Source organism: Lepisosteus platostomus, chromosome 8 (assembly GCF_059453375.1).
Source record: "Lepisosteus platostomus isolate fLepPlt1 chromosome 8, fLepPlt1.hap1, whole genome shotgun sequence".
Taxonomy (NCBI): Eukaryota; Metazoa; Chordata; class Actinopteri; order Semionotiformes; family Lepisosteidae; genus Lepisosteus; species Lepisosteus platostomus.
The window spans coordinates 44990219-45113130 of NC_142618.1; the positions used below are offsets into that span (position 1 = coordinate 44990219).

At 39.2% G+C, this 122912-nt stretch overlaps 1 protein-coding gene and 2 long non-coding RNA genes across 7 annotated transcripts; 2 read left to right on the forward strand and 1 right to left on the reverse strand.

The window, feature by feature from the left end:
• Nucleotides 1–12150: 12150 nt before the first annotated feature.
• LOC148657405 (uncharacterized) lies at nt 12151–21065 on the forward strand. The gene is made up of 4 exons (XR_015941096.1): nt 12151–12306; nt 18311–18439; nt 19139–19191; nt 19641–21065. It is a non-coding gene; the product is annotated as an uncharacterized LOC148657405 (long non-coding RNA).
• A 26828-nt stretch (nt 21066–47893) lies between these two features.
• Nucleotides 47894–121657, forward strand: LOC148657406 (ras-responsive element-binding protein 1-like). 5 transcript variants are annotated; one of them, XM_088643647.1, is made up of 13 exons: nt 47894–48273; nt 73495–73577; nt 88876–89004; nt 89846–90045; nt 92985–93074; nt 94738–94901; nt 103383–103527; nt 104402–104541; nt 110268–110457; nt 111126–113739; nt 115641–115805; nt 117057–117794; nt 118703–121657. In XM_088643647.1, the coding sequence occupies exons 3-13, from the start codon at nt 88878–88880 to the stop codon at nt 119089–119091; spliced, it is 4962 nt and encodes a 1653-aa protein (XP_088499773.1). In that variant the 5' UTR covers nt 47894–48273; nt 73495–73577; nt 88876–88877; the 3' UTR covers nt 119092–121657. The 5 variants fall into 5 exon arrangements, with proteins under 5 accessions (XP_088499773.1, XP_088499774.1, XP_088499772.1 ...); XM_088643648.1 differs by having other exon boundaries at nt 73495–73566; XM_088643646.1 differs by lacking the exon at nt 73495–73577.
• On the reverse strand, nt 99648–103386 carry LOC148657407 (uncharacterized). The gene is made up of 3 exons (XR_015940961.1): nt 103226–103386; nt 100406–100486; nt 99648–100095 (listed from the first exon to the last, which is right to left on the reverse strand). It is a non-coding gene; the product is annotated as an uncharacterized LOC148657407 (long non-coding RNA).
• Nucleotides 121658–122912: the final 1255 nt, after the last annotated feature.

A 122912-nucleotide genomic window follows, 5' to 3' on the forward strand; every position in this document is an offset into this window, starting at 1 on the left:
GACTGGCCATTGCAAATAACCTGACCTGAAACGTTGTCTGACCTTAAACATTGTATAATTATGGTTGGGGATTCTTCGGAGATCTGAAAAGGCTCTTATTCAGAAAACAAGATGTGCAAAACCTGGCTATTCAATAAGCCTAAGATGACCAACTGCAATGGTTTAGTGGGTATAACCAGGGTTGTCTTGTCCTGTTTTTGGTCAGCAACAACACCTGGTATTGTGCGACATCTGCAAGCTTGCAGCATATTTAATACTTAATAGCTCTGACAGTTGTGTCTCAGCCTATCAGATGAGTGTGACTACTGGGCCTCATTGTAGGACAGGGTTGTGGCTGTGAAACTGGTGATTTTAAAATAAATCATACTTGGCAATTCCATTTTTTAAATGCCATGTGTTTGGGCCTATCAACTGTTCCTGCCTGTAAACCCACAGGTACAAATGTACCCAAAAGTGCATTAAATCATCCAGCAAGAATCTGCAGTAGAGATGCCAAAAGCTCATCTGTCCTGCAAAACCACATGTATTGCATGTAACAGTTGCATGATTCTAATATAAGCCCAGAGTGGACACATTCAGAGTTTCTTTTTTTCTATGAATGATGTCCATCTATCTCTTTTTCTAACCGCTTTTTGAAATGAAGGGTTGTGGGGGGGGGAGGCGGTCGATTCCTATCAAACTAACAACAAGCATAAGGCAAGACACACCCAGGAGGGGATGCCAGTCACAGACACAAACACACACTCACAAAGGGGCCAGTTGTCCCAGAAGTCAATTAACCTACCAGTATGTCTTTTGACTGAGGAAGGAGATGGGAGCACCCAGATCATACACATATGAACACAAGCAGAACCTACTTACTCCACCCAGACCTCTCTAGAATTGAACCCAAAACCCCAGCACTCACCACAGTGCCACCTTACAGTATGTATTAGGTCCTTTTTTCAAATATATGTTATGAAACATCTCACATATTGTCATGTTTTAGTCTTAAATTGCTACAGTTTCTTTGAATATAATCAATACATTTGATTTTGAAGTTTTTTATTGCAGTTTCATCTGTGTACTAACAGTAAATTAAGCTAAAGGTGACGGAGTGTTAAACAGCAACTGTTTTGCTGGAGGTTTCCAAGTAACCTTCTTAAAATAGTAAAACAAAAAAAAACATATTCCTACTTAGTCATGTGCGGTTCCTATACTATAAAAATAGCACATTGCTTCATTACACAATACCATTTGGTTAGGCTTCATGACAATGAGATAACAAGTGTCAAATAATACATAAACAAGTAATTTATAATTACAATAACACAAAAATTAGTTCTACCTGGCACTAAAATGTAAAAATTCTAGCGCTAGGAAAAATAAAATTATGTAAAGAACTGTCTTATTTGTATGATGCTCAGTATTACACCAAGTATATCCCAGTGTGTGTAATTAATAGGGAAACAGAACAGTCCAGGTGAGGCACAGTGCTATACAGCAGCATTGTTAACCTTGATGGCAAACTCATCATTCTGCCTTGCTTGATTAAATATTGTTCTTTGGACAGATAATGAGTTTTGTGGGTGGAATTATTCATCAGTAATTCTTGAGAAAACATGCACTAAATGCAGGTCTTACAAGAACTAAGCTCTTTATTCTTCTTTTGTGTGACTGCTTTTAATGTAACCTTACATTAGCATCCAGACCCAAAGGATCATCAAACTCTCATCTTTCTGTTTGATCCTTGGAACTAATGGCCATAGCCAGTTCTGAGCCATTGATGGCATGAGCCTTGATTGAAAAAATACTTGAAAAAAGTTACTTTGACCATCTTACAAGATAATAGAATAATGTACTAATGTATATCACTCATTGTTTTGTACATACACAGATTTCAATGACATCTACTATGACTCTGGGACTTTATTGCTGATTGCTGTCTTTTTGTCAGATCCTTCAGACCTGTGTTTGAGTTTAGACTGGGGTGCTTTGCTGTATGGTTTTAGATTGTAGAATTATTTGTATGTACCCTGCAATAGACTGCTGTCCTTTTCAGGTTTACATACAATACCTTATGTTTCCATAATAGGTTGCCACAATACATAGATGGAACAAGCAATTTTGAGGCAATGTTTCGATAAGCTCTTAAGAATGCTTTGTCAGCACTGCAAAGTACTGTACCATCATACATCTATACCAACACAACATCTAATGACAAAGTGATTGACATATACATATTAAAACCTTTGTTAAACTGTCAGTCTGAAGTCCCCATGTAATTTCAGTTTATGTTCCTCTGAAATGTTAGGTAACATTTATTTTCAGCAATTACAAGAACAAAAGTGGAGAAGAAGCTTAACTACTGAGGACAACACTGTGAAAAGGAGAAAAACGTTTAAAAAAATAGGAAAGACCAGTTTCTCTCCGTTTTTGGCTCTCTGGCGTAATGGATTCTTATTTTTTCCTCTTGCAAAAGGTAGCTGAGACATATCATAGTCAAATTGGTTACCTGTAAGAAAAAGAAAAGAAATGGGCTTATCTTTGGAGATTTTATCATTTGCCCTCTGGTGCTCCAGTGCAAGTCACAGGGAGTATCTGATATTCATTGCAATGGAGCTCTTAATTACAGTAGTTAAAATTACTTCACCCTTAATTTCTTTCCTTTAAGTAACCCTTTAAATAAAATCAGGAAATAAATGTAAAATATCAATAGGAATGCTTTATTATTGTGATATCAAGTTAACGGGCAGACTCACACCAGAACTTATACTTCACAGTTTCTGAAGCAAAAGGCACTGGAATAACATTTCATTGTCTGGGAGGTGACAGAACTACTCTACATGAAAGTCTGAAAAAGACATTTAAAAATGATTAAGAAATAGCAGTTCTCGCAAGTCATGAAGTATACACACTGCCATTAAATACTGGAGTACAGATAATTTAGTACATGAAATAAGCAAGATGGTCCTTTAAGAAGTTGATACTATATCCCAGCATGTCAAATGTATTATATGCAGCTAAAGTTTAAATATAGTGACTTGCATAGGAACTTGTAGCAGAAGAAAAATTGGTCCTGCAGTGCAGAAATGGAAAGGCAGATGAATTTCCACTGTTTAACACGGAGCTCAATGTAAAAAACGCCTTGCCCTTTCACCCCACCTCTTTTTCCAATTTGATTAGCTCCTTTTCTTTCAGACAAAACAAAAACTTTCAAAACTACAACGAGCGTCTACATTCTGGTGAGCATCATCATACCACTCAATCAAATGAATCGCCAGTCAAGATCTGTGCAGGAAATACTGCTCCGCTGTTGAGGCTGCAGAGTGAGATCAATCATTTATGGAAATTAGTACTTTATACGTCAAGTCTCTTTAGTGTATGAAATATAATTATTTTTAAATAATATGGGATGACTATTATTATTCCTATATATTATTCCTTCAAAAAAATGAAAGTTGAAGGGTTACAAAGCAAACAGTTTGAACATTTAAGGCTACTTTAAGAATCTGTCAATGTATGAAACAGGGGTATAAAAGTTTGTATAGTGTAATATACAGTATGGGATACTGTATATACTCCTGTCATATAGGTCAGAGTGATATATCTAAGTAAATACTTTTTCAGATTTTATTCTTCATTATTACTTTTATGCTGACATCGTATTATAATATTCTATTATTCTTTTCATATTGGAGAGAACCTTTTTACTTTTAAGAAAATCACTTCATAACATGGTAACATGGTAACAGAAAACTCTGCAAAACATATTCTATTTCTGCTTCTAAACTGAACCTTGAAATCTCCATCTAAAAAGAAATATTTAAATAATTACATTTTGGACATTATTAAATGCAGTTTCTCCATGTAAGGCATTTATTTACAAACTTCACTTCAACCACACAAGAACTGATCTTTAACCCTGTCTAAGGTGTTACGAAACAGACATATCCCTCAAACTTGTCTTGTTCCTAAAACTCCAGCTGTTGCAAAATATTCTAATATATTTTAAGCTCTTTGCAGAGCGTGAAAGTTTTGTTATGAAATTATCGTGATGGTTTTTTTCCTCGGGATACAAAAAAGAAATTAAGTGATAGTAACTTTTCCTTTTGAAATCTGTGCTCTGGCAGGTAAGTAATTTTCAAGATATTGCAACTGTCTGGTATTCTCCAGTAAAATCCTCTGTTCTTGTACTTTCACTACTCTTCACAGCAGAACCACATTGCTCAACTCTCCACTTTCACTTATGTACTGCTCCCAGGTCAGTTACAAAGAAAAAGATGCCCTATTAACTATACATGCATGATTCTATCCCATTTGCTAATTTCTTGGTGATTGACCAGGACAGGAATTTACTTTAAAGAAATACATGTTCTGAAGTCATACATTCATTATGGCTGTAATAGTAACAAATTATACCATGAAAGAACAAATCTATAACACATTTATAGCGATTTAATTTTCATTTATTTTCTGTAAGATAGGCATTCAATTTTCAGGACAAAGCAGATGTCAAAAAAACAAAATGGCATTTCACAGTAATGTAGGATTTTTAGCACATACTGTACAGTGCCACGCAAAAGGATTCAAAATCTTGCAGTTTATACATTTTGCTGCTTTAAAGCTAGCAGTCATCACACTTTGGACTACAAGTTTATGTTTGTTATATACAGAACCTACTCCACACATTTTAAACAAATATTTAAAATAAAGAAGTAAATAAATATTCGGTATGAAAGAAAAACAGAAAAGCTGTGATTTAAATTCAAATCCTTTGCTTTGGTAAACCTAGATTAATTTACAAAATTAACAGAATGAGCTACACAATTAGCTAAGTGGCCTCTGTGTGTAATCATAGTTGTCCTCATGTTTTCAGAATAAATCCTTCTGTCTGTGTGGAAGGTCCCTCAGTGTGGTAGTGAATTTCAAGCAAGGATTCAACCCTTAAGACCATTGATAAAGTTGTACAAAGGCACTTATCATATTTCCAAAAACTTTGATACCTTTGATACCTTTATGATCATGAAGAATTTGATCAGAAAGCAAGGCACACAGCTGACCCTTTGTGCTTTTTTTTAAACAAAATACTTCCTAAAGTGACTTGCAAAGGTAATTACAAATGGTGTAGTTTTGAAATTACAAAATGGTGCATACACATTTTTTAAAAACTTAATATTTTATTCAAAACCCGAATGCTGAAATTGAAGACTATGTAGGGAGAAGTTACAGTAAATGTCAGCAAAAACTAAGGAGAAAAACACAAAAATTGACTGGATAAGTGATCAGACCTGTTAGATCTATGTTTGTTGGAATCGCCTTTAAAAGCACTTACAGTTTCAAGTCTCTTTGGGAAGTTCTCTACTATCTTTGCACACAAGCTTGGTTCAATTTGTGCCCATTCTTCTTGGGAAATGTGCCCACTATCTCAGGTCGCTTAGAAATTGCTTATGGACAGCAGTTCCACAGATTCACAGGATGATTCAAGTCAGGACTTTGACTGGGCCACTTTAGAACAATCACTCTCTGTAATGCCACTGTATAACTTGCAGGGTTTTGTGCCTTGAGAGCTGAATCCCTGCATAGGGCTGAGTGACGAAAAGACAGGTGCTAATCATGCAGCAAACATGGTCCAGGCTTGGTAGGGAAGTTCCAGAATTCATGATCGAGCTAGCAAAGTTTAAAGCTGAGAAGACACAAGAAGACAAGCCAGGGGGAATCAGAAATCACAGTTGGTAAAAAAATGTAGCAGAGGTCGGTAGACAGCAAGCACAATAAAGAGCAAGCAAAGCAAGAAAAATCACTAGCAGAGCAAGCAGAGTATGGCTGTGACAGTGGACAACCCCAATGACAGAGCTCTGAGCAAGGCCACTGTCAGGATTTAAATACAGTAAGGGTTACCATGAGAATGCGTGGCAGGGGAGACTGAAAAATGCCCATATTGGATTCGTACTGCCTCAATGGATGAATCAGACAACACAGAGACATGGCAGGTTACCGTAGCGATATGGAGATTCAAGCTGCCATTTGCATCGGTATTACACTTTTTTTCTTATTCTTAAGCCAATCCAGTGTTCATTGTCCTGTTGAAAGGCTAATGTTGTCCCAGTTTTAGGTCTGTAGTACCTGTTCTTCTCAGATTTGCCAGTAAATTGGTCCACCTATTTTCCCATGATTCTCGACAGGCTTCCCAGTCCCTGCTGATGAGGAGTAGAACTATAACAATAACATAATGCCGCCACCTTCAAAAAGGCAATAAGGTGTAAGGCTGGGAATAAGGATGGGGTTGACTCACTGATGTTCTACGTTGTGTTCGTGTCAGATGTAACGATTTACAATTAGACCAAAACATTCTGAGTTTGTCAAGTCTTGCCACAAAAAAAAAATTTCCACATGTTTGCATTGTCACTTTATTTTGATGTATTTTTTCCAGTTTCATATAAACCTCCTTTGTGGTGTGACTGAGATATTGTTGACCTACGGATATTTTCTCCCATCTCAATCACTGAACTCTGGAACTCTTTCAAAGTTGGTGTTTGGCTTTACAGTGGCTTCCCTCACCTGTTTCCTCCTTACCCAACTGGATGGATATTCTTCTCTTGGCATCAACTTCACCATGTTCAAAGTGATACTGAGGGTCTTTGAAATATTTTATACCCTCCTTTCAGTCTGTGCCATTATACAACTTTATCTGTGTTGTTCTGATTTGTTGTAGTTTGATTTTTATATGGTTTTGACCAACTGCTGATAAGGTTAAATGTAAGAGACATTGATTTTGGCAGTACCTTTTTTCTAAAATGTACTTTCTGAACGAAAGTGCATCAAAGGCTTTATGCAACTGAAGCACATATACAGCCTTCATTTACTGCTAGAAAACACCATAAAAGCAATTTTCACTTCCCCTGGATTCCTGTTTTCTTATTTAATGTGACATCAGGCAAACATAATATTTTTAGGTGCACTAGGACACACAGTATTTGGTGTTTAAGGTTAGTGCTGCAAACTTCCTGACAATGCTACAGATCTTTTGAGTATACTTACTCACTAGATAGAACCCACAATAATGAGATTATTGTATTTTACAAATATCAGAAAGTTTTCTTTCCAAAGATGCCTTTTGAAAAAAGTAACAGGACACCATGAAATGCATGTCTTCCACACGATAAAGACACACATGTTTTGACATCTCATTGCAGCAAAATGCATACGGAAATGAGAGATGATCTTAATTACAGTAGCTAAAGCTGGTCCCAATGCATTAGGAACTCCTCAGCTAGCTCCTCTGGAAGCAGTCCAGAGAAGAGTAATGAGACAAACATCCAAAAAATATGGAACCAACCACTCAGGGGCTTGAAGGAATGTCCAACACTCACAGGCTGAAGGAACTAAGCTATTTCAGTCTTGAACAAAAGAGATCGAGGAAGAGGTTTTGAAAACCCCGAAAGGGATTGTTAAAGTCAACCTGTGAACCCCCTGGACTTCTTATAAAGTAAACAATAGGGAAACATGAACTAGAGGACAGAAGCGGACAGAAACTAGAGATAGAAACTACTTGGATGGGCATTTAAACCAAGAACAAGAGTCTCATTTTTACCCCAAGTGATGGTGGGAGTATGGAACAAGAACAAGCTATACAGGCATGCTGTTAAAGCCGATACCCTGACTGCTATCAAGACAATGGCTTGAAGAGATGCTTAGATCAATTATCTGCTTACTACCGAATGGTCTCCTCTTGTTTGTAACTGTTTTTAGGTTCCTCTTACAGCAGCTAAGTCTTAACTCATGAACACAATTTTGCCAAGCACTTGCTAATTTTAGACATTCTTGTAGATTGCCTATAGACAGCACCTTGACCAAGTTCAAATCCAGCAAAATACTGGGTAAATCTTGCTTACATGGGAAGCTTGAAACAAATGTAACCGACTGAGCTGTGTGAATTGTCAACAGAAATGTGATTCTGTATCAGTGATGTGAATCAAACAATGCTGCCTACATTAACAATCTTTCTCAACATGGAATTGTTTATTGCCCTGCAGAACTCAATTTAAGTATTCAAACTAATTTAAAGCTCATATGAGGCACAAACAATGCACACCTTTAAATAGTGAAGGAAAATATCAGTTTTTCTGATACTAATAGAACTAGGAAATTACAATGTTACAGTATTTTAGCACACCCAATACTCTGGCCATTCTGATACATATAAAATTACTTTTTTTTATTACACTTACAGTATATAGCACATTGGTAGTGGTGAAGGCGACTCCCCTCCACCACTACGTGTTGCCCCCACCTGGATGATGCAAGAGCAGCAAGAATGCACCAGCACACTCATTACACACCAGCTATCAGTGGAGAAGAGAACAGAGTGGTGATGCCAGTTCATAGATGGAGTTAGATAAGGAGGCCATGGTCAGTAAAGGCCAATGTGAAATTTGGCCAGAATGCCAGAGTAACACTCCTTCTCTTTTCAAGAAACACACTGGGATTTTTAATGAGCACAGAGGCTCAGGACCTAGGTTTTAACTCTCACCCGCAGGATGGTGCTTTTTTACAGTATAGTGTCCCCGTCATTATACTGGGGCATTAGGACCCACACAGACCACAGGGTGAGAACCCCCTGCTGCCAGCAACCTTAGTTTTTCCCAGGAGGTCTCCCATCCAGGTACTGGCCAGGCTCACACCTGCTTAACTTCAGTGGGTTGCCAGCTGTGAGTTGCAGGGTGATATAGCTGCTGATGTAACTCAAATTGTTGTTAAGAGAGGCACTTTGAAGATTTAAACAAAAATAATTACACAGATCTTAAATTACGCTGTGGTACACAATCTGCAAATATTCTAAAAACAAGTGTCTTTCAAAACATACTTCCTACATTTCTCTGGTACATTTTCTTAGAAAATCAGTAAGGGAAACGACAGATTGAGGTTGCAAAACTACTTCCGTGCATATTCTAAATATTATCAGAGCCTTTGCCTTTTGTTTGTTATTCCTCTCTCAATCACTTAATTGAGTTTCCGTGAAGCTGAATTTGGTGCATCAGCAGTTTTTAGCAGAAAAGAATTAAAAAGTCAGGATGAGAATATAATTAAGGTGCCAGTTAAGCATCACTCTCAACTGGAACTATAGGTATAATTCACATGAATTCTAAATGATCTAATGACTAAATGACTAAAGGAAAGCTCTGTAACCCTGATCCTGGAGGGTGAAAGTACAGTCAGGTTTATAGGCAGCCTTAAACAGTCAATACACAATGATATGTAGTTTGTTAGCTTCCTAATTAAACATCTGATTGATGTTTAATTATCTCAGTCAGAGGTTATTTGGATTGAAACCCAGAGGACAAAAGATAACCAGGCTGTTGTGAAGTTTTACTGGCTAATACCTCAAGCCCTCCAAAATAAGAGAGTGAGATATTGTGTTACATTACCCTGGGCTTTTTGGTTACAGAGCAGGCAATTTAGAAAAATGATCACAAAAATACATTACCCAAGGCTGTAATGTAGGTCAAATTCACATTGAAATGACAATATTTGAATAAACATACAAGAATAGGAGATGTCGTGATGTTCTAGGAGCAGAAGAACTGTCAGATTACTCAAGTAATCATTTTCAAAATGTCTTCCAGTTTCTGTTACAAGAGTCTCAATATGGGGACTCCAACTGTCCAACAGCTCCACCTAGTGGTAACATTTTAACAATTACTCATAGTTTCTGCTGTAATGAGCTCTGTTAAGAGTATGGGGCCACCACCATTTATTAGGTGTTTAATTACTTCAGGAGCTCCTTTAACTCTTATTTGTCATATCTGAGGGTAAACGCTAACAAGAAAAGGCCACAGTCATGTACCAGAACATATCAATAACCCATTATAAATCCAAGACTTACGGTACAGTAACTGCCTGCTGCACATCATAATCAATCACCAGTCATCTGCTGGACTGGTTTTGCATTGAATAGTTCGCACATCCTATTCATAATGATATAAATGCACAGATGTGTGGCATGGGACTGTCTGTTATCGTCCAAAGATGTTATCCATCTGTTATCGTCAAATGAAGCAAAGGAGCTATACAGGAGCAGCCTATATGCTGATTGCTGATAAAACATTTAAAAAAAAACTTGAACTGGATTAAGCATTCTTTATTGTAAATTGACGGCATTCAATGCTTCATGCTACAGTGCCATGTCAAATTAAATAAAGCTTAACTTTGATTGGCAAATTAAATTAACTAGAAGGTAGAATTCACAGAAAGCACTTTGGTTTTTCTGATAACTAAAACTAAATGTCTCGATTTTAACAATGTCTCAATATGATCATTAGGAACATAAGAAAGGTTGCAGTCATGAGTCATGCAGTACAGTACAGTACAAATGTACTGTAGTTGGAAGTTAAAATGTACAGCAGTAAGAAGCTAATTATCCAAATATCTCATCCAGACATTTTTTTTAAAAAGCCAGGGTGTCAGCTTCAACAACATGGCTCGGTAGCTTGTTTGATGCTTCCACAATCATTTGTATAAAGAAGCGCTTCCTGTTCTCAATTTTAAATGAAGAAGTCCGACGGGAAGACTTTGTCAAAAAATTGAGGATTGTGAATTCATGGATGACGTGCCCGCATTTCCTTCTGTGTTCAAGAGAGGAACGCTTTCAAAAGTTTTGGTTCCTACAGCCTATCAATGTTAGACATTCCTTTAAATCCTGGAATGTATCTGGTAGTTCCTCTTTGGACTGATTCCATTAGCATTTTGTAACATTAGTAACATTGTAACGTTATTAGTGCATTGTACAATATTAACATAATACTCCTTGATTTAAATTATATGCTTTAAACTCTATAGCTTTATATAAATGTTTTTTTCTTTTCTATTTATTCCACACATTATCTAGAATATGCAAATGAAACATTGACATAAACACCTAAATCTTTATTATAAGCAGCTTCTTCAAGTTTCTTCTTTCCCATGCTATATTTTTTGTTTCTGCATGTAACACTTTGCATTTGTCTATATTACATGTTTTTGCCACTTCCACACTGCTTTCTAATCTTCCTATTTTAATATATTCTGCAAACCTGAGAGGTTTCCTTACTATACCAGAATTTTGAACACATATTTAGATATAAAGTAGGAGGAGCTCTTGTCCTAATACAGCTACATCCCCGTGCAGCTCCACTAAATTCATTACACCTGATATGAACACTTCACTGCTTGGCTGTACTCTCTGTTTCCTATCCTACTTTATATACAGTATTCCTCCTTACGTATTCCTACTTAATTCAAAACATGAATTAACTTGAAAGCCAGTGACATGCAATTATTATAATTATTCTTTAATGAGAAAAATTATTAACATCTCTCTGAACATCTAGATATTTTGTACCATGGTTGCAGCTGGTGAATAAATTGGAGGCCCTCAGACCTGCTGGTCCTTGACCCAGCTTCAGTTACACAGGTGTATCCTTAATTGACTTAATAATAGGATTAAAGTAACCTGAATTTATCCATCCATCCATTTCCTTATAGTTTCATCCTATTCAAGGTCAAGGGAGGGGCAATGCCTATCCTGGCAAACAACACAAGGCACAAGGCAGGATACACCCTGGACAGGACACCAGTCCATCACAGGACACACACAGACACACACACTCAACCCAGGAACAATTTTCAATAAGCCAATTAACCTACCATTATGTTTTTGGACTTTAGGAGAAAACCGGAGCTCACAGAAAAAGCTCATGCAAACATGTTCAGATCATATGAACTCCACACAGAGAGAACCCCAAGTCTAGAATTGGACCGGCAGCAAAGCTAACTACTAGGCCACCACATGAAATCATTCCTGTAACAATACTGACATTTTTACATAAGCAGAAACACCCCTATACTTTCACAGTTTCAGGAAAATGGTCTTAAAACTCTGCACTGTAGTCTTTATTTCGAGATTTTCTTATTTCCATATTTTCAGATAGATTCCAGAGAAGACACTAGCTTTGGAAAACACACAAACTGACTTGCGTGCAGGTTTAAAAACTGTTTCGATGTGGCTTTGAGAACACAGGCTAAGAAATGGGAAGTGACAGATGCTCACAGTAGGAAGAGAACATGATTTCATATCATTCTGTAGCACTTTCCACCAAAGTGCATACTTTCCCCTCCCTGAATCAATTACAGAGTCTGTCATACAGTATGCCAGAGTCTGAACTATGAAGGCTTTTATCATATTGCTTTTCATTCTAGCCTCAGCACAAGAACACAGAGGAGAACCTATCTGGCCAACACACACACTGTGCAATAGAAGTGGTGTGCAGGTATATTACACAAGCTGTGGTGAGTTTACATATTTATCACTTTGAATTGATGTTCTCCTGATATTTGAATTTTAATTACCTAGTCTTAAAATCCTAAAAACCTAGTGTATACAAGACAGTAGATGCTCTTTCTATTGTTTCATTTCAATGTAATCTTGGAATATAGTTTAAAATCATGGTGTGGAACTAAAACTACAGTGATATGTATTGTGAATTTGCTTTTTAAAAGGTGTAAACAGCAGTTAGGGGTGTCAGTGCTGGGATGAAAACTAAATGGTAATGGCCACCTGGAAATTTCTAGAATCATCTCGCCACCGCTATGAGTACCATTTACAACTGGAAGGATATGTTGTGGAATAAAATTTACACCATTGAATAAAATGGGTTAAAGCATGGAAGTATTCCTTTTATCCATCTGTTCCACAACATTTATGCTAATATAAACATTTATATTGTTCCGTGTATAGGAAATGCAGCTTATCTATCTTAATGTCCTAACAGATCCCTTACAGGATGTCGGGTTTAGTTTTCATCCTTGCCCTCCTTCATTTTCACTCAAGATTGACATGAACATGAGAATCACCATTCTGCTAAGTAAGATCTTAATCACACAATGTTAATCTACAGGCACAGCCACAACAGTTATTTATTGTTCAATGCTAAATAAATAAAGGTTTTTAAATGTATGTTATATAAGGTACCTACTGTATATGTCATCTTTGCCACTCTCGGTCTGGCATGCACTCTGTAGCTTTGACAGAGTCAAATGGAAAATTAAGTGGTGGTTTCAAAGATGGAAAAATCTTATTTAAACTGCTCTGTAAACCTGTGCTGGTTTTTATACTATGTAAGTCAAACTCTGAAGACTGAAGGAGAAATTTTTAAAAATGCAGTACATATCTCAAATACGCGTAAACAGGAGCTGAGTTGTGGCTGTGAAAAATCAGTACTTCAGGATGCTAACAAAATTAAAACATTTCTAGTGGAAATAGAGAATGGCGAATTAGTGAAAACTAGTGAGGATATTATATGATTGTTATAATATTATGACAGTAAATGTTTTGCATAGCATGTAGCAAATGTTTCATACTATTATACAGTATGTTTCTCTCTAGACATTGTGTAAAAAAGCCAGAGTAATGAGTGATTAGAACATTTTCAACTCTCCTAACAGGCTCCAGTTATAAAGTTAATTGGTTTCAATCAATTTGGTTTGTAACAAATCTGTAACAAATATACGTGTATTTGAGAATTATTTTGTATATTTCAGCTATTTGAATTTTCTTTTTGTTCACTAAGTAAATGCCTTGCAGGAAGGTAAAGAAATTGACAGGGTAACTGGTCCTTAGTAAAGGGATTTCAAACCTCCAGAGTCCATTGTGCTCATTTCTTAAAAGAAGCCAGGGAATCACAGCTGGGTAACTTGTTACATGCAGTTTTCTAATCCTCCCAATCTGGTATCATCTGCAAACATGGTTAGTTTGCTAAGTATACCTGAATCTAGATCAGATCCTTGCAGTACACCACTAATTACATCATCACCCTAATCTATTTATCTGTTCTCACCTGCAATAGGAGAAGAGATTATATATACGTTTATGAAAACTCTTCTGAAAATTTAGTTACACCATATAATTTGCCCTATAGGTATCCAACGTGTTGGTCGCCTATAGCAACAGCAGAAGACGAGCCACTCGCAGCCCCAGGTCATGACAGATATATGGAATAGTCCTACACCTCCCCCTCAATTGTCTTTCTTGTCTCTCTGGAAGAGTTTGTATCCATTATTGTTGCATTCCTCTCCGTTATTTTCAGTTAGTCAGGTTTTTGTGATTCCAGTAACATCGTATTTGCCACTCTGATAATCCTAGCGCTTTGGTCTCAGCATTTAGTCTTCTGATCGTTTGATTTATTTTTCCCTTTGATCTTCCCTTGGTCTGTGCTCACCATCTAATTTATTTTTCTGTTTACTTGGGTTAGTTTCTCTCCCCCCATCCAGTCTAGTTTAAATGTTTCTGGGTTTCTTTGCAGACCCTTGTGCCAACATGACTGGTGCCCAACTCATTTAGATGTAATATGTCATCTCTCTACAGATGATCTTTGCCATGGAAAGGTTTTTTTTGCCAAGCAAGCTGAACCCTTCTTTTGCTCACCACGTCCTCATCCATGTGTTGTATTGAAGGATTAACATTTGTTGCTGTTCTCTTGGCGTTGGTAGACGTTCTGGGATTAATATGGATTTAGTTCTGTTCTTCAATTGGATATCTCATGGTCTGAATTTGTTCTGGATGGAAAGGATGCTGAGCCACTTGGTTGGTGGTTAGTATTGCTGCCTTGCACTGCTGGAGCTCTGGGTTCAGTCCAGGACTTGGGGTGCTGTCAGTGTAGGGTTTTTATATTCACCCCATGTTCACTGGGTGCTCTGGTGTCTTCCCACAGTCCAGAGACATACTGGTAAGGAAAACTGGACTTGGTGTGAAGGTCTGTGTATTCCTTGCGATGGACTGGCGTCCCCTCCAGGGTGTACCGTGCTTTGCCCATGTTGCTTGCTGAGATAGGCTCGAGCTCCCCCACAACAATCCTGAATGGACCTTGGATGAAGTGTTTAGAAAATGGATGGATGGAAAGTGTGCTGTTTATTTCAATGTCCACCTCGCATTCCAATACAGTTCCCAATTAGCCCATTTACCCCAGCCTATTTAATGCTGCTTCACACTCTCCCCTGACCTCAGTATTAGGATTTGTCCTGGCTAGAGTTACTTCCATTTTCGCTATAACTTCCTACTTGGTGTTTGGCTTCCTGACCCTGGTTTGTTCTCCGACTATGTCTCCTGGTTTTGGTTTTGGTACTTTGGTTCTCATTCTGGTTTCGACTCCCGGTTTACGGCTCCGCTTCTGGTCTTTGTACTTTTGCACCGGGTTGTCTACCTTCGACTTTTGGACCTCAGATTGTTATATCGGCTACGCCTCTGGAGATTGCCCTGGTTTTCTGCATAGGGTCCTCACTACTGTGTTCTAACAGTAATTTGTGTGCATATGAAAAACACCTACCGGCTTGTTGCCTGTCCTAGTCACAAGTCCATTGACCCTATTGAAGAATATGAGACACCTGAGCTCCAAAGAGACAGCATCACTTGTCTTTTTGGATGCTCAGTCAAGACCTGTGTTTGAGTTTTCTGGTAGGCAAAGGAAGTGTGCTGGCTTTCAGCTCCCTTGAAGATTCCTGGTCCTGAAGCTAGGCAAATGTGTTTGGCAACTTTTTTAACTATGTTTTGACTTATTAATGCAAACAGTTTGTTCCTAATTGAAAATTGCACAGTCAGATTGCATTTAATTGTTTTCTGTTTGTTTTTAAGCCTTAAGAAAATGCTAAAATGCAATTTGACTAAATCATCTGTTTGCTCAGCTCACACAATGTTGCTGATCTGAATTGAAAATGGATGAATTTATCTTCCTGGATATGAAGCAAGTGGTTCTTATTAGTCTTTCATCAATAACCAATTACACCTGAAGCCATTAACACAACAGTTTTCCAAAGAATTTAAGAAACATTGCAAAGAAAGGGCAATTTGACAAAACATTGTTAACATCCAATTGATTCAGGGATCTCGTTCAACTCTTTCTTATAGGAAGCCAAAGTTTCAGTTTCCACAGCATAGCTGAGGAACTTATTTCAAAACTACTTTGTGTAAAGAGATGCCTCCTGTACTCATTTGTAAATGCACTACCGCATCATATCTATTTGTATCTGGTAAACGTTTTACTGTGGTTTCTAAAGAAAGCCATTTTGCCAAGTTTGTCAATGATTTAAGAGTTTTTATTCCTTTAGTCAGGTATCCTCATAGTCTTCTTTGCTCAGGAAGTTTTGTGTTCCACAATAGTAGGTAAGATGTACAAACATTATTTTTTATTTTTTTTTAAATATACTACATATCACAAGCTGAATGTTGCATGTAACTCAGTGGATTTTCAGTTTACGTTCTAGAAATCTAAACAAATAAATACAGCATGCATGAATAATTTTTTACATCTGGAAAAAAACAAAGTATTGAATTAAATGTTGGCCCATTCTTGATTGTTTGATAGCTTTTCAAAAGGACAGTAAAATACAAATTCTGGAAAATGTTGGAAATGAATCATTCCTTTCCATATACAGTACATTACTTATAATAATCCTGCTGAGTAACGTGGCCAGTGGGCATTCATCAAACCAACCATCCAATCTGCCCATTCCCATGACAACATGATCATTGGAGATGTCTTTGCCACCGACTCTTAACACTTTCACCTATTATGATGTCCCCTCAAACATTTTGTAATAGCTCTAGAAGTTTATACAGTAGAAGCCTGGTTTATGGTTTAAATTAAATCTAATTAAACAGCACTCTCTTGGGGATATTTATTCCCTCTTCGCGAACTTTACACTGCTCGTTCTTAGTTTGCTCAACCTCACTTAGTCCTACAGCTGACCTGGCGCTTGCTTGTCTCTCTGGTATTTTCCCTAGCTTAGTCTCCAGTTTCTTCATCTCCTGTTTTTTTAATACTTCTCTGGCTTGACTCAATGCTTGTTTACTGTGACATTTATTCCTTGATTCCTCTTCGGCCTTGTTTCATCTCCCGTGCTTGACCCGCACCTCCTGACTGTGTTGACCCTGTCCAGCGCTTGGACCTCATGCCTGTGTTTGGATGTCCCACTTTGGATCTTGGCCCTAGCTCACTGGCTCTCCTCGCCTGCTCCACCTGCTTGCCTTGCCTGCCTGCTTGTGCCTGTGGCCTCACTTCTTATTCACTGAGCTCAACACTGTCATTTTCCCAAAATAAAGATCCTTTCCCCAACATAGACCACTGCCCCCTTCAGGTGCATTCAGCGGTCCATTACATTACTATGAAATATTTTATATGTACAGTAAGTAGGCCTGTGGGCCAAGAAAGACATGCATTTAAGATTGACATGTATTGTGTATTTGTGTAAGAATTAAGAGTAGATTTGAATGGTGTAGGGGTGCATCCTTCTTCTTTCAAAGCGTTCATTCTGTGCTCCACAATGCTGTTAGTCAAAAACATAAAAATCCGTAGAAGAGGACCCATTTGGCCTATTTATCCCATTTGGTTTTTTGTAACAAAGTGATCTCAGGATGTCATCCTGCTGTTTCTTGAAAGATGCCAGGGCATTGGTTTCAAGAACATGGCTGGGTATCTTGATCCTTTGTATAAAAACCTGACCCTAGTTTTGTTTTAAATGCATTTCAGCTTAGTTTCATCTTCTATTCCCTGTCTCATGTATACTGTTTTTCATCGTTAGCTTCTACAAGGTCAGTGTTTAAATAGAAGATCAAGAGTAGGTCAAACACTAATCTCTTCTGCTCTCCTTACCTCCTAAGCACCCTTTGCTCATCTTTCTTGCACTCTGCATTGGGTCTTGCCAGGCCATCAGTTCTCATTTCTTTGACTCTAATCCCAACCTATCATTTACTCGCACCTGTCTGATTTTTTCCATACAGCCTGACCTGGCGATCCAACCACCATTTGCCTCTCCCAAGCCTTCTCCACCGTCTCGCTCCACCCCAGATCAGCAGCACTTTGATCTCCATGCTCCAGGAAAACCATGCAGCTCCTTGTAGATGCCTTGATGTCCGCTCTTCTCTTCTAGCTCCTTCAGATGTCGCCACCCCTCCCCAGAATCCTGGCATGCCCACTTCCCCAGGGCTACTTCCTGTCTTCCCCTGCCTCTCTCCTCCTCTCTCTTTCTACTTCCACAATCACTGCTTTGTCCACTCTCTTCCACCTTCTGCTCCGTGCTCACACCCTCATCTGGGACAGATACTCAGCCTCATTTGGGACAGAAGCTACTTTCTTGTTCATAGCCTTTGTCGCCGCTGGTGGTATTTCCCATCCTCCATTCTAAATTAATTTCCTTTTCATTTCCACTTTAGGTCCCATGACCTTGTCTGTTTAGTCTTTCTTCCAGCAGATATTTATTTCTTCAAGTTCTTTATTATGATATTGTTTTGTGCCTTTCACAGGACAACCCATTGAAGATCTCTACATGTTTGTGTCATTTTATGTGAACGGGCAAACGTTCCTGGATTACCACTATAATGTTTGTGAGCCAGCCACTCAAAAATTTCTGTTCTGTGGGCGCAAACGAGCAGGTGACATAATTTCGTGCACTTTTAGTTGAGGTTACAAGCTGATCGTGGAACACAAAATGCCATGCAGCTACAAAACAAAGTTCTTTCATTCTATCTTGACAGCAAAAATGGGAGCTAAAACATACTCCAAATCCACAGTGATAACAAATGAGTATTTGCTGTTTCAGTCGCAGTGGAGTGGTATTTTGTTCAACTTTTTAATCCATATTGGAGTTTCATCAGTGGCTCAACTAAGCAAAGCATCTACTTGGAAAGCAGGATGTGTCTTGTCCTCCTGTAACCTCAAATCCAGGCTATTTTACTTGTCAGCTCTTGTAAGGAGCACTCAAGGACAAAACTGAATTAGCTGAGCAGTTCTGGGCCTTAATGTTAGGGAACTGGGTGTGTGGTTCAATTCTGTCATTTCAGTCCCAGATCAATGGATACTTTGCTCTTCAAATTGACAAGTTGATATACTTTACCTATGTAATTTTGACTGCTTTAGGAATCTGACAGACATGCAAGAGGGGAGAAACAGATTTGTTAGCAGCCAGCTTTGAAAATGGCTAGCCTTGGAAAAAAACAACAAGGAACTATATTTCTGTGGGGATGGGAGTAAAGCAGTTTCCTCTCTGGAGGTTTTTGAAGCGGTTGTGGGATTCTTGACAATTTCGTGTGTGCCTCTGCTGGTTTTCATGAGATGAAAACTTTCTGTTGCAGAGCTAATTTCTAACGATGGACCAGTTGAGATCCCACTGAAAGCAATCCCATCAGTAAGTGCTTATATCATACATTATTTCAGGCTGCTAGGATAAAATTATTTTCAAACTGGGAGTTTTACCATCTGTCTTCTTCAGGTTGGTTTAGATTAGAATTTCTTGGGGCCCAACTCACAACAATGTGGATTATTTTTGGTCCAAGTTTCAATCGAACCAGCACATATTTTATAATTGCACACCTTACATCCCCTAATAAAAAATTAAGATATTGTATTTAGTGTATTTAGTAATGTAAAGCAGAGGAGAAGATTTGAATATTCTTAAGGCTTTGGATCAAAAATCTTTACCAGTATGGGAGCAGAAAGTGTTTAAAAAATAAGAACGTTGAACCTACTACTGTTTCATTTCACTTCTTATTTCAAATATATCAGACTTCTATTAAATCAACATACGCTTCTTTTCTAAAACTAAACTGAAATAAAATTATTTATCTCTCTTTACAGATATCTCTTTTTGTTTAATGTGATTGGTGATGTTTGGCTATTGGTCCCCATGATTAATGCTCATGTACAATTCAAATGACACAAAACAAATGCAACACATGTGAGCCCACTGCTACCTCTGGTCGTCTTATCATCCCCAGGGTCACTTTGAAGTGAAAATTATGATATTGATCCAGAACCAATTTCTAATCTCACCATCAGCAAAATGTGACATACATGTGTATGAAATCTGTTTTATTTTGGTGCAGCTCAAAATATCAATGTGATTGTTTACTCTAAATATAAAAAATGCTCAGCATGGTAATGTGTATTTCATTGTGTATCTGTGCTCTGTTTGGTTCTCTTATAACATTTGCTGATTAATTCATCCCTCTGCGGTTTCACTATCTGATGCAATCTTGAGTCTGGAAAAATCAAAGCCTGACAAGAAGTGCCAATGGGCTTAATACAATCCGAGCTTGATTATTTGCAGCTCTCTGGAATGCTTCCACATCACTACAAAGGACTGATTAATTAATTATTCCTAAAAGGTTTTTTACTGACTGTATTCCACAGCTTTAAGAGTTTCCTGTTTGGATCTCACCTGACTTCTTTTTAGTACAAAATGTATCATTATTTCACTAGGAATAACAACACCCAAGAATAAAGTGCCCTGAAAAGGATTATGGAGTGTTTAGTGAAAATGTGGCTTAACCGGCTTGGCTGAGGGCCGATCTCCTGGCCAGAGGACGAGAAGGCCGGGACCTCCATGCAGAGTGAGGAGTGACCAAGGGGCAGCTGCAGAGGTGGAGATGGGGTGGAGGTGGGATGCAGAAGACATACGGGAGGGAGAGATGGGGATCACGTACGGTATCGATAGTGTTTTAGGAGAGGAAATGACGTCAGGAGTGACTGCTAATCACTGACCGCCCAGTCTGATTGAACTTGGCTGTTGTCATCCCTCCTTAACGTTCGTTACAAATTAATAATAAAATATTTCCCATAAATAAAATTGTGATTTCATAGTGATATTGCAAAAAAAGCCATAAGTTAAAATATAATATGTTCAACTCTCAGAGTTACCTGTTTAGGAAATGTGAAGGTATTATTAATTGAACTTGGCTTCCAAGGAGGTGCAGTATACACACTTTTAAAACTTCTTTCTCATTACTTGTCATCTGTTTCTTGTATATCTACATTAACTTGTTGTGGCCTTTTTATAAATTAGTAAATGTATAGTTTTTCACATTTATATTGTTATATTTGAAACACCCATTCATGTGTCTGGCACTACATCACTCTGAGGTCTGATTTACTGGCATTTTCCACACACACCTCAGCTTTTCAAATTTAATAAAGATATTGTTGATGTTAAAAAGAACAAGCAGTTTAATTCCTCTACAGTTCACACTGACATAGTTCTGTTATTGAGGCTTACAAACAAACTTTTTTCTAAGAAAGAAACACAAATAAACATGAAGAGCTATTTATGCTGACAAATAATCAACTTGTAACACAATGACGTATGAACTGCTTATGGTTTTCCATCTTTTATACATGCAAATCGGAATATTTTCATTCTTTTTAATTAAAGGCAAATAGTCATTATTTCAGGAAATAAATATTGTATTATTGTAAATTAATTAACTTTAATGTTCTGTATTTTTTAGTTCACAATATGTGAGGTTAATATTTTATATTTTTGCATTACATCGGCAAAATGCTAGTGGGATGAATCTTAGGAAGTGTATTCTGTTGGCATCTCAGGGAAGGTGGACTGCTTTATTTGTTTGATTTCCTTCCCATTTTTAATCTTTCCTCGGAGACCAGGCCTCAGGCCTGGAAAAAACAGACACAAAAATGTCTACACCAAAACAGAGACCACCTGCCAACAGCACCTTAGCAAACAATAACGTCTAATAAATGTGGTTTTCCTTTGTGGAGAAAAACTCACAGTTTCATTGTTTTGTAGAGATAAAATCAAGTTGTAATTTTCACCTCATCTTTCCAAGAGTCTTAAGATGTTGATGTGTGATGATTCAGAGGGAAACACTAACCGGTGTTTCTTTAGAACTGATGTACTCTTTGAATAGAACTTTTTATTGTTTTGTTTTGTTTTTTACAAAGTGATGTGGCTTAGTCTAATTTTTTGTGCTGACATTTTGTTCCTCAGCACACAAGTCTGTGGTTCGATTTCCAAATGAGATAAAGATGTTCAGAACGTAGAACTTATTACCCATATCTAATGTCCTATATCCTCATAATATAATAAAGAGCTCACACCTGAAGAAGGCTTCACAGCCGAAACGTTGTGTTTTCTCTTTTCAGCATGGAATAAACCTATTACTTGTTCCTTTGCAGACTACGCATGCTGACACAGCTACCCACCTGAACTACATATAATAAAGAGTACTTTGCAGATCCAACTATATTGAATTAGCAGTTTTTATATTCACAGTTTGCTAACAGTTTGCATTTTTAGCACTAAAGCATGGATGTCTCTACCCACAATGTCTTTTGTTTTAGAAGCAGGTGGTGTAGATGGATACACGTCATTCTGCCGATTGTAAAACAATGCTTTTCATCTTAACCTCCAGCATCTCTGATCAAATTACTCCACAGAAGCACCTGTACTCTATCAGGGCATTGAATTCCTCCTAGTGTTTTTCATTTTTACAAAGTAAACGTTCTTCACTTGTATGTACTAAGTTCAAATGTGCCAGGCAGTCCACTCTCTCCTGTTCTGATAATTTCATATGACATTGCTTTCTAGCATCATTGTTTTTTTATCTGATCTGTGTCCCTGCATATAAAATTAATATCTATAGCATCAAATCTAGAGCAGTTCTCTTTCATGGATATTCAGTGTTGTATTTATCTGACTGACAGATCTGTCACTTATAATATCCCTGCACTTACAAAAGTCATGTGTCTTACTGGATGGTTTTAAGGCAGAGCCATAAAGCCTTATGGTTTTTAACGATAAATGATGAATGAAAACATTTATCACCATAAAGATTAAGACAAATGTTTCCATGTTTGAGTATTATTGGTACATGAGTTAGGCTAAAGGTCACCAACCCTAATTCTGTACAGTTCCGATCCAGTTAGTCTTTTACTCACTGTTTATAAAGACCTACAAGACCTGTAACATGTAAATTAATCAAGCAAGTAATCAGTTGAATTAAGAGAACTCTGATCCTAAAAATCAGTAAATTACTTCCTTTAAAAAAACACTTGTTTAATTGTTCCATATCTATTTATTGTTCCATATATTTTTCAATCTATCTATTGAAATCTGTGATTTAATGATGACATGCAAAACCTGCTTAAAGAAATATTCATCATTAATATCACTAAATATCTAGCTGATTCATTACCAATATAATTAAATAATTTAAAACATTTATAAAATGATTTCACCATTGATAACATGGAAGATTTTTGTTTGAAGATACTGAAGATACTAAATGTGTTAATAAATGCTGGGATGCTGGTCGAAGGCATGTAAAACTTCTCTCCAGATTAACACAGGACCGACATTTCCAAAATGTCCTTTGAATTACCGAGAGACAGTTCATGAATGCAGCCTTTGTCTGTCAAAGAGGAGAGCTAATTGTCACAGAAATACTGAGTTCAGTGCACAATGATTTTGTACAATGAAGTACAGTATAATGAAAGGCATTTTGGAGCTTGAAACAGAATTCTGAAGCTCTTATAATACCATCCTACTAATAACTAGAATATCCTCATAGTCCTCTTCTGTTCTGCCATCTTGCTCATGTTACCATGGTTGCAATACAGCACAGTGGAACCTAAACTATTCCAGCAAAGACATAAAAAAGTAAGAGCAGAGCAATCTATCACATTCATAAGGTAGAGAAAGAATGAAGATTGAAGAGGATTTCGAGTAAAGGACTTGGATTTCACGATTTGGAATGTCATCCATGCAATGTCAACAGATGTCAATGTCAACTTAAATACAAATACTGTCTTAATTATACTACATCTGTTTGGTTAACCCCTTGATTGTTATATTGATCATTTTAATTATCAGTTACAAATTAAGGAACACAAATCTGTCATTGCCCTGTTTTGAATTTATACCCGAAAACTGTAAGAGTCAAGCTCTGTAAAAAAGTGTAGCAGGCCTCAGTGAACCACTTATCTCATTTTTGCCAGTTACACAGGTAGCATTAATTGCAGTACTGTAAGATGAGAGAAACTCGGACCTATGAAAGTCACAGAGAGTGTAGCAGTGGCTGCAGTAGATGAGGGCTGTAACTGCTTATTAATATTATGTATTTTGTTGTGAAGGAAAGAGTGTGATTCTATACACTTCAGAGGGAAATACTATCAGGCTCAAGGATTTTATTTACAATCAAGAAAGAGAATGCTGGACTACAGAGACTGCTCTCACTAAGACGGGATCAAAAGGGGTATCTCACTGCTTTAAGGGCATTTCTATAGGCCTGTTGATCTTGTTCATAAGCTTGTAGATGAGCAGTCAGCCCCTTCCACACCTACTCAAGATGTACTGTTTTTTTTCACAAATCACAACTCATTTGTGTTCCAAAAGAAAGAATGAGCTTTAACAATAAAGTATGTTATTGTAGGAGCTAGACTATTAATAAATTGTGTTCGGGTGTCATTGTAATGAGCAACAAAATCCTTAAGAAAACAGGCTGAGCTGCAGTAAGGAGACGTTTTATGATCTCTTCCATTAAACTAGTTGAATTGAAGCTACTGAAAGAGCTTGTACATTTGGTGTTACTGGGAGGTGAAGGAACTGGCAGGCAGCCTTGAGAAACACTAAGTTCATGTGACTGGAGGCTGGAAAAGTCCAAACACAAGAACACACTAAGTCAAATGCATGGCCTCACATACAGTACCTTTTGGGAAATTGACTTGCTGAGTAAAGTCCAAGCTAATGCTGATAAGAAACAATCCACTGCAATCTCCAAGAAGTAAAATATTTGCATAGTTTAGAATAACCAGTTAGTAGCTTTGAGAAATGTTATTAATCTGTCAGAAGGATGAAGTCAAAAAGAACTACCAACAGAGGCTGAGGTCTCATTGTGAGATCTTTTTCTGATGCACTACCAGTAGGTAATTTGGGGATTCTGCAGTTTCTTAAGAAAAAGTATGGTCCTTATTTCAGAGCTTACTCTACTTGGATGCTTACTATTACTATCTATCCATTTTCTAACAGCTTCATCCAATTCAGAATCACATAAATCCTTTCCCAGCAAGCAACAGGCACAAGGTAGGGAACACCCTGGACAGGGCACACAAACAATCAGACACTCACACCAGGGCGTATTTTCCCTGAATCCAATGAACCTACTAGTATGTCTTTGCACTGTGGAAGGAAATCCATGCAATCACAGGAAGAACATACAGACTCATTGCAGATAGGATGCCAGAAACTAAACTCAGGGCCTCAGTGCTATGAGGCAGCAATGCTAACAACCACGCCACCATGTTGTCCTAGCAGAAAATATATCCTGTAAAAGTGTGTTGTTGTTTTTACCTGAAGAAGATGCTTTCCTCCTGACTCATAACTCATACTGAAACAAAGAGAGGATTGAAAGCTAAATCAACAGTTTCTGCGTTGTTTTAGTTAGCTGTATAAATTTGTTTAGAGGACAGATTACCAGGGACATTTCTGCTGTTTACCCTCATGAAACACTACTCTATCAACATTTTATTACAACTCAGATCTATAAGCACAAAGGGAAAAATCAATAAAATGCAATACTATGAATAGACTAAGAGCAATTGAGTTCAATATTGTACTTCAGTTACAATAGCAAAGAAAAACTATACATTAGAAAAAGCACAATGGATAGACTGAAATTTATATCTGCTATCTAGTTTGTATTAATGATTTTCAGGCATTTATTCTAATCTGTAGATTCATCAGTACCAATTTTAGAACTATGGGTATCCCAGGATTGATACTCAGGTATATATAAACCATTCATGATGAGGTGTTTTAAAGTCGTTACTCAAGTCTTCAAACGTGAGACACAAAATCTGTTGAAATGTTGTGCTCTCACGTTTTTAATTAATAAAAACTCCACACTTTTCTCAGTCTCCCATTTTCTTAGACTTATATAGCTACTTATATAGATTTTTTTAAACTTACATAAACACTTCCAACAGCAACATTTACAGCTACAGTAGCAATCTACTTCCTGTCTTATGTTTTAAAGCAATGCTTCAGAGTAAATGTTGAAGTTAGTCTTCATGAACAGATTTATTTTAAAATGTATAATTGATCTGCATAAAACTGGAGTTTATTAAGGCAAGTTCTCATTATCAGCTGTATGTAAATAAGTAGAAAAGTTACTAAAAAAGAAAAATAAATGTTACACATAGAATTGTACAAATATCTACTAAAACAGTCTTAAATTGTCAATTATTTCCATTTTCTTTATGGCTTTCAAACAATACCAAATGTGTTTTGACCGTTTTGGAAAAATAATTTACAAACATTCATTTTCATGGTAGAACCTTCCTATATGCCAATGTATAACTGTTTATTATTTTTAGCTGTCCGTTTTTTACATTTAACTAACCAATTATTAACTAAGATTGCTTATAATTGTTGATTGTCTCGGTTTTTTTTTACTACCCAATTATCTTTTGAATATTTTCACAATAATGTACTTAAATTGTAATTAATTTTTTAGCAGAACAGCTGAGATATCTACACTCAGATCTAAGTTTTTGCTTGGGAAATATGAGGACAACCCATATATACCCTTGTATTTGCCACATTTTAATATTCTGCATAAGATGCAGTGCAGCAAGGTGGATCATTGGTTAGCACTGCTGTATTACAGCTCTAGGGTTCAGGCTTCAATTTCTGATTAGAAACTCCTTCTGTGTGGAGTTTGCATGTTCAAACTTGGTCTGTGTGGGATTTTGCCATATGCTCCAGTTTTCTCCCATATCCCCAAGACAAGCTAGCTAAGTTCATCGGTGTCTCTAAACTGTCCCTTTATGCTTGTGTGTATTTGTGCCCACCCAACAATGTACTGGGGACCTTGTCCACAGCACAGTCCCATTTTGCTCCCTGTGCTTCCAAGAATTCCTCACCAGGAATAAGCAACTTCCAGATTATAGAGTGAAGGATGATAATGTTATTTCTGAGGTTGTTAACAAGAAATAATATTGAATAATTAGCATGTTTATTTGTTCAGATACTCATCTAAAACCCCCCATTCAGCCACCACTTGAGAATTTCACGATTTAATCTATTTACCTGATTAAAAAAAAACAACAACATATTTTAGATCATGTCAAACTATGTCAAACTTACTGGGTCCGTTGAGTGCATTTGAGTATGTGAAAGAATGCCAAATGCTTTAATTACGGTGGGCTAATTTATTTTATTGCTAAATTCCCTTCTGCGTACCAAGCTCAAAGACACACATAGCAGGCTGCCTAACAGAGCTTGAAGCATCGTAGACACATCTGTTCGATCTAATCTATCCTTACAAGGGCCTGTATGGAGAAATTGAGGGATAAATTACTCATGTGAGATACAGCAACGTGGAGAGAAAAAAAAAGGCTTAATTCACACACTCTACGGTGGATCTCGTATTTTTTTTTTCAATCTAACATCTGCTAAACCTTTGCAAGTATTTTTTGTTCTGTCCTGACCGTTATCTTGTGGCTTTTATTGACACCAGAGGAAGTGATGGATTAGCATTTATAAAAACAGAAAAGGCCAGTAATCATCAGGCTGTAGAATTGTTTCTGTTCTTCGTGAGGTATTCTGATAGTTTAATGTATTTAGCATTATTTTATCAGTCATTAATAAAATCTGTTCCCTTGTTATATTAGTAGGGAAATGTTGATATATCATATGCACACATTTCTGGTTCATGAACTAGCCAGCAACACAAATTTGGTGATTATCTTCCTCTTATAGGCTTTTCAAAGACAAATAAGAGGTGCATTACCACTTCATTTTTTACAATGTGCTGGTGATTGTCCAAATACCTACGCAAACTATTTTTGAACACTACAGGCATTTCTGAAGAATTATTTTTTGCTCTTTTTTATTTTTGTGTGGGTATTTGCCTTAAACGGTAAAACCTCTAACATTTCAATAACAATTCTAAAAATTAGACCAGACACTTTCTGTATCTTTTGCTGTTTCTCAGAATGAAAGACATGGAATAGGTTAGAACATGGATGGATGGATAAATACTAATAAGAATGATTGGAATCTAATAATAATAATAATTGTATTCTACATATGTATATGTATACATCTGTGAACAGTATAGTGTGTTTACTGTGTGTGAGTGAGAAAGCAAATAAAAAATAAACTAGACAAAAAAGCGTGGATGAATCGTCGTTGTTTTGTAGTGGTAAATAATTCCATAATCAAATTAAATGGTATACTCAGATAAATCAACACTAATTATATTGTGTTTGTTAGCCAGATAAGACAGGTACAAATGAAGAAATTCAAAAAATGTCAACCAACATATCCTTTGATCAACATTATCTCTGCACCCAGTACACAGGGGCTTTTGGTGTGAACCTGATAACAATGATAGTACTGAAAGTGTTTCAGGAGTTTCAGTGGAACATACTGTACTGTACATGAAGCTCCAGCAGAGTAGGGGTGTGTTCTCAACCCAGAATTATATCATCCTTCATAACTGTTGTAACCTAATTACATGAGAAAGCAACTACCGACCATCACTGAACTCAGAGGACTGAGGGTTTCTTTAGGGTACTAAACAATGAGCCGAGGTTAACACCGAAGGAGAGAGCAGGCAACTTAACCAGAAGTATCTTTGTGAAATAGTTACAGATATTTAAGTATTGGTGAGTTCAAATGGAGATGGTAAACAGGAAAAAAGTGACTATTCCAAATTTAGATGGCATGAAATGCATACTACAGTACATGGCATGTTGTAAGCACCAACATTTTCTTTGAAGCGTGACCTCTTGGCTGAGATCTAACCCTCCTCTGGGTTTCATTACTCAGACCGTGTTCCTGTTTTCCAGAGCTGGCAGAACCGGTTGCTCAGGGTCCTGTTCTGTGTAATGCCATGTACATCGACCAGGGAAACACCTTTTCCTGTGTCCAGTCCCCTGCAGTGTGATGCATTCGCCTATGGCACGCGTTTGCCCAGAAAATCACTTTAAAATGGAAATTTGTCAAGAAAAATAGAAACCCAATTACCTGGCTAGCATCTTTGTTCAAATGCATACACATCATACTTTATGTCTCTAATCCACAACACACTGTTTTACTATATATTATAAACTAATGCTTTCACATCGTTATCAAAATAGATATCAAGGTTTTGTCCTGAATCTTAGGACAACAACAGGCCTCACAAAGTAAATGTTCTCTAGTAATCCACAAAAGCTTGGTGTTAAGTTATTCAGCATGTCTGAATACGTGGCAGAATTTCTGCATCTGTAGCCTATCTGGATCTGGATCTGGATTGTATCTGGATCTGCACTTTGTATTTTACAACGAAAAAAATCTGCATTTCTTTCCCAGCTATCACATTCTGGTACAACAGTAAGACAAGCTCTTTGTTTCTTAATTTAATGTTTTGAGGTCTAATTAATGTCTTAATTTTACACATTGTTCACAACATTTGCTGTCCAGAAATAACATAAACAAAAACAATAATATTTAAAAAACAGAAATTGTTAGCACTAACATTTTATTTGTGATTGTCTTAATACCTGGCAATCTTACAAAACGCTACTGGTATTTCCTGCATACAGATTTTAAATCCTTTAAGTACTGTACATACAGCACTTATGGTACATGGTAAATCACATTATTTTTGTTGTTGTAACTTACAGTTCTTCAGTAATACTCAGATTAAATACTCAGTTAATTTCCATTTCAAACAGATACGGTTTCTGAATCTGTAAATTATAATATTTTGATATAATCCAGAATATCTGAATCCACGTTGCCTGAATTGTTACTTAGCATTAGATAGATTATAGGGTGGTAATAATTCTGTATGAAGTAAATAACCTTAATTTCAGGGTATTATTATTATTATTATTATTAGTCGTAATAATAATAATAATGATGAATAATAATCACATCATCAGCAGAGCAGCAGTGAAGTGACACAATTGTTACCACCGCTGTCTCACTGCACTATGGCCCAGGGTTCTTGGAGTGCTCATTTCTGGGAAAACTGTCTGGCATCCTGTCCAGGGTGTATCCTTGTGACTGTTGCATGCTGGGATAGGCTTTGGCTTCCCCGTGACTGAATTGAATGAAGAGCTTAGAACATGGGTGGAATATTATTCTAGTCTTGCTTTTATTGAAAAGGCCCTACATCTCCACCTAGTGGGCATACCATATGTTTTAAGCTGAAGGCTGAAAAAACACCTGCAAATGAAATTAAAATTGATACATTTTAATCTTTTGTAGAGGATCTGTACCTAGGATTGATCAGCCATTTCCCACTTTATAGTGTATTTTATTGATAATTGACTAGAACTAGCATGATCAATGATGACTTTTTGAACAACTGAAATCACAGATTGTAATATGGGTAAAAGGTGAGATGGTAAGATTCACATCCCTCCCCCAGGGCTCTCAGACTCCAGGGCCGGGGACTGTCTTTAAACAGGTTTGGCAGGCTTCCTCATTGGCTGCTCGGAGGTGTGCCTGTAATAGCCTTTTTAATCCGGCGACCAACTGCCTTCCTTCCATCTTCATATATTGTATAGATCACCTAGTATCAGTTTCAGCAAGAGTTTCCTGTACCTGTTTATAGTAACAACACCATTCCAAGAGTGTGTTCCCTCTCTCATGTGAAACAGTTGTGTTGCCGCAGTGTGATTAGATTAAACTTGTTGACATAAATGCATACTATGCTGTATACATCACTTTTACATGCCCACTCATAAATACGCATCTCCTACCACACATGCACATTCCCTCTTTTTGTAGTCATAGCAGTGTTCACAAGCTGCAAACAAGGACTGCAAAAAGCCATGTCAATATTCCTAACACAGATATTGTATTGTGGAATGGTGGACTCTTTGAGTGTCTTGGACAGGAGCTGGGTCCTGGGGCAGGCTCTCCCTGGACCTTCCCCTGAAAGAGCCAGCAAAGGATTCACCAGCTGGGGCTGCTTCTATAAACAGAAGTGAGACATCACCCCTTTCCTCTCTCTCCCCGGCCTGCTCTAAGCGAGCCTTGTGAACCAGTCACCCTGCTGGGAGCTAGGCCCATTTTGGTCTGTGTGCTGTAAAAGATTAATACAAGTTCTGTTCTGCATTAAACCGGAGTGATCGTTAAACTCCAACTAGCTTTAACACTCAAACATCTCAGTCAAATGAATTACACAATAAACAAGAAGGGACCATAGTGCTTCTGTCTAAATTAATTTCAGAATATTCATCGTTTTTATTACTGTACTTATGTGGCATACATCCCTTGGACTGTATCTGTTTGTGTGGTTGTTGTTACAGCATCTTATGTAGCCATTGAGAATTCACAAATAATTCCCAGGAAACAGAGTATGTCAGCTTTATTGCAACAAAGGGAAAGGTTGATTTGTCTGATTGCAAAGGGAGTAAGGAACATGATTCTAGTTCAGCAATAATCTATATTTAAATAAACAAGATTGAAAATGCCAAATGGAAACCTAATTTTTATTCGTCCCTGTGCTTTTAGTTTTTTTTTTCCATTTTCTGTTCACACTCTGTGTAATTTACAACAAAGAAAGCCTGAGGTAGCTATGAATACATAATATCTCAAACAACCCCGCCACAGTCTGCAGGACATGCCAAAGACACTTATAAAAGCAAAAAAAAACCCAAACAAACAGAAACATCTAAATTCATTAAAGGCCAATAAGAGAGTAAACAAGCCCCTTCAATTCTTGGAGAATTCAACAACAGCAGCACTGCCCAGTGCCTTTTTTGGAACGAGCACCCTAAGGTGCTGTGCAAACACAAACGATCTTGGCTAAAACGGGTAAACAAGTGGGGATCGCTCCTCGTTAAAAGGGTAGCTGAAGATACGAGTCCCGAGGAAAAAAGAGACGCTCCGTCTAGTAAAAACCAGAAAATGCACACTCAAGGGATGCGGGCTAAGCTCTTCCACTCTTTTTTCTCAGGGCGGCGACCAGCTGTGGAGCCCTTCCAGGAGGCTGTTGCCAGGATGCAGCCGGGCTTCGGCGAGCATCCCAGTCATTTCAAAAAGGGGGTTGTATCCGCCGACCTCGCAGGCCTCCTTTGTCTCCGTGGAGGTGGCTGAGCGGCCTGCGGGCGAGTGCTGTTGTGCTTGAAAGCAGCACGTGAGCCGCTGGACCAGGCCGCCGGAGTGATGAGCAGCAGTCAGTCTGCCTCGCATATTGGAACAGGTTCTACGGCATCGACTGGAGACACAGGGGGGCCAGTGGCGCTCAGAAAGACGATGCCTCCCCACACCGGCACCACAAGCAGAGGTGTTTCTTTCGGGGAATGGGCTTGGAAAATTAGCACTCGTTAAGGGTGAAAGACAAGAAACCTCCACTGCCCCATTGTCCTAATTACTTGGGCAGCTCACCACTCTCAACATGTCCTTCAATGCTCCCACTGCAGAAAGACAAAATGGACTGTTCAAAGCAATTGCTCGCGAACATTCGTGAAGACAATTTGCTCGCAGCCTGCCTACAGAGAGGATAGCCACTATAACAGACAACCACTAGAGGCTCAGTGGGGTGTATGTCGATCACCTGTGTCTAAATAGTTTCACATGCTTGTAATTGGTCATTGGTAATTGATATGGTAATTGTGTTTGAATGCTCATGTGGACTTGTTGTTATAAAAAAAGTGAATCACAGGGAGGATCAAATATTGAAGAAGGGGACTAATAAAATGAGCTGTATTTCACCTATTAACTCTGAACAGCAATTAAATATGTGTATTTCACAAAAGCACTTTAAAAATAAAGTCTTTGGCTCATTGATACATTAGCCTCCAAAAAGTGAGCCTATTTTTTTGCATTGCTATCAAGCAGTTTGTATTTTTGACCAAAAGATTAACATGAATGATAAGTATGCATACATTTGATTATATTTCAACAAACCATACTTTGCGTTTAGCCCAGTGATTTCAAGCAATCATAAGTACTGGGACATATTTCTTTTAAGTAAATCTAATAGTTTAGCTTCAATACCCTTTGAATAGCTGAATGAAATCTTCAACCTGACTATACAGTCATTTGATTTGGTTTCCCATGCCTTTTCTGAAATTTAGTAGTGGAAATATAGATCTCTCTTGTGGTCTTTTTAAAACCTTGACTCAATTTAGAGTATATCTACTGACACATTACACTGATTTCATCACTGTAACTCTGAAGTCTGTTTGTGATGTCCATCCCTCCCTTTTCTAACCATTTTATCCAGTACAGGATCACAGGGGATCCCAGGAAACAACAAGAGCAAGATGGGATACAAACAGAGACACGAATGCAGACACCCACTATCATTAGGGCTCATTTTCCCCAGAGCTAATTAATTTATCAATATATCTTTGGACTGTAAGAGGAAACCAGAGCACCTGGAGAACATGCAAACTCAACAGAGAGCATGCTAAGAATTGAACCCAGGGCCCCAATGCTATGCGCCACTGTGCTGCCCCTGTTTGTGATGTCCTCTTTTAACACGTCTTTGAGCTGTGAATGTGCGGTTCACTTTGGAGCAGCGTTTCAAACCCTCAACAACGGAATTGATATGAATTTTTTTGCGTTTTGCCTCAGGATGCTAGTACTTGGTGGCAAAACAGACTGAAATGGATCCTCAGTGAAGTATCGAATTCTGTGGAAAGCAAGAGAAGTCTGGTTCCTTTGAACCCCTGTTCTGACCTACTCCATCAGTAGCTTAATAATAGACTGCAATAAAACCCTGAGTTCATATGGAGATTTTCATCCCTAAGGAACCCAAAGCATGTAAAGTTTAGAGAGTGTTCTTCATTCACCACTGCAGTGCAGTGCCCACTAGAGAGGCACACAAAACTTCTTGTGCCAGCAGCTCACTAGGCAGTAGACAAGGTAAAGAACGCAGTTTTGCCAGTTAAACATGAGGTGTTGTGGGATTAAGAAAGCTTGAAATTGAATTTTCCCAAGGCTCTGGTCTTAGTACCATGTGAAAAGATGGACCTGATAGGGCCAGGCAGGCACTTGGGGCTTATGTTGTCCAACCAAACATTCTGTATTTTCAATGAAAAATACAAAACAAACAGAAAGCCATATAAGGTGAAGGATAATCATAAAGAATAACTCAAAAGTCTCAAAATATACTATGACCAAAAGAAAAGTGTGAACAACAGACAGGTTGGATATTATTACTGTCAGCTCAGGAGCCCAGAGTAACCCTGAGCTGAGACAAGCTCCTCAGGCTCCTGTGGCTGAGGGCTGACGCTTTGCATTGTGAGCAAATGCCTGTGTCTGCATTCTCCTGGTAGTCAGGCAGCTCAAGTGAGCAGCATTCCAGTCATCCTAACTAATTACAGCAGAGCAGTAATCTACCCGGCCACATACCTCTACAGTTTAGGGGGGGGGGGAAGGATGAAAGCTTTTATAGAAGACATGTTCTCTTTTTGTTCAAAGGGGAAAGAGCACCACCTACTGTTCCAGCAATGCCACCACAAGTAGCAACCTGATTTCTTTAGTTCTTGAGTCTCCCTTCAGGTACAAATCAGGGGCAAGCTTTGCTTGCTTTCCAAATCAGACAAGAACAGAATTCATCATGGGATAGTGGCTGTCATAATTAAAAAAAAAAAAACAGAAAAAACAATATCCTCTTCTACACTAAAAGGGAAACCAGTGTATGTCAATATAGTGCTTGGATACTTGGTATGTTAAGGTGATGTCAAATGGTGAGGTCTAATTAAGATAGTGAACTGGATACTGTAGGGATATAACCAAATAGTGCATTTTTACCATTTGTATTAAAAAAGCCTCATGTGAGAGGAGCTCAGAACACTGCTACCGCAGCAATCCGTGATACAGCTGTAATAAACCACTGTCTTTAATCTGAAAGAGGAAACAGCTAATCAAAATCCAGAAATGAGTGTAAGAAGCCTACTGCAGCAGCAAGCTGAGGTTCAGCAATGAAATCAAGACCATAGCACACGTAAAGTGCATTTAAAAAATAGCATCTGTCAGACAAAGAAAAAACAAATGAAAATGTCTTGGAAAGTCACTTACATCGTATTAGAAGCAACCTGTTTGCATCTATGGAGGATCAAACAAGTGTGATGGACCAGTTGGCCTTGTCTTATTTTGTGACCTGTAAGATCTTTATTTAAACTGAGAACGCATCATTTCCTGCTGCTGTCTATATAACAATTCAAATAATCATCAAGAAGTGTGAATGGGGGAAAATAGAAATAAACATATACTACTTCACACAAACAGCAGCGTTACCACTTCCTAGCTCAATTTTGTCAGAATTAAATAGCTTAGCAAGACTGGGCCTGGCCAGTACTGCAGTGGGAACCATCTAAATCAGCAGTTCTTAACCTGTGAGGTAGGACTCAGCAGTACATCACGACCTACTTGTAGGTCACCATTGTTTGTATGTATTGAAGAACTGGAAATAGGAATTAATGCACTAATTGGAACAATCTGATTTGAAGTTGCAAGAGGAAGGAAACTTGAATATCTCTCTAATTTGACTGTATTTAGCACAGAAGATACTGCATATGTCTGTACTGCTTTCAACTACAATGTACTTGTGTGTAACAGGTTTTTTATCATTTTTTCCTCAGCTTTGCAGAGAGAAACAGCCACTATCCTACCATTAACAATTTCCTTGAGTAGTTTGTAGCTAGTTATTATGACATTATTAAGACAAAGTTAGTGCGGCAATTTTTTACCTACACTAGAAATTCATCAGGTTGAAAACCACTTGGCTACGGTGTTGATACACCAGTACGTAGCACTCTTCCCTGCAGACAAGAATTTCCAAGCCAACACTGTGATGTAGGAAGTGCTATCTTTTAGATGAGAGATTGAATGGAGGTCCAGATTACTTGGTCATTAAAGAACCCAGTGCACTTTTTTGTGTAAGATTGTGTAAGAACAGGCATGTTAACCCCAGTGTCCAACAATATGCTTCACTTTGACTTCAACCTAAAGTTGCTCCATAAAGTTGTTATTCAGTTGGTGGGGCAATATCTCTCTTCTCAGCCTGATGTCCTGTGTAATGGGGCTGCTTATGAACTAGGGCTACCACATGTCAACCAGTACTCCAATAATATTTTTCCTCCATATGTGAAGCATTGTGAGGTGAAAATATATCATTGCAATGTATTAGTAGTGTTAGCCATGTTAACAGGTTTTCAAGGAGCACAGCCTCAGCTTTTTCAATCTATATGTGAATAATCACAGCATGTCCTATAGTATGACTGTTTCCAAATTTTCCCACATTAACTGGACAAATGTAAAGGTGTATAAATAGTGTGTCAAAATTGAAAGAAAAAAAAACAGAATAAAGCAATACTTATTTCAATAGTGCCTGGGAAGGGTAGCTTGCGTTTATGTGGAGTTTTTCGTATTTCTTTATGGCATGACAAAATGCCAAAGTGGTTTATAAGGATTACAATAAGGAAATATAAATTCAGCACTCACACCAGTTAAAAATGAAGTACATGATTCATGCAGGAAACGTCGAAGTACATAAACCGGCTGCACCCACAACATAAATACAATGCTGCACATGTCCTGTGAAATGAAAGAGCAGAAGTATAAAGCAGTACAGCAGCCAGTAAGCTTAAAACAGGAGTAGGAAGTGCAAGAGTGCTGTCTGAACAGAGTTTTGAGGTCCTGACCAAAGGCAGTGAGAAGTGCACCGTCTTCAGCTGGGCCTAATGCTCTAAAGGTTGCTAGGAGGAGATGGAAAGGATAAACTGTACAACTGCCAAGTGAGGGAAAAGCAAGTCAACACAGTTCCTGACACAGTACAACTCAGATACGAAAAGGAACAGAAAATTGTGCGAAATGATGTTGTTTGCGCTTTGCTACCTACCACCTCACTCAAAATGTACAGTTTGTGGTAGAAAACAAGGAATCAAGCTAAGAATAATTGTGTGCTATCCTATTTCTGTAGGAGCTTCAGGAAATATAGATAGCTGGACAGCTGAGTTCTGCTCCTCAGTTAGTAGCACTGAAGTGTCCAGCAACGTTGCAGAGGCATTGCTTTTATTTTGTTGTATAGAGGGTACCTTGGGCTCATGCTATTACATAATACCATTGAGAGTCTCCTGTGAATTCACTGGTGTCTAGGAATTATCATTTTGCTCAATTAGGATTCCAGTTCCTTTTCTCTGGAGGCTTTATCAACTGTGGCACATGTACTGTATCAGGCCTCTTAATTGCATCTTATTGTCTCAAGACAATTGCATAATTCTGCAAGTCTAAATCAAGGCTTTCAAATGAACTAGGAACAGAAAAGGGTAACAGCTGACATCAATACCCGTCCATTTTTGTACTAACTTAAGTTTAAAAATCACCTGTAATCAAATATCGCACTATTAATTATTAACAGAGGTAATAACACAACAATCTTTTTGTTTCTGTGTGAAAACATTGTCCTTTCTTATCTCATCATTTCTAGCTTGATTCCATTGAAGGGGACATTATTTAGTGCTGCTCTCTCACATCCTTGGTATCCTGAATACAAATAGATGGATTGGTGCCATTAACTTGTCTCTGTGTGCTTGTGTGTTTTATTTTTGTGTTCTGCAATGGACTGAGGTCCAATGACTAAGTCTTGGATGTAGTCTTGTTTCTGGTTACTGTGACCCTGTCTGGGGTAAAATAGCTTTCTGATGATGGATGGATAGATGATTGATTATTCTCAATAGAATATTAAAAAAAACATCCATGCAGCATTTCAATGTAGTGTTTCTCAAAGGATTTTGTGAATTGGTCAGATGATTTTGTTAAAACAAGTAATAAACAGAATATATTGGAACCACTTTAAGACTTGATTCAGTTTTTAATAATAAAAAAACGATTTTCTACAGTGAGAGTCTGTTTTCCATTTTTGCTTGTATATCCTACCTCGTTTTTGAGACAACAAGCCTCTGTCATTTTACTCCCTTGATGACATTCATACTTTCAATCAGCCGTTTTTTAGAGAAACAAAATGAAGTGATTACTTTAGTTTCATTCTTCATAAATAATGATTCATCTTTAAACATGACTTAGTTTTGAATTAAATCATTTAAAGTATTGCTAAAAACCAGACATGCAGACCTTTTTGTAACATACGATCACCTACTTGCCCAGTTGTCTGAGTACTTTCTTCCCAGCCCTGAGTAATAAAACAGAATTCATGTAGATTAGTTCAGGGAAAGTGGAATACATAGCAAAGGGGATTACTGCTGCACCTTCTGGGCAAATGTAGAATTGCAACCACTTCATGCAAAGGAATCAAGGAAAATAGTGAAATGCTTTTCATAGTTATTTATTTTTGTTGTGGCAGTCAAAGACAGTAGAACAATTGTAAGCAATGTCCTAGGTTTTCCCGGAAGGTCAAAACAGGGGGTTAACTGAGGGAGAACATTACTCTACTTTAGTGACATAAAATATGTAACATTGACAAAACAAAACCAAATAAGTCTTCACAGAATATACATTCTTGTTGCTTTGCTGTCTAAAAATCTAAAAGATCCAAATTTGACCAAATAAACTATAGGAGAATGCTATTTTTGTTTGTTCAGTGATTTGTTTGTTTTCAACTTATTTAAGCAATTTCTGAAGGAAAACTACCTCGATGTTTCTCCTACCTGTTTGGTGTTAGAGAAAGTGAAGCTGATTTGGGTCTCAAAAACCTTTGAAGTAATTCATGAAAAACTTAAATTAAACATACACAGATTGTTATCATGTGTTTTGTGTTTTTTGAAAGAAAATGACTATGCCTTCTTGTAGATGCTTCTTTCAGTATCCATTTTCAATTTCATTTTTTGGTTTCTTACTCATATTGCTGAACAATAAAGGTCTCAACGTCCATCTTTCTTGGGGTTTCTGTTTCTGATATATCTGCCGTAGTTAGAGTAATGTATTACATTACCTAGACCCTGAGTCCATAGAATATCTGTGCCTAGAAGTAACATTTTAAAGAGAGATAGCCAGACCTCTTGTTAACCAATAACAACCCAGATAATATGCAGGGAACATACTGATAGTCTGATTTTTACAGTTGTTTTAGTCCTCTACATCTTACTGTATCTTGTAATTTCCATTCTGTTGAGAAATGCCCACTTCAGATTCATCATTTAAAAATACAGTACATTGGTTTAACATTATAATCAGAGCAATAAAATCTCTACTTCAGTGATAACTCTCATTCTTCCCAGTAAAATATATAAAGTATATAGTGGCATTTCTTCACTTCTAATGGCTTACCTTGATCAAAGTGCACATTTTTTATCAGTTGCTCCTGCAAATTAAGTTGTAATGGGGTGTTTATCTTTGCCGACAGGAATTTTTTAACCTATCAAGAACAAAGGATAACAATCAAACCATATCTTTTAAATGGAGTGCCAAAGGTTTATTTTGGTCTTTCCAGTACATTAAATTGAGTGAATACAGTGTTTTACAGAACTGTATCTTTTCTTTATGAATTTTGAAAAGTCAGTCAAAACACATGATCACTTTAGGTATGCCACACTGAAATTAATATGCCTGTGCAAATTGTAAATTGGGATTCCTGCATAACACTTCACAAGATGTCATTATACAAAAATGCATATTTCATAATTTGATTACTCATATTTTATTTTCTTTACAACACAATGCTACTATTTTCATCCTATATCTACTATTTTCAGAAGTCTTTTTAAACAATTGTTTCATTTTTAGATTACATCAAAGAAAGCAATCACTCTTCTATTGGGAACAAGTCATTACTACACAAGTAGAGATAAAGATAGACCCTGAATCAGTTGCCTCGGTTCTGAATATGCTTTGTAAAAGAAGACCTGTGTCTGCAAAAGAGTGTTTAATCAGGCAAAAAAGGGTATTTCCACTAAACGAGGAGTAAACTGTATAATAAAGGTCTCACACTAATATAGTGTTAATTATTTTTAGATATGGAAAATTATAATTAATTTATTAACATAAACTCAATAAATTAATAAAACAACATAACAAATATCAGTATGATGCCAAATGCATTCAGATTCTCTGTTTTTAGTGTTTGGATATTTTTACACGTTGCTTTTTTATTTATTTTTTAGTTGTCAGCATCTCTTGTAACATCCTTTTCAAAACAAGCATCTTTAAGAGCATTCATATTAGTGGTTGTGCCTGGCAGCCACAGCTGCCTTCCAATCTCACATATGTTGATTGACTAGAGCTTTTTAGTCATCTTTATTTTTACTTTGGAAATGCATGTGCTTATTGCTATGCTGATATTTTAAACTATGTGCAATGAACAAATGGCCATCAGGTACCATTCCAGTCAAAATTATGTCTTTTAGTACCGGCATGCACTTAAGTTCCTTCACATTTCCTGACTTTGAGGAGAAAAAGACCATCATGATGATGGAGCTACCAAGTGGAAAGTAGTTACCGGTTCATTGAACTTAACATAGTAGACCCTTTTTCTTGGTTCCTTCTTTGTAAACTATTCATTTATTATATGATTTGATGTGACTGTTGGAATTTGGCACCACTGTCTCCATTATGTATGTAACCTTATTTTCCACTATGGATTAAAAACAAAAGTATTTCAATTTATTATAATTCCTTCACATCCTGACAAATTGGGTCTTTCTAATTTTAATTCTTTTCTGCCGGACATTTGCCCCAGTCCTGTTTTCTAGAATGATAGATTTATTTTTTTCCCCAATGTGAGTGTTGTAACCTGCTCATTGTTTGGTGGGTCTTGTACTCTTCCTGTTCCTTGAGCCAACAGTTTTTCTGTTCCTGCTGCACGTCAATCCAGAAATGCTGATTTTCCAGCTGGACAATGCAAGACCACACACTGCCAGGAATACAATGGCATGAGTTCAAGAAGACATGAGATATGTCAGGGACTTGCCGTGGCCACCAAGTGCAACCTTGGGACCAGCTCATCAATGCCATCTGCAGGTGACACTACTGTGACACAGTGAAGATTCGTCAGCTGGCTGCAGCACCATGGGAAGTTCAACTGAATGTCTCACAGCAGTCTGTACAGAGGCTGATCAGGACTATGCATCAATAAGTACTGTCTTAATGGCCAATAAGGTCATACTCAATACTATCTTTGTTAAGTTTTGCATTGCGTCTGTGTGACACGTTTTGTTTTCATTGCACAGGTATATGTATATTTAAAATGCTAAATTAAACCCATTCAACCTGAGTGGTGCATTTCTTTTGTGTACCAGCATATATAAATGTCCATCCATCCATCCATTTTGCTTACCCCTTGATCCACCACAGGGTTGTGGGGGAGCTGGACCCTACACAATTGGCACAAGGCAGAATTCACCACGGGTGGGATGTCATACCACCACGGGGCGCAAATAGACACACATACACAATCACACTTAATTTCCAGTTTGTCTTTGGACAGTGAAGGAAACCCACATGAACACACAGAAGAACATACAAACTCCACCCAGACAGCACCCCAAGTCCAAAACTGAACCCAGGGCACCAGCGCTGTGAGGCAACAAAGCTAACCACTGTGTCACCATGCTGCCCCCATATGTAAACTTATAAGACATAAAATGGATTTGGCTACAATGCTGTTACCCTGCAGAGACCCTGAAAGTAAACCAACAGCTATTATTTTTATTATTTTGACAAGTTTTATTTTTGTGTATATGGGGGGGGGGCGGGGCAGCCAAGACTGAAGTCACAAGAGACACATGATTTAAAATAATGCAAGACAGGCTCAATGCCATAGACACAGCTAAAATGAAAGCACAGTAATATTTCAATGACAATAACTTGATAAACGAGCAGCAGAGAGGAGCGACTTAAAATATGGCATCAAGTTGAGATCACAGAACTCACACATTAGACAGGATGAACTATGTGTTATATTGAGCTTTGTCTTGCTGTCCTTCAATCGAATATGACATTTAGTCAGGGTCTAAGAAAGCAAACTTTGTAAGAGAAACATGTCTAGAATTTAATAAAATCTACTTGCAATGTTATTAAATTCTAGAAACATTATTAATAATTAAATCTAGCAAAACTAGGATTATTGTATTAACTTAATCCTAATGTTTTCTAGAGACTAGTTGTGTAATTTGTTGCATACAGATTTTTTTACAAACGTAATTCATTATTTAAGGATCAAAAACCTTAAAGCAGGAGCATCAGTCAACGTGAGTCAACAATTGTGAGTGCCCTTAATTTTGCCTGTGAAATGCATGCAGTTTTAGCATGTCTTCCAGGAAGTAGAAAGGATCCCTTGGCAGCGATAAGTTCAAAGGGAAACATTAATGATACGTAGGTACGTTTCCAATTATCAGACCATCCAAATCCATCGTGTTTTCTCTTGTTGCAAGTCGAAATGAAGTCGTAATGCAGTTTAGCACAAAGGAATGCAATCGTGGTTCACAAACTGTCAAAACCAGTCGAGCCAGAAATTCTTCGGCAACTGCAAAAGTAGGACTCAATTCACAAATAACAGTCCGATAAACAAGTTACAGTCACGGGCAACTCATGCACAACCAAGAAAATACTAGACGTCCTGCCAAGCCGAGGTTGTGAATATAACACCAAACACCGATAAGTTTGTGTGACTACAACTGACGAATCACAAGTTGTGCAGTTCTCGACAAACAAGTATTACCTACAAATCATCCGTTGCTATGGGATACGGGTTGCTTACCACTCCCTCTGTCCTTATCTATGCCTGTCCCTGCAGCTGCTACATTAAGGCTAACATTCAAACTAGTATACATCCTAAAAAAGGAAAACCGGCGAGCCGCCCTAACAGATATTTGGGAAACAACATCAAGAAATATCTAAGAAACGTGTTTGGGTTATTTTTTTCCGCGTTGCAGCGGTCCTGATAACAAGTTCAGCGCATGTATGTTTTTTTTCCCTCAAGCGCTGAACTTAGGAGCGAGCAGTGCGCCTGCGCACCCCTGGTTTGGTACCCTGCTTGCGAAAGAATGTCCAACAGGTCATTAATTTCAACACGACTACACAGGAGCAATGCGGCGGCATGGGAGTCGGGGGGTGGGTGGGAGATGCTACTGCGCTTGTGAAGTGAAAACGGTTAGCGTTGTTTTTACTTCTCAAGTCGCCCAGTTTTGAAAAAGGTTTTTGAAACGTTGAATCTTCGATTTTATTGCGTAGAAATTTCCGCTTCGTGATGTTGTTCGCGGTGCTACTGTTCGCCGTTTTTTTAAAAAAAAAAATCGCTTAAGCACGACGATCTACCTCATTTCCCTAGTTCCAAAATGAAAGCGCATTATCGCAGCCCGCAGACATGTACAATACGTTTAGTGTGCATTTGGAAGGCTGAAGTTAACGGGTGCGAGTGGGGAAAAAAGTAGCAATAAGGTACCGTTCAACTAACTGAAACTTTAAAAAGTGCTCTTTTAATATTACGCTGTGCCTCTTGAACCAGTAAAGATGGAGCATTTGGTTACACACCAATTTATCACCGAACAGTGAGACTACCAACAGGTGTTCATCTCATGTGACCCAGAGAGGCGCTAGGGGGAGGGTAGCCAACAACAGCTAAGATGCCATCAGGGCACAACAACGGCGAAAGACAGTTTCTACTGCCGCCGAAACTTTCCCCCGACGAGGGATTTGCAAACAAACTTAGCTTTGCAGCCAAATCTACTTGTCCATTTATTTCTCAAAAGACTGATGCAATTTCCAACGTTCATAGCATGTGGAGGGTGGAATCCGCCGAGGGTGGGACTAGAATCTGCCCCCACACGCATATTCTTGGAAGCCGAGCTCCTCGTTCGCAAGCATTGTGTGTATTTCAACATGCAAGCCAGCCTTCCTGTTACAGTGTACAACTTGCTATTGGATCGCTGCGGATGATCATCATTTGTTACTGTTTAAGGAGGAAAGTCATTCCTGGCAACAAAGCTGGTCTTGGATGATTTAGTTACAGTGATGCATATATATCAGACTTTTGACCCTGTTTTTTTTATTTTTGTATCAACATTTTTGTTTCAGAAACGTAATATGCTATTTTACAAAATGTTGTATAAAGCACAAAAAATATAGTTCTTTTTTAATAACTGATTATCATGCCAATATATGATTTACATTAAATATGATACATTTACATTAAATATCACAATGCAATAAAATGTATTGTAAATTACATTAAATCGTCTCTGTGATATTGCAGTTGCCTTTAAACCCATTCAAGACAATTACATGACATTGCGATATTATTATAGTAGCATATTGATGTTAATATTTTACACGATCTTATATTGTTGGCCACTGTTCTTTAAAAGTAGGTGAATTGTATCATGTGCCTATATAAAATTCAGTATTATTAGAAGATTTCAAGAGACTGATTTCTTTCTTTTGTCCACAACAATATTTTCTTATAATATTTGAACCATCATACCTTCTCCACCAAATCTAGATAAAAGTACAGGGATAAAATGGCACAGTTAAAAAATAGCTTTCTAATACGCCTTAGGTTTTTTTTCCACAATTAAGAGTTATTATTAGTTTCATTAGCTATACCTTGTGAAACTAATTTGGCTTTCCATTAGTTTTCAATTGCTGTTCACTTACCGTACCTACAAATGTTCTGAATTCATTGTGCTGTTGTTTTCTTCTCATCTGTGTTAAAAGCATTCTAAATATCCAGAGACATCAGAACCATACTTTGTGATCCAGTAATGGGTTTGGTAATGGGGATACATCCTTCTTTAGACAGCAATTGGCTATAAGGCCTGCAAACATCTCTCCTCTTTGGTCTGTTGCAAATGTTTTGTTGTATCTAGGCTCATGGTTTGTTGAGAGTTGGGCTCCCTTGTTCCTTTAGATCCAGGCATCAGGATTAGAGCTCACCCTTCATCAGGTTTTTTAAATGATATGTTTCCTATTCTCAGCAAGTAGTTTGTATATTGGAGTCAGCAGTAGCCACCTCTGATCTGGGAAAGGTGCTGAGATATTTAGACGTTCATCCTGTATATTCTAAGCATGCCTTCATTGAACAAACAATATGTATATGTGGTCAAAATGAAATAATCAATCACCCATCTCTAGAAACTTTAGAAATTGAAGCTGGTGGATTGAGTCTCTCTACAGTGGCGCTCGGCAACCCACAATATAATGGTTTTATCCTGTCTATAGTTTGTCACAAATGTGAATGCTTTGCTGTCTTTTTGATTAAATCATTTGAAGATTGCAAGATCTTTGATCTTTACAGTTACATCTTCACAGATCTTAAATTTACTAGCTCTCAGGCTTGTAACAGCTTGTAAACAAATTCAGTTCCTTGTCTCAGACTACGTACATCTTGAACTCTCTCACTTGGATCACATACGGCCGCTATGTTGGTGGCTCTCAGGCACGAATGATCTAATGACAGCCAGCTGATAAGTCCCAGTTCCCTCATCTCTTCTGTGTGTGACACAGCTGAGGAAGCGCGTGGCACATGATGAGAAAGGAGGCCAGTATTACCGGCCACAAACAGTTCAACTTTTAACCTTGTGTTGAAGACTTCTCATTAAAAATAAAACTGCAGTAATCATTGGGGTGTGTCCGTTTGTATTAATATTAAAAGTGTCAAAATGAGAGGGGAGCAGATTGGTCCAGGGGTGCTACCTGCATGGACCTGGGCTGCTCTCTGTGTGGAGTTTGCATGTTCTCCCTGTATTGCGTGGGTTTCCTCCTAGTGCTCCAGTTTCCTCCCACAATCCAAAAACATACTGCTAGATTAATTGGCTTTTTTGGAAAACTAGGTGTGAGTGCGTTTATGTCTGTTTTTGTGTCTGTCTGCCCTGCAATGACTTAGCCTCATTAAATGACTTATCCTTTCTAGGTTGTACTCTGTCTACAGCCCCTTTCTTGCTGGGAAAGGCTCCAGTTCTGAATTTGAAGAAGCAGTTACAAAATGGATGGATCAAGCAAACAGGAGCAAAGGAATACAACATTTCAATACTGGCACCCCCATACAAAAATCCCACAATGTGTGACATACCCTTCTAAGTTTCCAAAGGACCTCTATTAGTCAGCTAATATAGCCGAACCACGTAATGATAAGTAGACCCACTGAGCAGCTCTCCAACCCCATTACTTCTCATACCCAGCACAATGGATCAAAGCAATCGAGAACCCCATTAAATAATAGCAAGATAAGCCAGGATCCAGTGATGTCAGGAAAAGGGAATCTGTCAATTCCCAATATGCTATAAACTTTTTAATTATGGTCAAGCCAATCAACCAGATATGTTTCTGCTGCTTTAAGGGGCTAAGAATGAAGATATGAGGCATCAAAAGTATTATCTGACAGCAAGGAATATCTTTATGGACAAAGTAAAAGATACCCATTTTCTAAACCCAAAAACATTCACACTCCAAAAGAATGTAGAATGTTGTCATTTTTAGCACTGAACTGTGTTCTAGCCCTTATGTGAGTATGGGTCTCATAAAATACTTTTTTTCAGTGAAGAATCGAGAAAATTCATTTGATTTCAAAGCTACTATGTATTGCAAGTCCATATCTGGACAGATAATGTCCGTTTCTAATAATGCAAAAGCTCGTATTGAGCTGTCACGGTAATGGAACAATATTTGCAAATAATCTGTGCTTGCTGTTAAGGAATTACTTCTATGGGTTTTTATACCTTTGTTTTGCAGGTAGAAAGATTTGCCTCCCAAACGCATCTACAGAAAAATGCAGTTTGTGTAAAAACACATATAGTGTGAGATTTTGGACAGGTAACCTCTTTTTTTTGTGATGAAATGAAAGTGAATGTACTGTTGGCTCATATAATAATGGTAGCAAAGGGTTCATAATTATAATGTGGGGAAATACTGCATATTAAATCCCATTTATACATTTATCCAATTCAGAGTCGCAGGGGAGATGGAGCCTATCCTTACAAATAGCAAGCGCAAGACAGGATACACCCTGGATGGGGTGCGAGTCCACATTGGAATGGTTGATTTATATTTAGATACATTTACGAACTCTGTAATTTAAAAATAAATACAATTTTATATTTAGAATTAAAAAAAATGAAAGCATCACTTTTCCAAAGAACGTGTATTGTTCAATGTATATTTTGCACATTGGTATATTGCATTCTGCATTCCAGACAGTAGGCTTTCTCTGCAGTTTGAGACACTTTCTTCACTTTCATCAATGCCTTTTGTGGGTGTCTTAAAGCAGTCTGGGTTATCTTTTTAGGTTAGACAACATATTGTCTAATCAGGAACTAGGGGAAAAAAAACACATCAGTCGTTTTCAATATCAAGTCTATCACACGTATCTATTGCTTTCTTGGCCAGTGTTTCAAATTACAGGTAGGTGTCCTCGCATCTATCACTGTGGCTTTGACAGGTGATTTGGATGCATACCATTCATTTATTGCATTTATGTCATTATTAAACAAGGAGAAGGAAGAGTTGAGACAGTTAAACATCATGCAAGGTTGGTGAGACTTACACTTCTCACGCAGTATAAAGCTGCGTTGTAGTTTCCCCACTAGCCCTGTTTTATAATATTGATTTTGTTTACTTCCGTCAAATACGTCTATATTAGAAATGGACAACATTATGCCTAATGTTATATGTGTTTTTTTTTCCAAATGTTATATGTGTTGTTCGAGAAGAAAGGAGAGTTCGTGGCTTTTAAATGTGCGTCAAAAGTTTTATGCCACGTGTACTTTAAATCAGCTCTGAATCTCACACTGGACGGTAGCAAAGTTATTTTTTCTTTAGTAAATACAAATAAAAAAAGAATTACCTGAATACATCTGGCCAGCTGAATGTCATAACAGTGATGCTAGGGCAATTTTAGTGATGCTTTTAAGCCGCTCAAACTCCTTTTAGCATAAAAAGTAGTGATTTGAAATTACCTGCTTTTGTTTATCTAGTCTCATATTACTTCAGCACGTTTCAGGGAGATGGAGGCTGCAACACACCGGTTTAACATCGAAGTAAAGTTCAACGAGAAAAAAAACGCACACACTTCCTTCTCTTTTTCAGCAACAAAGGAGGTGGGTGGGATGGTACCAGGCAGTTCGATAAACTTTTCTCCCCCCTTCTTTTTGCTCGATAGAGACCCCTCCTGTATGAAGAGATGCTTGTAACTGGCTGTAATGTAGTGGCAGCAGCCTCAGTAACACGTCCCCCTGGAGACTAGCAGGAGCAACACGTGATGTGTCTACTTATCAGGTTTAGGGAGAGGATAGCGCTGCGCTTAGAGACGGAGTGAGGGAGAGAGAGGAGAGCTAAATAAGTGAGACTTTTTCAGTCTCTCAACTCTTTCTTTCCATCTTCCTTCTTCAGGAAGAAATCGGGAGAAAGGGAATTATAAAGTTTGGGGAACTTTGCACATCCTCAGAAACGCCATTTTGATTCCTCTCCGGAACAACTTTGCAGCTTTTTTTTTTCTTAGTCCATCATCACCATTCACCATCATCATCATGTCTCGGCGCAAGCAGCCCAACCCCAACAAAGTCAAACGTAAGTACTCGGATCATTTTTCTAAACTCTGCTTTTCGTTACAGACATTCGGTTCGCTTCCTAAGAAGCGTCAGTGTAACTATCTTGCTACACCGAAGTTGAGAAAAGTTGGAAAAGATGTAGAGGATGTTTAGTTTTCTCAACACTTCTCTGCTTCCTAGTTTCGCCTGGACCTGATGCTCATCCATGATTAAACCGTCTGAGCTCTGGAATTTGACTGGGTCTCCTTCATGCACATTTATTTTTAACTACCTGGACATGTAGCTCATGCAAGCGAAAAACAGCAGCCATCGATCGGGTACGAACTTTTTTCAAAGTTTAGTTTGGAAGGATGCGGTTTGGCGAAAGGTACAAAGTTTATTACTTCTGTCGCGCGGAGCATCCATATCTTTAATGTACTTTGATCGGAACAGAAGGCTTAGGGGCCATGCGTCCTTTTACGTTTTGACCTTGCAGAGAAGCAGCTACTTTTTTAACTGCAAAATCAAGAAAAAAAATAAACTCACTATGTTTGGCATTTCTTTTATCCCCCAATTACCTTCCGTCATATGACGTTTAGTCAGTCGGACATGTTTTTAAGGATAATTAGGATACAGGCATCGTCAAAAGGAGGAAGTTAAGATTAAAAAAACAAACAACCAATACGAATTGAAGAGTGCTCCTAAAATTGTGATGGGTCGCTTAGCATCACCACCAAGAATACAAACATACGCACATTCATAAGTTGCGTATTTGCGTGCTACTTTTTATTTGGGGGGGCGAGGGGGTAGCATCGCAAATACAGTAATTCAAAGGTCAGTTTTGCGCACTCTGCTTGATATAGTCTACTTCTGATGTGGGACGCGCAGACGTTTCACACAGAGGGGGAATTGATCAGTTTTAGTCTCTTAGGAGACTGCAACCTAATGGTTGCTAAGCAAGTTTTTTTCTTCATATTAGCATTTCGTTATCCCAGTTGATGCTGCTTAGGGTAAGTCTGCGATGTTTGCATAACTTTTTACTTCGTTTTTTGTGGGGTGTGACGTTTTTACATTTTAAGTGTTTAATTCTTGTTCTTTTAATTTATACTATTTAGTTAGGATCTTTTAACTATTTAGCTCGGAGGAAAAAAAAATGTCATTTTTTGCTAAAGATGAAGAGTGTTTCGTCGGGGTGTGTGAAATAAAACAGCGATTGCCTTCACGTTGCGTTTTTTACGTGCATTTCTTTTGCTGCTTGGAAGGAGACAGAATGAGGACTAAGAGTAAGAGACTATCCGGATGAGCAGTTCACATTCCATTACGAAATTCTACACGGCTCTCGACTCGGCCTGCAGCAGAAACACGACACACACACACTTTCTGCATCTACATATTTTGACGGAATAGCCCTTTACTAAGCTGCATATGTTGTACTTATTTTATTTTATTTATTTATTTTTTTTTGGGGGGGGGGACTAAATGGAAAGAGAAAAGATGCCAGTAAGTTTAGTTTGTTTCAATTTTTATCTTTTTTTGTTAAACTTTTTTGCTGAACTACCGTGCAGCGTTTCTGGTACTTAGTGTTTTCTTTTTCTATCTCGTAAGGTGCAGAAAACCATTGTGACTGTCTGTTTGACTCACTTAACGATGTTAGTGCGATAGACTGGAAACAGCGGGGATCCGTCATCCCATTAGTGGGCTTGACTGAAGGTTTTCTCATACAGTTACTGTTGAGGCTACTCCCATTTTACCTGGGCGAGACAGTTTTGACTTGTTTGCGACCGTGCTATTGGTTGTATTAAAGGTCGTATTTGAGAGAAAAGATTAATAACATTTAAGGCGTGTTTGTCAGGCTGATATTCTTAATTCAGACGCTCCCCATCATCTGAGGAGGGTGAACCAGGAAACCAAAGAAACAGCACCTTAGTAAACCAACCCAGCCTACAAGTACAAGTCGTTTCAACTTGTACTTTTGATACAGCTCCATATAAAAATATGCTTTTTAGTTGATGGCCTGTAGGGAGTACCAACTCCTTTTTTGCATTGATGCACATCGTATTGAAGGGTGTGTCTTCAGCAAGTGATGTCTGTGTTTAGTGCTCGGGTTTTGGAGTCTGGTCATTCATTTTTCCACAGTTTTGAAAATGGTTTGGGAGATATATGTCTTACTGGGTACTTTATGATCTCAGAACAGATACACATCTTGAGATGGTGAAAGACTGGGGAAGCCCTGCTAACCCTAATTTCACACCGAAACCTCGTGTTTTCAATCAGGTTACTTTGTTTATTGCTTTATAACTCTCTAAATTGGTTTTAACTACCGAGTTTTTCTAAAATAATATGGAAAAGTAATAGCCATAATACTGCTCATTTCATGAATGAAATGGCTTTTGTGCCATATTCTGATATGTCGTCACTCATTAAAGAAATAGGCTGTAGGCCCACACCATAGTTATACTTTTGCAGAATTATTGAAAGCTGTCTAGAATTTAGAAGTATTTTTATTCTTCTCCAACACATTTATCAGTTGTAATAAAAGCTTTTGCTAATGTACACTCATTGAATGGTAACATATCTTCTGGAATTGTTGAAACTTCTATCCTAGGCAGATGAAGTATTGTAGTTTTCAATATGTATGTCTGCATCTGACATCTGCCATGTACTAGAAATTATTTAAGTATTTGCACACTGCATCTTAGTAGCATTTACTAGAAATATTAACTACCAACTTTTAGGATGAATAGATGTTGAGTAAACTTAGAAAATATACAGTATCACCATCGTCATTAAGTAAGTGGCTTAACAAACACTGTTGCACTCAATTAACTTCAGATAATATTTTTGGAGAAGGAGTATATTGATACTAGCATCTGTGATTGTATATACTGCATACTGGACTTCTAGAGCTTAAATGTTGGGCAAAACATTCATCCATTTCAATAGGCCCTGACTTTGAGGTCAAGCAGACTTGAGCTTTCAACTGTGTCCTTCATGAAACAGCAAGGGTTGAGAAGTTAAATGTGCTGAATTTGACAACAAACCTTGAAAAATGCCGTCATAAGCTTTGTTCATATAACCCACACTGTCAGACACGACTGCAGTGGCATTACCGAAATCCACCTCAAACGCCTTTAAACGTCTTTCTTGTAATCTGCTCGGAGAATTGACAACCCCCCAACTAAGCCAACAGTATCAGGCTCCAGTATTGTAATTAGGCTTTATCTTTCAATACATCATCTGTGAAATAGCCCGTACTGTTGCTCAGTTTTAGAAATTGTTAAATTAGACAGCAGATGATATCGACTAAGCATTTTTTTAATTCAGCAGAATGTTTTGATTAGCATATTGATGATGTTATGATTTATAGGCGAGTTGTTAGAATTAACCCATGAATTTAACGGGACCCCCTCCATTGCCCTGTAATTGTTTCTGTGCTTAAACCGGAAATAAAACTGAACCTTTGAGTATAATACAGTTATTCCTATATAGTTACTAGGTGACTATTAAGATAAGTAACTGATCACCCTACCTGGGCACGTTGATCATCTTGGCACCCTGTTATAGTAATTAGATTTTTTAATTATTATTGCAGTATAATAACAAGCAGTGCAAACAATTCCTTATCACACAATTAATTTACTTCACTACAGAAAATATTTTGAGAGGCATTACAAATACAACAAAACTTCCAATACTCAATCGTAACATTTTTAATTCCTCTCAGTGTGTATTATTTTATCTCCCAGTGTTATGGGTAATAATCCTAAATGCTGTGTTTCACATTTATTGTTACAGTAACTACGTTTCATGAGTAATGAAAATGATCAATCGTAAATTAATAATATACTAGCGCGGTATGGGTGATGAATTCTCATATATATATAGGGACTCTCATGTAGGATAAGTTCTTAAATAGTGGGATTGGGGGGGGTTCTCCTATAAAGGGATACTTATGCAGTATGGGAGGGGTGAATTCTGATGTAATAATTGAATGTTTCTGAATGTGAAGAGCTAAGCCGCTGTAGATACTAAGATAATTAGCCAGATGGAAGTGTGAGGGAGGACGATAAACACAGAGGTACTGCCGGCACAAATTGCCCTTTTGAATGATTCAGGGAGTACACTCATGTCTTTTTTTTTTTGGTACCATTTCCTATTTAGACTGGATATCGTGCCAGTCACTTTAAGTTTAAACATATAGGCTCTGTACCTTTAAGTTGGAGTTATTGAAATTTCTTTTCTTTCTGTGTTGTTGGTGCTTTAATTCCCACAAGAACGACCTGCAAGTAGGCCTCCATTGTATCTCTCCTGAACACCTGGCACCATACTGCGGCCCCAGGTATTTGGAGGCAAAGGGTTAATTCTGCACTCAGACACCTCAAGTGGAGCCGTTAAAGGTTGGGATGTTTCTGTAGGGGGTGAGCTGAATGGCAGGGGAAGAAAGTGTCCTTTGCAGACGACCTTGCTTTGGCTCTCTGACTCACTCTAGTTTGCTGATCTCAGAGCATCTGATGCATGTTGGACGGTGGCCCTATGTGGGCAAAACAGACAAATCAAGCTTGCGCTGCTGGGCCAGTAGTGACAGATTGACAGTTTTGTTTAATCATTTGTAACAAGCTAAACTGAAGTATGGAGACTGCATTTTTTAAAAGGACTTGGGATGAGTTTTTACACTGGCAATTGAAGGTGCTGCATCACAAGATGAAAGAGGTTTAGATAGTGGTGGAGAGCCGAGCAGACATGGCAGTCGAGTAAATCTTCAGGTTAGAGTCGGGGATTTTCTTCGCCGTCTTTGATTTCCACAACGAAACGTTAAATTGAACCATCACAGTGCAGGTGATGGAATATGGGAGCATGCAAAACTTTAGATTAAAGCTTTCAATCTGAGCACAGCTATCTGTGTTGCCTTGTAACTGGTGGAGTACATTTTCCTGAAAAGGCTCCTGATACAAAAGAAGTAGGTGCCGGGTGGGGATTGTTTGCTCGTTGTGATTCAGACATGTGAAGCTAGGAGACTTTGAAAAGTCACAGAGACAAGCAGGCTGAATAGCCCAACTGGGATTCACCTATAATCTTCTCAGACTTCAATAGGGTGGTCCTATTTGCAGTGGGAAAAGCCATTGTAAAATGTACTCACAAAAGGCCTGCAAGCTACTCAGTGCTTTTTCATGAACATAACAGTTATGCATGAATGCTGAGAAGAATGCAGGATTGTCACATCTTCATAAAACTCTGTTGTGAGTATTTACGTAGTTTCTGAATATAATCAGAATTCAGAATAATGAAACTCGGGTCTAATAGTGTTATTTTTGCATGTACAAACGTGTACAATCTTTGCATCCTGGCATGGGCATGTGAGGACGAGAAATAACTTCTTGACTTGAATATTCCTGACTTTGGAAAGTGATGGGCATTTTAAGTTAGTTTACTACTATAATCATATTAGTAGAAGTATAAAACTCATCTTTGGAGCCATTTAGCCTCTTGCTAATAGATAATTAGCAACTATATTCTTATATATTATAGTGGAGGCACAGATTTTTATTTAAAAATTCATTTTTTAATTTCAGTTTCACTTGTTTAGGTGTTTCTTGATGGCGTGGTTCATAAGAATGAAATATTTGCCAATAGGACTGTTGTAGTGTGGTCTTCAGATTATAGCTTTCCTAAAAATACTGGAACAGTTCATACACTGTGCAGTTAAGGGTAACATCTTTTTCATTTTAAAGAGTCACTAACTCAGAATCCTTAAAATATCTGACTGTTTAGAAGTACAATTGTGTCAAATCTTAGGTTTTGAACATTTCAGTCCTAGTTCCCATCAGACTCAGATAATCAAACATGGAGTCGCAAAATGAACAAGCAGCAATTTTCAAGAGCAGTTTTACAGAGATTGTACATAAAGCACTGAACAGATTGAGGCGATTGTTGTTAAACGTAGATTTATAGATGAAGAAGACCCTTCCTTGTTAGCCCAGAGGTCCAGATGGGCTTCCCCCTTTGGCTTCTGGTCTATTTTTATCCCATCTATTTTAGATAAGATTATGTTCCATAGCAGGGTGTGGATGTAAGACCCAGCACCGATGAGGTCTGTGTGGAATGAGGTACCTGGTGCCCTGATACACTTCATTTAAGTTATTCATAAAGCAAACTGGAAACGTTTTTGAGCTTATTTTCCTTTTTTTATTTTTTAACTGCACTGGCAGCTTTGTCTGATGAACTTACTTTTTTCTTTCTGGATAATTTGTTCAATGAGAGATTAAAGGTATAGGCCTTATTCATAACCTGATTTATCTCCTGGAAATGTAATAGGAGTTCTAGGTAACTTTGTGCTGATAAGCTGCAACCTCGCAGATCCGGACTGTTAGATTGCTCTCTGATCAATTAGGAATGGCAAAGAGTCAACTGAAACGGGCCGGGAGACACAACTTCCTACTATAGTCGGTGCACATTTCCAAATTAAAACAGTTTCTTTACAGATTGCTTTATTTTCAGGGTTTGGCAGTGATGAATATTCCTTCAAGTTGTTATTTGTTGAGCAGCTGAAATAAAGATTTTGTTGAATTTCTTTTGCGCCTCACTAATATGTATATGAAAACCAGACAACCCAAGTGTTCTGTCTGGCTGGTCTCCATTAGGCTTTGTGTAAATATAGTGGCAGGAGCATGGATATTTATGGAGAGTGAAACACTTTTGTGTAATTTGTCTTGAGGTACTACAATTTAAGCCTAATTCTATGGTCAGATTTACGTCTCAGAGAGATGTTGCAGACTTGGAGAGAAGGTGTGTATAATCAGTGTGTTGAAGGATACAGCAGTTTTTCTTTAGGGTACGATGCTTCAGGTGTTGTGCTTTATATGGATTGTATACAGTAAAGTTGATCTGAACTAAAACATAAAAGCTTCAGTCATGTATTGTTTGATGTCTGGAAGTTACTTATAGTTTGCTGATAAACTACTGTTTGTGAATATATTCTGTATTGCATACAATGTATTTTTGGACTGAGAAAATGTTTCTAATTTCTTGCTTTAAAGTCCTTGATTGTTACTCAGCAAGGAGAGCTCAAGGGGGAATTTTGCTGGACAAAATCTTGAAACAGCACCTCTTTGCTTCAGAAAGATTCATTTGAAATTGTGTGGTTAATATCTTGTTCACTAGTTGGCGTTGAACATTTTTTATGCTTATTAAGTAAGTGTCTTGGAACTGAAATGATGTCAAGCCAAAAATACACCACCCACGTAATTCAAGAAAAGCATCAGTCCTGTCATTCAATTTCTAAATTAGCATTCTTGCTAAGTTGAAACTAACATCAAGTGTAGTAGTTGAGAAGGGCAAAGATGCTTTTGGATATTGTGTTCATTTGAATAAGAACTAAATGGCATTTACAATGCAAGTCCTGATCTTTTTTCATTTTGTTCAGTCACTTACTTTATAAAAACTTGTTTAGACACAAATTCCTCCTTCTGCTTGGTTTGTTGGGGAATGGATATTTCTGCTTTATTTTATCATGCCCCTGACATTTTTAATACAGGGATGTACAGTGAAAGTAAAACTAAACTTGTTTTTTTTGTGTGTGTGAAAACCATCTCAGCTCATTCTGTTTTTAAAACCACTTTGCAGGATTATGATAACCCCCTTTTAATTCAATAAGGGTTGTTACATTTTAAATATTCAATACTGGACAATTCAGTACTGCAGTAGATATGATTAAGTATTGCAAATAAAACCAAACTCTTCAATAGTTTTGACTTAATTCCCTTTAGGCCTGACATGACTTCACTCATTTGAGAAATACACTGGCATCTGTTTGGAGTAGAGACTCTTGGCTGTCTCATCTACACGAACAGCGTGTCCACCTCTGTAACACTCAAACACTCGTTTTCATCATATTGCCTTCTAAGGATGCCTGTACACAACAGTCAATCACAATTTGTGTAATATTCTTGAGTGACTAATATAGAGTGTGTATCACAATATGTATGATTCTGCATGTAGCAAATGTTTTTGGTTTTCTATCGTGATGATAGCTCCCCAAGCGTAAAGGTTTATCACAGTGTTATAAATTCAGCATACAGGGATACACCCCCTTCCTTCGCAGTGATAAGTAGAACATTTCGCCATAAAGTACTGAAACTGGATTTTTACCACTGCCTTGTCAATTAGTGTCTTTGTTTTCCCCGTAGAAAGACATGGTGTGGATTCTGTAAGCACGGGGGAGGGTGTGTTACAGTACTGTACATCCTTTCCCAGAGATGACACAAGCCGCTGCCACCCCCTAACACAAGAAGCAAATAAACCAGGTCTTTACAGTACAGCGGGTTCAAAGTCTAGTCTCTTGTCTGTGTCACTGGTGTGCAAGAATGCACAGGCAGCGGAGAAAAAAAGCCAGCACCTGGGTTCCACTGGGTGTGGAAGACAGGAAGTGAAACGGGCTGCACATGGTGGAAAGATGGAGGAAGTGTAAAAACAATGGCATGAAGCAAGAGCTCTGGCTTTCTGCTCCGGCCAGGGGAGGCTGCAGTGCGAAGGCCTGTTAAGTGAAACAAAAACCAGCAGACACATGGAGCTGGGGGAGGCTGCCTCACAGCTGCCATTTGCCGTGCCTCGCGCCAGCCGCGCTCGGCTGCTCTTTCTCTGCGGTGGGGAGGGCGCCGCGCGCTCCTGACGCCCCTCCAGCCGGGGGGCCTGGTTCCGACAGGAAGGGGTTAAAGCTCCTGAGGAGGGATGGAGAGAGGTCGAGTTGAGCGCGCGCAACAGAATGGCGGCCTCTCCCCTGCTTTCTTGCTGACTAAACAGTTTTGTCAGCTGGCAGTTGCTGCTGCCTGAGGATTTGCGATAGCTTCTGGAGGTTGAGCGCAGGGTGGGGGGGAGGGGTGGTACTCGCAGCCAGCACTTGTTGCTCTGTCGAGTCAGGCAGGGAAGGAGCGCAAAGCAGCATCGTCCAACCTGTTTGTCGCCAGCTCGCTTGCCTGCAGGCTTTACAGCCCGGTTATTTGCAACAAGACTGCTTGTGTGCCTTCCTGCGTCCTGAATGTCAAAGCTCGGGAGGGTTTGTTTTTTCCCCCCCTGCATGTGGGCCATTTCTTTTTGGTTTTCAAGATGTGCGGGATTGGAGAATAGCCCCTGGAATAATGATCCCTCTAACTTTATGTTGTTGGGCAGATTTTGCTCTTTTTACAAAAAAGATGTTGAAACAGATTAGTGCGGTTTCAAGAGCAGTGTCAGGCTAAGTAGTTCAGTGTTTCATTTGTGATTTCAGTTCCATTACTCAGCTGAATGAATTAGTTCAGTATCCTTACCCATATTCACACTTCCACACCTTGCATTGGTAAAGGCCTTAACCCGACCAGTGCTGAATATTTTATAAATATTCCTTCAGTGGTGTTGTGTGAGATTGGTTCACAGATATTTAATGGTACATTAGAGACGCCATATTCAAAAGGCCACGATTTGAGGGCCATCCTTCATAAGGCTTCTACAGCTTGTCAGCGTAGCAAATATAGAATCATTAACTGCCAGTCTGACACACTACCTGTATGGTGTATTCTGGGATTAAATGTCAACAGAGGTTAGGCCTTCGAATACCAGGGTGCGTTTTCATCATATGAAATCTATCTGGGCGTCCTTAATGCTGTGCGGGCAGTCCATTTTGAGAGTGGCTTTTTTCATATGTTTACTGTAATTTATTGTCATTTTAACCTACCGAATTGCAGCACAACGTGTCACAGTGCTGGTTGAGAATGAGAGAAGGAGTGGGACAAAAGTGAAAAGAGTGTGAAGGAGAAATGGGGAGTGAACTTATTTCCAAAACATTCAGAACTATGCATGTGGATTTTGTTGCTGTAGAGTTTTTTTTTTGTCTGAAAGCTTCTACTTAGAGATATCATTAGTAATTCTTTATTCCATTTCTATGGTACTATATAATCATCTCTTCAAAACTTATCTTGTTGAATTAATCTTTTCCATTTGGCAGCAGTCCTTTCAATTTTAGAACTGCTGCATACCATGTTGTACCATGTCAGGGAGCTGAAACAGGTCTATAGGACACGAAGGACAGCAATAAATTCACCTTGTCAAAGTGTGTTGGGGGGGGCAGGTCTGGTTTGTATCAGTGAACCATATGTGAACAAAACACACACTTGATAATTCCAAATCAGTTGGGCATAATGGAAATTAATTAATTCTAAATGTATTTTAAGAATCTGGCTGAAGATACTTAAATGTGGCACCGGATTATAGAAAAACCTTAAAAACTTATAGAATTCTGTAGTGCAGGATGAAAAGATTTAATGAATGTGCTCTTAATACATAGCCTTGTGAGCTGAGGTCTTGTGAGTGCTTGATGGCAGCCACATTACCACATTGTATTCTGCAGCAAGTTTTAAAGAACATTTGCCAACTTGTGGTCGAAACCTGTCTTATAACAACTCCTTTTATTTATGTACAGAGTCTTTCATCCCTCTCGATGTGCTTTACATGTAGGAAGGGAGTCACTTGGGAGACTCGCATTAGATCAGCTTCAAGACGTTAGAGAAATAGCTTCACCAGTTGATACCAGGTGTGAACTTGTAGGAATGAATCCCGTGTGGAATTTAGAAAGGGTACCAGTATTAACCTAACTAGTCTTTTGACAATGTGCTATGGAGCTTTTAAGGACCACGATTTTATATTTCATTCAAAGGACAATGCCTCTTACAGCACCCTGTCCATTTCCACATAGACATGTGTATGACATTATTTTGGGATTTCTGGTCCATTGGCAATAGTGCCACCTACTGGTCCACAAACATTACTTTCAGCATCAACCTGCTTTTCCTTGGAGTTCTGTCATCGTGATAGTGACCACGCCCAGACTTGCCTGTCTTCTGAGCTCTGACTAGATCAGGCTACAACATTGATTGGCTGCCTAAATGCATCACTACAGCATACTGAAAATCTGTTTGATAAGGCCATAGATCTTGACATATTGGAAAGCTTTTAAATTGAAATATTTATATTTTGAATGTCCACAGCTTAAAATCAGTGGAGTAAAATTGGAGAGTTAAAATTTTAATATCTCATGCTTTTGCAAAATGGGTTTTACTTACTTTTGATTAATGTGGTGAGAACAGCTAGTGTCTAACAATGAACTTGGGTGTTGCAGTACAGTTCCCATTACTAACTCTTAACACATTCAGGCTCTGTTATACATAAACTCAGAAGCTTTATGCTTGGATGAAGTCAGCCTTTCGAAATGCTGGCTTGTATTTACCTCTTTTAAGTTAATAAAGAAAATCTAACTGAGTGATTTTAGTGACTGTTACTGGCTAGGAAAAAACAGTCGACAATAGGTTCAGTCACTCCTAAAGTTAGTCTGTAGAAATAGTTAGAAGCTCTCCATGAACGCAGTAAACTATACATTATATCAGTGTGCACAATTCTTTTATTGGTGTCGTCCCTTTTTAACCACCATTATGCTTCTCAGTTTATTTGCTTGTTATCGACGTTGATTATACCTGTTTGCAGGTGTTTTTTTTTCTCAACAATATTCCTTGCAAGTATTATTGTCCGGGGGTGGGGGCAATTGAATTCTTTGTACATCATGCCTTTAAAGTTACAGGTCAGTCAAAAGAGTCCAGTGAAAAGGCCCCATAGTGAAGTGTTTTAGAAGAAAGGGAACAGAAAAAGTGTTGATCGAGAGATAACACTGGAACTGCTAGTGTTGAGGGTGATGTCCAGCCACATTTTCTGAGAACATTCCAGAGCATCCTCGAGCTCTACAGTGTTTTCCACTTCTAATTCATTCATATTTCAGGATCCCCCCACCCAACACACAGGCCCTGATATATAAATATATGCCTACACTCTTGTACTGTACCATGCTTAGGAATTGGCTGCTTCTTATCCCGCCTGTTTAGTGTTGTACTCAAAAAGATACCATTGTTTGTTCTACAAACACAGGGTGCAGTTTGTTTCCAAGGAGACTATAATCTTGTTGCTGCTTCTTGGTAAAAAAGAAAAAGTTTGCTCCACACACCTGAGAGCATCCAGCTCCGAGGGGGGAGGGGGTCATTTCGGAGGAGTGAACAGGAGCTCGGGGGGGAGGGACAAGAGACTTGAGGCTGTAAAGTTTGTGTTCACAAGCTCCTCTGTGAATGACCGAAATCTGCCGAGATGTTTTAAGAGAAATATGAGAATCATCCTGCTTTTTCTGAAGCGTAGCGGTTGTGGTGAATGTATAGCTTCTGTAAATAAAGAAATACCTGCAGTGGGGTAAATGATCAACTTTATTTTGCTTTAATCTATACTACAGCTGTTTTCAGTATATTAGGTTTGTAATATAAAATCCAAATGATAGTATGTGTATTGTGCCATGTTTATTTTTGAGAAACTTCTGTATTTCTTTTTTTGCTTTCCTGCTAAATGTACTTTATATGTTGAAATCTCTGTTTCCTTTTTTCCCCATCCCCCTCTCTCAATTAAAGAACATGAAAGAATGAGGGTCCTTTTATCGTTTAACAGCTCTGTGTTTAAGAATTAGTCAGAGTTTCACAAAGCTGTACACACTTCTCTTTCCTGTGTCATTTTGTCACACGACAAGCTAGGATTCTAGATTGCTTTAAATAAAGTAGTCCATTTTAATGGCCTTGATTTATTCATTGTTTTCTTCTTCTGCTTATAACGTATACATTTTAGTGACATTACCACTGTCCCCTGTTTTTTAAATAGGTGTCTGTAGCTCATGTCAAATGTGTTTCAGTCATTGCACATGTTCCTGCTTTGATTTCTGTGAATGAGTCGCCTGGGTATCACATGAACTGCATTCTGTGTGCCTCATCCACGCCACAGACAAGGAAGGTGCATTCATTTTCACAGCTGACTCATGGCAAGAAAACACCTTTCTGAAACTAATTTGGAATTTTCGAAAAACAAAATAGAAGGCAATATCAGAGTGTGTAGTTTACCTCAGTAGGAAACATTAGAAGACGTTTGAAAAGAAACAAATTTGTGTGCCTTTCTTTTAATGTCCGCCAGTACATTACAGTCATATGCCCGATTCCTTGTCTCCAAAATACATTTTTGAATTACCAATAAAAAAGGGCCACCAACCATGGAAACTCCTGTGAAGCAAAGGGGAAGGTGAGATGGACAGCATAGATATAACGTCCCTTTAGGGGCTGCAGGTGAAATCAGTTTCTAAGGTGTGTCTGGTGGCAGCTGTGAAGAATTTAATTGAACAGTGTCATTAGGCCACAGAGCAGTTACTGAGACAGAGGCAGACATTGTACTTTCATTTTGCAGCCATTCTCAAAATGCCCTCAGGTTATTCAAACAATGGAAAAGAGCATCCCTTTCTTCTAGTGAAACACTGCCCTTCTCCATCATGAGGCGCAGGACAAAGAAATGCCCGTAACTAAGCTGTGGGAGTCTCATTCAAAAGGTATCGCCATCCCCTGGTACCACACTTTAACTTTTCTTTTTATCCCTTAAGGATAAACTGTTGGTAACAAAGGAGTTTTGGGTTAAGGGGATTAATGTTATGTGAGCTGCAGGGATAAGGGGGACGCTACGAGATGAGAGGTGTGGCATTTGCTTTAAAAAACTACAAAAGCAGTGCATGAATAACAAAAAATCACTAAATATAAAAGGAGGTCCTGTGCTTTAAATCTCACTGGTGTTAATGTCTTGTTAATCTATGGTAGTGATCATTGGCTTTTGAGATGCTTTAGCATCTGATAGGAATATGTTCTCTGGCAGGAAACACAAAACTCTGCGCTGTAGAGGGAGTTATATTGTTTGGGAGGCTCACACACCCTCACTGGTGTATTTTCTCACTCATATGCATTTGTCAGTGTTTCTGATTTTCTCATTAATTCACTTTTTCTCATTAATTTTCCTTCAAAGGTCTGAGCTCATCAAGCCGATACGCTCTGTGCTGAAGTGTTGTAATTCACTATTTTCTTCATTTCACTGGAACGCACACTACAGCTTCCTAATAACATTAAGTCAAACTAATAGCATGCATGCTTGGTAGGATTAACGTTTTCTGTAGGCACAAACGTCGGTTGAACATCACGTTTGTTTTGTTTGTTTTTAGCTATTGTAACCAGTGTTTATTTTTCAAGAAAAAAAAACAGATTTATAAAAGCTTCAGGTATTATATAACCCATTCAGTGAAAAGGGAAGATGAATACTTGCACATATTTTCTACCTGTTGAGTGTCCTTTATGCATTTGAATTGTGCTGCTTTTGTTTTTAGGCTATCCGGCAAGTATTTATGCAATCAAGACCTTTCTGCTCCAGTACAAATGTTGTTCTTTTTTGTAACTTGGGGTAAACTGCAAATATTTTTCATCAGTGAGTGCAGTAAGATTTCACTCATCATCTTATGATTTTTACACTATAGACCCATTTTCAAAATCAAGATTCTTGTTAAACCTGCTTTGTAAAAACTGTTTTGTTGAATTCTAGAAAAAGAAAAATATTGTAACAATAAGTTTAATTTTCATTCTTTAGAAGAATTAGTATTTTATTATATTTTTGTTCTACATACGATTTCCTTCCTGACTACAAAGATACAAAGCCTTATTGCAAAGTTCAGTTACCATTTACCCAACATGCACTTAAAAGTAAGATATTTAATCATCAGGTTTTAAAAACAAAGCATTAACATTAATGGTGTTTTTTGTTTCAGATGTTCCTTACTCTTAAGTTCATTTGTACTTTCCAAAAATTATTTGCAGTCATTGTCATTTTTTTAAACACGGTTGTACTTCTTTCTGAAAACAATTGAAGGGTTTTTGACTCAGCAGGCCTGAAGGGGGTCGAGGTAACGGTTTGCTACAGTATGTTCAGCATGGAGAAGAAGGGATATGAAGAGTCCAGTGCGGTTAATGTGTAACCAGCAGATGTTTAGGCCCATCCACCTGGTGCTTGCCCAGTGGGAAATGGACAGTCAGGAGATGAGTTTCCTGCTGTAAATTCTGGAAAGAAGCAGATTATACATCTTCTTTCGTTTAGTTTCCTGAGCAGATCAGCGGGCGAACCCAACGGTCTCCAGCCATCCCTTCTCCTGGGGCCGTGAGGTGCAGCTGGGCGTTCCAGCGGCCCTCCACAGCTGGTGCATGGGGCCGCAGGGCGTTCAGCCTGGGGCCCGGGAGCCTCCACACTCCCTGAGTTCTGAGCCGCCATGGCTCTAGGAGGGTGTGTGGGCTGTGAAACGCCCAGCGACTGAGCCAACACCACTCCTTGTGAGGCATCTCGAATTTAATTGGGGTGGCTGAGATTGATGGCGTTGTCCATTCATTGCATCCACTGCTGTCTGGCTGCTTTTTTAATGCAGGCTTTTTTGTTTTTGTGCACGGTTGCCATGAGTGCAGCTGGTCAGGTGTTAAATTTATACATTTAGGTTTGATATACCCGTCTGTGATGGTATTTATATGTAGTGTGAAAAAACTACATGAGCTCAAGTTCACAGAGTTACTTTGTGTTTTCTTTCCCTTGCATTTATATAAATGCAAGCAAATATAATTTTTATCTTAAACCTGGTTAAGTTGCCTGCATGCTTATGTAGTTCTTGAAACCCTGTCTTGTAAAATCCATGATAATATTTACTTTGTGGTACAAAGGCTTTATTTCAGTTTTGCTGCATTTTTTAATTTATTTTGATCACACATCGTCAATTCATTTTGAAGTGTACTGTGAGCCGTTCCCTCTCATCTTTCAAGAAACGGGGACTACTTTGGAAATTGCTTATTTCTGAACCTCATAGGGTAGTGACTAGAAGCTCTGTGCTCAGAGCAAGGTATCATGACAGCATTTTCTAAAGCTGTATCGAAAATCCGGAGAGACTAAATACCCATGTAAATGAGTTATTCAATAAACGCATTAAAAAGTTTGAAATCAATAATTTTGCAGATTCAAAGCAACTTACAAAGTCAACTAAGCATCAACTGCTGGTCTGGAATCATTTACAATAAGAGCCCGGTTTGCATCTTATGTGGAAGGAAGAACTCATGGGGGTTCATGCTTACTCATCATAAAAGACCTTGTAAAAGGAATAAAACGCAGACAAAAACCTGTAGTAATTCAGGAAGAAAATTGACCATTGCTGTTGTTAAGGATTCTGTAGGTTTTGTCTGTGCAGGTTCAGTTATGGTGTGTGCCTTTGGTTTTTGTGCGTCTTCTAGAAAAGACAGTTGCATCTCTGCCTATGTTGCACTGTTTTGGATTGGGTACCATGGCACTGTTAACTAAAGTTTTCCAGTAACGCTGATAGAGGACAAAATAAGTAACTTAAGCTCTCAAATAATTAATCAGTTATATGTCAGGATTACATATTTAATAAACTTTTCATTTGATGTTCTTTATTCTAGGTACCAGATGATCTTTTTAGCTTTAAAAACCAACGTAGACAACCAACGTTGTCTAAACACACAATTCGACCAGTGAAGAGTAGTAAGTGAGGACACCATGTGGAATAAAATAAAAATAACTGTGTGAAAGTCGTCTCTCATTTTCCATGGTGATACCAGTTGAACGTACCTTCTCTGTGGAAACTTTGCACCAGAGGTTAGGACAGAGTTATCCCTTTTTCCAGATCCAGTGTCAGTGGTCAGAAACCAAAAAACGTACTCGACGATGTTGATCAAAGATCTTGTACAAATCATGTGAATATTAACTGTAAGAATGTTGCAAGGAGACAATTTCAAAATGCAAAAATTTGCATATGTAACAAGCGACTCCTGTACACACAAGAACAGCTGGAGTATGACTTCTGCGCATGTTTGAGATAAACAGGAGTTTATAGCATTCCGTGTTTGTACCAGAAGGGGGGAGCACTTTTGTCCAGGACTTTACTTCCGTAGATTCAGCTAAGTTTGGAACGAGACTTCCCAAAGACTATAGCCAGACACCACTCTTGGCAGTGGCTTTGCTTGTGAGAAGCCTTACGAAAATAAGCCTTTGACCTTAACACAGTTTGAAAAACTGTCCTTTTCTTTTTGTGGTGTCCAGCAGGGAATGCTTGTGATCTTTCAGCATAGCCTTTGCAATAGAATAATGAACTTGAGGTGTTGCAGACGTCGGTATGTCCGTAACCGGGGATAAAATACATAAAAAACATCCATGTGATTTTGAATGTTTTCTTTGTGGCAGATTGTCAAAAGGAAACCATGGATTATAACGTTAGTTTTAGTTTTATTACTATTGCTTTTGAACTGTCAGCTGTCATGTGGTGTGATTGCTTTTGGTGGTAGAGGGCAGCTTTTAACAGTTCAGGTGGGTAGCTGCGTCAGCATGCGTTGGCTGCAAAGGAACAAGTAATAGGTTTATTCCATGATGAAAAGAGAAGAAACAAAACACAACGTTTCGGCCGTGGAGCCTTCTTCAGGTGTGAGAGCCTCTTGCACCTGAAGAAGGCTCCACGGCCGAAACGTTGTGTTTTCTTTCTTCTCTTTTCATCATGGAATAAACCTATTACTTGTTCCTTTGCGGCTTTTAACAATTCTTACTTTTTGATTTGGCTTATTTAAAATAATTTTCTCTTTTATTGTTGAGTGACTTCCTTAACCCTTCCATTTTTTTACAATGTTCCTTGAAACACTGAGGCACAGTAAGACCAGTTTATAAGGAGTCTTATAAGGAGTTTATAAATAGCCGGTGATAATACAAAACTCTTTATATGTAAAGCAATGTGCTTATAATGTTGAATCAGTGAAAGTGTTTAAGCCCAAATCCTTTCTGTACAAGTATGTCTTGTCTTTGCCCAGTCTTTATAAACTGGCAAAATAGAGGATGGTATAAACATCTTCACTAGACTTTGGGAATGTTTTCAAAGCTCTCAGGCAATTACATTTGTCATAAAACATTTTAAAAATTGATTTCCAAGAATACCTTTTGCTAAGATTCTCAGGTATTTGTGGAATGCATCTTTAGCGTCAACAAATAATGTGCTCTAATATTTAAAGCATCTGACATGTCCTCTTCACCTCTGCAAATAAGTGTTTTGAAAACTGGCCCCAAAACTGAACTGAACAGTTTTACAGCTTCATTTCACAGTGTTGTAGTTATTTATCATAATGCCGTGCAGACTTTACATTTTTTGGCATTTTTTAAGTAGTATAAAGAAATACTTTCTTTGAATACCTGAAGTGAGTAAAAGCAACAGAAGATGAATGCCCCAAAAACCCTGAATTGATCATCTATAAGCTCTGTAATAAACCTCCTTTTTGCAGACTGGACAAATAACACTTCACTGTAGGCCTGAGGTTTTTTTAAGCACTATATCGAACTCAAAATATGATTAGCTGCACCATATACCATAACTGTGCTGTACAACAGGCAGAACAAATAGCAAACAGATGCTTTAATGAATTTGTTACCTTCTTGAGTTGGACATAATACAGTACAATAATATCAAAGCGAAACGTGTTGGATACCAGTGAACTAGTAAAAGTTACAGCTGATTTTCTAGCCAGAGCTTTTTTGAATAAAAAAAAGTTTCTAAATTGATATATTTATGTTTCTTAAATGAACTCTGAAGAGGTTAGAGTGGTGAGCTCACTTAGCGTGTGAGCTGTAAAGGAGTATGTATGGGTTAATTCCATTCTTTTCAGCGTGGAATTAACTTCTGCTTGTTCCTGTGTGTACTCTAGTCATTACTTTCCTGTGTCCTCTGGCATCAGTGTTTGACTTTCTAACTTTTACTCTATACCAAAAAAAACGTAACTATTTGTCCATTATTTTTTTGGAGGGTAGAGGGAGGGGGGATGGAGGATGATGTGATGTGCTTTTGAGGTTTCTGTCTGTATGTGAAGAGCAGCAGTCCCGTCCTACTGTGATGGATTACACCTTCTGCAGCCCAGCACTGCTGTCAATCACTGAGCTCTTGCAGGCAGAGCTCAAACAGCTGGGTGGAGCTTGCTGATTGGTCTAGGCGTAGCACATGGGAAACGGGGAGCGGGGGGAGGTGGGTACAGCTACCACGGCAACAGTTGGCTGATGTTGTAGCCTTGTACTTTGGCCTGCATCCGCAGGCCTGTGTTTTGGCAGTGCAGGGGAGAGAGATTAGCTTGGAGGACATTAGGATAATACTGTAGCTGCTTAGGCAGTTTAGAGATACCTAGTTCAAAATTGCTCGGCATTGCTGTTTCTTTGAACTTATAAGATGAAATAGCAATTTGTGTTGAAAGAGAAGATTATCTTCTCACACAGCTCAAAAATGTTCTCACTGTTGCTCCATAAAAGTTTTTTCTTTATTGAGCTTCATTTTCATCAGTGAAGATGGTGTCAAGCTTATTTGCAGCTAAAAAAGTAATCTTTTATTACAGAAAAAGAACTGTTTTTTCATGTTGTGTTGTGGGGCTTTCCTGTTCAAATCGAATTAAAGTATCCAAGAGATTGCATCACAACAAAAGGCTCCACTCTGGAAAAGCCACAAGTATATGATGTTAATCCCAAAAATCGGGAGCTTTTCGTTCCCTGTAGGCAAATAAAATGCCGAGCAAATAATACAAAAATCTGAAGACAAAGTAAAGAATTTTGAGAAGGTAATTGACTGATTTTGGCTGTTGAGGAATGAAAGTGGAAAAAAAAAACCTTTGGCATCAGAAAAGTCACATCTTACCATAGAAAAAGTTAAATTTTCTATATAAAAAACAATTTAAAACCACTTCCTCTTATGTTTTGCCGTGATGCTTGACGACAGAGGCTGAGGAGATAAGTGAGGATATTCCCAGCTCTATGGCTTGACAGCAGGCACTCTCTTGTTTGACAAGGAAGATGAGGCCTAAGAGGATAATGTGCAGCTCTTGTGATGTTTTTTACTAACCCAATGGTCTGTTCTAGTAGTTTCTCCTAAAGAAACAGCCACATCTTAGTTTTAAAGGGCTGGTATTACAAAGGACTCTTTCCTCCTTGGATTTTTTTTTTGTTTGTTCACAGTCACCATCAGGATAGGTTCATTTAAAAAGCGTATTCAAAAAAAAGAACCTTTGTTGCCATTATTTTACACTACACCAGTAGTCATTAACTCAACTTTCAGTTATGTAACCTCTGGTCATTTGACTCGTTTGAATATTGACAATGTAGAATAAGGATGTGCTGTGGCCTTGTGCAGACTTACAGCACATGCGGGAGCACAAGTAACAAGCGTTTTTTTTTAAATATTGCACAGCTTCTTGAAGCAGTTTCCTGTAAAGTTAAAAGCGGCTTGACACAGTGACCAGTTACTTCTGCAAAGTGAGGCCAGCCAGCCAAAGATTGATGTCCTTCTAGAATTTATTGACTGAGCTCTGGTTCATGAATGTGCCATTTGTTGCAGTGAGGACAACTGCCAGATGTAAGCAGCAACAGCCTGCTGTGCTTGTGACTACCATAAAAACTCAGATGATACTTCTTGCAGCTGAGCCTTGCAACTGGAGTTGTGTTAGTGTGTCAGGGAGAAAGGGAGAGAGAAAGCAGGGACTCTTGAAACCGCTACGCAAATCTTTTTCAGAGAGATCCAAACTTATTTTGAAATCTGTATATCATGTGAGATGGACAGTGGGACTGACAAAATTAGTTTTGTCTTCTCTATACATAGTATTTCATAACCATTTATGTGAAATTAATTCATCTTTAATTTAGCGGGGGGGATATCAACTAAAGGACTTCCAGTTTCACCCAAAAGAGCTACAGTGCAGTCTGTCACTCTTTGATTGCACCTGCCAGCTGTGAATTGTGCTTTTGGATTTTTGGACTTTCCAGATTTCAGTAAATCAGCAGTTTTCGAGCATTGATAGTCAGCAAATTGTGAATAACATTTAGAAATGAACAAAGATTGTCTGCAGTTGAAACCCTCCCCAATTATTAAATCGTTGTTTTAGGAAAGAGTAAATTATCTTGTTTTCTCCAGTGCATGTTTTGCGTCCAGAGGAATTAGGGCAAACATATCTCTGGTGGCTGAGTAGAATGTAAACATTGACGAATTCTTTTGGTTTTGGAGTGGGAATTTGGGACTGGGTAAGAAAGTTAGCTGATTATCAGCCCGATCTCATTCTACCAGTGTTTAGGATTTTACCTTCCTCTGACAGAGATAAATAAACGCAAGGGAGAGCCGTACAAAAAGTGTAAAGCTTTTCAAAATCTTGATCTTGCAGAGGAGCACAATTCGGGTCAGAGGCAGATCGAGGAGTTTCTTGGGAAGAGTTAAATTCCCTACATGTGCAGAAATTCTCTCATCTATATTTACTTGGAATGAAGGGAAGCTGCTTAAAATAGTAATATGGGAAATTTTTTGCATTTCCCACTTCAATCATAGTCTTCTCCAAAATGTGAAAACCTTGGAAATATTTCAAAGACATTTTGTGAAATGCTGAAAAAGTATAAATGCTGAACTGTGGTAAAATGATACAACAAGTCAGTCACAGACTTATGGGTGGCAGCTGCAGTCTAACATGGCACAGACATCAGGACACTGCATGGGTTTGCTGGGGTTTGCTCAGATGCTGCAAGTTTCTCTGAAGCTGAAAGATATTGTTTAGTAAAAATCACTGATCCTGCTGTTTAGCCAAAAACAAAATCTGCATTATGGAAAAAAGCAAAAAAGCTCTTGTCAAAACCACCTGTGCAAAGTGACAGCTGATTCGTCTGTTGCCAAGGGAGTCATTCACTGGCTTCAGCTTGTGCCTGTTAACCCGCGACTGACCAGGGCATTTCCTTTCATAGTCACACAACAACTGGCAGATACATGTGCCATTCCAATATGAAGAGCTGTATGTACTGTTTTCAGTCCTGTCAATTATATGTATACAGCTGAGATGAAGGCTTTTTATCTGTTTTTAAAACAGGCCTACTGTATGCTGGTTGATCTTTTTCTGGACGTTAAGTATTACTACATAAAACCATTGCTAACACTCTCAATTGCTGTTTCTGAAATCTGTATTGGAATAACAGCCACTGGCCCTGTTAAGAAACTAAGTGCAATATCCAGAATCAAAATGTAATAAGAAAACAAAAACCCAATGAAAAAATAAAGGGGTGTTAGATTTTTTATATAATGATAGGAACTAAAGGAATTGTTGATACAGTAGCTCTACACGATAACTACATACCATTCAAAGCAACAATGCGTTGCTACTTTTTGGAAACTCAGTGAAGTAAAGGGATGAAACTGTTTAGTTAAAGAGCTTGGAGATGAATATGAAATGCATATCCGGTCATAAAGGAAAATATTCCTTTATTTTCTGGAAGCTGTAATAAAAAAAAATTACCTATGTGATGTCATTACTAAAACTCAGCCTTTCCATCACTTGTCCTGATTTAGTACAAAACAGCATGATCCTTTTCCTTCATCTTTGCGATAAAGTAGATGAAATTGGTGTGCAAGCACCAGTTCAGCAGCGTTAAATTGAGAGCTTGTGACAGAAGTCCTTTTTTGGGGATGTGTGTCTTGTTCAGAATAAAGGGTAGGGCACAGTCCTGTTTTTATGCAAGGAATGTCCCAGGTGATCTTGGTAGCAGGATGTTGGAGGGTTAAACAGAAAAAGGAGTCTGTAGAACTGGTTCTACAGGCTCCTCGAGGCATCTTTTGCCTTTTTTTGCATGTTGGAAGCCATTAATTTTTGTCTTGTCTCTACAGCTCCTCCCCCCCTCCCCTTTGTCTTAACCTTTTCCATGTTGAAATGGATATTCGGCATGATGTAGAGCAAGCAAAAAGCGATAGCTCACAGTGCCAACTGCTCTGAAACCTTGGATTTTGCACTTGTCTGTGCCTGTCATCCAGCAGAGCAGCAGCACCACAGCATTCTTTCACACATACTCAGGCTTTTGGCTTTCCCATGGCGAACAACAAAGAATATTGGCGTTGGGGTGGAGGGGGACAAGGTGTAAAAATGGCACTATTCAACACTGAGACAGAGACAGAATAAACTCCTTAAGCTTTTACTTGTTAATAGTCTTTTTGGAAAGTGTATAGGACATAGATACTGTGTGGTGTGTTTTATTTTGTGCTCAAGGAGAGTTTTCAACTCGTCACAGGGTCACCTAATCAGAAACTCTTCTAGGTTCTCCAGTGTTATTCTGGGAAAAAAAGCAATTATCTGTGGTAAATTGCAGGGGCACAATAAACTATTCTTACTTTTGTGCCCCACAGCAGTGAAGTAGGCTTTGCTCTCCCAACTGTCAAGAAGTGCCTCCCATTTTTCGAACTTGAATCTGCTGATACGTAACATCCACTTGCATGCTCTGGGCCCCAGTTCTTGTTTAAAGCAGATTTTTTTTACATTTGGTAGTTTTAGTGGATCCTTTTAAATCAGTTTAAAGACCTTAAGCTTTGTTGCTTTTTTTTCTTCTCAGCAGCACAGGCACAGATAACTCCGTTGTGCAATGTCGAGAACTGGACACATTTTTTAAATGTTACACAAAAGATAATGTTTTTTTAGCATATTGAAATATGAATCGCTTGCTAAAATAGCTTGTTATTTTTTATTATTATTACCCAGTTTTAAAGATCTTCCTGAAATTATGAAAATGTTCTTTTTCCTTAAAATGTGTTTTGTTTCATTTGGAACTGGTTTTCATCTGATGGTTTCTCTTTAGCAATTCTCTCATGGTTTTATTCAAAGTCTTCCTTGATATTTGGATAAGGTGAATGTGCATGTTGGTAGCACTGTTATTACCTTGTATAATAGAGGCTTCATACTGCAGTAACTATGAAGTGCACTGTAGTCCTTTAAAAAGTGTCTATAGGTTTGTATTAAAGCAACAGCTTAGAATCAAATAGTAATTTAACAGTAAAAGTGAATTGACTAATGACAAAGTTGAATGTGCACTGCATGTAAATTGAGGTGGAGGAAGCCGAGGATGTTTGCAAATCAAGTAGCAGCTGAACCTAAAATGTCTCCTCACCTCATCAGGGCCGGTTATAATAGCCTTCATGACAGTTAACTGGAGCCTCTTACCATCTAATCTGATAATCTCTATCTGTCTGCCTTTTTTCCCCTTCTTTCAAGCGTCTTGTATAAAGTAGCTGCTTCATGCCTAAATGCAGTTTTGCTTAAGCACTTGTCTGAACACGCTTATGCAGGTATTTTATTTTCTTGATTAAAAGCACCTCTGGGAATTTTTCAGTAATCACATGAGTTTGTACAGTTAATTGAAATTTTGAAATGCTGCATAAAATGAAGTGCTGGCGGTTTCAATCTGTTAGGGAGGCAATACCTGTGGGGGATTAATGTGGACCTTTGTGTTTTTCTTAATCTATAGACATGTCTATGTAGAGATCAATCAAGTCTTACTCTGGATCACTTTGCCTTCAAGGGGAATTGATTGCAGTATACAGCTGTTACAGTTTTGCCTTTTCACTATGAAACTGTTTATTTTAGTTGTTCTATATATTACTATACATTTGTTGCATATTCTTTTTATGCAGCCCCCCCAAAATAAAAAAGTCTTTATATATGCCTTCTTAGCTAAGTGCTGTAACTGTGAAGTTTTGTTGGGAATGTATTGAGAGATTAACATATATATATAGAACTTACACCTAAAATAAACTTCCTTTGATGAATTTTGAATTGTTTCTTGGTCAGACCTTTAACTAACTGTATTGAAATTAAAATAGATGATTCTCCCAAAGTGAGAAAGTATTTAGACTGTGTGGTCACTTGAAACATTCAGCACTATTGATGGCATCTGTACAGAATCCTACACTAACGGCCTTTTCCTGTAATGCTTTTTTTAAGTAGCAGACATCCCAAAAAGTATATAACCGATTCAGGCTTGACATACTATTTTTTTTAAGGTTGACCATACTTGCATTCAAGATGTCAACTTCATTTTTGCGTCAAACTGCATCTTGAAGCTGTTATCCCTGAGGTCAGTCTCAGATGGAAAAGACACAGTTTCTCCAGATCTTGACACAATGTGCATGAAGTTTTCGGGGTGTTTCTCCAGCTGTGAGTAACATCAGACAGGCAACAGCTGAGAGAACAGAGCCCTGCATTGAAGTGCAGCTCCATCTTGAAAGTGATTGCAGTGGGCTTAAAAATGGAAGTTTAAAAACTTGTCTGGATGCGAACGACAGTATCAGGCACTTTTGCGGTTGTTACACAACACAAGGAGAGGTAAAAAGCTGGATATTCTTCTCCTTGCTTATAAAAAAGTGCCTTGGCAAAAAGGTAAAAACTGGTGTAAAGGAAAAGCATGTTGTGAAATATCGTTGATGTGCTAAACCTAAATATTTTCTTTCTTTTAAATGGATGATAACTATCATAATAAAAAAAAATTCTATCATTTTCTACAGTATGAACAGTCACAGTATGATGTGCCCAACCCTGACTGATACCTGAACGGTATAACCCTGGTCTCTGGAGGGGTAAATATAACGTGAGACACCCGACACCTCAGAATTGTACCAAATATATATATTTGCAACAGATTCTTTTAAAAAAACAGTTGTCGTTTTAAATCATTTTTTGAGCAACATCCAAGTGAAGGATAGCATACTATGCATACTATGCATGCTGTTCTTCAGGGAGTTTTATTTATTGTCTTGCATTTAAGGGCACTAATAACACAGTTTAAATACGCATCCACGTTTTTTGAAAATTTAGTGTAACCTTTGCTTGAATTACAATTTGTAACAGCTGAAAAGATGATTAACGAGATGAATGATCCCTTTCTCACTTTGACTTATTTAGCGTTTTGTAGCAGCTGCAGTTTGGATGGATCCAGTGTTGATTATTAGCGTTATGCAACAGTCGTGCAATTTTAGGTTCAAAACATTGTTTTGTTCAGTATGAAATATTGCAGAAATTGCTCACTTACTGCCTGAGAATTACCAAAGCCAGGAACTCGTTTTATCACAGTTTGGGTTTGGCATCTCCAGACGACAAAGTTGTCAGTTTGTCTATTACTTTTACAGAACAGTACTGAACAATTTAAATATTCACGTAGTGTATGGTATTTTCTTTGTTTTCCTGTGTTTACTTTTCTGCTGAAATTAAGGTTTGAACTGTGTAAGTGCCTTAACATAGTAATTGATGATCATAGCAGTACAAGGAGCTGGCTGCTTTTTTTTTCAAAAAGAAACAAAAGTATGAAGAAATGTGTGGTTCCTCCACCAGGCAAAAGGTACAGAGCTATGGAGGTATGAAAAGTATAAAAACAGTTCAATTACATATTTTTCACCCTTTACAATTTTCAATCATTTCCTGTTTTATAAACCAAAAATATTTGTGCAATATCAAACAATTTGGCCCATCTAGGTTGTTTGGTTTTGACAGTTATGTGATCAGAGAATCTCATCCAACCGTTTCATAAAAGAAGTAAACATCACAGCTGGGTAGCCTGTTCCAGATTCCCATAACCCTTTGTGGAAGGAAATGCTCCTATTCTCAGTTTAAGATGCGTTTCCCCTCAGGTCCCATTTGTTTCTTCTGCTTTCTTCTTCACTCTTGATACTGAAGTGGTCCACTGGGTTCATTTTGTTAATACCATTGAGGATTTCAAAAACTTGAGTCAGATCCCATAGTCTTCTCTGTGAAAAAGTCACAGTTTCTCCAAATCTTGACACAATGTGCATGAAGATGTTGGGGGTTTTAGCTGAAAATGATTCAGATTGGCTGCCAGGGTAAGGCTTTGCTTTTAATTCAGGAATGTACCTTGATTCTCTTCTATGGATTGATATGGCTACTCTTGAATCCTTATTGTATCCGGGAACTAAAAGTGTACATACAGTTTAAAGTGAGGTCAGTACTGCATTGTACTACTTAACATTTGTACAATTTTAATGTTCTGTTTGTTGACATCTGTGACATGAAATCAAATAAAGTATAAAAAAACCTTGACATTTATTAATATTATAGAATTTACCCGATAAACATGGCAATATTTTGTCTTTTTATGGCATGCGTTTTGTTACACTTGTGCTTTGTGGCACTTATCTTTTTTCCCTTTTTTTTGAGAGGGGGTGTTTCGTCTCCATAGTAGAGTGAAATTCTTTGAGTACAAAAAAAAGTTTGAAACGACGTAACCCTTCAAAAGGCAACAGAAGGCGACCATTTTCTACCGGAGGGTTAAATGCCAGATTTGAGACAGGATGTGTGGGATGACTCTACATTGCTAGGCCGCACTGTGCCAGGGATGCCCTGCTAAATGCCACGCCACGCCTGAGGCCAGACTGAAATGTGCAGAAGAACCCAGCTCGCTCCTCACTAACCAAGCAGGAGTGGTTCTGTCAGCTTTTAGAGGACGTGCTCCCTTATCATTGTCTGCTTTTTTATTCACTTACAGAGTTCAGTTTAAAATTTCCCTTGAGTTCTTTGAAGAAATTCGTGAGATTCTTTGTTGTTATCCCACAATGCCTGTGAAGAGTCGTGCAGTACAGCAGCAACATGTCACGTGCTCTGTATTCATAAAAGAGCAATTGTTGGGGGGGGATCAAATAGAAAGCATATTTTCAGTGACAGTGCTTCCTCCTTCATTTCTAGTCTGAACCTGGACTGACTGAGTCACAGCAAATATAACAGAAGGACAAAGAGCTGTTCGCAAGTTTTAGTTTCACTGACACCACACCCTTGCTAAGATGGGCCAATTAATTTATTAATTTAAACTCTTTATTTTATTGAGTGTTCATTTTTAGTGGAGTAGAAAAAAGAGAGTGTCGGTGGAAACTGTAATTTTACTGGGGAGAAAGCCAAAAGACAGTCCTCTGCGTCTGTATTCTTAGAGGAGGTGGCTCTGTGTCTGGAGGCTAATAACATTTCTATTCAGCACGATAAGGCCCCAGAGATGAGTGGGCATAAACCGAAAACAGAAAACATAAAAATTACTTTTATCTCAGGACAGCCATCCATGGTGCAAACAGAATCTTTCCAATGTGTCTATTGAATAACTCTTGAGTCTTCCTGATCTGTGGTTATCACACAGACAGTGCACCAGAAAATGAGAACACACTACATTATCTTCATGCGCTGGGACTCTTACCTGCACTGCTAAAAAGTAACTTGAATGTGACTGTTCACCACCAGATTATTCAAATCTTGTTTGGTAGAATTTATATAGCTAGCAGTTAAAGTTAAGTGAGCTTTTTGTAAAGTTGTACAGTGCCTAGGTGTATTAAACTGAGCTGCCTTGACAAGATGATAATAATAATAATAATAATAATAATAATAATAATAATAATAATTGCTTACACTTATGTAGCGCTTTTCTAGACACTCCACTCAAAGCGCTTTACAGGTAATGGGGACTCCCCTCCACCACCACCAATGTGTAGCATCCACCTGGATGATGATAATAACTCAAATGATGTAACACCAAGAAGTATGTATTATGCCTGTAAATGTGTTTTTTTCACCACTGCATGTGCTTACATTGTAGGCTGATATTTATTTTGCTGGTGCAGATACGTGGGAGAACTGAATGGTTCGTTCTTATTTCCGTGCCACAGAACTCGGCACTTACATGCTCCTTGCTGGCTCGTGTAGGTCCTTTGATTCTACATTTCAAAGAATGAAATCTCCTGCAACTCAGGCTTGTTATTGTCAGGCCAGTCTGTCGAGTGTTTGTAGTTGGCTGCAGCAGAGCATCTTAAGGACCATTCCTTTGAGAGGCTCTGTGCCCTTGTTTAACAGAGCCGGTCAGCGTCCTGCTTTTTTGACTGTATTTGAACGTGGCAGGGCTCCACAGAGGTTCTCAGTCTAACATCACTGTTTCACCAGAGGTACTCCGCTTGTAAAACAAAGTCTTGGATTTTAAAGGGGAACTGCAACGCTATTTTTATATTGCAGGGCTAGACAAAATCAGCATTGATGAATACATTTCAAACCACAATAAATGTAAAATGTACACAGTAACTTGTAAAACTTGTCAAAAAAACTTGTTAAACACAAAAATGTCCAGGTACAAGCAGCACCATATTCTGCGATTCAGAATGAGGCAACAAAACGTCCTGTGATGTGTTGCAGCCTTCTTAAATTGTAGTCCAGCAGGCTTGTGAATACATTGCTTTTAATCCAATAGAAATATTGCTTTTGATTTCGAGACAGTTTTGCCAACAAATACTTCTTGTTAAGTCTGCATACAGATCGTGTTGGAACATTTCTGCGGTGAAATGTCTGTTGCACAGCCTGTACTTATTCCCTTGTACGTCGCATTACATTAGTCATTAGGGTGACTAGTGAGCAGGAAGGGTCACACCACGTCGCAGTTCGAGGGAACTAATGCGAGTTTGTGACAACATGGTGACTTGCACAAAGTTCACGATTTTGTGCTTAATTTGGAATTGGTCATTTTTTCTATTAATGTCAATTAATTGATTTTGTTGCCAAGGTTTAATAGCTGGTTTGAGAAATAGGGACTGCAGTTCCCCTTTAAGCAGTTAGTAGGGCTAGTTAGGTTTCTAACGGACACTTTCCAATTTTAAATCTGCAATTCAAATGTTTGTTTTACAATGCCAGTCAAATGAGTTAAATTCTTGTTTACAATGACTACTTGGAGAGCTTCTTACACAGCAGGGCATTTTCTACAAGCACTTGGAGTGAAGTACTTTGCTGAAGGGTTGAGCTGAACACCAGTGTCCCATCCCAGATGAGCCCTCGAGCTTCCAGTGTAGAACTGTACCATTGCTCCATGCTTTTAATGTACCGTTTTTACTTAAGGCTGTATTTTATTTTTTTATATAGCAAAATGTTTACTTGCTGCGTAGTGGAAACAAACGTCAGTGTGTTTATTTACGTGCAGGTCTGCTACTTCACAAAAAATATGTATAATTTGCTATGCAAACCCATTTTATATTTATTTTTGATTGAACTTTTAAAGTACGTTGGCAAGTTCACGAGTATTTCCATGGTTGAGTCAGGCTGTTTGTTACGAATCTGTAAATTCATTTTTTTTTGGCTGTTCCTTTCTTAAGCATCTTAAACTGCCCTGTGGGTGAATGACCAATGTTAATGCTTATAAATATGAATACTGATGTTAATGACCATGGTCTGTGGAGATCTTTTCCTGACCATGTGATCATGATAGTATCAAGTATTCTTTTTAGAGGGGCTCGATTAAATATGAAATCATTGACACTATGGCTTGTGAAAAGCCGTAAAATCAAGGGGTGTCACCTTCTATCTTTACAGTAGTTTTTGAAAACACATTTATCCCGTCGATGTTAATGTCATGGTTAAATATAGAGATGGGTTCCAGTTGTATAGCAGCAGTATTTTTTTAAACACTGGAACTTGCCAACTCAGGCCTTTAAAAACGTGAATCAAGTTTGAGGGCGTGCATCAGAGATGCTTCATTCACGCCACTGGTCTCGACAAAAGCAGCTTGAAAAGAAGTTTAGTGTCTTGTGACATGTTAAGATAATGGAGGCTGGTAGGTACGTGCTGCTGCTGGGGATGGAGGGGTTGCAGTAATTACCGCCGAAGTGCCTGTGGTTCTTTTGTTACGCAGGATTTCCAAACAAAGCTGTTGATTTGCTTCAGAGTGTTTGTCATGATGCGGCAGCGCATCTTTTAGCAGCCCAACACCAGAGGCGTTTGGCGGGGCGTTTTCATGTCTGCAGAGCTCGGAACAAGAGAAAATGGATGCTCAGAGCAAAAGATGCTTTGTCTGGGCCCAACTCCAACTCTGCAAACAGGAATTATCAGCCTGTGTGAACTTTGCTCAAAGCAGTGGGCGGGAAATCTTCCAGTGTGCTGCAAGTCAGGGCAGGGCCAGGGAATATTGTTGCGAGAACAAACTTGTGCAGCTGGGGGTCCTTTCATACGAAAGCAGGGCAGGCCGGGGAGGAAAAGGCCCGTCAGTCATGCCCATTAGAAGACACTGTATTAACCATTAACATCACACATAACGCAGCACAGACGCATGCTGCTGTTAATGAGTGTTACAAGGGATAAAGGAGATTGGTGATTTGAGTTGCCTTTTTACTCTCAATGAAAGAAAAACAACTCATCAGCTCGGCGGCATTCTCGTTATTCCGCCTCGCTTAACGTAACGCTTTAAAAAGAGCTTGCAAACCTCATTTTATGCCCAGCGTTCAGATCCTTCTTAGAAACGTTACTTTCTTTTTTTTCAGCTTGTAAGCTGACCAGGAGATGTGTTTACATGCTGTTTCTGGCATGTGTGTGTGAACAGAGTCCTGTGCCACGACAAAGGAAAAGGGTGTCTTCAGGATGTCTTTGATTGTCATTTCGAGCAAAAACAGCATCAGTCCTGTTGCATCATCATGAGATACCGAGCACAGTTAATTGATTTTTGCTGTTTGAACGTCTATTATAATCTGGCAGACTGTTTACTGTGCTGGTTTATAATGGGTGCTGCATATATGAAAATATATTTGATATGCCCTGTAGCATTTTAAGCCACTTTGCGTAAATTTTCTCTCTTGAAAATGTGTATGGTTATTTACAGTATGAGTCTAGATCTGATTTTTTATAAAGCGCAATCTTATGTTTCTTACATACAAGGGAGTCGATCAGGAAATAAAATGAGGCTCTGCCTGGGATGCTAACACTGAAACTTTAAAGAATGTCCTGTGTGTATTTAATAGTTTGAACATAGGAAAAACAATAGTAAAAGATACTTTTCATTTGACCTAGATGTTAACAGTGCGCAACCCACATAGCAATTTCTAATGCTAGTCTGTTTGATGTTTGTTTGCTGGAATGTCTTATTAGTGTTCCTCCCTGCCTTTATCACACAGTGCAATCTTAGCTGCAGTCAGTGGCTGAGAAGGGCAGTGCTGGAGGGCTGTGGAATAAATAGCTGCCATGTGGCGGCTGTCTCCACAGGCCTGCTTTGTTGGCAAGTGGTTAATCCTGTCAGAAAAACCCTCATGCACATTCCCAGGAGATAACACCTCAACCTGGCCACTGACAGCCAGCCTCTTCAGAAAGCACATTGCCACAGCCCAGAAGCACATCATTGAAAATGCTGAAATATTTATCAGGTATTTCTTGTGTTCTGCTGATCTAGGGTGGTGCACTTTGAATAGACTAGAAACTATTGAATATTTTAAACGAGATTCACACACACTTTCATTAGTTGTAAAGGCTTGCCTACTACGTATAGGCTGAGAAACTGCAAAATGGCAAAGCACACATCATCAGTTCTGTTGCAAATTTTGAGAAGAATGACTGGGAAATTTGCTTATATTTGCACCATAAAAAACCTTTAAAGACCGAAGCATTTACATATAAAGAAATCCATCTGTTGCTTTAAATGTGCACTGTGGAGTGACATCTCATAAGAGTTCTACAGTAACGTACCACACAGTGTCACATTTTCACAGGACTTTCTGGGCCTGAAAACGAGAACACAATAGTAAAACACAAATTAAGTTGGCTGGACCCTGCAGGAAGAGGAAGTGTTCAGGAGGTGCTGAACCTGTCACCTTGGAAATGAGCCCAACAGTGTGGAAGCAGAGACTAGCAGCAGATCCTGCTCACAATGACTCCATGTTGCTTTGACTTTGTTGTAGACAACGGGCTTAACAATCCTGCCGACTACAAGCAACCAGTATTCTGACTTCTGCTTTCTTTGGAACCAAAAAAGCAAAAAAAAAAAAGAATTAAATTGGACTTGGATGTTACAGGGCGTAATTTCAAAATATGTGCATCATCCATCCCACTACTGAAACATGTCTGTTTTTGCAGGAGTAGGAGCCGGGGCGTTGATTTATTCAAACAAAATATAAATTTGATAAAGCAGTTTACAAGAACGGTAGTTACTGACACAGTAGATTGTTAAATTGACAAGTTTATTTAAACCAGAACATTGTGTTTCTGGTTTTCAAGGCACCACCATCATTTTTTTTTTTAAGTAGGCCATTAAACTGTTGACGTTTCCGTCTAAAAAGCCCTTCATTCCTCGTCCAGCCTCGCGCTTGATGCTGTGAGAGGGCAGCTCTTGAGAAAGCCGAGGCTTTTCAGGCCCTGCATCAGTGTGGGCCTCAGCTGGGCACAGAGGCCGCTCAGAAACATTCAGAATCCATCTCGGGAACATGTGATTCCTGTTTGGTAATCTGGCACTGAGGGCCGCCGAGAAACTTTCCATGCTGCCGCTGTTGCTCTTTTGTCTTCCTGGTTGGTTTCACAAGGACGTGTTAACTCGGAGGGCTGTCGGGAGTGATGGCTAGCAGCAGATGCAGCCCTGTGAAGTCTGAAGGGGTTTCCCTCGCAAGCGCGGTCAATATCCCATGTGAAAGAGCCCCCTGTGTAACGAGCTGAAAAAAGTCCCAACCTGGCCAGGACATACCAGCAAAGTAAATTGCCCTCCATAGCCCAGCTCCCCCCCCCCAACCCCCCATCCCCTCCCCCTACACACACTTCTTATTAGAGCTCTTTTTTTCCAGTCTGCTCTGATTAGTGGTTAATAATGTTGTGCTCCTGTTAATTACTCACCAATCAGCAGGGGCAGATCAGATAATGAAATAAAGATTAAATCCAGGGATAATCTTCAGATTTTGTTGTTGTTGAGAACTGCTGCCTTGATGGAAATAAATCCGAAGCATCAATGAACAGCTGTTATATGATTGAGTGTTGTTTTTTTTCTTCTAACAGTCAGTTAAGCGTTTCAATACCCCTCACTTTTATTTTTATTTTGTGCTGGAAAGCAAAAAATAACAAAGGAAAGCTCCTTCCTGATGCTTTTATCACAGGGAGGCTCCTGTTTTAATCAAATTAATTTGGATTGTGTCATTTATTGTCTTCTATTCTTATTGATCCAACCTGGACCCCGGAGGTTTGTTTTTGAATCTGTACCACAATTATCCACATTTCCTTGACTCTTTAACAGAAAGATTTGGGCTGGTTAGATCGAAAGCCTGGACAGCAAGAGGTCCCGCAGGTCTGTAACTGGAAGAAGCAGTTCTAGACGGATCCAAAGTTTTCCTTGGGTCCTTCCCCCACCCCCAACCCCTTTCACTCCAAGGGTGTGATAGTCTGATAGTCATCTCTGTAGTTTGATTTTAGCAGCCTGAGTTGTTGCTGCTGCCCTTAGCCATTTTTTACTGCAGCTTTTGTGCGTACAAGGTTCCAAGGGTTTCTGGATGGCCAAGGGGTAGACCTGTGATTACAGCTTCTGGAACCAGTTTTCTAGATGTACAGCAGTGTCTGCTTTAGCCACTCTGGGCTCTCGGCGATATGAGTGGATGGTTTTACCGGCAAGGAACATTTTTTTGGTAAATTATGCTGTTTTCCAGCTTAAATGGGAGGGGTTGATTTTAAAAAAATGTCTGTAGGAGGATTTTTTCCTTTAAGATTGTTTCTGTTTTAGAAATTAGACAGAACCTTTGCATTGTCTTCTTGTACAGCAGAATGCTAAAACAGTGTAATTTCCATTTCTGAATGTTGGACCTTGAGCCCTCTTAATTTAGTTATTCTTCTTTGTTCCGAAACAGTTTTCCAAACCTTTCCTGTCCAGTGTGGTATTATTATTACTGTCCTCTACTTTTTTTTTTTGCACTTCAAGCAACTTTTTTTTTGTTTTGTTCTGTCGTTAACTTTCAGTACAGCTAAGAGCAAAGGAGGTTAAGCAAGTTTCGGTGAGAAAATGCTGACAGCTTCAGCTGCTGGGGATGAGAAGCGGTCACGTTCCTTTCCAAAAGGAGGAAGTGGATTCAGCAAAGGCCTTCCTGTTCAGAATGAACGGGAAGCAGCAATTAGCATGGGGATAAATGTCTCCATCTTTCAGAACTTTGCTCCTCCTTCACAGATACCCATACCCTGACTTGTTTTTCATCCATATATTTTTTGGTTAAAATAGTTCAGCCATTGCTAAGCTTTTATCCGTGGTGGCCACAAAACTGTCCTTTTATGGAAATACATAGGTTATCTTAATCTGGCACACAGAAAATACGTTGAAATGTTTTCTATGGTTATGGTGTAGAATGCAACCCAGATTCAAAGCAAACAAAAATGATGCTGTGTAGGCAAAAACCTAGATTTGCCGCAGGTTGCAGCAAGGAGTTGAAGTTGGGAACTGATTGTACTTTCATCTGGGTTCAGACAAAATCAGCTGGAATTTTTTAAAAATTTGCCAAACATTTTACCTAGTCTCTACTAATACTCCTCAGTTCACGTAAAAGCTGATAGATTGAAACATATGAAACATTTTGCAATGTCAGTAGTTGTTGTTCAGTGATGTCTGTAAGAGCAGCACAGTGGTGCAGTGGTTATTATTGCTGCCTTATAGCGCTGGGGTCCTGCGTTCAGGTTTGTCCCACTGTCCAAAGACATACTGGTTGTGTGGTTGGCCTCTGGGAAAATCAGCCCTAGGTGTGAGTGTGTGCGTGTCTGTATTTAGGTCTGTTTGTCTGCCCTGCAATGGACTGGCGTCCCATCCAGGGTGTACCCTGCCTTGTGTCCGTTGCTTGCAGTGATAGTCTACTCCCCTGCGAACCTGATTTGAAAATAAATGGAAGGATGCTGTCTGTAAGCATTTATGGCTCATTTGCATATATATCACCTGAACTAGATTTGTAGCTGTAAAAGATTTTATGAGTTTTAGACAAGTAGTTCATGTGCAACACATGATCTGCACCAGGTTGTAGAAATTCTGCAGAGCCTGGACAAACATGTGCACTATCACATGCCTGTGACATGACTGATTGTCACATGTCCTCCTAACTCATCCCATAATGTTGACTGGGGTTCACAGTGGTGAGTAGGGCATCCATGGCATAGCTGCTACAGCAGCAGCACGAGGATGTGTGCTGTCCTGCTGGAATATTGTTGTCCCAGGATGAGTGTGGGCAGCAGGACATCATATAGTGCTGTGCAGTCAGATTGCCATGGATCACTAGAATAGGAGTTCTGTAGCAACTAGAGACTCCTGCAAAGAATATCACACTTACAGAGGCAACCAGCAATTGGTCTGTTGTACACAATTAGTGTGTCATTCTGCATGTGTGTACCATGATCATTGGAATCAGGGACACCGGTCACGAAACCTTGATTCATCACTTAAAGAGAACTTGGCTTCACTGCTGGCAAGTTCATCTGAGGTCCATCCCACAACATTAATGGCACGTAGGCATTCTTCTCTCGATATGTGGAGCATATTGGTTCCTTTCTTGTTTGCCTGTGCTTCACTGGGATTCATATTCAACAGTTTAAATCACCTCATCACCTGCCTACCCAAACAAATTCCTTTATGATTTAGTGTTTAAGTCATCAAACACATGAATGAATGGCAAATTTATCTTCACCAAAATCTGTACAGTATGTTTCTTACAATGCTCGTTATACTTTCTCTGCATTTTCTGAAACTACGATATTAATTCAAAAGGCTTTTTTAGGTTTATTTAGAAATAGAATGTTTAAATAAGAAGTAGCATTAATCTTTCATGTTTCAATATTTTTTATTGAAGTGTCAACATTATGCCGATTGTCACTTAACACAAATATTTCAGTTTATTTGATTTTTTAAAAGTAATTAAGTAAAGGGATTCAAACAATTGTCCTGTATGCACAGTGTTCTTACAGTATTCTTGGATCCTTAAGCATCTTTAATCAACAATATTTTAGGTTTCCGTGATTTGTTTTCTATTGAGAAAGAACAAATCTTAAAGGCTCACATAAACCCTGTGGGCATATATAAAATATTGTTACCTGCTGATAAGGATACTTGCTTATTTTAATACCGCTGTTTTTAAATGGTAAGGTAGTATATTGTAGTTCAATAATGAATGGTTAATAATTCTTTGAAACTCCCTGTAAAATATCCTCTGACCACTTGCCTAAGTTAAAAAATTCTGTGTGGCCATTATATGTCACTTCTACTAAGGAACAAACTGTATATGAAATGCTTCCCAGCAAACACAAATCAAAGGTATTTCAGGATAAAAAAAACACATTACTACCATTTTGAGAGCCAACATCGCTTTGTCAGGCCACTGTGATTGTAAATTGTGAAATGTTTTATTTTCTAGCACGGCTAGACAGCCATCATTTTACAAATACACAGAGGCTGCTGACCTCCCTTTCACATTTAACCTGGGCCAGATATAAACCAGGCTCAGCAGGCTCATCAGCAGCTGGAGGAGCTACTGAATTACCAATGAAGTAGCTCCACATAGTCCCTATAACAAGTGCTGTGGGCACAGGGCAGTGAATTTTCAAACGCACTGTGTGTGTACTGCTTTGTGTTGCTTCTCGCAAAATGTTATGTTCTGGACCATTTCGGAATTACTTGTTTGGTAGGGATCAACTGCGAGAGAGCATGCGAGTTACGAAGAGATTCAAGTCCTTTATTTTTTTAAGTAAGCAAATATTTAATAATTATCATTTTTTAGATAAATGTTAAAGGGAACTGTTTGATTCAGTTGAAGTATTCCTAGGGTGTTTTGTACTTAAAATATAGCTGTGTTGTTGTATTTCATTGATGTTGAGACTTAACACCTTAACAGGTGTTAACAGGTGACTTTAGACTCTGGACAGGAGCATCGTCCTCGAATGTTGCTCCATACTTGATAGTTCTTACTTCACTGGTTTTGAAAAACAGTTTTTCCTGCCAGACCAGCAGCAGCCTCAGGGAATGCTGCACCTGGTGTTCATTGGTGGTCCCTGTTTTGCTTGCTGAACAGGCCCATCCCTGCTTAGCCAAGCTGTGAAAGCCAGAAGGAGCAGGCTTTTCTGATTAAGGCTGAGAGGCAAACCAGTGCATGAGAGAGTGGGGACAGCTGAGGATTTAAATACAGGACATCCTGGGAGCACTGTACAGCGTGTGAAAGGGGGGTTGGTGGGTTAGGCCAAGATAACTGTGGTTCCACACCCAAAATTCAAATAATCAATCCGCACGTGGTTCAAGTCACTTGCAATTAAATGGGCGTTATCTTCTATCGTCATTTAAATCTTAGTTAATTATACAATTTGTAATGAATTGTTTGTCCAATTCAAAAGAAATCATGTGCACATCTCAGCAAGGAGTGTTATTTTTGATGTGTTACACCAAATTCAATTTCCCGCAGGGTAAGGTCTTGTGAAGGCTAAAGTGCTCCTGTATTCTAGGTCTTTCATTGATGTATTTCTTTAGGTGATCAACACCATCACAATTTCTTTTCTTTTTGCAAAAGTAGCTGCAAACTAAGTGAAAGAATTTTGGAATTGCCTTTTCCTTAGACAAGTTTGTGTTCCTTAAATGATTACACCTAAAAGAGGCTCTTTAAGATTTATAAAAAAGCCACTTTTCATACCACCTGAAACTCTGCTTTGATAATGATGCTTTCTTAGCATTGAAATATTGTAGCTCTGGTACTAGCATCATATTTTATATTAATAGAACATAGATACGCTCCTCTGTCCCTGTAGCTCATTGGAAAATCTTTTTTTTTCTTCTCTTGGGCTTAATTGGTTTATTAATTTTAGTAATTCTAAATGATAGTAGTAATAGTCTAAATATTTTTTCTTTTTTTACAATTATATAGGCATCTCAAATGATTTATGTTTAAATTGATACTCCCAGAAAAAAAGCTTTTTGAACCTCTATAGGTCTTCAGCTGGTGCTGCTTTAAAGAGCTCTAGGAACCCTGCAGAGGCACTGGTGTTCCAGGAATGGAATTAAACCTCCCAGTCCTCTGTAGCAGCAAAACTTTTGCTAAATATGTCCCTCTCTGAAATAGATGAAGGTTGAAGTGTCTGTTTATAGATTTAGTTTGGCTTGGTATTGTGTACATTTTATTCTTCAAATGTTATTAATAACTACAGAAAGGCTTAACAAACATCTGTATGTTGGCACCTGCTTCTAGCCTGACGTTCATACACCTGATGGATCCATGTTCCAGCACTGCCTAGTCAGGTGTCCACACCATAAAACACCAGCAAGGCTTTAATGTCAACAGTAGCTAGCAGCTATAACACCCTGCAGCTCACAACCCCCCTGTAGGTAAGCAGGTGTGAGCCTGGTCAGTACTTGGATGGGAGACCTCTGGGGAAAAACTAAGGCTGCTGGAAGAGGTCTCAGTGGTGTCACGAAGCGTTCTTTCAGGACCCTATGCAGACAACACAATCCGGGGAGGAGGGAGGAAAAAAGCACGCAAAGGGGCTGGAAGGAAAACAAGCGGCATGTCCATGGTGCGCTGGTGTTCGGGGGAGGTGTGGCCAAGGCAAACAGTTCAAGGGAATCCGAGGCAAATCCATGGGTGTAGCAAAAGTCCCAGATCGGGTAATCCATCCTGACAGACAAACAGAGTTAAAAGCCGGAGCGGGATCCGGTGGAGGGTCAGGGGAATAAAAGGGGGTAACCGGACCAGAAGCTCCATAATCCCAGATTCAGAAGGTCAGGACACTTTGATGAAGCCTGTGCCGTCGAGTCGCTCCTAAACACGCAGATAGGCGGGCTTCCAGGCGTCCATCTTCCAAAGCTGAGCCCAGATTGGCAGGAACGTTTGGCTTTTATAGCACGGGGGGCAGGAACCGGAGGCAGGTGCGGGAGATGAGTACAAAACTAGGAAGGGCTGGAGCGTCCTTAAGAGGAGGGGTTTACAAGCTTGACAATTGGGACCAGTAGGAGGAGCTCATCCTGCGGTCTGTGTGGGTCCTAATGCCTCAGTATAGTGACGGGGACACTGTACTGTAAGAAAGGTGCCGTCTTTCAGAAGAGACATAAACCCGAGGTGTTAACTCTCTATTGTTATTAAAAATCCCTGGGTGTTTCTCTGAAAGATTAGGGGTATTACCCCAGCATCCTGGCCACATTTCCCCCCTGGCCTTTACCAATAATGGCCTCCAAATAAGCATATACATGGATGTTAGTTTAATTTTCTTTAATTCTCACACAAGCAGCCAGCTAGCCTACGTTTTTACGTTGTGATTCCAATACTTTGTTGTAAATTACATTGCATTTTGATACAAACAACTCTAAGTATGCACTTGTAAGCCATGTTGAATTGAAGGGTAACTACAGATGCTGGAAAAGCTTTTCTACGGTGAAACAAAGGCTTATTTTAGTGCACTTGCTGTACTAAACAAGAATGAGCCTAAGAAAATTACATTGGTGGTATCCTGTTGGAACTTCCACAGTTTTTTTCTTTTTTAAAGTTTCACGTAGTGTAGTTTGCAATACATTTGATAAATTAACAATTTACGTGAAGATCCTTATAAGTTATACCCTAAAAGGAAATACTTAAGTAACCTTAACCTCTTAACCTTATTGTGAAAATAAAATCTAAGATACGGCAAAGAAAACAATAACAGTGTTTAAATGGTTACAAATACATAACAATGATCTTCCAACAATAAATGTACTTGAAAATGTAATGGACATCTGTCAGTTTAATAATATGCAATTCTGTTGAATCAAGTCTAAATCACATGTTTTGTGTAAAACTCACTTGCAAACAGCAATAGTATGTCTTATTCAACATATTATTAATTTCTGAATTAAACAATGACAAGTCTTCGAAAAATTGATTATTGGTGTCATAGATTTTGATATTTCACGTTTTTCTTCGTAAAGTTTACACATTGTGTAGTTTGCAAATCTACTTCCTTGTTTAATTGTTAGATTAATCGCTAAAATATCATATTAAGTTTGTTGGGAACAGCCACTACGCGCTTGCATTGATTTAGCATCCATGGATTTCCAATCAGACTTGCAACTTTGTCCAATTTTTAACCTGATCCATCAAACCGTTGACCTGTGAGCGCGCTGGGAGTAACACTCTGGCTTTTCGTCCTTGCAGAAATGGAAAGTGCCTGTGAGGACAAGAAGGATGGCGAAGGCATTGCCGCTGCAGCAGCCCTGGCCACCGAGAGCTCGGACAAGAAGGAGGATGTTTCCGCGCACATACAAACGCAGGATGAACAAAGAGGTAAACAATGGGCCGCCGAGAGCGAGTCCCATTCTTTAAGCCTCACACATGAGGAAACTGAAGTTTGTAAGGCACAGCATATTTCTTGGAAGAAAGCGGAGCAACTGCTTTTCTGGTTTGTTTGCATCTGGACGTTCGCAGCATGTGATGCAGATATAAAAAGATTTAGCTATAATTATATATATATAGGAAAAATAGGAGATTTTTGTGTCCAGTGTTGATGTGTAAGAACTTTCTGGATTCCCCCAGCAGTCAGAAGTTCCCCTAACAGATCGTAAAGCTTTTGATCAAGTCCCTCTGTTCTGGACAGCTGTGGTTTTCATCAGTGTGTTTTTTTTTTATAAAGGTCAGTTAGTAGTACAGCAGGTGCTCTTCAGAGGAAGTACTGAATCAGACACATAAGTCCTAGTTAACTTCTCCCTGAAACCTCAGTTTGACTATTCGCCTCCGTGGACAGAGGTATCTGTATTTTAAAGTTCCAGGGGTTGGTAGACCGGAAATGTTTTGGTATCCCCTCGACTGCCCCAGTGAAAATCCACTAAGATATCATTATGGTTCACTTTAGGGGAAGCACATAAAAGTTAGAGGATAAATTATCTTAATACTAACATTTTCTGATGCATCTATTAATAGTATGCAAAAATATCTTAAAGTATTCGATTTTCAGATCTTAACAGAGGTTAAGCAGACAAGCCCTACAAGGCCGATGTGTATACTGGGCAGTAAAGTATCAGGAGATTGTATAGTATAACTAGATTGCACATGAAATATCAAATGCATTTTGTTTTTGTATATTTAAGATCGGTTTGTTTGCAGTAATGAAAGCGCTGGATCTTGGCAGGTAAAAATGGCGATCCAATTTGTGGGGGCGAGGAGAAGGCAGGAGGTGGGGAAAATTCAGACGGGATCGACCTGTCCTCCATAAATGCCATGATGTCAACTGTGATGAGTGTGGGCAAGATGAATGGCGCCAGCGACACCTCCCCTGTCAAGACTTCCAACAAGTCTCCTGGGCCCAGCCGGATTGGAAGAAGAAACCAGGTACATACAGAAGACATGCTCATGTGGCACTTATACTCCTGGATCCTGATTTGTGTTAATAATGAAAATGATTGTCCACTCGCCTCGGTATCATTCTTGGTATGCATCTACAGTGCATTTTAGGGCTTCTGAGCGTCCCAATCATGTGTGTTCAGGTAATGTCTTACAGTAGATTAACGCTGAGCTCAGTAGTTATGAGCCTGCTGTGATCAGAACTTCTCATGGTGTCTGACTAGTCAAGTGCCAGGGGGATTGATTGAGTCCAGCTGAGGCCATAATTTCCACTGATTGTCATGAAAACGTGACCCTTGTGGTTTGGACGACACTTAGATTTTCATCTATTACAGATTGCCACTGTAAATCCAGGGCTATCCGTTACTCAAAATTACGTCTTAAAATCATCAAAATAGAAATGCATAGACTCGAGGCGTTCCTGTTTTGGAAAGTTCTTTTAGTTAGCAGGCCGGTGGAAAGTAAACAACTATAGAATTGATGTGTTTAAAAATTATTCCTCATTATCTCCTTGAAATGGTTTCTTTCTGTCATCACAAGTTGTTCGGTGTTTTTAAAACTTTATTAATTGTCCAGGGAAGCTTGTGTTATCAGCCTACGAAGAACACCCTGAGTTAGGACTGCTGTGATGGGAAAGAGTACAGAAAGTGGATAACGTTTAGACTACATTTTATTAATTGGACGGTTGTATTTGTGAAATGAAGATTAAATGTTATTAATATAGTTCAGGTGGGTAGCGTTGTCTCAGAATCTTTAATGACCAAGTAATCCAGGTACTGGTCAGTACCTGGATGGGAGACCTCCTGGGAAAAACTAAGGTTGCTGCTGGAAGAGGTGTTAGTGGGGCCAGCAGGGGGTGCTCACTCTGCGGTCCATGTGGGTCCTAATGCCCTTGTATAGTGACGGGGACACTGTACTGTAAACAGGCGCCATCCTTCGGATGAGACGTAAAACCGAGGTCCTGACTCTCTGTGGTCATTTCTCGAAATGAGTAGAGGTGTAACCCTGGCGTCCTGGCCAAATTTCCCATTGGCTTGTACCAATCATGGCCTCCTACTTATCCCCATCTATGAACTGGCTTCATTACTCTGCTCTCCTCCCCACCGATAGCTGATGGGTGGTGAGCATTCTGGCGCACTATGGCTGCCGTCACAGCATCCAGGTGGGGCTGCACATTGGTGGTGGTGGATGGGAGTTCACCTGTAAAGCGCTTTGGAGGGTCCAGAAAAGTGTTATATAAGTGTAAGCAATTATAATTATTAATTAATAATTTGTTCCAACTTTAGTGAAAGCTATGACTTGTATTGCTACAGAAGTTTGATCCACAAGAATGTTAATTAACAGTGTTAGAGAGCAGTAGATCGATATGATGTATCAAAATGAAGAAAAAAGCACAGCTTTATTGCAAAAAGCAGTAGTCATTCAAGCCCCCCCCCCCCTGTGTGCGTCTGACCTGGATGGAGGTATGTGCTGTGCCCAGTTGTGGTATGGGAGTTAAGTGAAGTTAATCATCAGCCCTTGTGTCAATATTAGCAGGATGAGATTGAGCTCTGTGGTGTGCTCTGATCTGCTCTTCAAGGTGAAACAGTAACCAGACTCGATTAGGGTCATTCAACGAATTAAAAAAAGGCAGGTGGCCAACAAATGCCGGCTTGATGAATTAATCCCGGCAGATTCAGGCAGAGAACTGCCCGTTTTACCCCAAATAGCTAATAGACTGGAAAACGATTGGATTGAGGCAAATAAGGCTGCTTTATACCCACGGCCTTTTATCGTTGTCCTTTTCACAAAGCTTAGAGTGAACTGTTTTTTTTCCGCTCTCAGACTGTGGGCTCAGTGGGGATTCTCATGGCAACATTATTTATATCAGTATCTCTCTATATAATTTAAAATAGTGGAATAACAAACCTGGATACCTTACAAGATACAGATGCATCAGTGCTCTCGCCCCTCACACAAAGATCGTTTCAAGCACACATTCAGTAGAATCAGGAATTCGCAGAAGTATCAAAGACACAGAATACTTCCAGATTTCAGCTAGTGACAGCGACAGCTAGCTTCTTTTCTTTTTTTTATTCACACTGTCGCCACAGAGCAGAACATAGGGAATTTCTGGTGGTGTGTTCCCTATTCCACGCCCTAGGAAATGGATCAGATATCTTAGGTTTGTTGTGTTTTACAGAGTGGAAGGAAGGTTTGGATGGATGTTCGAAAAAGGCAAAACTACATTTGATGCTGTAGATTCCACAAGGCCATAGAGAGGACAGAGATAAATGACACTTGACCGTATCAAAACTGAGAAGTAGGTTCCATGAAGGGTTAAACAGATACAACAAAGATGAGTACCATATGTGAATGTAATCAATTAAGCCAGATCTGCTATGTTAATGTAAAATATATAAAACAGTGAAGCATGTACCAGAGGGGACAAATGAAAGCTCAGAGGAAGAGCTTTTAAAAGCGAGAACAGGAAGCTCTTTTTTACTCAAAGGGTTGTAGGAGTGTAGAACAAGCAACTCAGCTGTGGGAGATGATGCACTGGCCTTTTGGACGAAACTGAATGAGATACTTAGATCTGTTAACCAAACTAGCTAGATGTGCCGAATGTGCTCGCCTTGTTTGTAGACTTTCTTCTGTTCTTAACTTTTTAGGAGAAAACTTACTGTGTTTAAAATAATAGAAATATATACAAGTAATGTATATAAATATAATAATTTCTTTATATATTTACTAAAGAAAGGTGTTATGCTGCGTGCTACTGATGTATGTTTTGGAACGTTTAGCTGAGATATTGCCAGAAAAGCTGTTTTTTATAGTAAAGCCTTCGGATAATTTCCAGAAAGTCTTATTACTTTTCATGATTGCGCAGTGTCTTACTCTGTTTTATGTGCAATTTTCAATATGCGATTCTGCTTTTTGTGTTACAGGAAACCAAAGAAGATAAGTCTTCGTTCACATGTCCATTGTGTGACAAGAACTGTCTAACACAGCATCAGCTCACTATGCACATTCGACAGGTACAGAGCCTGAACATTGTTCATACAGTATCTAAGTATCATACCCAGTCTCTGAGAACTCTTTTAGAGTTTTGTAAGTCCTTAGCATTCCACAGCTTAACTACAATGGAGGGATAAACTATATGGAAGGAAATATTTCAGACAGAGTCCCAGCACCTTCAGTTGAAGTGTTATCATTAAAATGTCACCATGGCACATTCAGCTTTCTAACAAGGATTTGGCACATTTTTGTATTTTACAATCAATAAAGACAAAGTTCCAGAACACAGTAAAGCAGAGTTAATAAGTGATGTTTGAAGTTAAAGTGTTTGGTAGCCTGTTATTGACAGTGTCGAAAACCTTTTTTCATCCATGTCAGGACAAAATAGCTTGTCTGGGATTTTTGTATTGTATGCTTATCCATCTCTAAAAGCACATAGAGGAAAACAGTAACCTGGAATTCACAGAGATGACACCAAAATGGAAGCATGATGCAGAAAAGATATCCTTTGTGATCTATGTAAAGGCGGCAGAATCTTTTGTTCCTTTAGTTGTGCATTTGTGACTTTTCCCCCGTTTCATTGGTGACTCATTGCCTAGTCTGAAAAAATATCAACACGACAGTAAACGTTTACATGTTTTTGCCATCAGTTGATGTGGCAACGAAACCCTTGCTGTGCGACCTCCACATTGCCTGTGAGGTGCTCTGTTTTATAAGCAGAACCAAAGAAAGTCAGCAATAGGCTAAACCCCAGTAAACTCTCACTTGACCTGCACTACCTTGTCAAAGTGCATCCCTCACATCTTGTCCAGACCTGGAGTTGTCCACTGTGGTTTTTTGCCATCCAGCATGATTGTTTTTTGCACATCATGTGCTGCAGATAAGTGCATTTGTACAATATACAAAATCCTACTTATAATTACTGTATGGTAAATAGTTATTCTCAAGGATTACTGTTCATTGTCACAGATCAAAATGTGTGTTTTGCTGTTTGAATATTAAGACGAGGACATGGTATTAATACACTTACATGTATTACGTACATGTATCTACAAATTTAATATCTCAGCACTAATCTGGTGAGGAAAACAGCAGTGCTCTATTAGCATATACACATAAAGCATTTTTTTCATTTGATGTATTTTGCATGTATTTTTTTTTCTATTTTTCTCACTTTAATATAAAGCGCTGCAAGAGTTTTTTGATGGGAGAAACATCCGTCATGAATCAGGCAAAAAAAATAATGCTTCGCATTCCCAGTTCTCTGGACAGTGTTTTTATCAAAATGTGCTCTCGGTGCCCCTTTTTAAAATTTATTTAATTAATTTTAAGCATTTTGTTTTTGCTCTTAAACATTTATACTTCTGTGAACACCTTCACATTCTGAGAACCTATAATAATCTCATGCGTTTATCCACATTTAGACAACAAATTATCTCATGCTTTTATCTACAGTGATCCATTTATACAGCTGGGCATTTTAGCACAGTGTGAAATACCTTGTTCGAGGGTATATGAACCCTGTGACCTTCCAGGTCTGTGTCCAGAGCCCTAACTGCTACTCCCCACTGCTGCCACTTAAAACTGTTAAAGTCCTGAATGGACAGCTAATGAAGCAATCACCAGAGCAGCTGGTTCTGATCCAGGAGTTGCGCTAAAGGTTTGTTTTCCTGCCCCCCACAGCACAACTCTGACAGCGGTGCCACGGACCACTCGTGCAGCATCTGCGGAAAGTCCCTGAGCTCGGCCAGCTCCCTGGACCGGCACATGCTGGTGCACTCTGGAGAGAGACCCTACAAGTGCTCCGTCTGCGGACAGACCTTCACCACCAACGGCAACATGCACAGGTCAGCAGAACATCCCGACAGTCGCTCTGAGCAGAAGGCATTGAGATCGGGGCAGGGGATCGGTGGAACGGCTCTAGAATTCAGAGGGAAAAAAACAAGCCAGAGTTTGGGGAGGAGAAAATTATGCTTTGCTGATTGCTCACAATTATCAACCGCCTGTGACTGTCCACCATTCGTTTGGACGGCTCTTGCTCATGCATTTGACGAGCCTGATTTTCAAAAGTCATGTTAAAGCATGACGTGGTGTGTCAGTTTGACCTGAGACATTTCATTTTCCCCGATTTCCTCCTGGCTCTCTTTTATTAGGCTAACTGAATATTGTGTGTCTCAAAATTAGCTATGTTGTCCTGCTCCAATTTTCCATTCGTGCTTTTGTGAGTGTCTTGCTTGTGATTTGTAGCCAATCCTTATGCTTAGAGGTGCCTCAGATTTGTCTCCTGTACTGGTGGCACGTGACACAGGATTATCCTTCGGTTAACATATTCCCACAAATGTCTCTCATCTCCAGATTTTCAGAACCTAATTTTAGCATGTTGTCATATTTATGGAGAAAATGGATGCTTATATGTTACATCTGATAGAATTTAATCAATAAATTACTGACCTTTGGTTTTAGGTCTTATATGTAGGTTCTAGTTCTTATATATAACGCTTAGTGTATTACACTTTCATTTGTCAAGGAACAGCATTTAAAGAAGACATTTCTGTTAGTAAAATGACCAGAGAAAAAGAGCAATCCAAATGTACTACCCTGTGGGTTGCATTACCTCAGGTCTCCCTCTGTTAGATCCATCTCTGAAACAGTGTGCTTCCACAAACTCTTTACACTCCATTTAGGTAATGTGGAGTTTCTCAGCCATACAGCACTGTCTGAGAATAACAGCTATAATTTTTACTCCCTTATTTACCAGGATGCAGTTCACAACTGTATAGCATCTGAACAAAGTGTTGCAAAGCTGCCTAACAGGAGTGGGGGAGGATTGCAGAGCAGTGTAAGCCACCAAAGGGATTTTTAGTGAAAAAATTGCTGAGTTATGCAGTACTTCATTGCAGGCAGTACAACCTTCATTTCACAAATGCCTCTGTCATTTAGAGACCCTATCATTTATGCAGTTATTTCAGTCCATAGCTAAATGTATTTTCTACTACATCCCTTAGGGGTGTAGAGATGTCAAGAAAATAAACCAAAGTGAAGCTTTCATTTGAAAATTCTAAGTTAAAATGCCTTAAGTATTGAGCTTTAACCGATTTAATTCAGTTAAAACTATTTTCCTCATACCCCTATTGCAAATGCTGCTGTGTGTCCGACTTTTGAGTTGTACCTGTAAAAACGAACACTTCTTGAGCAGGAAATTGAAGTTGAAGACTTGAGAAGTGCATTAGATCTATTATCATTTCCACAAATTCATAATTAAGGATTGTGGCCTTCTTTGTTTTTTTAGCAGTGATTCAAATACTCATACAATTCTCTTATGCCAAGTCATGATTAACCTCAACGACGCTTTAGATTAGCTTTTTTATAGTAATGTAACACTTGTTGCTTGGTTAGCTTCTCACGAAGAGGTCACTCAGGGATCTGGAGCTTGTCACCTGTTGACCTGTTTGACAAAGGCACAGGGAGGAGCTTGAACATTTGTGTTTGTGTAAAAAGAAAATCAAACTCCCCAAAATACGTGATGGAAAAGTAGCATTTTATTTTAGTAGACATAGCAGCAAAAGGTTTGAGCTGTAGGTTTTCAAGTGATTGTTTTTTTAAGTTGTGAAAATGTAAGAAAGTGATTTGGTAAGTGAAGATAAAAAGGATCCACTCCACATGTCTTAAAAATTTTTAATTTTTAAATGAAAATCTAAAAATGTGTTTTTAGATATTGATTTAATGTAAAAAAAATGTTTAGCCTTTCAAAATGATTGCTGAAATTACAGTGATTTTAAACATTGGCTTGTCAGCAGTGAGGATGTTGTGAATCACAGAAGCACCATGTTTTTGTTTCATAAATGGCAATCGCATATAAAAGTGAGATTTTAACTTTTAAACTGTGCTGAACTGTTTTGAGGGTATTTTGCTCAAGTGGCAAAAGGTTAAGACTTGAGATATGTCTTGATGATAAGATGGCAACTGTACAGTTGTTTGTGGAAGAAAATGAACTCCTGTCTTTGCCTGATATGCTCCCTCACTGTTAGAGATTCTTGGCACAGAAGACAATGGAGAAAAGAGAAGCTGCTGTACATTTGCTGTTGCTTCTTATTCGCTTGTATTGAGAGGAGTGTGTTTCAAAGATAACACATTCAGAGAAGTTTGGGGAATTGGACGTAATGGATATAGCACTTGTTAGAGAGACTAAAGGAAACTGGAAGATGGGTTTGAACTCTCCCAGTAATGGTATCTTCACCCAGCAGGCTTTGCTGATCCCATAGATAAACACCAGTTTCCTGTTCAGCTAGAACTTTACCTACAACTTAATGGAACACAAGAAGCAAGAAGGCAGGGCTAAACAAACGAAGAGTACCAGTCTCTTTTTACAGTGGGAGCTTTCGGTATTTTTGCCATTATGTACCTCTTATGAAAGGTTTGAGACTTGCTTTTCACTTTTTTTTGTGTGTGTGTGAGGAAGCATTTCCTTGCAGTTCAGACATGTTGGCGTTCCTGTTATTGTGGGGAGACAGGGGGGAGGTGATGTCAAGCAACAGTTCTGACAAAGCTAAAAAAGGCAGACTAACAGAAGTGATTTCATAAACAGAAGGCAGAGAATCATGAGTGGGGTTTACATGAATTCATTTTCATGGTTGTAGTGGAAAACTCTTTAATATGGAAATCAATAATTTCACAGATGGGGGAAAAAATATTTAAAAAGTAATAAAGAGCAGTGTAGTATTTTTTAGTAGAAATGTAAAAAAAGTTCTTCTGTTGATTGTTGTGACAAGTCCATATTGTGAGGCTAAACATTTTACACCTTAAACCTACATCTAAATAAGACATTGATGTAAAAGGCATGGAAGACTAAACTTCAAAAGCAGCCAAATACAGTTACCTCTACTTCTGACACTTTGTATTTTCATAGGTGTAAACTCAAGAGTAAGTACTGTATTTTTTCAAAGAATAATAATTTTGTAATATTAATATATATGTGCAAAGTTATTTGTCTGTTAATAAGCAGGCACATATGAGCAGCAGTGTCAGAAGAAGGTGTCTTTTGGACACCGTGTTTGCTGAAATTCTAAATCACGTCTAAGGTGTGTTTGTGGGAAAACACTAACAATTTGATTCTATTTTTTAATTGTATTTATGTAAGTTCTGGATAGATTTTTTTAGCACATATGAAAAATAAGAATGACAAGATTAAGGAAGCCAAAATGTATTCAAAACAAAACAGTTTAGATTTGATAGTGTAAAGTTAAGGGGACCTGCCTTATGATGTGCAGTAGGCCGCCTGCCATGTTGAGCAGCTTCTTTTAGAGCAGCAGGTGTTAACATGTTGTTTCCCAAAGGCGTGATACCTTGAGCTTCACTTGACATGAAGGACTCTTTCTTCAGCATCCAGTGATTTACAGAAACCAACAGTTTCATCCAGAGGAAAGAGCACCACCTCCTGGTCGACCAGCCACATTTCCAAGAACAGCTTAGTGTATTCTAGAGGCCAGCTTTTACAGCGTGGACCAGGCCTAGCCTTGTTTTACTTTAAAAGCCTGCTTTTATAAAAGCTCTGTTTTGTTAGGAATTAAGTGTAACCGATTGAGGGACGTGGCCAGTGAGCACAAGGTCGTACCGTGGAGTTTTTTTTTAAGTCTGCTTTTTTGCTTTGCACTTTAAATGAAAACGTCAGAATGCAGTCTGGAATAATTCTGCAAGTGAACCCAGTGTGAACAAGGAGTCATTGTGTGTTTTATTTCCTCCTGTAAATGTACCTTTACCCCTGAAGCTTGTTGTTAAACAGAGAATTTCATTTAGGCAAGATTGTAACAGCTGTAAGAGCCTGCCCCAAGGATATCTATATTTGGATGGTAGTCTTAAAAAGAGCACATTGTACTGAGCCTAAGATGCTTTTCACAGTCCTACTGACTTTCTACTACATAAAAATGATTCTTTGACATTAGTTCCTCAAATCCAATTGTCTCCTTAATATTCAGTCATTAGAGCATGTTAATGAGCTCAAATGAATGGCAACTTGGAAGGTTCAGTTTTCAGTAGCTAAAGAAGGATCCATAATTTGCATTTATTTATTTTTTTCTTAAAATATGTGAAATACCAGAACTGCTACTTATATGTATATCTCAGGTGATGAAACTCATAAAAGGCTCTTCACTTTGTTTGATTTTTAATGTAAACTTTGGAATATGCACATTCATTTTCACTCTCTCATCTTTTACTCATTTTATAAACCACTTCCATAAAAATGTCCAGAAAAAAACTATACATTTTAAATAATGAAATGTAATTTTAGGGTTTGCTGTTTGCCAAGCTTATGTATATACATGTATTATGTATACTTAATGTTCAAGTGGGTTTCCTCCAGACAGTTCAAAGACATACAGGCTCTGGTGTGAGTGTGTGTGACTCTGTGTCTGTGTGTGCCCTCTGTGTGCCCTGTGTCCTGTCCAGAATGTACCCTGTCTTGCGTCTGTGGCGATATAGGCTCTGGCTCCCCTGTGACCATGTACTGGATAGAGCAGTTAGAAGATGGTGGATATTTCTGATGAATATATGTGGAAATGTATGACCTTTTAAAAACAAAAATAAAAATTGTGTCTTTCAAGGCCAAATTTATCAGAACTCCCACAACTCCGAATTTCTCGAGGAAATCCTTTAATTTAGAGAAAAAAAAAAGATTCCTGGAGGAGCCCGTTAGGGTAGTGGCAGGGATCCATCCCAGCAGATCTCTGCTGGACGTCTGTGTTATTTCAGCACTTCTGTTATTTGTTCCTTTGTAAACCTCATTATTACAGCCTCTTGAAAAGTTTGTTAAAGCTGTTAAGCACAAAAAGTAAAAAAAAAAAACGACTTTGAACAATCTCTACATAAATATGAAACTTATTTCTTCTAAAGAGGAAATGAAGATTAAAAACTTGTGGCCATCAGTCCTGTCTCTCTCATGTGTCAAGGTAGTAGCCGGGCCGGAGACTTCTGAGTTAGTTAGCAGAGTTGCTGTCAGTGTGCTACGGGGGGGTAGCCAGGGCTTGCTTGCTAATAATAACGTAGCTGGGAAGTGAAAACCAAGATGATGAAAGATTAGGCTAGCTGCCATTGCTTTACACAGAAGCACACGTACACACGTACATTCACAGAAACATAATCACAGGGCCTCACAGATTAACTTTTCTGCTGTTTTCCCATTAGCACGCACACCTTGTAAAACCGGGATGGCAGGTTTTTAGGTGAGAAACGTGTCCCAGCGAGTCAGCATGGTTTGTTCCAGCCCTGCTTGGTTTTAATCTGTCATCCATCTGCATTTGACCTTTAACCCAAGACGCTAAGTAACCAAATCCAAAACACAGTCCCTCCCACTCACCTTGTCTGGTTAAAGGTATACGATCCTTCTTTTCATAACCTAATTTGGGTTGCTTGATACTGTCTCTGTGTTAGCTTGCTCCTGAAAAGAAAACATTTGTTAGAAGATTTGATTTGTGCAGAGTGGAGTGTGCAGAATGTCATTTATTCAAAAGCACATTTTAGTAAGTAAATGTAAGAACTCATTAGACCTGGAACACATTCTGTATTCTCCTCTTTTATGTTTTTAGTGTTCTAGCTGAATTACCCACAAGTTACATTCCTTTTCTTAAATCCTTAATGCAAATAACTTGAAAGAAGTGCGTTCTTATTCCATCTTGATTTTGTTAAATAAAAATCTCAATCAATTCAAAAAAGATTCTAGTGTTGTTTGAAATTTCCCAGATTTTGCCTTTACTTTTTTATTGTTTGGTTTTTGCATTTACTTTTGTTATTGTTCAATTCTTTTTGGTGACACAAAAGGACAGTCTAATAGAAATAATTTTAAAAATATATTTTAAACCTCTCCCTTATACACATTTTATTTGTTTTTGTTGTTGTTTAGACATTATTTTGCATAGTGGTTCCTTTTTACTTTGTCAGAAAGAGGTCGATACCTGTACTAACTTTCTAAAAGAAAGCTGTAATGCTTTAAGACAACTAAAAGCTCCACTCAAAGCTCTGGTGTGGAAATTGCCTTCCAAGACTTCATTATGGTTCACAAGGGATTAGAACTGTGATGACTTAATGAGCCTGAGAGTCGTTGTGTTCATCTCAGATGCTGCCCCACCCACATGTTCTGACTCTATTAAGCATAACTTTCTCTTTGCCTTCTGTTACCTCTTTAAGACAAGTTTTTTTTTTCTTGGCAGGAGTAATGTAAAAGCCTACTCAAACTAAATTAATTTTCATATGCAAAGACGTCGGTTTGAATTGTGCTGTCTTGTCACATAAAAAATAAACATCAGCCTAAGGCCGTCTGTAAAGGACAACTGGCCTGCTATATTGCAGCTAAACCTTTCAGCATTTTAAGACATAGGACAAAAGGAATGACAGCTGTTGTCTATTATCCACACCTTTGTTAAAACCAGGAGACTGGATATGCATAAATGTTATTTGGGCATGTGTCAGTTTGCTTACTTTATAGGACATCTAACATTACAAATTTGCCCTCTTACAATGCAGTAGAGAGCTGTCAGGAGTGCAGGGTATAATTTGCTGAGCTAGCCTAGGATTGTGGGTAAGTACGTTCTCTGGGCTAACTTGAGGTTGACTGTATATGAAGAAGTCAGTATTCCTGACAGTGCACTTGTTTTATGTGAAAAGCTTGTATTCTTTTTTATCTCTGGTACAGAAGATTGGAAGTCAGGGATGAATTGCATTGAGCTATTCACATTTTCCACAAATACCCAAAAAATACTGTAGCAGCATGTTGCAGCTCGCTTTATAAGAACTACAGTTGTTCCCTTAAAGGGGCTGATTATGGAAATACTTTACAGCGAAACCATACTAAAGCATTTTTGTTTATAAATATAAGATTAGACTCAATGGAGCAAGCATATTTTCAAAATGCATAATAGAACTGAAAAGTGTTTTTCTTTATATTATACACTACTTATGAACAATACATACTTGTTTTCTCTGTGTTAAAATATGATCTAAACCCTGAAGAGTACTTGTGTGGTTATTCTTCTGAAACCTGGTTATGTTTGAAAGTCACCAATGTGTGCTTTTTTCATGGTGGAATTTACTGAGAATAAAATATGGGCTTTTTAAAATTACAAGACACAAAAGCTTCCCTTTGAGTTTTTATGAATGGATATAGTAATATAGAGTCCATATTTATAGACTAAAAGAAGATAAATAGCTCCTAACCCTGAGAAGGCTTTTTCCATTCAGAGAGCTTTTCACCCTAACAGTTGTAAATATTCTATGTATAACTAATGACATTAAAAGCTTACAAATGTAAGAAGGTGGTTGGTAAGCCAAAGGCTGTACATTTGCTCTTCAGCTTTTGTTTAATCTTCTCCCAGTTTTACCATTTTTACATTGATACAGTTCATCAGCAAAAGAGAAGATTGTCCAGATCAGGGGCAAAAATGTCTGTGGCAGCAGTTGATCTTTGTCTCTAAGTAGAATGAATGGCCAAGGCTGAAACTCATGCTCTGAGTTTTACAATGAATGATTTCACTTTGGATGCTGTAAGGCATTTTTGTAACCTTTTGAAGAGGTGATTGCAATAGATTATAACACATTTATTGTATTATTATAAAGCAGTATTAATGTACAATGGCATGTCTAGTCAGTGTGAAAAAACAGAAGAAATACGTGTATTTATAGCATTGGCAAACTGTCACTTTTTTAAACAGCAGGGAACACTTCCTCAGTTATTTGCCGAAAAGTCAAATGTTAAACACTCAAAAATACCGTAGAAATAATTAGTCATTATCAGTTTTATTAGTCAACTTCAGAATTTTCATATCATCAATCAATAAGCATAGGACAAGCCATAAAAGTATGTTCTAAAACAGCCACACAAAAATCTTGTACAAACCAGGTTCAACAGTTTAGGAGATCTGAAGTTCAGATTTCTACTGCCAGCAATTTGTTACTGAATTAAGGAACACTGACTCAGAATTAATTGTTGAGGGCATATGGATGAGAAGATCTTGCAGATTTTGGGGTGCTAGGTGGGCTAGGTATTTTAAGATTTTATTGTGCTGGAAAATACAGCATTGCAGCAGTCAGTTCTACATTAAAAAATGTGATAAAAAGTTTGGGGGCTTAATGTTGGTGAGCTAAAATAGCCTCATAGCTCTCAGGCCTTGGGTTTGATTCTCACCTGGTGGTGTGTTCTAGAGTCTGCTTGTGACTCTTGTGTGTCCATGTGAGGTTTCTCCTGGTGGTGCAGTTTCCTCTCACCTTCCAAAAACACGCAGGCCTGTCTTGTGTCTCTGAATTGTCCATACCGTATGTTTCATTTCTCATCTTCTTTTCAGACATATGAAGATTCATGATAAGGACCCAAGCAGTGTGGTGCCCTCCAGTCCACCCTCCCCTACAAAGAGAAGGAGACTGTCAACAAAGAGGAAACTCAGCCAAGAGGGCGATACAGAGAAGCCAGAGGATCCACCCAGCAAAAGGGTAGGCTTCTCGGCCTACAGAGGAGTGGCACAGAGCCACGGCCTTTTCAGCCGAGGAAGAAAGAAGGGAGTTCTTCCTTTATTCCTTCATTGGAATCCTGGAATCACCCTTGAATTTTGACTGACAGCTATCATGTGACCAACTATGCTCTAACATGGTGATCTTCAAAGCCTTTTTGCTCGTGATCAAAACCTTCTGAAAGACACTGCAAAACTTTAAATGTGAATGACCTGCAAGAAAAAATTGAAATAAGAAAAATAAAATGTATTTTTATGTTATTAAATATAGTGTTGAAATCTAAGGTGGAGTTTTAGGTGATTCAGAAAAGGTGGAGCAGATTCTATACCGGAGCGATAACTGTGAAAGTCCTTTTTTTCGGTTTAGGCCAGCTGATAATAATACCTCCTAACGGTTTTAGAGGTTCAATAACAAACAACCATCCCAAAAGGGTTCCAAGTTCTTCAGATGATATATATTAAGGTTTTCAAAACTCTTCGGTTTTCCAATTTTTTTCAGATGTCAAAGAATACCCCTTCTCAAAAGCTTTTTGAGAATTTGAACCCGATTGTGTTCTTTTTTGCATCTCTGCTCCCTTTCCATTATTTATCAGGAGTCTCCCTTATTTTGGTTCCTTTTCCTGGACAGTTCAATGGATGGGTTATCTCCCCACAATCTAGATCTTTAGTTACAGATTTCCTCGAAGGTCTCCTTTTATTGAGAAACCTCACTCCTGACAGTTGGAACTGTGCACCTCTTTATATGTAGTTTCCCTGGGCTGACAAGGTGATGCAATACAGCACAACAAGTAAAGGGGGCACTTTGGAAAGCCTAGCTGCTAGTATGCTAAAAGAGGGTTGTGTGCTCGCGCCCACAGGCGTCAGAAGAGAGCCCAGGAGACGAGCAGGACACTAAAGTAGAGGAGGACCTACTGCACTGCCCCATCTGCTTCAAGACGTTCATATGCAAATATGGGCTGGAGACCCACATGGAGACTCATCCAGACACCACTCTCAGGTACCGCCCTGCTCAGTCAGGCCGTTGTGTGTTCGTGGACACAGGGGCACTTGGTTTGTTTCACTCGGAGTTCTGCGTGTTGTACCTGAACGTGAAAACTCACCTGGTGTTTCACGTGAACATTACATTTGGAGCAAGCAAATGGGTAGTTTGATTTCTCACTTTAGACATGAACAATAATTCAAGCTCTGGTGATTATACTCTGTCCCAAATTTTGTTTTAGTGTTGTTTTGTTATTGCTGTCCCCCCCCACCCCACACACACACTAATTTAATTAACTGGTAATTCCACCCCATCCCCTTTTCATTGTGATACATGATAAGGGCACAGTAAAGACATTTCTTCCCTCCACAGTCTTATTAGTGAAATTAGTGAATGGGTGTAATGTTGGCTAGACATGTCTCTACACATTTCAAATTTGCATTGACCTGCTCGATGCTTTTCCTGAAACCCAAATGCTAACGGCTGTCATCTGTAGTTTCATGCGTAAAAAACTGTCTCAGGGCACTGCATCATTTTTCTGTTAACACAGTAGTCATAACAAAGCCAAGAAGACTTGAAAGGCTTAAATCAGAAGGTGACCTCAAAATGCATAATTGGATGGGATTTTCTACAAATTGGAAAAAAAAACATTGTATTTTAAAACTAAAATGGTTTATGTAAAGCAAGAGGTATCAGTTTCCACTATATCATAATTCACATTTTTTTCCCTGTTAGGTTTTTCTTTGTGTTGGGCAATAAATTTTACTCTGTCTCTCGTTCACAAAAACACTGTCTAGTACTCACTAATCTGCCTTTTGTTACAAAATATTTGGTGCTCAAGGACATACAGTCTGATTAATGTGAACAAAAAGTGAAACAAGCTTTCCTTCAGTGTGAACTTTGTTTCTCTGTTTTAGGTATTCAGTTTAGTAGTTTGAACCTTTGTTTGCTAGCTAGTTATTCAAAGGCATTTCTAAAAATTGTTAGGAACACAGGCAGTGGTTGGTATAGTGGCAGTATTTCCTAACAGATTATTTGATATCACTTACAGGAGAAAGTCAGAATAAACAAACTTAGCTGCTCTGTGCCATTGTTGAGCAGTTCACAATTTCCACACATTTTTTTGTCTTGATAAGTAATGTACAAAGTTAAACGGGCTAATTAACTGACTTACAGTAAGCAATAGTGTTCTCCTATGGATAATTAAGTACTCTTAACGCAATGATAAAAGGTAGTAATAACAGCCACTTTTCTAGACCCAGGGCAAGTTTTAAGATATTACCTGTGAGGTAATAGGAATTTGTGAATAGGAAGCCATCATATGAAATTTTACATTCCGAACAGTTTTGTCGTTTTAGGCCGAAAGATAGGTGTCTAGGTCTGAAATATCAGTTATTCTTTCTTTAAGTACAAGACACTTATTACTATGTCAACCCCACTAGAGTCATGCATTGCAACTCCACTATACAGTAAATAAGGTAGAGAAGGGGGAAGTTACTTCTTTGGTTTAATTAAGGGGGAATTTAGGTGGGTGAACCAAGAGTTCTTTTTTAGCCCAGGACTACAAACCCAGCACTTGCAAACAATACTGCAGATCAATGGCCAAATAATCAAGACCTCAGTTTTAACATTTCACCTAAATGAGAGCACCTCCCAGAGCACATTGCAGCCTGTCACCTTCCTGTCACTGTTTTGTTCTTGAAACCTCTGGTTCAGATGAAAGAGTGCCACCTCCTGTTCTACCAAGAACAAGAACACAACCTTTGTATGCTCTATGACACTCGTTTCTATAAAGCAATGTCATAAGTGCAAATAGTTTTTGAGCAGTAATCCCTTCTTCATGTATTCAAGCGGAATTATAAATGGTGTCATATTTCGATGTTGTGTAGGGTAGCAGACGGTATTACCCCCTATTTTGTTCGTGCCTGAAAATGCAGGAATCACACAGCCCATGGAAAAGGCATTTTGAAAGGGTGTTTGGTAATATGTTTACGTAAACATTATTTACAGAAGAAACTGACAGGGGTTTTAAATAGTCTAACACTATTTTCTATGTATATGACTGGAATGTGGCATTAAATAAGGTCAAGGTGTGAGCTTTTTCCTGCAGGGATTTTAAATTATTAGGTTCTGCCTCTGACATCATACCAATCAGCATATGAGACAACAGTTATTTGTTACTTACTGGTTCTTTTTTTAGTGAAATTTTGTTTTAACCATTAAAATTCAAGGAAGAAGACATTATCAAAATGTTTTTTTTTCTGCAGACAGGATGACCTGCCGTCTTTGGATAAAAATACTTCAGTGTAGGGTGGCACAGTGGCTCAGTGGTTAGCATTGCTGCCTAGCAGCGCTGGGGCCCTGGGTTCAGTTCCGGCCCTGGGGTCCTGTCTGCATGGAGTTTGTATGTTCTCTCCGTGTTCACTTCCTCTGGGTGCTCCGGTTTCCTCCCACAGTCCAAAGACGTGCTGGTAGGTTAACTGGCTTTGGAAAATTGGCCTCTGGTGAGAGTGTGTGCGTGTCTGTGTATGTGTGTGTACCCTGTGATGGACTGGCATCCTGTGCAGGGTATTTCCTGCCTTGCCCCCTGTGCTTGCCGGGATAGGTTCCGTCTTTCCCTGAATTGGATAAAGCAGTTAAAAGTTGGACAGATGCTACAATATAATCTTGTTTGTGGGCCATTCATTTTTGCTAATCAAGCAAGGATTTATTGAAGATTTATAAATCCTGAGTTAGAGTAAAGACACTACTCTGTCATGTCTGTCTCAGCCATTAAAAATAAAAGTAATTTTCATTTTTATTTGTATTGTTCTGGGCGGGAATTTTTTACCTTTGCCTTTTTTTTTACGCACAAGGGTTTGTTCGCTGGTGAAACGACGTCTTGCTGCGAGCAGACAGTCGTGCTCTTTGTGTGGGTTCTGCCTTGTGCCGAAGAGGCCTGAATCGCGATGCTTGTTTGGTGAATAGTGGGAAAGGGAGGAAGGGGGTGGGAGCTGAAGTGGTATTAAAGGAAGCTTTCCAGCAGCAGACGTCTGGGACTGATGAGTCCAGCTGCTCGTCGTCTGGTGACTGGCCCTGGAGATGGATAGCAAGCTGCAGAATGACTTGATACAGCCTCTCCCAGCTCTGTTTGACTGTGCTTTGATTTGAGTTTGAAACTCGCTGAAAATACAGGGAGAACGACTTTGCTTGAGTGAGCAGAACCACAGCAATAGTTCGCCATCTCCTGATTCCACTAACACTATTCAAGGGTGCAAAAAACACATTTAGCTTGACTTTTTCTTTTGCATCATGTGCTGTTTTGCTGGTTCTGTGCCAGAGTCACAAACATTCCAGCATCTGTCTGATGCAGTGGCAGAAAGTAGATGATAAAATATCCGGCTCTGACAGAATTGCATAGAAAGAATTGTTGTTTGCAAAACCGAAGACCTACCATCTCTGGGAAAGTGCCTGGCTTGAATCCACTCGGTAGCTTTCAGGAATCAAAACTAGAAATGGAGATCCTTGCTACAGTATGGTGAGAACAAGAGCTGTATTTTCTGCCTTGTTTTTGTTCCGTAATCTGGCTTTTCACAGCTGATGTTAAACCTGTTGTTAATTGGAAGTGGCAGGTCTGACTGAGGTGGCTTAATCCTGTGAGGGCTCAGGAGCCTGATGGTGTAACTGCTACCTACTGCTGCAGAGCAGGATTTACAATGACCTCCATTGTCCTCCAAGTGAAGCACAGAGACAAGGTGCTGCACTGTTTAAACTAGCTTTTGGGGAAGTGTCTCACTGTGCTTTAGGTGGTGGGAAAAGTCCGGCCTTGCCTGTTGAGAACAGGTTAGAGCAATACTTGCCGGCATCGTGGTGCTCATTGTAACTGGAAGGTGATTTCAAGGCTCTGTATTTCATGGGAATTCTAAAAGCTTCTTATTTAACAGCGCACAAAAATCTGCTGTATTTTGTCAAGGGGGAGCACTCTGAGCTCCAAAATCAGTAGCAACCACCAGCTCCCACTAGGAGGTCAGGGAACTAAATGCAGTTGGGTCCCTTGGGAAGCAAAACAGTGATTAGACACAATATTACCTCGGTGGAGTCACAGCAAGTGTCAACTGAGATAAAACAGATTATGGCACTAGAGACACCTATTCATATCCTGTATAAGTGGCGTGGTGATAAAAAGCACATACGTGTCCTAAACAATGCACAGTTGTCTCTTTCAGCACTTAATGAATACAAGGTTAGCACTGGCAGGGGTGATAGAATTATTTGAACATCTACATCTTAGAAATGCATTCAGAAAATCTCTTAATATTTTCCAATAAAAATACTTCAGAAGATTTTGAGCATGGTTTGATAGTTTATATAATCATACTAGAAAAGGACAATGTCCAATACATATGTTAAAGTGGGAAAAAAAAAAACTCTGGAATCACTACAGGCATTTCTAAGAATCTCCCTTGAAACACAGTCATATTCACAAAGGGTGTTCCTTGTCTGGTTCTCACACTTGGCGGCATTTTTAATTAAAGTAAAGCCTGTCAGTTGCTCTGTTGCTATTCATATAGTGCTTACTTACATTCTTACCGATACTGTCTTAATCTTCCTTAAATTAACTGTTCTATCTTTAATCAAATGAAAGTAAGGTGTGTAGACATGATGTCAGACACTGAGCTGTTTTAATTTGTGTGCTTAGAAATGTACGTATACTTTTCATTTTAATTTCAAAGAAATTAAATGAAAAGGTGATTTTCAAATTCCGTTATTTTTGACTCTGCTCTTCATAGAGAAATGGGGAAGTAGAGCTTAATTCCATGCTGAAACGTAGACTGAAAGAGAAACACCTTTTGGCTGTATGCCGCCTTTTGGTGTGAGGAAGGCTTTGCATCTAAAGACATCCCATTCAGCCTAGAGGAGACTCAACAGCTGAAATGTAACTTTTTTCTTTCTACTTTTTATTTGGAAATGCATCTTTACTTGTTCCTTTTTCAGGAGAAATATGGTTTAAAGTGCTGAGGAAGAATGATAACATGTAAAAATGTGCTAATAGGTTAATTTGCTTACATTCTTTGCTTTTGAGGTCCTTGGCGGAGTGGAACTGATAGAAGTGACAGTCTGCTTTCTAATGCTTTTTTTAATCATTACTATCAACCAGCTGATGTTTCCAAGAATCCTGCTTCTTTTGAATATGTCATTTCAGACATCATACAAGTGTGTATATGTAGAGGGAAGCCAACACTCTAGTGTTATATTTGGTGAAATAAAGAAAATGTAAAAACGATCTCATAAAAGTATCTCATTTACGAGTGACAGTCATTTTAGCAAACTTGTATAGCCTAAGAATCTTGTGCATAGAAACAAAGCAGTGGACTGCTGTTATAGAGTACCTTGCAAAAGTGTTCCCTTCCAGTGATATTCTGTTTTGATGAATTACCAATGCTGTATGCATAGTTTTTAGGAGAATATATTTAATAAAATCTTAAATACTCAGATCACCTATGAACAATTTTGTAGGTAAAAAGTTCAAATTCAGCAAATTGATCATTGTAATCTAATGCATTTTTGGAAGGGACTGAAAAATGTGACAAGTATTACATACACTGTACAAATCAAGGCCTCCTGCTGTAGAGCCTCTGAAAGCAGGACCTCAGTATCAAATGGCAGTAACTCACTTGCATGGGGAAGCGTCCACGGAGTCCGAGCCGGAGCTTGGAGCAGGAGGGCCTGTACCCTGCTAACACTGAGACTCTTGTGTCTTCCAGGTGTGACCTCTGCTGCATCTCCTTCCGCACTCACCGCGGCCTGCTCCGCCACAACACCGTCGTCCACAGGCAGCTGCCCACCGACCCTTCTGGAAAGCCTTTCATCCAGAACAACCCCTCCATTTCCGTGGGCTTCAACGACCTGGCCTTCATCGATTTCTCCTGCCGCAAGTTTCCTCGCATTGCTCAGGTAACTGGTTTCATCTGCATTTCAGATGTGACTGTAGTTTATGTACAGTTTATAGATTAAATGGTAAAATGGTCTTAGATCTACTGTTAGAGAGGTAGGGTCTATCAGTGTTTCTGCTTTATTTCATTTTTTAATTAACATTTTTATCCCAATCTTATTTCTTTGACTTTATGCGAGTCATTCTTTCATCAGTTATCAGTTACACTTATTAGTCATTGTTGTACAGTGCCCTGTGAGATATACTGATAAAAGGTGCAAAAGGTATGAAAAGGGTGAATAAACTTGGTAGTTGTTCTGTTGATTATCGTGAGTCTTCTGCATCCAGCTAAATTTGTGAAATCCACCATGTAATGTTCTTTTAGTCTGCAGTTTAGGCACCTAGATCGTAGAATAAATAAAATAACTTTTAACATTTATTTGCGTTCTCCTGGCTTTATAACGATGCCGTTTCATTACCTTTAATTGAAGTTAATAGTTTAGTCTAATTTACATTAATGAGCATCTCTTCTTGAGGGTGGTAGCTCTCGCTGTAGTTTTAATTTAGAACTGAATGTAAAATTGTCTCACCCTCCCGAATAATAAAACAGATTACTAAATGATCACTATGCAAGAAAATATCTTGGCCTGTTGACATAACCCTGTCATGACTGTATTGCTCTTCCCCACAGGTGTGGTGCGAGACCAATCTGAGGAGGTGCACCAGCAAGTTTCATCGGTTTGTGTGCGAGACCTGCAACAAGGCCTTTCCCCTGCAGTCTGCCCTGGATCTGCACATGCACACCCATAAAGGAGCCGAGGAAGATGAAAACGTCAAGCCCCAAAGGGCTCCAGTGGAAAACCCAGAAAAGAAGAGCTACATGGCATCTCTGGGGCTGCAGCACATCTCCGAGGCCAAGTCAATGAAGGAGGAGGAGGAGGCGGCCTTTGCAGAGCTGGAGAATATCAAAGTCATACGGGTTGAGCCACCCAAGTCTAACCTACCTCAGGAGGCCAGCTGTATCACTGGGTTGAACCTCCCTCTCCTTGATCCCACCTCTCTCACTAGTTTCTCTCAGGTGACCCAGAAAAACAGTTTAAAATTTCTCTCCCTCCAGCCCTTCCAGAAGGGATTCATCATTCAGCCGGACAGTAGTGTTGTAGTAAAACCTATCTCCGGTGAGACCGGTGTTGAATTAGCTGACATCCAGCAGATTCTTAAGATGGCTTCATCTGCACCACAACAGATCACTCTTCCTCCTCTTTCTAAAGCCCCCTGCACTCCCACCCAGTCTGTCTACAAGCGGATGCCTCCTCTGAAGCCAAAGCCCCTGGTTACACCCCGCACCACAGTGGCCACATCTACCCCACCCCCACTTATGAGTGCCCAGCAGGCCTCACCAGGCTGTATCAGTCCCAGCCTTCCACCTCCCCCCAACCAGCTCCTTAAATCGCCCGATGAGTCCTCCTCCAGCAGCCAGAGTTCAGGGAGGGAATCTGTTAGCTCCCAGGAGTTAAAAGCAGATCAGGCGGACACAAAGACTCAGCTTGAACAAGAAGGCATCATCGATGCACTGATGACCATGGAGAGCGAGCAAAAGATCAAACAGGAGATGAGCGAGGAAAAGGATGCAGGCAGCAGTGAGGCTGGTGGGAAGAAGGGTGGGAAGAAGGGGCTTTACCCATGCCGATTTTGCAACCAGGTCTTTGCCTTCTCTGGTGTCCTGCAAGCTCATATCCGCTATCACCTGGGGATTTCGCCCTATCAGTGCAATATCTGCGACTACATTGCCCCAGATAAGGCCACCCTCATCCGCCACTTGCGTACACACAGCGGTGAGAGGCCCTATGTCTGCCGTGTCTGTCACTACCCCTTCACCGTGAAGGCCAACTGTGAGCGGCATCTCCGCAAGAAGCACATGAAGGCTACACGCAAGGAGATTGAAAAGAATATCGAATATGTGTCCAGCACTGCCTCCGACTTGCTGGATGCCACAGAAACGGTTTGCCGCTACTGTGGAGAAGACCTCAAGAATTATCGGGCACTGCAGATCCATATGAGGACCCACAACGGCTGCCAGAAAAAGCCCTTTGAATGTCGGCAGTGTGGTGCTGCCTTTCTTGCCAAGAGGAACTGCATCCATCACCTTCTCAAGCAGCACCCACAGGTACAGGAAAAGGAAATAGAGGACCAAATTGCCACCTTTATCCCCAGCACCAGCAAAGTAGGTGGTTCTCCCCAACCTAGCTCACTCCATCAAAATGGGCTTCTTCCTGTAGGCCCTCACATCATCAAATCGGAAACCCTGAGCTTCTACTCACCTGAAATGGACCAGCCTTTGGATTTCTCCAGCAAGAGCCGGAATACCAGTACCATGGCTGTCAAACTGGAGGGTCTCCATGCACCCCAGCTTTCACAGTATGAATGTTCCATGGAGCCCATTGACCTCTCTATTCCCAAGAACTCTGAGAAGAAAAAGGAAGTCCTGCCTGTTGAGATCAAGAAAGAGCAGCCATCTCCAAGTTCCGACCTCCCTCATTCATCAGCTTTCCCAGGCAAATCTGATGTGGACAAACCAGTAGAGGAGAAACAATACCCAGCCTTACAAGCCCCGTTTCAGCTTGCCCTCACTGTAGCTCCTGCAGCAGCTCTCAATAGTTCTTCTGTACTCCGGCCCATCAGGCCAAAACCACCATTGCCAAAACTGTCTGCAGCAAAGGAACTGCCCCCCTTGGCGTCAATTGCTCAGATCATCTCCTCTGTGTCATCTGCTCCTGCTCTCCTAAAGAGAGAAGCTCCTCCCAGCAGTGGCACTGTGGGACCAGAGAAGAGTGCCAACCTGAAGGGGCTCCTCTCAGGTCCCCAGGTGGACTCTGAGCCAGCCGCAGAGTCCAGGTCCACAGCCGAGGAAAATCTGGATGCTTCCATGGATGAGGCGCCACTGGGCGTCTCCAAGAAAAAATGCAAGAAGAAACCAACCAGGAGCAAGGAGGGCCTCAACAATATCACCTGTGGCGGTGGGATTGACTTGGAATCCAGCGGAGAATTTGCCAGCATCGAAAAGATGCTTGCCACAACTGATGCCAACAAGTTCAGTCCCTACCTGCAGTCGAGCCCTGCCAGCATAAAGGAGGAGGGAGAGCGGAGCCCCACTAGTGAGGATGAGAAAGAGTCCCAGGAGGACAGGCAAATGAAAGGGAAGAAGAATGCTTACGCCAACTCCTTGCAGAAGATGACCTGTCCCTTCTGCCCTAGAGTGTTTCCATGGGCCAGCTCATTGCAGCGCCACATGCTGACTCACACGGGTACGTTGTGGACTATAAAAGTGCCACCAGAGTATAATTAACAAAGCAACAATGTTAAAATAACATCACAGGCGTCAGTGATATGATGATAATGGAAGGCGTAAAGGTTCATTCCATACTGAAAGGTAAAGAAAAGAAACACTACATTTCGGCTGTGGTGCCTTCGTCAACATAGCCTAAAATAGTGTTTGTTTTGTTTTCTTTACCTTTCAGCATGGAATAAACCTTTACCTGTACCTTTGCAGCCTGCACATGCTATCGTAGATCCCTACCCGATATGATAATGACTACTTGAAGGTGCCCTATCCTTTCATGAGGTTATAACGGATACCTAATTTCATGAAGTATATTAATGACAACATTTACTGAGCACTCCATCATCCCAGTGAGCAGAAATAAACACTTACAATACTTATATATCTGATAGTATCAGTATTAAGCACTAAGCTTTAGCCTTTACTTCAGTGTGCATTATCAGAGTGAAAGTCAAAGTGGAACGTATGGTACTGCACTTGGCTCAGGTACAGAGGTGACTAAGCATTTTAGCACTCCTGATAGCAGTGTCAATGATTGTACTTCTCAAGACAGAGGCCTTTGTGTATTTATCAATCATTCAATATTAGGATATAGGATATAGGATGTGAAAAACATACAAGGACACTGACACAAGTAATTTTATTTTCCAAGGGTTAACAAAAGGACTTAGAAAGCTGGGACTTTTTTTTAAAGTCATGTGGTTGAATTTCTTCAAACAGGAAACCTCTTAAGTACCTAGTCAGAAGCTGATAGGATTACTTAGATTGTAGGATGCTAGTGAGAGCTCTGATGAACTAAAAGGCCTGTTTTATCGTCGGTTTCTCTTGTGGTCAAGTAGATAATAGCTGGAATGCCATTATTTTTCTCACCTCATCTAAGTGCTAGAAGGCACTGCTATTATCTGTTAGCGTGTGATATGTACAAGATATTTTATGTTAGATGCTCTATCTTTAAGGTGCGTCATAAACTGTAGTACCCAGACATAAATTGTACCCCTTGGTACTTCACATGTCTGTGACCGTTGAGCCAAGTATAAATCATTAACCTGAGAAAGAACTGATACATTATCTCCGGTGTGTTCAAAGTTCACAGCATCCCAGTGAACTTTGCTGCTGTGTTTATAGGTAGCAGATACAAGGCAAAACCCTCCTGTACAATAGCTAACTAACATAAAAATAGTTCATAGTCACTCAGTTGCAGTTTTGTAATTAGATCTGATGTTTCTAAAAGTTGGGAGCTGATCTTGTCTTCATTAGTTTCATGAAGCTTTTTCACACTGTTCATTAAGAAAAGCTCCTTTATTAAGCAGATTTTCCAAACTGGGCTACTCCTGCTAGTTCAGCTAGTAAAGGTCCAAGTCTTTGAGCTCACCGGGTACATGTTAACCTGCAGGCCATTGAGGGCCAGATCACTTCTCCAATGGATGCCAGTACTTTCATAATGCACACTGGAGCTTAACGTTTGGAGAAACCGATTGGCCTGACAGTACGTAAATTTAATCATGAAAACTGATTAATTGAATTAAAAAATTGTTGGCTCTTGGAAGCACTAGGGATAAAGGTTATGCCTTTTACATATCTATTTACAGATGAATTCCAATTTCAGAAAGAGCGGACAAAACCCACACAGCAGTTTCACACGATCTGAATCTCCTGAAAGCATTAAACTTGACTAGTTCAACCCCTGTCAGTGCAGCAATAATAACATTGTGTTTCATAGGAGAAAAAGGTTATTCAGGCATCCACTGCAGTGTGGACATAGTTGGAAATGTATTTTTTAGCAATAATGTGTTCCTTAAACAAACACGATACTAAGCAAGTTGGAACAGGCCATTGAGAAACTCACAAGCTGTGTCTTTGCTCCAGGTCAGAAACCATACCCCTGCCCAAAATGTGATGCCTTTTTTTCAACCAAGTCCAACTGTGAGCGCCATCTACTGCGTAAACATGGAGTTGCCAATCGTTCCCTGAGACGAAATGGTACCATCCCAAAATCCAAGACAGGGGATGAAGGATCACATGAAAGTGGAGGTAAGTACGACGGCTTTTTTTCCCCCCCGTTTCCCAGCAGAAAAAAAATTACCATCACAAATCACACAACGTCATCTGGTCTAAATGAATCACTGCCTTGCCACTCCTTAAGGATGTGGGTAGGGTGTAATCTGCTGAATTCTCACAGTGTCTTCTTGTGTAGCTGTGCAAAAAGTTGGCGCAAGATCATTCTCATCCAAATGTTGCAACAAAAGACAAACGTTAATCGCTGGAACGGAGGTACCTAATTAAAGCATACTTAAAAAGATCCAGTCAGCATTTCATACTGAACTTTTGCATTTGTAATCAGTGTCAGACTATAGAATGGATGACTTTGAAGGTCAGCACCATCTCACCTGAGCATGCCTCTCTCTGAAACTCCTTAGACAAGTAAGTAGTTCAACAAGGTCTTTCACAGTCCGGAAAAAAAAGCTGTGATTTCTGCTATCACAATAAATCTTAATAAAATTGGCTGTGAATATCTATAGATGACCTTTGTAATTTGAGAAGACATTGTCAGATCCTGTCTTCTACAATCGTGTGCTGCCCTCTAGTGGGTACCATTATGAGATTTATGCAGTATGTCCAGGGCAAAGGATTATCGCCTGTCAGTCTCTGGTGTGCTATCAGAAATTGTTTGCGTTTGATGAATATAGATAAATCTTTATAGCGGAACTGTAGGTGGTACCTGGTGTAAAGTAGTTGAAGGTGCATTTTTCATTTTTCAGAAACCCAGTTAAGGTAGTTCAGTTGAAATATTCATTACTCCGTGGTAAAATGCTTTCAATTTACATTTTCTTCTCCATATTAGTTACAGATCTTATATAATGGATATGAATGATAGAATGGAATCACTCAAGCACCTGAAACTTTTGAAAAGCTTTCTGTCTTACTTTTGACTGGGCATCACTTGATTGATATTGCTTTAAAATTTCTTAAACATTTCAATAATTATAAAAAAATGGACAACCGTCCATCGAAGGAAGTTCTGTGACACACCAGCCTGAAAAAGGAAGTGTACAAATGCAAAAGTTCAGTATGAAATGCTGACTGGATCTTTTTAAGTATGCTTTAATTAGGTACCTCCGTTCCAGCGATTAACGTTTGTCTTTTGTTGCAACATTTGGATGAGAATGATCTTGCGCCAACTTTTTGCACAATGTAAAACTTTTTTTAGAATGTTAAGGTGACTTCTGCAGCTTGTCCCCTTTTGGATAACTCCAAGCTGAGACTTATCGTTTGTTGTTTCAGAGAGCTTGTCAGAAACAGAGCTTCCATCAGCCGAAGTGCTGGACCTGACCACTACCGAACCCGCAAAGGAGCCAGCAGAGCACAAACTGGAGACCTGCGAGAACAAGGCCGAGACGACCAAGGACAATACGCAGAAGAAAGAGGAGACCGGGCCTGCCGAGACCGCCCCAGAGGAGACGGAAAACGACGACGATGCCCAAAGCAACAAGAGCCTGGACCTGAATTTCGCCAGCAAGCTCATCGACTTCAAGTTCTCTGAGGGGGACCAGGCAGCGGGGAGCAGCTCCCAGGATGAGGGCAAACACATCTGCAGGAGCTGCGGGAAGAGTTTCAGGTACGCGGCTACGCTCACGCGGCATGAGAAAGCCCACATCCCGGACAGCCAGGCTGGGAGCAACAGGAAGGTGACCAGGAGGTCCGCGGAAGCAGCCGCGGAGGCAGGCAGAGCAGCAAAGAGCAGCGGGGAACTGGAAAAACAAGACGGGCCCAAGGTGGCGGCGGCGGCGGTGGCGGCGCGCGAGGCCGAGAACAACGGGAGCGGGGCGGAGAGCGTTTCGGAGGAGGAGGAGAAGGCCGCGGGGGAGGGAAAGAGTGACGAGGAGAGCAGCCACAAGGAACCAAAGAGCAGCGAAGGGGGCGGCAACAGCAAGGCCGACAAGCGGAAAAAGATCTGCAACGTGTGCAACAAACGCTTCTGGTCACTGCAGGATCTGACACGGCACATGAGGTCGCACACAGGTAAACGCCTTCACCGAGTTCATTCTGCGCGCTCTGTAAAGGAAATGGTGTTGTCGTTATCATTGCTGCCATTAATTGACAACGAAAGATAATATAATCTGTTCCTTTTTAAGCGGAGTCAGCTTGGTTTAGGAAGAAACTAAATGCGACATGAACACCCAGCACAAAGTGGTGCAGGTGCGAATATACCAGTATGATATCTGGGATGTTGGCGCTGTGCATCACTTTAATGCAGACAATAATGTAGAATGCTGATGTTTGTATCAGTTGCTGAAGTGTTGTAGGATATTCATATTCCTGTAGGATAATTCTATGATTTTACAAGGGACTGTATTTAATGGAGAATTCCCTGCATGGCAGCAAACAGAAAAGGCTAAGAGAATTGGGAGGACTTCAAAGTGGCTAAAACTATAACGCCATCCTTTAGGACTAAGAGATGAGCTTTAGTCAAAAGATAAGAGTGCGTCTGTCATTGACTGTCCAGGTTTCAGCATTTCTTAAGCCAACAATGGACTGAGCATTATCAGGTTTTCTGAGATACTGAAGTTAGATGGTTCCTTTATTTATTGTCCCACAACAGCAGCCCCTAAAACCGGCCAGTTGCCTGTGAGCTTGCTTGCCGAGAGCTGCATCAGTCCTCCCATCTGATGCTTTAGATTTAATGTGCGGGGATGGAGCTTGCAGTGTGAGAGAGTCGCAGAGCCCGATAACGATGCATCCTCTGAAATGTGCCCCACCTTGCCAGGTGTTCTTCCGAAGGATTTAATAGCAAGGCGGGGAATTTCAAACTATGGAGACGTGAAAAATGGTTATTCTAAATAGGAAGGGGGGGGGGGGGAGTGAGAATGTGTTTTTCTGTCCTGCTTAACACAGAGCTTTTTTTCCCCCCGTTGATCTCCGTCCCTTAGGCGAGAGACCCTACAAGTGCCAGACGTGCGAGCGCACTTTCACGCTGAAGCACAGCCTGGTGCGGCACCAGCGTATCCACCAGAAGTTCCGGGCGGGCGGGGGCACAGGGGGCGAGGAGGAGGGGGGCGGCAGCGGCGGCCGCTCGGGCAGCGAGAGCGAGTCCACGCAGAGCAGCACCAGCCCCCCCTCGGAGAACGAAAGCGAAGGAGCCAGTGCCAGCCTGGCCCAGGCTACCTCTGCCGCGAAGCCGGACGAGCAAGAAAGGTCAGCGGGACCTTCTGTCGAGCCCTCGGATAACTACATTCAAGGCCGGCTGGAGATTCACACCAAGACCCCTCTGGACAGCATCCTGCCTTCACCTGAACCCCAGCTTGTGAAGGTGGAGTGACCGGGAGGCGTGTTTTGTTACAGCCTTCTTTTTATTATGCAGAGCGCGCTGTGTTACTTCTGTGACAGTGCCATGAATTTGTAATGCAACGGACTGTAATCTTGTATTTGGAGTGCCTTACTACTTTTGCTAGATCTTTGTATCAAGTTACATATTACAGATAATATAATATTTTTTTTTTCGAGTAGCATTTTTAATGTTTTTTTTTTCCTCCTAAAGAAATGTACTTTAATTAATAGCATTAAAATGTTTTACCATACCTGCTTGGTATGCTTGATTAAAACAGAAAAATGTGTTTGTGTATTTAAATGCAGCTGCTATTATCTGATGATAAAACAATTTCATTGGTCAAAGGCTGCAAAATAAGGCTTGAATACTACCAGCTGTAACTGGAAAAACAGCGTGTTAAACATTATGGGAACAACCGAAAGACCGCCTGTTCCTGTTAACTACGACTCCAGTGTTGTTCAAGTGGGGTTTTAACAACCTTTCTTAACGAGAGGGGGGGATCTGTTTCTTAATAAACCCCCCGAACTCTCCACTTTAAAACAATCCAGCTGTTCTTTTTAAATGTCCTTTTTTATTGATGTCAAGATTTGGTATTCTCTTGTCACTTGAGAAATGTGGGCAATATTTGCCTGATGTATTCTGAACTTCATTACTTCATTAACGACTTTTTTTGTGACAGTTTAAAATTGGTTTGATTAGGAGCTCCAGAACAGGTGGCTTGGGATTTTAATATTGTTCAGCTGTCACCAAGTGCACTTGTCACCTACAGCTCCATTTGGGGAGAGAAAGGTTGGGGTAACATTGAGAGCAGTCTCCGTGTGTCTGTATGAACAGAATCTGTTCAAGACCAGGTGGCTGGAAATAAAATGACCGAGAAGTCTTCCATATCATTCTTCATGTTGTAAAAAGCCTTATCAGAGATTCTGCAAAGTTTTAAGTGGAATCTTTCCTCTTTAATTCTATCTGAATGCATGGAGAAACACTATTTTTTGAGGTTTTTGTATTTGTACTTGAACAATGTATCCTACTGTCCCTTTACATTATCAGCTGTGCAGTTCTCCTGTGCATGTTGCCTTTTGGAATCAAAATATTGACTCTTGCAGAGATGTTATCCAGATGTTGGTCTGGATTTTTTTTTGTATTTTCTGTTTTATTTTTAAATAAACCTCAAAACCTCAAGGCTCATAAAAAGGAAAACTGTAAGACATATGTCTAAATGTTGGTAAGTTTTGTTTTCGCACCAGCAGAAATGATTCATGCCAGGTTTGGGTTCAAGTGATCTTAAATCTGGTATTTACCAAAAAGACACCCAAGCAATAAACTAAAGCAAAAAAAAACATTTTTTATGGACTAGGGTGCTGTAAATTAACAATTGAGAAAGGGTGCATTTTTAAATGGAACAGGTGGTTATGAAGTTGGTTCTTTAAACGACAGGCGACCTATTAAACAGTAAATAAGTGTTCGGGACAAACTTGGGTGCAAATCTTTTTGTATTGCTGGTAAATTTGGCTTTTCATCAACAAGTGGTAGCATCATACCACTGGAGTGAAGAAATTGGACTTCACACATGATTCAGATGTGCAATGTACAGGTTGCTCAGATGAAAAAGAAGTAACCAGCTTGTTCATCACCTGATTTGTGAGTGTGTATGTAATTTCCACAAAGATACATATAACTTCCTAAAATAATTATAAAGTACTGAGATATTCATGCCTGGTAACCTGAGGAGAAGCCATTAATCAATGTATGCTGCAAAATATATGAAAATAAAGTAGCCGCCCTGTGTCAAATTGGGATTCATGTTAGTAATAATCACTATTGATTTGAAGCTTTATGTAGACCTTTATCTATGTTAGTAGATTTTGTGGTCTCCTCACATTTTTATTATTATTAGACTGAGGAATTATTTTGTTTTCTCAAATATATATAAATATATACATAAAACTGTGAAATTTATTATGTGTTCAGCTATGGGTGAATTGTAGGCTAGTTTTGCATGTTAACCTATTTTTTTCTTTTATTAATTCATTTATTTTTCCTCTCAGGGCTTTTACAGAATGCATTATTCAATATTTCATTTAATTTTTTTCCTAAGTTCCTAAATTTTCTTCCTTTTTTTTTTTAATAACTTCAATCACTACATTTAGCACTTGACTGTGAATTCATTTTGACAGATTTGAGAAAGCATAACAGAACTTTCTGGTTTATGACTACCTGAAGGTGGTCGTGTCTTTCCACTGTACTGCGTTTTAACAGTTTCCTCAAAAAGGCTTTTTTATTGAATTTTCTCTAGTCAAGAAGGAATCAGTATGATTGTGTAACCAATGATATTGCCATTATATCACTGTTGAAGTTCAGAATCTGTATTATTGTAAAGGGAACTTGCACTGCTGCTACATCCGTATCAAGACTGGTTTAGACTACAACAGATAACCAAATGCTGTGCGTCGGTACTTTACTTTCCTTTGTATTAAGTTGTACAGTGCTTCAAATTCAGAAATGTAAGCTGTTCTGTATTGAAAACATTTAAGCAATAAAGATATATTAAGGAACGGTGCTTATTTGTTTGTATGGGCTGTACGTTACTTCATTATTGCATCTAGAAGAAATAAAATGCAACATGATAGTTGTTCCACAAAATACCGTTACCAAAGACCAGAGACAAATCATGATACTTGCCTGCCAACAGTATTAAATTCATCCACTGCAGAACGCACACATGTACACGGCTACAATTTTATAGATGCCAATTAACCATTATTAACTGTAACTCCACAGCCTCCCATATCGGATAGCTCTGTACCAAGGCTGTACCTTGACATCCTGTCTGTGAAAATCACCAATAGGAACAGAGAGATAAGATGCACTTTAGGCATCAGAGTGACTTGATGCTAAGAATGTTATGCACAGCACTTCTTGCAAAATGTATAATAATTACAGAATGACAACAAAAACATAGACAAGATATGCGAGGAGACAGTAAATGGAGGTACTGAATACAATTGAAGCAAAGGGGTAAATAACAGAACCAGTTAGGTAAAGGCTCTTCTAAAGAATGTTTTAAGGTTAGATTTGGAAGAGTTAAGGGAAAGTTGACTCTCTGATCTCCTTAGGGATAAAGTTCCAGAGCTTTGGGGCATAACAGGAGAAGGCCCTGTCACCCATAGAGTGTAGACTGGTTTGGGGGGACAGTTAGGAGAATTAGAAGAGCAAAAGTTGCGAGGTGGGGATTAGGACGATAGCTCAGACAGGTACTGAGGTGTCAAGCCATGCAGAGCCTTGTAGGTCCTGGATTTTTAAATTCAACAACGAAATCTGACAGGAACCCTGAGTTGGGAGGTGCTTTGGAAGAAACCATGATTCTGTTGATAACTCTTTCAATTATTATAAACAGAAGATGCATTCTCCAAATTAAAACAAAACAGTAGTGGACCAGATTGTCAAAATCACACACACCCATTGAGTACAGTGCAGTAGAGTAAAGAGCTTGTCTTTCGTTCCACAACCAAGATGGAATCTGCCCTATTACTCTTGAATATGAGGTTAAATGAGGAGACCAGTGCTTCTCTCCAGCAATCTCACAAAGGTTTCACTGGGGGGTCCTAGGAGTCAGATGCCCCTATACTTGAAACAAACCCTTTCATGCCTTTTTGCGAGATGTGAACCCAACACCCACCTTTATAGGAGTGCATAACACACAGTATATACACTCACCTTTGCATAAAAAGTGCATTAGTAATGATACCCCAAACGTGTTCAGCACTCCAGAAGAATGTGATGGAGCCATTCTCACCCATGGTTTAAGATGCTGC

Excerpts from the sequence above, each read along its gene's own strand:
- LOC148657406 (XM_088643646.1), top strand. The coding sequence starts at position 48,234 with ATGTCTCGGCGCAAGCAGCCCAACCCCAACAAAGTCAAAC. Across the intron at positions 48,274-88,875 it reads CAACCCCAACAAAGTCAAAC|AAATGGAAAGTGCCTGTGAG; the intron begins GTAAGTACTCGG and ends TCGTCCTTGCAG. Across the intron at positions 113,740-115,640 it reads CCACATGCTGACTCACACGG|GTCAGAAACCATACCCCTGC; the intron begins GTACGTTGTGGA and ends TCTTTGCTCCAG.